Source organism: Aquarana catesbeiana, linkage group LG01, assembly GCF_042186555.1.
Source record: "Aquarana catesbeiana isolate 2022-GZ linkage group LG01, ASM4218655v1, whole genome shotgun sequence".
NCBI classification, from domain to species: Eukaryota; Metazoa; Chordata; class Amphibia; order Anura; family Ranidae; genus Aquarana; species Aquarana catesbeiana.
This window is the reverse complement of record NC_133324.1, coordinates 810,245,881-810,367,828: the sequence shown is the minus strand read 5'-3', so window position 1 is coordinate 810,367,828 and position 121,948 is coordinate 810,245,881. Positions and strand designations below refer to the sequence as shown.

The 121,948-nt window shown below is 43.1% G+C and overlaps 1 protein-coding gene across 1 annotated transcript; it reads right to left on the bottom strand.

Moving 5' to 3' along the window:
* Positions 1-17,456: 17,456 nt before the first annotated feature.
* Positions 17,457-119,955, bottom strand: MTMR7 (myotubularin related protein 7). Its single transcript, XM_073608090.1, has 14 exons — positions 119,697-119,955; positions 110,325-110,447; positions 106,557-106,719; positions 105,587-105,744; positions 102,806-102,934; positions 93,414-93,548; positions 77,396-77,528; positions 55,196-55,305; positions 54,099-54,224; positions 53,940-53,989; positions 51,640-51,840; positions 47,690-47,824; positions 35,846-35,972; positions 17,457-28,090 (listed from the first exon to the last, which is right to left on the bottom strand). Exons 1-14 carry the CDS (start codon positions 119,718-119,720, stop codon positions 27,728-27,730), a joined length of 1,977 nt encoding a protein of 658 aa, XP_073464191.1. The 5' UTR covers positions 119,721-119,955; the 3' UTR covers positions 17,457-27,727.
* Between the last annotated feature and the right edge of the window lie 1,993 nt (positions 119,956-121,948).

The window sequence follows — 121,948 nt, the reverse complement described above, 5'->3', positions numbered from 1 at the left end:
TTTTACAAACACTTTACACATATGTAGTATCACTGTGGTCATTGGGAGCAGGAGAATTTATTTTGGGTTGTTCTAAAGCTAAATGTAATTTTTTCTTTTTTTACTATTTTGGGCCAGTATGTGTGTGTATATACAGTGGCTTGCGAAAGTATTCGGCCCCCTTGAACTTTTCAACCTTTTGCCACATTTCAGGCTTCAAACATAAAGATATAAATTTTTTATTTTTTGTGAAGAATCACCAACAAGTGGGACACAATTGTGAAGTGGAACGAAATCTTTTGGATTTTTGAAACTTTTTTTAACTAATAAAAAAAATGAAAAGTGGTGCGTGCAAAATTATTCGGCCCCCTTGTGTTAATACTTTGTAGAGCCACCTTTTGCTGCGATTACAGCTGCAAGTCGCTTGGGGTATGTCTCTATCAGTTTTGCACATCGAGAGACTGAAATTCTTGCCCATTCTTCCTTGCAAAACAGCTCGAGCTCAGTGAGGTTGGATGGAGAGCGCTTGTGAACAGCAGTTTTCAGCTCTTTCCACAGATTCTCGATTGGATTCAGGTCTGGACTTTGACTTGGCCATTCTAACACCTGGATACGTTTATTTGTGAACCATTCCTTTGTAGATTTTGCTGTATGTTTGGGATCATTGTCTTGTTGGAAGATAAATCTCCGTCCCAGTTTCAGGTCTTTTCCAGACTCCAACAGGTTTTCATCCAGAATGGTCCTGTATTTGGCTGCATCCATCTTCCCCTCAATTTTAACCATCTTCCCTGTCCCTGCTGAAGAAAAGCAGGCCCAAACCATGATGCTGCCACCACCATGTTTGACAGTGGGGATGGTGTGTTGAGTGTGATGAGCCGTGTTAGGCCAAACATATCGTTTTGCATTGTGGCCAAAAAGTTCGCTTTTGGTTTCATCGGACCAGAGCACCTTCTTCCACATGTTTGGTGTGTCTCCCAGGTGGCTTGTGGCAAACTTTAGACGAGACTTTTTATGGATATCTTTGAGAAATGGCTTTCTTCTTGCCACTCTTCCATAAAGGCCAGATTTGTGCAGTGTACGACTGATTGTTGTCCTATGGACAGACTCTCCCACCTCAGCTGTAGTTCTCTGCAGTTCATTCAGAGTGATCATAGGCCTCTTGGCTGCATCTCTGATCAGTCTTCTCCTTGTCTGAGCTGAAAGTTTAGAGGGACAGCCAGGTCTTGGTAGATTTGCAGTGGTCTGATACTCCTTCCATTTCAAAATGATCGCTTGCACAGTGCTCCTTGGGATGTTTAAAGCTTGGGAAATCTTTTTGTATCCAAATCCGGCTTTAAACTTCTCCACAACAGTATTACGGACCTGCCTGGTGTGTTCCTTGGTCTTCATGATGCTCTCTGCACTTTCAACAGAACCCTGAGACTATCACAGAGCAGGTGCATTTATACAGAGACTTGATTACACACAGGTGGATTCTATTTATCACCATCAGTCATTTAGGACAACATTGGATCATTCAGAGATCCTCGCTGAACTTCTGGAGTGAGTTTGCTGCACTGAAAGTAAAGGGGCCGAATAATTTTGCACGCACCACTTTTCAGTTTTTTAATTGCTAAAAAGTTTAAAATATCCAATAGATTTCGTTCCACTTCACAATTGTGTCCCACTTGTTGGTGATTCTTCACAAAAAATAAACATTTTATATCTTTATGTTTGAAGCCTGAAATGTGGCAAAAGGTTGAAAAGTTCAAGGGGGCCACTGTATGTATGTGTGTATGTGTGTGTGTGTGTGTGTGTGTGTGTGTATGTATATGTATGTATGTATATATATATATATATATATTAGAGCTGGGCGATTTTCTCCAAAGGCGAGCAGCGCCAGTCCTGGGGAGCTGCAGGCAGGAGTTTTTAGGCGAGGCTTCGGCCTAGGCCTCAGCGTCCGGCCTAAAAACTCCTGCCCGCAGTTCCTCAGGACCTGGTGGGGAAAAAAAATCGATTTGCTGAAAATTTGAATCGATTTGACCTCTCAACTCGATTCAAGATTCAAATCAATTTTTTTCCCCAGCCCTAATATATAATAGCTATTCATTACCATTTCCCATGAATTGAAAGCCTGATTTTGTCCTGCAATAAACGAGGTATAATCCACCTGGATGCACAAAGTTGATGATGTGTACGGTTTTACTAGCACATGTCAAAGTTGCAAAATTGTGCTTGGGCATTAACGTTTGTTCTACCCTTAGGCGGAAAGGGGTTAAACAAAAAAACAATCTGCAGTAAGGAACCAGTGTATGTTAATGCCAACAAATTCCAAAATAAAGTGCAACGCTAAAAATAAAAATCAATACATTTGTCAATATTTATAAATAAACAAATCACAAACTGTCAAATATACATTAAAAATTGAGGGGCAAATATAAAAATAGTAAATAATATAGAACAGAGTATTAAATATGGTTCTATGATAAACACAAAGTTCATACAGCACAGTGGCGGCTGGTGTTAAAAAATTTTGGGGGGGGCGCAAACAAATGGAAAAATACTGAAACCTCCCATCAGTTGCAGCCTCACTGTGCCCATCAAATGCAGCCACTTGTGCCCATCAAATGCAGCCACTGGCTTTAATCAGGCCCTTCAAAAAGTACTTTATTAAATGTTACAGGAAAATTCCGTACCCATAGCACACAGTTGAATCAGTGTTACAGGAATTGGTCACAAACTGGATACTACTGATAGTCACAACATTAAAACGTAGCACAAGCTTAACGTTCTCCTCTCCCCCTCCCTCCTTGCAATCTTCTGGGACATGTCACAGGTCCCAGAAGATTGCCCAACCAATAGGGAGGCGCTGCGCGACATACGCACAGGGCTGTGAAGCCGCAAGCTGTCACAGTCAGGTGCCTATACTTGCAATACCAGCGCCGCAGAGAAGTGAGGGTCCGGGCGGCCGCATTGCTGGACCGTGGGACAGGTGAGTGTGTGTTTAATAAAAGTCAGCAGTTACACTTTTTGTATCTGCTGACTTTTAATAAACACAAAAATGAGTGGCACTTTGCTTTAAGGAGATCCTTTCTATCGGTCAAGCACTACTGATGGACAATCTAGCAAAAACTCTACAAAAAATATTGCTGGGGCGTGGCCTGGACGGGACCCGAGATGGCAGCCTAAGCAAAGAGCTCCTGCACATCGAGGACACAAAAAGCTCAGAAAAGGGATTTACCTTCACTCTTAAACATGGGTAAACCCAACAGAAGCACTTCAGCCCCCCGAACCCTGAAAGACACTGGAATGCAGCCCGGCAAGAACATACCAGAGCTGTTCCGGAGCCAACAGTCAGGGAAACACGAGGCCTCACAGGCCTCATCCCTGGTCTCACATAGAAGCAGCTCCGCTTCACTGATGGATGACGACAGCGCTCTTAACCATCCCCCAAGCCTCCTGGATTTACAGCATGACCTGCAAAAGGTTGCTCTGGACATAAGACACCATTACAGCGGCAATATCGGATCTAAAAGCAGACATTCATAGCATGTCTCATCGTATCACGGATGTCGAACAGGTCTCCCAAACCCAAGCTGCTGCAATAAGGCAAGTACAAAAATCGCACGACTCCCAACTCACACACATGTTTGAGCTACATCGCCAGGTAGAGGACCTCGATAATAGAGGCCGCAGACATAATGTGAGGGTGAGGGGGGTCCCAGAAGGCATAGATACCCCAGCACTGCCGCAAGCCATTTGCTCTATTTTTAATAATCTGCTGGAACGTCCGGTGTATACCCCTATTGTAATGGAAAGGCTACACCGTGCCTTGAGACCCCCTCCCCGTGACTCTGAACCACCAAGAGATTTTTTTTTTTTTTTGTTCTCTTCTCTTTCCTCCAATAATATCGTGTATGCTCATACTGAAGCTTGTGCATTGATTGTGGTGGCAGATGGGGAGGGGCCTGAACCCTAGCCGAATAGAGGTCTGTCATAATTGCCCAGATAATCGCTCACATATACATAACCTACATAATACCCTAACTATACTGGGACAACGATAATGATCCCCTTAAAATGATTGACGAACATATCAGTCCTCTTGGTGTGGGGGAGGGCTGTTCCTACATCTTGCCACAACTCCTATTAACCAATCGCCTTGGATTGTTTTATAAAGTGTATGCGAAATAATACACACCTTTGACAGTATTGTCCTTACCCACAATGATAGTCATCAAACCTGATACAGAAATGTATTAACTCCCCCCCACTTCTCCCATGATCTGGGATTCCCAGCAATGATCCCCCTTCTCCTTCAGTAGTATCTTCTACTACACACATTCCCCAGGACCCTATCTTAAACTGACCATTCTACTAATATGTCCCCATACTAGGGACACACATAGAACTATCTCATATACTATAAGACCAACATTAAGAAGGGATACTTGCAATCACCTTCACCAACTGCCCCATACCCTACGGCCAACATCACTGTTAAAGGATAAGTAGTGGGTATTTGTGATAATAGAGTACTACAGTTGCCTCTCCCTTAGATCAACATATATAACCCCATGGAGAGTTCTCTTCTATAACAAACTGACCCATGGAGTCACAAGCATGACCTTTAGACAACGATGTATTCACACTGAAGACCCGTTAAGTGGGTGCTTTTACTCAATGACAACTGTCTACCTGCTGCTATATATTGGTAGGGCATCACAGGATTGTGATTTCATTTGTTTATTGTTTTCTGTCGCTTCTAGACTTTACTCTTATAATGCCCCATACACACGGTCGGACTTTGTTCGGACATTCCGACAATGAAATTCTAGGATTTTTTCCGATGGATGTTGGCTCAAACTTGTCTTGCATACACACGGTCACACAAAGTTGTTGGAAAATCCGATCGTTCTAAACGCGGTGACGTAAAACACTTACGTCGGGACTATAAACGGGGCAGTGGCCAATAGCTTTCATCTCTTTATTTATTCTGAGCATGCGTGGCACTTTGTCCGTCGGATTTGTGTACACACGATCGGAATTTCCGACAACGGATTTTGTTGTCGGAAAATTTTATCTCCTGCTGTCCAACTTTGTGTGTCGGAAAATCCGATGGAAAATGTCCGATGGCGCCCACACACAGTCGGAATTTCCGACAACACGCTCCGATCGGACAATGTCCATCGGAAAATCCGACCGTGTGTACGGGGCATAAGAGTTGTTCAAGGTTTGAATATTGTTATCTGAGTTGGTACACTTACTAAATAGCGAACCTTTATGATAAAACATTACATTGAATACATCCCTGCTAATAATCGTATTCAAGGGTAATCCTGTAACTTTTAAACCTTTCTCGTTATCCCATATGTTATTCCCACATTTTGGTGTCCTCTTTGTCGCACTGGTATCTGATCCCTTCCGAAACCACTGTCCCCACACAGCAGTCCTTGCGGACTTTGACTGACACTCCGGCTAAATTTTACAAGGTGGCATAGAAAATCTATACCCACCTCCGGTATCCTTTCATACTCAGCAATTGTGCACCCTCCAAAGTACTACGGACTCACATCTTTTTTGATACTTTTCTGTAGTACCTGTACCTTTTTCTCGTCTACTCCTCACTACTTCTTACCTCTTTCCACCCCTGTACTTCTCTCTTCTTCCTCCCAATCCCTTACAGTCTAATCTCTATATTGTTGGGGGGCGCTTCCTCTTCCACCCAGCCGACATTACTCTCCCTACTGCTACCAGCCACGCTTAGAACACCTCCTACACTTATACATCATGCAGAAAGAACAGATGATTGATAAGCAACTTACCCTGAAATGCCTCTCGCTGTAAAAGGCTTAAACGTCCCAGAAAAAAGAACACAAATACTATTAGCTCTAACTAAGCACAAAGCACATTTCCTCTTTTTACAAGAAACACACTTCAGATCAGACTCCATACCTAAGCTGACAAATCATATATATAGGACCGTTCTGCATGCCACGAACCCTGATTCAAAAACCAAAGGGGTAGCCATTCTGATTTCCAAACATGCTAACTTTCAAATATCTGACTCCTTGATAGATCCGGATGGCAGATACATCTTCATTAAAGGCACCTATACGGCCAAACCAATCACACTGGTGAACATATATTGTCCTAATGAACACCAAGTATCTTTTTTCAGGAAAGTGTGTGACCTCCTGTATATATTTTTTAAGAAGGCATGGTTCTATTGGGGGGAGACTTTAACGTCCCACTCAATCCGACCATGGACACCTCCTCAGGCACATCCACGCTATCATATAAAGCACTTCGACTCCATGCCCGCTAACACAAGAGGTGCGAACAGGCGCACGCAGATTCGCAATGGGACTAACAGGCAAACACACATGCACAAAAATGCCAATTGGTGAACTCGCGTACGCCCAGTGCGACAGATGCGGCCACTTGCTGGCCTATATAAGACTGCTGCTAAACCCATCTCATTGCTGGATTGTCATCAGCCTTCCTGTGTTCCTGAGCCTCTGTGCAATTACTGTTTGGATCTCCTGTTGTGACCCGGGTTGTTCCTGATCTGTCTGATCTGCTTTCCTGGTTTGACCCCCTGGCTTGCTTTACAGACTTGTTGCCTTCTCCAGCTCCTGATCCCGGCTTGTATCATGGACTTTGTTAGTTATCTGTTCCTTCCTGCCTGCCTTTCTGTACCAGACCTTTGGCTTGTCTCCGTTCCTGCAACCTGCCTCTTACTCTTGCTGGATCTAATGTGTTTGACCCCTGGCCTGGCTTTCACTACCGTCCTTGCGCACACCTTGCCAAGCATCACTGAGGATTCCTAGAGACTTGAGCCGAGCTGTGTTTCCTGCATTACCCAGTATTCTTCAGGTGACCACCAGCTATTCCCTCCTGAATCCATCTGGCAACCTGTGCTTCTCTGGGCACTACACCCTCTGTACCCAACCTCAGGGGTGTACTGCACTCAGCCGCAAGGGGAGCCCTCTCGGCATTTCGGCCTCCAACCAGGTACGTGACAATAACTAACCATGATAAATTCCTTAAAAAAATTAAAATTAAAACTACTACTCCCAGAGCAATAGAGCAGGCAAAATTATGGCCTCCCTATTACGCCAACGCCAAAACAAACAAAAAATTCATAAACTATCCCACCAGAAATCAGGGAAAGTATTAATTAATCCACAAGAAATAGCGGCTGCTGTCTCGGATTATTACGAGGATTTGTACAACTTAAAAGAGGACAAGTACACTATGCAGCCCACTCCAAAAGATATTGAAAAATTCCTAAATAAAGTAAACCTACCTAAAATCGATTCTATTACCCTTAACAGACTAAATCAACCCATCTCAGTAGCGGAAACCCAGAGTGTAATCAAAGCTCTTCCACTACATCAAGCCCCAGTTAATGACGGACAAACTAGCGAATATTATAAGACGTTTGATACCATTTTAGCTCCACACTTAACTACTATGTTTAATAACATAGCAGCATCTAAAAAATTCCCTAAAGAACTACTAGAAGTGGTAATCACAATCCCAAAACCAGGTAAAGATCCCTCTTCTCCGCTAAATTATAGACCAATATCATTACTCAATTCCGATCTAAAAATGTAGGCCAAAATCTTAGCCGTTTATTAGAAATCACATCCTATTAATCGATTCTGATCAAGTTGGATTTGTTAAAGGCAAACAAGCCCACGACAGCATGAGAAGAATGGTTAATTTGATTAACCATGCAGAGTACACCCAAACACCTTCCCTGCTCCTAGGCTTGGATGCAAAGAAGGCATTCCACAGGGTGTATTGGGGTTATATCTCCAAAACTTTGGAGAAATTTGGTTTCACAGGCTTCATACATGAGGCAATTATGTCTCTCTACTCACAACCCTCAGTAAAAGTATCTACTTCTGGAATGTTGTCTAAGAGTTTGAACCTAACAAACGGTACTAGACAAGGCTGTCCTCTTTCACCCATAATTTTTTCTCTAGTAATTGAACCTTTTAGCGGCAACAATTAGATTCAATGAAAACATTTCAGGAATAAAAATTGTTAAAAAGGAACACAAAATAGGGCTAGTGGCCGAAGATATAATCCTCTAACCAATCCCGACACGTCCCTAAAAATGGTACAAAATGTACTTGATTCCTTCAGCAAAGTATCTTATTATAAAGTTAACAATAGTGAAAAAAAGTTTTGTCTTACCAATGAATATAACCAGCGACATGTTTACCACCCTTAAAGAAAAATTTAAAATACAACTGGGAAGCACCGACCTTCACATAAGGAATCAACCTTACATTCCCTATAAATAAATTATGTTCAGCCAATTTCCCTAACCTGTTAGATATGATCTCTAAAGGTTTTCAAAATATTCAAAAAATTATCATGGATAGGGAAAATTGCAGCATTCAAGATGCAAACCCTACCCAAAATACTTTACCTTTTCCGATCCCTACCTATTCCAATGCCCTAAAAACTTTTTTAAGCAACTTAACACTACACTAAGGAACCTAATTTGGAATGGCAAAAAAACAAGAATAGCATTCTCTATCCTACCATCCTCTAAAAACAAAGTGGGCATGAATCTACCTGATATGCAAACATACTATTATGCCACACTCTTAGACCAAATGAAACATTGGTTCACCCCCAACGATGACAAACTATGGTTATCCATAAAAAAAGACTATATTAAAGGCAATGACTTATATGCCCTAACGATAAGGTAGTTATACATAGACTACTATCCATTAAAGCTTCTCTGATAGCATGGAAATGTATTGCATCAAAATTCACTTCTCTAGGTGATGTACAGAATATACCTATTCCCCTAAGAGCCCTAGAGTTTTACAGAGCCCGACTTTCGATGAATAACGGGATTAACCAGGGCTTTCATTTTTATGAACATCCCCCCACAGGAAAAAAAAAAGAATAGTCTATAAAATATACAATGGGCATACCAAAATGTGGAAATCGACCGAAGCTCCAAACCTTACAGATGTCATTTTAAGACTTAACAAGCACTCTACTTAAAAAAACTATAACATAACCCTGTATAAGAAACACTGGCACATACAGTATCTCACAAAAGTGAATACACCCCTCACATTTTTGTAAATATTTTATTATATCTTTTCATGTGACAACACTGAGGAAATAACAGTATTCAGCTCTTAGTACTACAATGTAAAGTAGTGAGTGTACAGCTTGTATAACAGTGTAAATTTGCAACACACAGCCATTATTGTCTAAACCGCTGGCAACAAAAGTGAGTACACCCTTAAGTGAAAATGTCCAAATTGGGCCAAATTAGCCATTTTCCCTCCCTGGTGTCATGTGACTCGTTAGTGTTACAAGGCTCAGGTGTGAATGGGGAGCAGGTGTGTTAAATTTGGTGTCATTGCTCTCACTCTCTCATGCTAGTCATTGGAAGTTCAACATGGCACCTCATGGCAAAGAACTCTCTGAGGATCTGAAAAAAAGAATTGTTGCTCTACATAAAGATGGCCTAGGCTATAAGAAGATTGCCAAGACCCTGAAACTGAGCGGCAGCATGGTGACCAAGACCATACAGCGGTTCAACAGGACAGGTTCCACTCAGAACAGGCCTCGCCATGGTCGACCAAAGAAGTTAAGTGCACGTGCTCAGTGTCATATCCAGAGATTGTCTTTGGGAAATAGATGTATGAGTGCTGCTAGCATTGCTGCAGAGGTTGAAGGGGTGGAGGGTCAGCCTGTCAGTGCTCAGACCATACGCCGCACACTGCATCAAACTGGTCTGCATGGCTGTTGTCCCAGAAGTAAGCCTCTTCTAAAGATTATGCACAAGGAAGCCCACAAACAGTTTGCTGAAGACAAGCAGACTAAGGACATGGATTACTGGAACCATGTCTTGTGGTCTGTTAAGAGCAAGGTAAACTTATTTGGTTCAGATGGTGTCAAGCGTGTGTGGCGGCAACCAGGTGAGGAGTACAAAAACAAGTGTGTCTTGCCTACAGTCAAGCATGCTGGTGGGAGTGTCATGGTCTGGGCCTGCATGAGTGCTGCCGGCACTTGGGAACTACAGTTCATTGAGGGAACCATGAATGCCAACATGTACTGTGATATACTGAAGCAGAGCATGATCCCCTCCTTTCAGAGACTGGGCCGCAGGGCAGTATTCCAACATGATAACGACCCCAAACACACATCCAAGATGACCACTGCCTTGCTAAAGAAGCAGAGGGTAAAGGTGATGGACTGGCCAAGCATGTCTCCAGACCTAAACCCTATTGAGCATCTGGGGGGCATTCTCAAATGAAAAGGTGGAGGAGAGCAAGGTCTCTAACATCCACCAGGTCAGTGATGTCGTCATGGAAGAGGACTCCAGTGGCAACCTGTGAAGCTCTGGTGAACTCAATGCCCAAGAGGTTTAAGGCAGTGCTGGAAAATAATGGTGGCCACACAAAATATTGACACCTTGGGCCCAATTTGGACATTTTCACTTAGGGGTGTACTCACTTTTGTTGCCAGCAGTTTAGACAGTAATGGCTGTGTGTTATTTTGTGGGGACAGCAAATTTACACTGTTATACAAGCTGTACACTCACTACTTTACATCGTAGCAAAGTGTCATTTCTTCAGTGTTGTCACATGAAAAGATATAATAAAATATTCACAAAATTGTGAGGGGTGTACTCACTTTTGTGAGATACTGTATGGATCACCCATCGAAAGCCTCTAAAGTTTTGAAAGAACTGTACTCTCACTCTTAACTAATGTAATTTTTCTCTCCGGTATTGAATATCTCTTTTAGAGCTGAATACTAAAACTCATTAATATTACATTATTTGCTTCCCATTTCTCTCAATGGTTTATTACCTGTCATCCTCTTCAGGTAACCCTATTTACAGCTAGATCCCCTTGGGGTGAATAGGTTTGCTCACTGTTTTGTTACTATCCAGATCCATTCATATTGTTTGATATAGTAGGCTTCTACCTGTTAAGTGTCCTTCCTCTTTATACCTTAATATAATTTTATATACATGAAACTCATTCTCAAAATGTATGTTACAACTTTGTATTTGACTTAATTTGTCAACCCTGTTTGATTACCCAATAAAAATCTTATGAAAGTAAAAAAAAAAAAAACATGAGGAGGCAACATATTGCCTCCTCACCACCTGCCATATGCCGTTCCGCGCATGGTCACTTTTCAGAGGAGCAGCAGGGTTTGCCACCATTGTAAATAAGCCCTAAAAAAGCAAATTCTTATCGTACAAAATTAGGGGTCAATTTGTGAAAAAAAAAAAGATTAGGGGTCAGAATTAAAAGCATTGTGCATACGCATATAAACACAGATACTGTACATATGTGTATATACACACACAGCCTACTTAAAATCTGCAGTTCTGTACCTGCCTGGTACAGCCTTGTAGGGGGAGGCGGAGAAGCCACTTCCCCCTTCCACTCTGCTCTTTACTTTTCTGTCCTTATCAAGCTCCTGCTCTGCCAAAGTACAATTCGGCAGAGGAGCGGCAGCTTCAGCTTGACTGATGTGAATGCCTTTCTCAACTAGGATACAGTGGAGCCCCAGGTTGAGAAAGGCTGGAGTAGGCTACAGAAGTACTGTAGCATGTCCATGGCTGAAGAAGCGATAGATATCAGCTGGGAAAATCAAATCCATCTTAATACACTTGACCAACAACCCAAAAAAGTTTGCCAGGTGTGTATGGTTTGCCAGCTAACCTATGGAAAGCACTTAATGTCAATGCTTTTATTAAGGATTTTCCTTTAATTGTCTCATTGCAACATGTGGGATTGGAAAAAAAAAATTTTCACTCTAGTGAAATCTTACCTGCAGGTTGTTGAGCAGTTGTTTCAAATGGTAGTAAACATTGCTTGGACACTTGTACCCACAGGTAAGCTTATAGTAAAGCTTACCCGTAGGTACAATGAATATTTCATAAACGTGCACCGTTTAGAAGATATTCACAATCTCAGGAACCAGTGACAACACTTGCGCTCTGAATTGAGAACACACGAAATTTGCTGTCAATCCAGAGCGTGTGCCACGATCGTTATTCTCATGTGCGGGAGTGATGTCATTGCGACTTGGAAGGAAGACCGGGTGAAGATTGAAGCCCTGTAAGAGATGACAGTGTGCCGCTGAAGGGACCCCTTTCCTTTTATGCAGCGTACACACGGTCAGACTTTTCGACCGGACTTGTCCGATGGGCCAAATCCGGCGAACAATCCGATCGTGTGTGGGTTTCACCGGACCTTCAGCGGACTTTTCCAGTCGCAAATCTGACGGACTTTAGATTTGGAACATGCTTCAAATCTTTACGTCGTAACTCCGCCGGACCCAGAGATCCGCTTGTCTGTATGCTAGCTTGACGGACAAAAACCGACGCTAGGGCAGCTATTGGCTACTGGCTATCAACTTCCTTATTTTAGTCCGGTGTACATCATCACGTACGAATCCGTCGGACTTTGGTGTGATTGTGTGTAGGCAAGTCCATTTGTTAAAAAGTCCGTTGAAAGTCCGCTGGAAAGTCTGTCGGACAAGTCCGGTCGAAAAGTCTGCCCGTGTGTACGCAGCCTTACAGCTATACGGTGCATGCTAGCCCACTATGACATTACCTTGCTGGGGAACAGGTTTTTTTTTTTTTTTTTCTTTTTTTTTTTTTTTTTTAAAGACCTTACTATTGCTTAAAGTAGAAAATGAGGCTCCTTATCTCCACATAATGGAATATTACACCAACTTGTGTTATACAGTCCCTTGAAAAAGTATTCATACCCCTTGAAATTTTCCACATTTTGTCATGTTACAACCAAAAACGTCAATGTATTTTATTGGGTTGTTATGTGATAGACCAACACAGTGGTTTTCAAATTAAAAAAAAAAAAAAAAAATCTGAAAAGTGTGGCATGCATTTATATTCAACCCCCATTAGGCTGGGTTCACACCATCACCGCATCTCACAACAGGGGCCCGGTGCATCCTGGTTCACCGTTTCAGGTCCGATTTTGGCCCGAATGTTGGGCTAAATTCAGACCTGAAATGGACCAAAAGACGCACAGCATTTTTGTGCAAAACGCACTGGACTTGCTGCGGAGAGATGTGAACCGGCTCCATAGAGAGCCGGTCAAAATCTCCTGCTATTGCGAATTGGATGCGGTGAACACGCATCCAATTCGCAATGGTGTGAACCCAGCCTAACTCTGATACCCCTAACTAAAATCTAGTGGAACCAATTGCCTTCAGAAGTCACCTAATTAGTAAAGAGTGTCCACCTAGGTGTAATTTTATCTCAGTATAAATACAGCTGTTCTGTGAAGCCTTTGGAGGAAAGAGCAAATGGAAAGAGTATGGGACAACTGCAAATCTACCAAGACATGGCTGTCCACCTAAACTGACAGGCTGGGCAAGGAGAGCATTAATCAGAGAAACAGCTAAGAGGCCCATGGTAACTCTGGAGGAGCTGCAGAGATCCACAGCTCAGGTGGGAGAATCTGTCCACAGGACAACTATTAGTTGCGCACTCCACAAATCTGGCCTTTATGGAAGAATGGCAACAAGAAAGCCATTGTTGAAAGAAAGCCATAAGTCCCGTTGTCAGGAAAGGTTCCCTCCGCTGGTAATATCTATCATTTGGTGTGCAATACTGAGGTCCACCAGCAGGTGGTTCCTGGCAGTTTGGAACTGTCAGGAGAGCCTTTCCCTGCTGGTATTATGTGATCTTTGGGCTGCAGTACTGGCGTCCACCAGCGGGTGGTTCCTGGCAGTGTGGGGCCGACATTACCTCTTGCAATCAGGAATCACCTGAGTCTGATTGAGATGTTTATAAATACCTGGCAAGTGCACACCCACCTTGCCCTGGTATTGTCCTTGTGCCCTGACCTGCAGCCTGTGTATCTGTTATCCTCATCCTGGACCTGAACCCTGATTCCTGTATCCTGAAGCTGTTTGTTCCTGTATCCCTGGATCCTTGCCCTGCAGCCTGATTCCTTCCATCTTGTTCCCTGTCTATTTACTCCTGGCCCCCCATCTGCTGATCTCCTGTTTATGACCCTGGCCTGGCTTGACTATGATTGTGGTACTCCCTTTTGCTATATATACTGGTTGGTTTATTATCACTGTTTGGTTGTTCAGTTTGTTCACTCTGTTTTGGTGGTGTGTTCACATTTATATGCATTTACTTTAATAAACTTACTTACTTTCACCTATTTGTCTGGTTCACTCTGTCGCAGTCACACAGTTCTGGTCACATCTGGTTTATGATACCCATTTGAATTTGTGAGAAGCCATGTGGGGGACACAGCAAACATGTAGAAGAAGGTGCTCTGGTCAGATGAGACCAAAATGGAACTTCTTGGTCTAAAACGCCATTTGTGGCGGAATACTGCACATCACCCTGAACACACCATCCCCACAGTGAAACGTGGTGGTGCAGCATCATGTTGTGGGCATGCTTTTCTTCAGCAGGGACATAGAAGCTGGTCGGAGTTGATGGGAAGACGGATGGAGCCAAATACAGGGCAATCTTATGCCGTGTACACAGGACCGGACTTTTCGACAGCTGTCAAATCCGTCGGACAATTCGATCGTGTGTGGGCTTCATCAGACCATTTCTGTCGAAAAATCTGACGGACTTTAGAAATAGAATATGTTTCAAATCTTTCCGACGGACTCAAGTCCTATCAGTTCATCTGTATGCTAGTCCGACAGAGCAAAAACTACGCTAGGGCAGCTATTGGCTACTGGCTATGAACTTCCTTATTCTAGTCCGGTCGTACGTCATCACGTTCAAATCAGTGAGACTTTGGTGTGATCGTGTGTAGGCAAGTCCATTTCATTGGAACTCCGTCGAAAAGTCCGCTCGTGTGTACATGGCATAAGAAGAAAACCTGTTATACCCCGTACACACGGTCGGACATTGATCGGACATTCCGACAACAAAATCCTAGGATTTTTTCCGACGGATGTTGGCTCAAACTTGTCTTGCATATACATGGTCACACAAAGTTGTCGGAAAATCCGATCGTTCTGATCGTGACGTAAAACACGTACTTCGGGACTATAAATGGGGCAGTAGCCAATAGCTTTCATCCCTTTATTTATTCTGAGCATGCATGGCACTTTGTGCGTCGGATATGTGTACACACGATCAGAATTTCCAACAACGGATTTTGTTGTCGGAAAATTTTATAGCCTGCTCTCAAACTTTGTGTGTTGGAAAATCCGATGGAAAATGTTTGATGGAGCCTACACACGGTCGGAATTTTCGACAACAAGGTCCTATCACACATTTTCCGTTGGAAAATCCGACCGTGTGTACGGGGCATTAGAGTCTGCAAAAGACTTCAGACTGGGGTGGAGGTTCACCTTCCAGCAGGAAAACGACCCTAAATATACAGCCAGAGCTACAGACCTAAATCCAATTGAGAATCTGTGGTAAGACTTGAAAATTGCTGTTCACAGATGCTCTCCATTTAATCTGACAGAGCTTGAGCTATTTTGCAAACAAGAATGGGCAAAAGCTGATAGAGATATACCCAAAGATACAGGATACAGGGTGCCTTGCCGTGGCCTGCAGCTTACGCATGTATTTGCAAATGTGTGCAACTAAACCCTGTTTTTGTTTTTAGATTCAGTACTTTTTTTAATCTTTTTATAGCTTATACATTTGTACATACATTACATACATTTTGTCCAGATACATTATCTCCCTTCTAACATTCAACCACCAAAAAAAAACAAAACAAAGAATTAAAAAAAAAACCCAACCTAAATTAAACTATCCTCTCTTTAGTGTGACTCTCCCCCCCCTCACATCCCTTCCCAGTATGGTTCAACTTGGATTTTCATGGTCCCAAGCCTCTACCCAACCTTTCCAAATAGCATCAAATTTATCTTGGCACCCTCTTTGTATATAAGTAAATTGCTCCTTTATTATGATTTCTTTTATTTGTGTTTTCCATTCTTCGACCGTCGGGGGGTATATTGATATCCATGTCTGGGCTATTAATTTTCGTGCCTGGTACAGGCCTCTCGTTATTGCGATTTGGGTACTTTTTGAAATATTTAGTTCCTCCACTATATTTAATAAACATAGTTTCGGTTCTAGTGGTATTTCTATACATAGTACGCTATAGTACGTTATATTTTTAACTATATCCTGCCAATATCTGTGGAGTTTGGGACATCTCCATAGCATGTGAATTAGATTGGCTGGTGTACCCTTACATCAAGGACATAAAGAGGATTCCCTGCGTTTCCACTTAAACATTTTTTCCAGGGTATAGTATGATCTATGTGTAATAAAAAGTTGTGTTAATGTTTGAGTGGTTGACAGTGATACCTTTCGGATTGCGGATAAGACCTCCGACCACTGAGCTTCCGTCAGTGCTCCCAGGTCTCGTTCCCACTGAGCCCTGGCTGGCACCACTACCGAGTCTTTAAATTTGCTCTGCAATATCTCATATAATTTAGAAATAAGTCCCTTCCTTTGATCCCCTTTCTTCAACATTATTCTTATTTTAGAGGTGTTAAGCTTAAGTACAGATGAATGGGCCTTGGTGTGAAAAGCATGTCTAAGCTGGAGATACTGGAGAAACCTGTGTTTAGGTATCCTAAATTCCTCTGATATTTGCGCAAATGATTTTATATTATCATTCCTAAACAGTTGCTCCACACATCTCAGCCCCTGGGTTTGCCAAACCCCTGTTTTTAACGCATACTGTTAGACAGGTTAATTTGGTTGGTCGCAGGCTGGTTGGTAATTCTTTGGTTTTATTTGACATGCGTTTGCCCTTCCAGTGCTCCTTGCTGTGAAGACCAGTTATAGGTGGGAGCAGTGACTTTTTTTTTTTTTGTATATACCCAAAAAGACCTGCAGCTGTAATTGCGGTGAAAGGTGGTTCTACAAAGTATTGACTCAGGACGCCACACTTTTCAGATATTTATTTGTAAAAAATTCTGAAAACCATTTATCATTTTCTTCCACTTCACAATTATGTGCCACTTTGTGTTGGTTTATCACATAAAATCCCAATAAAATAAATTTATGTTTTTGGGTGTAACATGACAAAATGTGGAAAATCTTAAGGGGTTTGAATACTTTTTTAAAGTAATGTAGCAGTGGTCACCAATCAGTGGTCCATAGACCACAAGAACATTTTTGTGGTCCCCAGGGGTTCTTCCGCAAATACCACCCAATATTGTTTCCAGTGTGGTTTTCAATACGCGCTGATTATCAATGCACGCTGACAGTATTGACACCCCATGCCTCCTCTGTGGTTCCGGCTCCTGTGAACTCAGAGGGAGGCACCAGGAGTGGTGCAGTGATCCGGAGGTGAAGGAGGAGGGGACTTCCAATGGCAGCGCTGATCACGGATTGTGTGAGGGATACGGCATAAAGATTGTGAGTTTAGTGTTCCGTGAGGTCCGAAAGGTTGGCAACCGCTGCTTTATAGTATATTACAATAAAGAACAACAAGGTAACGTGTGTTATAAAAAAATATTTTAATTACACCTTACAGATTAATCTACAGTTTAACTAACTTTGTGTTTATGTAGTCACAATTTAATTGGTTTGTATTGCTTGCCAACATATTCTCTACAATATGTGAAAACATAAATCAATATGCTTTATATAAATAACAATGTAAAATATGCAAACAGCTAAAATAAAAAAATAGCTCTCAACACTTTAGTTTACAAATAAATTAAGATGAACAATAATCAAAAAGAACAAGAGGAAATGTGTGTGTAAACAATGCCTACACCAAGGGTAGCCATGTTCAGCACTCTTTGAGAACTAACCCCTTGCTGCCGCCGTCCTCCAGCCCTTTACAAAGATCTAAATGCCGGGAGGTGGGCTTTCCGATCTTGTGACTGCTGATTGGCTGTCACATGATCAGAAGCTCCCAATCGCAGGTATACATCAGGAGCTGCCTGTGACAGCTTATTGACTCTGCTGGGAGTGCACGCTCAGTACAGAAAAGCCGTTTCCCACGGATGGCTATGTGCGGCAGATCAGGATTAAAGAAAGGAAGAGGTTAAACAAAATGATTACCAGGTTGTTCTGAAAACTTAATTTATACTGTTGATTTCCATATTGCAAGCGTGAACATTTATGATGCTGGCTCTATAACGATTCTACATCATACAGAAAGAGTGGGGTCTTGATCACAGCAGCAAAGGGGGACAAATGAGTAACTCCACTGTGGTTACTTTATATATTCCATGCAGTTATTAACAGCTTAAAAAAAAAAAAAAAAAAAAAAGCAGCTTTACAAAACATTCAAAAATGTCAATACCCCTGTATGTACAGTAGGCAAACACGTTACAGGGTAGGTCAATATGCAACAACGATTTTTAAAGAATATGTACAACACTAAAATGTATTTTACTACAACTAGCTAAGAGGAGTAGCTGATCTAATGCCTAATGTGATATAATCAAGTCAACACACTAGATCACCACACAGAAAAGGTTACAATATTATAAAAGGTATATAGTGTGTACGTTATGAAATCTTGTTTCGGAAGCACTTAAGGAGAAAAATGACTATGGCTCTCAGACCCTGCTGACATGCATTGCTTCAAGTATACAGCACCTAGGTAGCTTGCAAAAGTGACAGCTTATCAGAAATGTGTACACTTATTTTTTATGCAACTACTTTTCACAGAGGACTAAATCCTGTGCCGAAAACACTAAACTACACAATATTATTATTATTATTTTATTATATTAGGGCTGGTTCACACCTGATGCAGTCCAGTACGTTTTTATTCTGCATCAAAAATGCATGTTTAACAAGGATTCCAATGGCCCTAGTTCATTCCAGTCTAGTCAACAAAAGTAAAACATGTTGCAATTTTCCTGTATAGAACACATCTGGAACACAGCAAAACACATCGGAGCAAATGTCCTCAATTGAGATGAAGAAAAAGAGGGGAAAAATGCACAGGAACACATAAATAATGCATCAATCACAAAAGCATAAAAAATGTACATGCAAAAAAGCATCTGGAATGCAGAAATTATGGTGTGAACTGGGCCTTAAAGTGGAACTAAACCCATCGATTTAACAGTTTCAAAAACACAGTTACATGCCAGGAATGCTAACTGTTACATTTGATTGTGCTCTCAAGAAAAATGTCAAATGGCTGGTGTCATGACTGTTCACATGTGCAGCACCATGGCAGTTGCAGATCATACAGAGGCTAAGATAGCAGCTTCCTTGCCTGAAAAGGATAGGAGGGTTTAGTTTCACATTAAGTATTTGCAGTCTGGTCTCCAAAAGGGAGGCGACTTAGTAGATTACACTTACTAGACTTTTCCCTAGGCTTCTTACACTGAGGAATGTTTTTGCTCTTGCCATAATAGTATTAAGTCTCTGTCTGAAGAAACATTCCTTGAAGACCATGTGGATCAGGTGCTCCTTGGATGCAGAGTCCGCAGAGCAGCACTTTATCCAGAGTGTTTTTCGCATGTGTACTGTGAAAAACGTCCAACACAGGAAAGGAGCCAGATGCCTCCAGTAGGCAATATCTGCTGAAGCTATCTGCACAACACTCTTCCAGTAAAATGTTCACTGCCAAAGCAGAGAGATCTCTTTTATGGATTTTGACCGTTTTTGGGCAAACAAATTGCCGCTAGCATAAGACAAAGGGCAGGGCCCGCCAGCGAGCACTGGGTTTTTTAAAGAGGGATTCCAACTGCTGATTAGTAGAATTGATGAATGTGGAAACACCCTCTACAGCCCTAGTGGTTTCCATGGTAAGGTGGACCACTGGTGGATCCACAGTGGATTGACATCACTGTTTACCAAAATCCCTCCCAAACCGAAACAAGTCAAGTAAGCAGCCATGGAGTGTCATGGGCATGTAAAGGTGTTTCTACTCCCCACAGAGGAACACCTCAAAAGACAGGATGTAATGGGAAGATCTTTGAAGCAGCAGGGAATCTTCACGAGATATGACTGGAGACAGCAGGTTGATCCTTCAGATTCAGAGTCGGGCAAACTGCATCAATCGGAGCCAAAATGTTCTCTTAATTTTGGAGTAAAAGCAGAAGGCTGACTCCTCAGTGATAAGGATAGTCTTGTCAGGTGAATACTCACTGAAGACATTGGGACTGTGGGCAGATTAGCTATAGACTCAGAAGCACACTTATAAACTCTTTGGTTAAAGGCAGACAGGAATTGGGTAAATTGGGCCAGAAAAACTTGTGTAACAGTATTCCAGATTACTGATGGGCACCTTCAAGAGGCATTGAACAGACTTCACTAGAACCGTTAGTGGAATGTGAGCTGGGATCATCTGTTGCAGAATAACTATTCCCTCTGTGTTTAGATACAGGCATGTTGTGGCCACGTACTGCTAAAGTAAATTAAGCTCAGAGTACAAGGCAAGGCCTTAGACGCTCATAAAACCCAGACAGCTCAGAGCAGGCAAGGGTCAGATGACTTGAAGAGACCAAATTTACTGTAGTAGCTTTCTCAACAATGAATGATGTTCAGTCACTCAGGATTAACATATCTGCAGTACAAGACAAGATTTTTAAAGGCACCCAGCACACCAAACAAATGAGGTAGCTCCTGATGCTCAGTCTGATGGGCCTACTTACAAAGCAAGTCATCAGAGACAGGGCAAGTGCTGGGGCAATGTTGATGACTCTGGGTCTGGAAAGCACTCTTAATACTAACTAGTTACCTGAATGGGGTTCCTGAAAACACATGAAATCCAGTACACAAAGGTCTTTTCCAGGCTAGCCTCCCATTGTCCAGTCTAGCGGGGTCCAGACACGGTATTCAAAAAATTCAAGCTGAGGAAAGCCCTCTCTGGATTAATGCAATCATAAAGAGCAGCTTTAGCAGTTGGCAAAAAACTGAATCATGCTGGTAGCGGGAGGGGTTGGCCTACAATTATTTGTTTGCCTGTAGCGGCAGTATAACCTGAAGGTGTTAGACTTCCTGTTTCCCCCAATGGATGAAACAAAATACATATTACAAACAGCAGACAAGACCAGTGAGTTCGTATCTTGCCTATGAGTAAGCCAAAATTAGTCATTTGATTCTTGGAGTTGTAACTGAGAAAAGAAAACAAAAAATCTCTTCACTTGCATAATTCCTACCCAAATCGTCCATAATGTATACTAGAGTTGCACGATTCTGGCCAAAATGAGAATCACGATTTTTTTGCTTAGAATAAAGATCACGATTCTCGCGGCGTAACATAATCTTTCGCATTATACAAAAAAATTGGGCTAACTTTACTGTTTCTTTTTTTAAAATTCATTAAGGTGTATTTTTTCCCAAAAAATTAAGTTTGAAAGACCGCTGTGCAAAGACAGTGTGACATAAAATATTGCAACAACCGCCATTTTATTCTCTAGGGTATCTGCTAATAAATATATATATATATATATATATATATATATATATATATATATACACATATAAAACGTTTGGGGGTTCTAAGTAATTTTCTAGCAAAAAATACGTATTTTAACCTGTAAGCAACAAGTGTCAGAAAAAGGTTTAGTCTTTAAGTGGTTAAACTGACTTTATTTACAGACGAAGTTCATCCCTTTGATCTAAAGAACTAAATTGTTACAATGTTTCTCTTTATCTCCACAACACTTGGCAGGCTGCCTATTTTTTTTTTTTTTTGACAGCTATTAGCTGTGAGCAGAGAACTCTCTGCACTGAATCGGGAAAATGCTGTGTTAAGATCACGAGGGGGTAGAATCGCGATCTCGACTCTTTAACGATTAATCATGCGGCTCTAATGTATACCGAAATTGAATAAGTTCATGAATAAGAAGTGGGACGCTGCAAAACAGGTATTTTTAAAACCAGAAATACCATTGTCCAGAAACTCAAAACACAGCTTATTTAGAGAAGTGTGTGTGTGTGTGTGTGTGTGTGTGTGTGTGTAGCATGATATGCCCCACAATAACAACGTAAACCACATATATCTCTTTAGAATGTTATCCATTAAGAGAATTTATAGAATGGAATTTGTGATTTTCCAGAGAGCAAATAAGAGTATTATTTGTGCAGCTTCATGCACATGAGTACATCTTACAAGCAGTACCTATGGAAATATGCACTTGTAAACTAAAAAGGAATGATACAGTTTTATAAATAACATTATCAAATCATTAAACAAATAACATTAAAAAAATATCATGTGTAAGTAATAACACAAAATAATTAAAACTTTGAAAAAGCAGGATTCACTAAAAGCACAGAACACTACAAGCAACATCTGTCCCATTGAAAATAATTAAGAGAACTCATTAAAGCCAATTTATTTCATCTCCACTTAATAAAGATATGATCTCATGGATTAGCGAAATGTAATTTTACAGATTTTTGTAGTGTTTCGCATATTAAAGCGGAGGTCCGCCCTCCGTTGCAAAAATGAAATGCCAGCAGCTACACATACTGCAGCTGCTGGCTTTTAATAATCGGACACTTACCTGTTCTGGAGTCCAGCGATGTCGCACTGCAGCTGATGTTTCCATCAGATGTCGGGTGCTGCCTCTGCTATTGCGGGTAAGGGAACCCGCCAGTGTAGCCTTACGGCTTCACGCCGGGAACCCTACTGAGCATGCGCGAGGCTCCGCTCCTCTATCCTACTGGCCTGACGGCAGGGGAAGGAGGAGGGAGCCCCAGCGATGACGTCAAGGGCTGCGGCCCTGACTCCTGGAAGTGGTATCAGGATACCTGTAAAAGACAAGTATCCGCTCCCCCCTGCCCCCCGAAAGGTGCCAAATGTGGCACCAGAGAGGGGGAGCAGGCTAATGAGCAGAAGTTCCACAGATTATCGTGGAGATTATCACTCCCTAAGCAACTTTCCAATAAAGCTGCCCCTGCAAAGAAGACACTGAATACTCACCTCTCCAGCTACCTGAGCCACTGCTCGCTGCAATAGTGAAGAATGAGCGCCAATTGAAGATCCAGCACAATCTCCCACCAGCTCCTACCTCACTACAGGACACTACGGTAATGTAGGAGTCAGTGGGTTGAACCACTATGAGCAGTGAGGACCAGGAAATCAACATTCCCAGAACTGTAGGGCTTTGAAGGCTTTTCAGTTGGTGATTATGGTCACTCCTGGATGGTGTTAAATGTGAGTATCTATCAGTTGTCTATTAACCACTTCAGCCCCGGAATAATTTACCCCCTTCCTGACCAGAGCACTTTTTGCGATTCGCCACTGCGTCGCTTTAACTGACAATTGCGCAGTCGCGCGAGGTCGTACCCAAACAAAATTGATGTCCTTTTTTTCCCCACAAATAGAGCTTTCTTTAGGTGGTATTTGATCGCCTCTGCAGTTTTTATTTTTTGCACTATTAACAAAAAAGTGCAACAATTTTGAAAAAAAAAACGCATTATTTTTTACTTTTTGCTATAATAAATATCCCCCCAAAATATATAAAAAAAATTTTTTTTCCCTCAGTTTAGGCCGATATGTATTCTTCTACATATTTTTGGTAAAAAAAAAAAAAAAATCAAAATAAGCATATATTGATTAGTTTGCGCAAAAGTTAGAGTGTCTACAAAATAGGGGATAGATTTATAGCATTTTTTTCTTTACTAGTAATGGCGGCGATCTGCGATTTTTATCGTGACCGCGACATTTTGGCGGACACATCGGACAATTTTGACACATTTTTGGAACCATTGGCATTTATACAGCGATCAGTGCGATTAAAAATGCATTGATTACTGTAAAAATGTCACTGGCAGTGAAGGGGTTAACACTAGGGGGCGGTGAAGGCGTTAACTGTGTTCCCTGGGAGGTGATTCTAACTGAAGGGGGAGGGACTAAGTACAGGAAGTGACAGATCGCGGTTCCTAGCTAATAGGAACACACAATCTGTCATTCCTGTCAGAACAGAACAGGGAAGTGTGTGTTTAATCACACTCGTCCCTGTTCTGTATCTCCAGCTCACAATCGCTCGTGGCGGCAAGCATCGGCACCCCCGCTATGCAGCGGGCACACGCGCGCGCCTGCTATCCGGACCCCGCAAGCCCACTTACAGTTACGTGGTTTCGTTACGTGGTTACATGTAAAATTGCGGCGGCTGGTCCGGAAGCGGTTAAAGATAGAAAATAAGGTCATTTCTAGTGGAGAAAAAAATACAAGTTCATCAGGAAAAAAAGGTTTTCAGTAATTAAATACTTATTTCATATACAGTTGTTCTCAAAAGTTTGCATACCCTTGCAGAAATTGTGAAATTTTGGCATCGATATTGAAAATATAAAAAAACTTTTATGTAAAGGACAGTGAGCATAAGAAGCCATTTATTATCACATAGTTGTTTGGCTTCTTTTTTAATCAGAATAACAAATGGCCCTTGTAAAAGTTTACATACCCTGGAATGTTTGGCTTTGGTACAGATACAGAAGGTGACTCACCCGGGTAAAATGGCAATTAAAGGTTAATTTCCCACATATGTGGATTTTTTAATTGCAATTAGTGTCGGTGCATAAATAGTCAATGAGTTTGTTAGTTCTCACGTGGATGCACTGAGCAGGCTAGATACTGAGCCATGGGGAGCAGAAAAGACACGCGTAACAAGGTAATAGAACTTTATAAAGATGGAAAAGATATCCAAAGCTTTGAATATGCCAGTCAGTACTGTCCAATCACTTATTAAGAAGTGGAAAATTTGGGGATCTCTTGATACCAAGCCAAGGTCAGGTAAACAAGGAAAGATTGCAGCCACAACTGTTGTTTCAAGGAGCACAATACGACTATACTTAAACAAAAATTAGCTGCATGGTCGAGTTACCAGAAAGAAGCCTTTACTGCGCCAGAGCCACAAAAGCGCCCGGTTACAATATGCCCAACAACACCCTAACAAGCCTCACAGCTTCTGGCACACTGTAATCTGGAGTAATGAGACAAAAATAAATCATAACCATAAGCGCCATGTTTGGAGAGGGGTCAACAAAGCCTATAGTGACAAGAATATCATCCCCACTATAAACCATGGTGGTGATGTTTTGGGGATGTGAGAGCTCTAATGCCGCATACAAATGAGCGGACTTCTCGTCGGACTGAACTCCGAAGGACTTTTCGACAGAGCTCCGATGGAGTTCCAACGAAATGGACTTGCCTCCACACGATCACACCAAACGTGGTGACGTACAACCGGACTAGAAAAGGAAGTTCAATAGCCAGTAGCCAATAGCTGCCCTTGCGTCGTTTTAAGTCCGTCGGACTAGCATACAGACCAACGTTTTTTATACAGCAATCGACTCCATCGGAAATATTTGAAACGTTCTATTTCTGGGTCCGTTGGAATTCGACAGAAAAGGTCCGATGAAGCCCACACACGATCGAATTGTCCGACGGATTCGTTCCGTCGGACCTTTGATGCCGAAAAGTCCTGTCGTGTGTGCGCGGCATAAGAGAGGAATCTTGTGAAAATTGATGGCAAGATTAAAGCAGTTATCAGAAAATACTGGCAGACAACTTGCATTCTTCTGCACGAAAGCTGTGCATGGGATGCTCTTGGACTTTCCAGCATGATAATAACCCTAAGCACAAGGCCAAGTTGACCCTCCAGTGGTTACAGCAGGAAAACGTGAAGGTTCAGTGGCCATCGGTCTCCTTACCTTAATATCATCGAGCCACTCTGGGGAGATCTCAAAATGTGTAGTTCATGCAAGACGACCAAAGACTTTGCATGACCTGGAGGCATTTTACCAAGATGAATGGACAGCTATACCACCTGCAAGAATTCGGGGCCTCATACGCAACTATTACAAAAGACTGCATGCTGTCATTGCTGCTAAAGGGGGAAATACACAGTATTAAGAACTAAGGGGATGCAGACTTTTGAACAGGGGTCATTTCATTTCTTTACTTGTCGCCATGTTTTGTTTTAGGATTGTGTCATTCTGTTATAACCTATGGTTGAATATGAATCCCATTAGAAATAAAAGAAATGTGTTATGCCTGCTCACTCATGTTTTCAATAGTACATACTGTATAGATTGCCAATTCTTCAAGGAGATGCAAACTTTTTGAGCACAACTGTACAAGAGTTAACACTTCCACAACTCGGTAGTAGTTCTATATGTGAATTAAAATTACTCATGTGGCTTAGGGACCTGAAATGTTTCTGCTTTAGGTACAGTCTAAGCACTTGAGGACCGGCATGTTACACCACCTTCCTGACAGTTTTAGGCACTGTGATAGTTTGACAATTACTGCATCATGATGCACTGTACCCAAATGAATATTAAAAGAATAAAAAAAGTTTTGTTATAAAACATAGCAAATAAAAATGCCAGGACAGTAATAAAACCCATACAATTACCTTTTTTAGTATAGTAGACATGCCATGGTGTGATCTTATTTTTTTTTACCACAAAATTGAATAAAAAAATGAAAAAAAATCATGCAGATAATGAAGGGGTTAAAACACGGAGCACTGGATACATTAAATGTATAGGGTCATACACAGAGGGATCAGGAGGTGAAGGGGTTAATGTACAGGTTACATAAGTAGGAGGATGATGGGGTCAATGTGCAAATATGTTAGGATAGGAGGGGTTAATATACAGGTCAGACGAGAGACCGGATTGAGCAGAGCTAGGCCTCTTGCATACATGCCTGAGCCCATGCAAAGTAAATAGAACATTTTCTATTATTTGCATATACCCATACACTATAGTTGTGTTTACATGAGCAGCACTGGTGTATACCCCAGTGCAGCCACACACGGCCATTCAAGTCCATGGATGGCTGTACGCAGCACCTAGGCTTTCCAGGCAGGGAAAATATGCTGAAATTTAGGTAGCATGAACTCAGGCACCCATGTGCAAGTGGCCATAAACTGTGGATGGATGAATGACAATAGAGGCTTGGATGAATGATTGGATAATATTTATGGTACTTGATGACACTGGTACTAATTTACATGGTTACTGGCTGCAATCAGAAAGCTTTCTTTCCTCTCATACAAGGATTAGTGAAAGGAAAGTGAAAACTGGCTGCTAACTGCAGCCATTATTTACATTGTGTGATTCTGTGATTGGTCACAGCGATCACGTGGTTCTGAGCCAATTTCACTGGCTCTGTACCTTCTGTTTGTGAACTGCACTGTCCAGTGTTCATTGTGCTCACAGTACAGTGCTCATACACGCCCTACAGGGTGCACAAGAGCAAAAAAAAAAAAAGACAATTTAAAACATCATTCTGCCCTTAAAAGTGTACTGTCTTGTCCAGGGTGGAGGGACAAATTGTTAAGGATTAATAAACCACACCGAAAGCAGTAAGGTGTAAATAGGTGCTAAATGGTATCCTATGCACAAAACCTTTGTCGATTATAAAGAAATTGATCTCTGGCTAAAGTTGTCCCTCTCCAGTACATTTTCCAACTTTTCCCTAAAGGCATGACTGTCATTACCCAAAATACAGATTGTCTGAGAAGTCATCATTTATGGTCAGCCGTATAAACAGACTCTGTAACTGTTCTACTGCATTTGAAATAGCAGCCACCACTGGGTGACTTGTATACTAAAAGAATATCACAGGGGTGTCCAAGTACTCAGGTGGATGATAAATACTCCTCAGTTCATAATGCTTGTGATTACCACACCAGCAAGGTTGTGATGTAGAATCTTCAATGCATGGTGCACTCTCCCAAACTATGAACCAAGGAGGGGTGTATCTTCCTTTTCAATATATTGTTCCCAGATAACATTGCACAACTCCCTATAAATAAATACGGAAAAGACCTAAGCATTCAGAAACATGGCTTCGTCCGAATCGGGGTCCTTTCCGCTATCCTCACTGGGTAGAGAATCTCCACCACTTGGGGACCTACAGCTTAAGTCCTCCACCCCAGACTCCTGGTCACTGTTGGCAGACAGGTCTGGATCAGAGCTTTTCAAGTGGTCTTGAGTAAGAATGAGGGCTGAATCATCCTCACCCTGGGATGGGCTGCGGGAAGGGAACAACTTCAGGTTGTTGCTGTAATCCTGGGGGGTGTTAACAGGAGAGTTCTTGGTGATACACATCTGGAATGTATTGTTTTTCGGTTGGTCATCAAACTTCTTGTTTACGTCATTGGTTTGACGAGTCTCCAGCTTTGCTAGTCTCTATATGAAGAATTGTGACAGAAAAAACATCTTATTATCAGTTTCAGTTAACATGCTTTACACAAGATTAGATCAGTTGCTGATAGTGGAGGAGGTTTATCAATTTTGTCACATAGCAAGGCAACGCTAAACAGGAGCAATTAGACAGATGATCAGGCAGATTTATTATAAGATCATAGGTTGATTTATAAGTCTCTTATTTTGCTACTTTATAGCCTAGTACACACGATCAGTATTTTTTCGTTCAACCCAGTGGTCTGAACGAAAAAAACCTGAAGCGCCCAGGAGGAGATCCTGTACCAACAGTCCAATGTCAGTACTGTGATCTCCCCTACTGAGTTATTGTGTTCTGACAGGAGAACTGCCCCCCGCCAGAACACTCTGGCCAGCACTTGCAGCCATTGGCTGAGAGTTGTAATTGGATGACAATCGGCAGACCTTTTTCAGTCATGTCCCTTCGACAGAAGCCAGACGTTTGGCTGGCTTCTCCTGGCCTGGCTGTCGTACACACGGGCCGAATGTCAGCCGGATTCTATTGAACCGACCGATATTCGGACTGTACTGCCCTTAAAGTGATTGTAAAGTCTTGTTTTTTTTTCAATAAAAATAAACATGTTATACTTACCTGCCCTGTGCAGTTGATTTTGCAAAGGGCAGCCTGGATCCTCCTCTTCTCGGGTCCCTCTTCGGCTTTCCTGGCCCCTCCCTCCCTTTAACCACTAGCTGCCCACCCACTGTCATATGACGGCGGGACGAGGCAGCTATTGTTCTGGGCCGCCATCATATGACGTGATCGCTCTCCCGGGCCACTAGGGGGTGCACGCCCGCCGCGTCACTGGGGACCCGCGATTGCCCAGTAACTGAGCAGGACCGTGGATCTGTGTGTGTAAACACACAGATCCAAGTCCTGTCAGAGGAGAGGAGACCGATGGTGTGTCCCTTGTACATAGGAACACCTATCGGTCGCCTCCCCGTCAGTCCCCTCCCCCCACAGTTAGAATCACTCCCAGGACACACATTAACCCCTCGATCACCCCCTAGTGTTAACCCCTTCCCTGCCAGTCACATTTATACAGTAATCAATGTTTTTTCATAGCACGGATCGCTGTATAAATGTGAATGGTCCCAAAAATGTGTCAAAAGTATCCGATATGTCCGCCGCAATATCGCAGTCACGATAAAAATCGCAGATCGCCGCCATTACTAGTAAAAAAAAAAAATAATAAATAATAAAAATGCTATAAAACTATCCCCTATTTTGTAGACGCTATAGCTTTTGCTCAAACCAATCAATATACACTTATTGCGATTTTTTTTTACCAAAAATATGCAGAAGAATACATATCGGCCTAAACTGAGGAAAAAGTTTGTTTAAAAAAAAAAAATGGATATTTATTATAGCAAAAAGTAAAAAATATTGTGTTTTTTCAAACTTATCCCTCTTCTTTTGTTTATAGCACAAGAAATAAAAACCGCAGATGTGATCAAATACCACCAAAAGAAAGCTCTATTTGTGGGGAAAAAATCATAAAAATTTTGTTTGGGTACAGCATTGCACGACTTTGTCATTCAAAGTGCGACAGCGCTGAAAGCTGAAAAATGGCTTGGGCAGGAAGGGTGTGAAAGTGCCCAGTATTCAAGTAGTTAAATGCCCCCACAGCAAGCAGCTCGCTATGGGGGCACCCGAGCCGAGCTGCAGCTCCGTGTATCCATTCAGACACGGAACTGCGTGTCGGCCCTGCCCCCTCTCTCCTACTTGGCTAACTGACTTTGATTGACAGCAGTGGGAGCCAATGGCGCTGCTGATGTGTCTCAGCCAATGAGGAGGGGAGTCCCGGACAACCGAGGCAGCCATGGACATCGCTGGACAAAGATAGGGCTCAGGTAAGTATTAGGGGGACTGAGGGGGGCTGTTGCACACAGAAAGCTTTTTATCTTCATGCATAGAGTGCATGAAGATAAAAAACCTTCTGCCTTTACAACTGCTTTAAGGCTTGGTCCTCACTTATGAAGGTTGCGGTTGATGCGTTTTCCTGGTGCATTTCATTGCAGTCTATGTAAACAAAAACCTGCTGCAGAGAAAAAAGAGAAAAAAAAAAAGTCCCTGACCCTTTCCAAAAAACGCACAGGTGGAAAAACGCAGAAATGTGACTGTAGTGTGTTTCTGCAAAACTGAAAATGCACCGAAAAACACATAGGTGTGAACCAGGCCTAAAGTAGCACTACAATAATATCGTAGAGAGTAAAGAGTATAGAGTAAACTTCTGTCTAATGTACAGCAGGTAATCTGTCACCTTTGAAAATCTGTCTCAGTTACCTGCCCAGGACTGCAGACATGGGTGTTGCAAAAACAGCAAAAACTGCATGTACCTTGCTACAGGAGAGGCAGTCTAATTTACCCACTTGCCAACCTGTGCACGCCGATTTACGTCGGCAGAATGGCACTGGTAGGCAAAAGTGCATACAGGTACATCCCCTTTAAGAAGCGATGTCCGCCGGGTGCCCGGGATTGTGTCACGGAGAGGAAGAATGGGGAGATGCTTATGTAAACAAGGCATTTCCCTGTTCTGCCTAGTGACAGGACAGTGATCACAGCTCCCTGTCATCGAGAGCGGTGACCACTGTCCTGTGTGTTGAAGCGCCCCCCCCCACAGTTAGAATCACTCCCTAGGACACACTTAACCCCTTCCCCGCCCCCTAGTGTTAACCCCTTCACTGCCAGTGTCATTTATACAGTAATCAATGCATTTTTGCTGTATAAATGACAATGGTCCCAAAATAGTGTAAAAAATGTCCGATGTGTCCGCCATAATGTTGCAGTCCCGATAAAAATCGCAGATCACCGCCATTACTAAAAAAAAAAAAAAATTAATAATAAAAATGCCATAAAACTATCCCCTATTTTGTAGACACTATAAATTTTGCGCAAACCAATCAATATACGCTTACTGCGATTTTTTTTTTTACCAAAAATATGTAGAAGAATACATATCGGCCTAAACTGAGGAAAAAAAAATGTTTTTTTATATATTTTTGGGGGATATTTATTATAGCAAAAAGTAAAAAGTATTGCTTTTTTCTCAAAATTGTTGCTCTTTTTTAGTTTATAGCGCAAAAAATAAAAACTGCAGAGGCGATCAAATACCACCAAAAGAAAGCTTTATTTGTGGGAAAAAAAGGACGTAAATTTTGTTTGGGTACAACGTCGCACGACCGCGCAATTGTCAGTTAAAGCGACGCAGTGCCAAATCGCAAAAAGTGCTCAGGTCATTGAGCAGCCAAATCCTCCGGGGCTGAAGTGGTTAAATACATGTACAACTAATTTTGTTGCCAATAACCTGACCACAGAAGATACAGGTATGCTCGTATCTAAATGTGGAGTGACAGAAGACGTAAGTGAATTGGCTTCTATGCTAGTGTGGTCAGTTTATTAACAGGAAGACAGGAACCGGCGGGATCAACCAGGTAATTAAGAAGCACTGCCACCACAATTACAATACTGTTATTAAAGTGGTTGTAAACCCTTACAAACACACTTTTTGCTACAGGTAAGCCTATAATAAGGCTTATCTGTAGCTACCCTGGATATCTCCTAAACCTGACCGGTTTAGGAGATATCCCCTGTATTTGCATGTCCCGACATCATTGGCACATGCGCACTGAAGCAATCTGAAGCAATGGCACGTACGTGCTGTTGCTTCAGTTAGACTGTGCCGTTACCGGCGGCTCCCATGCGCATGCGCAGGAGTGACGTCAGCGTGGGTCCGGCCAATCACAGCGCACGGAGCCCTCGACACCCGGAAGTAACTCCGGGAGCGATGTCGCCGGCTGGATCGGTGAACGAGGACCGCTGCGGGGGCTTCAATCTAAGGTAAGTAATACATAATGAGCTAGTATGCTATGCCTTTGTCTTTGTTTTTTTGGGTTTACAACCACTTTAATAAAACTAAGCAATACCAAAAAGACAGCTAATTTATTTATTTTGTGTTATGTATTATATTACAAACACTTTACATTTTTTCTCAGTCTGTCAGGAATGTTCAGCTAGCTATGTCAGATGCTGGCTTCCTTCAAATTGCTCCAAGCAAATACCCATGTACACAAGCCCCAAATACATTTTTGCTAACATTCTCCAGGAGATTAGGTGATCGACTACTTAATTTCACAAAGAATGCCACAATGAGCATTGCGCTTCATTTATGGATAATACAAAAAAATACTGTATTCTTCAGGCTGCTGACGGGAAAAAAATGAAACTACTCTTCATTATGCTAAAGCTCATTGAAAATACCTTTAAATACAAAGACTATAGTATATTTCACCTCTAAGGATTTGGTTCACTAACAAGGAGTGTGATTGAGAGCATAACATACTTGCTGCAGACATGCACGGTCTTGAATGGCAAATAACAAAGTCAAGGTTAGTGTTATCTTTCCAGGCTGTTTACCTACAATGACAAGAAAAAGAATGTGAACCTCTTGGAACGAACTGCATTTCTGCAGGAATTTGCCACAAATGTGATCTGATCCTCATTTAAGTCACAACAATAGACATGATGTGCTTAAAGCTGATAACACGCACACTTCTAAATTCTTGTATCTTTATTGAACACACCCATTAACATTTAGAGTGCTGGAGCAAAAAGCTAATGAACCCATTGGCTAATTATTTCAACAAACGATAACTGTCAGTAGTTTGTACCCATGGAGTCTAATTTTTAAAATAAGTATGGAGGTGTGGTTTAGAGCTACTGTGATTGATAAAGGACACTCTAACATTTTAAAACTGCTGTTCATCAGAAGCATCAGCGAAATAATGCTTGGCAAAAATAAGCTCTCTGAAAGCATACAATCATGAACTGCATAAGGCTGGAAAGGGGAACAAAGCAATCTCAAAGTGTTTAGGCATCCATCAGTCAACAGTTAGACACAAGGAGGTTAATTTTTTTTAACAGAAAAGTTTTTATTTATCTCCAAAAGGAGAAGTAGTGTACATACAAAAAAAAAAAAAACACAAAACAAAACAAAACAAAAAAAACCCCACAATATTATACATTTAGGCACATAATGTAATTCAATACAAAATATAGAATATATCTCAAATCGCTTTTACAACAGTAGTTGGCACGATAGATCTAGAAGAATCTTCAGTTTGTTAATTTGATCAGATTCTTGTCTGGAATGAATTTACAGTACCCCTGGAGTGAGGGGGGAAAGGGGGAAAATAAAAAGGGAAGGGATGGGAGAAGAGAGGAGGGGAGCCAGGGGTAGGCTATCGAGAGGGTGGAGATTCACAATGATATCATCCAATATTCTCAGTCCCTGTCCAGATATCCTCTAGATTTGTTAGACATTTTACTCTTGACCCAGTTACCCCATATATTTTCAAATTTTTTCGGACTTATGGCTCATATATGTAAGTTTATAAAGTGGTAGGGTTAAGTCAATCATAGATCTTCTTCGCAAAGCTGAGGGAGGTTCGAGCTGATTCCATTTAGTTAGGATAGCCTTTCTGGCATAAAATATAAACAACTGTTTATGGGTATTAGACAAAACAGTATCACAGATGCCTAAGGGAAGGATAGCAGGGTCCATGTCTACATTTAGATTTCCTTGTAGTGCACAGTATATTTGGCTTTAGTAAATCAACTCCATTGTCTAGAAATAGGGATAGTTTAGTACTGTGGCTACTTGTCCTAGAAATGAGCGCCCAGCCAAGAATAACAGCTAAAGGCTTGAAGACATCACTGGAACTGGCAAACATCCCTGTTCATGAGTCTACCATATGTAAGTCTTTGAAAAGGCAGCGTGTCTGTCAGAACACCTAGGAGGAAGCCGCTGCTCTTCAAAAAAACATTGCTGCGTACCTAAAATTTGCTAAAGAGCACTTTGGCAGACTACAACACTGCTGGGAAAATGCTTTGTGGACTGATGAAACAAGTTGAATTGTTTGCGAAGAATACTCAGCACTATGTATGGTGCAAAAAGGGCACAACTTACCACCATCAAAACATCATCCCAACAGTGAAGTATGGTGAAGGGAACATCATGATTCGGGCTTGCTTCACTGCCTCAGGGCCTGGACCACTTGCCGTCATCAAGGGGAAAATGTATTCCAAAGTTTACAAAAATGTTCTACAGGATAATGTCAGGGTGGCTGTCTGCCAGCTGAAGCTTAGTAGAGGTTGGGTGATGCAGCAGGATGACGACCCTAAACATCAAAGTAAATCCACCACGGTTTCAGAAAAAGAAAATGTGCCTTTTGGAGTGGCGCGGTCAGAGCACAGACCTCAACCCCATAGAGATGCTGTGGAATGACCTCAAGAAAGCTGTTTACACCAGGCATCCTATAAATGTGTCTGAACTGAAGCAGTTTTGTAAAGAGGAATAGTCATAAATTCATCCTGAATGTTATGCTGGTCTCATCAAGAGGTAGCGAAAGTGCTTGCTTGGATTCATTGTTGCCAAAGAAGGATCGACCAGCTATTAAAGTGGTTGTAAAGGCAGAAGGTTTTTTTATCTGAATGCATTCTATGCATTCAGATAAAAAAACCTTCTGTGTGCAACAGCCCCCCCTTATCTTCCCTAATACTCACCTGAGCCCATCTTGATCCAGCGATGTTGCATGAATGTCTCGGCTGCCAGGGACTCCCCTCCTCATTGGCTGAGATAGCAGCACAGCGCTATTGGCTCCCGCTGCTGTTAAAGTCAGTCAGCCAATGAGGAGAGAAAGGGGGCTGGGTAGGGCCACGACTCCGTGTCTGAACAGACACAGGGAGCTTTTAGCTTGGCTCAGGCTCAGGGCACTGAACAGGAGGGAGGGGTCAGGAGCACCGAGGATGGACCCGAGAAGAGGAGGATCTGGGCTGCTCTGTGCAAAACCACTACACAGAGCAGGTAAGTATAACTTTTTTTTTTTTTAATTAAAAATGACAAACAAGACTTTAGTATCACTTTAACTCCAAAGGTTCACTTAATTAGTGGAATGTTTAATGGGTGTGTTCAATAGACAGGAGAAATCAGAAAGGTTTGTGCGTTATCAACTTAAACACATCGGGGGTTATTTACTAAAGGAAAATCCACTTTGCATTGCAAGTGCACATGGAAGTGCAGTCACTGTAGATCCGAGGGGAACATGCAAGGAAAATAAAAAACAGCATTTTAGCTTGAACATGATTGGATGATAAAATCAGCAGAGCTTCCACTCATTTCAGATCTACCCCTCAGATTTAGAGTGACTGCACTTCCAAGTGCACTTTCAGTGCAAAGTGGATTTGCCTTTCATAAATAACCCCCATTGAGTCTGTCTATTGTTGTGATCTGATCCTCCTCAGAGTCACATTTATGGCATATTACTGCAGAAAACCAGTTAGGCCAGCCACAGAAGGTGCAAATTTAAATTTGCACGATTCCCCCATCAACACAGACAGTGCTGACAGGGGAATCCCTCCTGCCGAGACATTGTATTGAAGTTAGTTATTATTGCTAGCAGCTATAGCAGTTGCAAGTAATTCTGGCAGGCTGGTTGTACTCAAGTTGATTGATTAACTTGGTACATTCAGCCTGGCCAAACATTCGAATCTCGGTTGGTTCCTGCTGACATGGCCGAAATTCGAACAGCCTATGGCCAGCCTTAATTCCAAGAGATTCACATACTTTTTCTTGCCACTTTACATCAAACCCCATAAGTCACTGTGCTGTATGCTGAGACAGTAATACTCTGTAATAAATACATGAAGTCAAAGGGAACATGTACCTTTTCCATGCAGTCCAGCTCTTCCTCAAGTTGCTGAGTTTCTTCCTTCACTGCCTGAAGATAATCAGTCACAGACTGCCTGGGGTGCATACCTTTCTCAAAGCGATTGTAAAGTCCTCTCCAAAACCTGAAAAATTCAGAAAATGAGGTAATCCTAAATCGTTTGTAATTATTGTAGATATTTTTATTAATCAAGGAGGTGGGTTTGAGGTGCAGAGGTGAGCAGAGGAGGCGTTTGAGGTGCAGAGTTGAATGGGAAGGAGGGGTTGGAGTGCAGAGGTTAGCAGAGTATGGGATTTGGGGGTACAGAGGTTAGTAGATGAAGAGTTAGAGGGGCAGAGTTGTACTGAGAGGGAGATAAGAATGCAGAGATTAGCAGAGAGATAGGGGGTTACTGTAAATATACCTGTTGCATCGCTGGTCAGTGTAAATGTCTCAATTACATTGGTGATTGATGTAAATACTCCTGTTGTGTTGAGGTCAGTGTAAATGTCCTAGTTACATTGGGGATCAGTGTAGGGTGCCCCCTTATATTGGTTGTCAGTGTAGAAATATTATTCTCATAGGCGTGCGCACGGGTTGTGCCAGGTGTGCCTGGGCACACCCTAATGTGTGCCCGGGCACACGCTAATGTGTACCCGGAGATCTGCTGTAAGATGCTGCAAGAGACTGTATAGGGAGCTGCCTGTGAGAGTTTCCCACTGAGAAGTCAGGGAGGCATGTAAGAGACGCTTAGTGCTTTAAACTGTAATGTAATGTCACTGCTTGCAGATAGGAGCTGTCAAAACTCGGGGCTGATGTCGAGGGTGGGCGGGCCTATCAAACACGCTGATGTCCAGGGCTGGGAGGGCCGCTCTGTGTATGTGGCTCCACCCCCTTTCTATCAGCTATTAAACACCAACCAATGATTGGGCTGCTTAAGAAAGGGGGTGGAGCCATATACACGGAGCAGCCCACCCAGCCCCTATCCCGTTGGCTTGTGTTTGATAGGCTAGCTGTTCGGTCCCACCCACCTCCGACATCAGCTCCGAGTTCTGACAGCTCCTCTCTGCAAGCAGTGACATTACATTACAGTTTCATGCACTGAGCGGCTCATACATGCCTAGCTGACTGCTCAATGGGAAACTTCCCCTCTCCAAGATCAGTGCCCATCAGTGCCACCTGTCAATGCCAACCAATGCCACCTATCAGTACTGCCAATCAGTGCCACCTGTCACTGCCAATCAGTGCCCATCAGTGCCACCTGTCAGTGCCAATCAGTGCCCACCAGTGCCACCTGTCAGTGTCAATCAGTGCCCATCAGTACCAACTGTCAGTGTCAATCAGTGCCAACTGTCAGTGCCAATCAGTGCCCACCAGTGCCACATGTCACAGTGCCACATGTCAGTGCCCACCAGTGCCACCTGTCAGTGCCAATCATTGCTCATCAGTGCCACCTGTCAGTGCCAATCAGTGCTCACCAGTGCCACCTGTCAGTGCTCACCAGTACCACCTGTCAGTGCTGCCAATCAGTGAAGCCTATTAGTGCCAACCAATGCCACCTATCAGTGCCAATCAGTGCTGCCTATCAGTGCCAATCAGTGCTGCCTATCAGTGCTTCCAATCAGTGCAACCTATCAGTGCCCATCAGTGTTGCCTATTAGTGTTGCCTAGCAGTGCCATCTATCAGTGACAATCAGTGCCCATCAGTGCTGCCTATCGGTGCAGCCTATCAGTGCCCATCAGTGCTGCCTATGAATGCTCATCAGTGCCACCTATCAGTGCTGCATATCAGTGTCCATCAATGCTGCCTATCAGTGCCAATCAGTGCTGCCAATTAGTGCCTATCAGTGCCACCTATCAGTGCCACCATACAGTGCCTATCAGTGCTGCCAATCAGTGCAGCCAACCAGTACCACCTATCAGTGCCCATCAGTGCTGCCAATCAGTGCTGCCTATCAGTGCCCATGAGTGCTGCCAATCTGTGTCACCTATCAGTGCCAATCAATGCTGGCTATCAGTGCTGGCTATCAGTGCCTATGAGGGCTGCCTATCAGTACTTCAAATCAGTGCCCATCAGTGCATTGAGTGTAGGGATGGGCAGTTGAACTCAGCAGCCAGGCACATTGTCTATGGGGGCCAGCCTGGTGGGGCACAACTGAAATCCGTCTGTTTAATAATGCCACATGCTGATCTTTAGTATAATACGTAATCACCACACTACTATTTACAATAAACTACTGGAGGTAAATTAAAAAAGTGTCAGTAAAAGGCCTGCCACTAAGCACTGTTATGTGTTCCCACACCACAAAAAAGAGTACAGTGCTAACTTACTGATCTATAACTTAACAATAATTGTGGAACCCTCTAATTTATGGGAATCTCAATAAACTTCAATATTACCACAATACCGGTCTCTGATATGCAACTTCACATATAATACACATCAAACTGAAAAAATAAATAAAAAATGAAACATAGCAGGGATGGTGGAAACCCCTCCTATAGATATTTGCCACACAGATTAACTACAAGTGCAATAATTCCAGTGATATGTGATTTCACATGTAATACACCTCAAAAAGATAATAAGACATCTTTTTTTTTTTACTTAGCAGGGATGGTGGAAACCCCTCTACAGATAATTGCAATACAAATTAACTTCAAGTGCAACAACTTTTTAGTTGGGAGGTTCACACCATTATAGCACTTTGGAATTTTTATTGTTTAGATTGTTACACTTAATTTTATTTGTTTTAGTTACTATTATAATGTGAATTTTTGCGCTTGAAGTTAATTTTCCACCACCCTTGCTCAGTCCATGTCTTTACGGACCTTGCTTTGTGCACTGGTGTACAGTTATGTTGGAACAGGAAGGGGCCATCCCCAAACTGTTCCCACAACGTTGGGAGCATAAAATTATCCAAAATGTCTTGGTACGCTGTCTTAAGGGTTCCCTTTACTGGAACTAAAGGGCCAAGCCCAACCCCTGAAAAACAACCCCACATCATAATCCCCCCTCCACCAAATGATTTGGACCAGTGCACAAAGCAAGGTCCACAAAGACATGGATAAGCGAGTTTGGGGTGGAGGAACTTGACTGGCCTTCACATTAAAGCGGAGACTGCGAGCCAGGCCTTCTCATCCAACATCAGTGCCTGGCCTCACAAATGCGCTTCTGGACGAATGGTCAAACATTCCCATAGACACAATCCAAAACATTGTGGACAGCCTTCCCAGAAGAGTTGTGTCAGGTCACCTGTATCCAGGTGACAGATGCACCTCGTTGGGGTCAGGAGTGCACCACTAAGATAGTGGACCCTAAGGCTGACTGCTGCGGATGGAACTCGGGGTGGTTCAGGAAGGCAGGTCCCCTGGAGCACCAACATGGATCTCACAGTGAGTTAGAGCATAGATTCCCCAGGGCGTGGAGTCTAAGAGCCAGCAGGTGTTCACCAAAGCCTCTAGTGGTGAGGATGGACTGGGCTGCAACCGACTCCAGGTCGCGGCGCCCAGGGTCTCCCAGCTCACGCTCACGGTAGGCTACAGGAGGATGGAGAGGAAACAGCAGCCCAGGACAGCAAGGGATAGTAAGGAGATAGCCAAATGTCGGGGCAACTAGCAGACAAGGATAACAGAGAAAACGCCAAAAGTCAGGGTCACAAGCAAACAGGGATAGTCGAGACCGCGCCAAAGGTCAGGGTCACAAGCAGACAGGGATAGTCAGGAACACACCAAGATCGGTAACAGAGACAGAGACAAACTTAGAGCAAACAGGAAGCCAAACACACAATATTGCACGGCAAGGCAGGCTTGGAGAATACGGTGTTAAATAGTCGTTCCTGTTGAGGCTAGGGTGGAGCCACACAGAGGGAAGATTACTTAAGCATGCAGGTGTGAGAGTACAAGCCTCAAGGCTGATACACAGACCAGGTAAGAGACAGATAGGTCATAAATGTATTACTGCAAGGTCATAACAAGTTGAAGCTGTTATAGCTGCAAAGGGTGGGCCAACTCAAGATTGAACCCTATGGACTAAGACTGGGATGCCGATAAAGTTCAGGTGTGTGTAAAGGCAGGCTTCCCAATACTTCTGGTAATACAGTGTGTATATATATATATATATATATATATATATTTACATGTGTGTTTGAGCTTTGGGGTGCACACCCTAATGCAATAGGCTGCGCACGCCTATGATTATTCTGTTATATTTTTTAAATATTTTAGTACACCATTTGGTTCAGATTTTTTTCTTGTTTTCCTCCTCTACAACCTAGGTGCGTCTTATGCCGCATACACTCGACCGGACTTTATGGCATACTTGGTTCGGCGGACCAGGGGCCATCGGACAATTCGATCATGCGTGGGCTCCAGTGGACTTTTTTTCCCCCAAAAGTTCAACGGACCTAGAAATGAAACATATTTCAAATCTTTTCGACGGACTCGAGTCCAGTCGAAAAGTCCACTCCTCTGTATGCTAGTCCGACGGACAAAAACCGACGCTAGGGCAGCTATTGGCTACTGGCTGTGAACTTCCTTGTTTTAGTCCGGTTGTACGTCATCACGTATCAAGGGCAAGTAGATAGCAATATTCAATATGCATAGGACATGCAAAAAAAAAAGTGATACACGGACTGAACATGCACAAAAGGGGGTGCAGAATCAACGACAGCACCGACTCCATTCTAAACCACGGTGCTGGTATTGGTGAGACTCAAGTACAGCAGAAGCTGCACGGAAATAGTAACTTTTCCTGGCTCCTCTAGCTGAGATGGGAGGCACAAGAAATAAAAACTGTACTGCTAAAGCAAGCACATAGTTACAGATCCATTACTGTACTAATAATGGCCTCAATTTACTTTTAAGATCATATTGTCCCTAAAATATCAAGGTAAAACTTCACTCTCTCAATCAACATTGATCGTTTTAATCCTTATGCTTCCAGCATTCATAAATAGATAGGAATGTATATCAGCTTTACTTGTTTTAATCTTTTTAACATTTCTTCAGTTACTTCCTGGTTTCCAGGCCTAGACAAATGATGTCATACATCCCAGGAGGGGTTTGTCAGCTAAGCACACCCCCCTGCCTACATGCCTGAGCCAAGAATCATCTGCCCTTACGTAAGATGGCCGCAGCCAAAAAGGGAGGTGTTTTTCAAAGTTATTTCTCAGCAAAATAAAGCATGGAGATGGATGAAGGCACAAGTTTGCTTTGAATATTAAAAATGAATTAAACAGGGTTTTTGGTTTGTGGTGCTTAGATGCAGTGTAGATCCACTTTAAGCTGTGCTAAATAATGCTTAAGGCATGCCAAAATGACAAACAATATTAACTGAGAGGCCCCATAAGCATGTCTTAAAGGGGTTGTAAAGGTAATTTTTTTTTTTTTTTAAAATAACAAACATATCATACTTACCTTCACTGTGCAGCTCGTTCTGCACAGAGTGGCCCCGAACCTGGTCTTCTAGGGTCCCTCGGCGGCTGTTTCAGCTCCTCCCCGCAAGCATTTACCACCTTAATGCGAGCTCCCTCGCATGGTGGTGAGTGCTTGCGGGCGCGCTCCCGTGATACAGCCGGCGGCTATAGCCGCTCGCTGTATCACTCGGCCCCGCCCCCCGGCGCGCCGCGTCATCGGATGTGATTGACAGCAGCGCGAGCCAATGGCTGCGCTGCTTTCAATCCATCCACTGCAGCCAATCAGCGACCAGGCTGAGCTGCAATGAGGACGAGCAGCGAAGATTCGAGGCGTCAGGTAAGTAAAACGGGGGGGCTGGGGGCGGCGGTATTGTCAAAAGTTTTTTCACCTTAATGCATAGAATGCATTAAGGTGAAAAAATTTTTATCTTTACAACCCCTTTAAGCACATTTTATGTGCCTTTGTTTGAGTATGCAAATGTAATGAGCATTGCACTTTGTAAACTCCCCAATCCCCTCCTTTCCTCATTCTACCTAGTCTCTTTGTTTTGTCTTGAATAATTCTGAACTGTAATTTTATACTACAAAATACGGATAAAGATATATTGCTCAAAAAATTAAAAGGTACACTTTTTAATCAGAGTATAGGATCAAGTCAATTAAACTCCTGGGATATTGCTCTTGTCAGTTAAGTAGCAGAGGGGGTTGTTAATCAGTTTCAGCTGCTTTGTTGAAATTAACAACAGGTGCACTAACCAGATAGGCAACAATGAGATGACCTCCAAAATAGGAACGGTTTTACAGGTGGAGGCCACTGACATTTTTTTCCCTACTTTTCCTACTTTGGCTAGGGCAGTGGTTCTCACCATATCTAGTGCCATGACCCCATGATAAAATTTCCCAAGTTGTGAGGACCCCTAACAGTAAGATGATTTTCGTAGCGTGGGTTGTCAGCACCCAAGGCAAGACAAGTAATTTGCGTCCCTAACGCACAGACATTTAGCGCTCCCTGAGTCCCTTCCACTCATACAGTATTAAAACCCCATATGGTACATTTTAGTATGTACCACTCTTTCTCTTTGTTCTGCTTTTGTTTTCCTTTTATTTCCCTCTATCCTAATTTCTTGCCCCCCCCCCCCCTCTAGCTTTCTTTCTTTCTTGTTCTCTTATTCTTGCTCTCCCTTTTTTTTTGTTCCCCCCACTCTTTTCCTCTCCCTTCCATGTATCCTCTATTTTATTCCTTCTCTTAGTCCTTGGTGGTGGTGGGGGGGCATGAGATGAATGGCAGTGCTGGCGGGGAGTTGGGATGAGTGGCAGTACTGGGGGGAGTTCTGATCTTCCAACTTAGGTGCTCTTGATCAAGGTCATCTGCTGATCTAAGAACTGTAGTGGGCACTTTTAATGGCAACTATAATCACAGACAGTGTTACTCACTGTGTCTTTGACTTTTTGGTGTCTCGTAGCAGTGACACCTATGCCGAACATTCCTCACCAGTCAGCTGACCTCTAGTCTCTGCCCCCCAGCAATGTCGTGAACTGAATGGGTGCTGCAAAGAGGCTGAGTGGGCTCCAGGAACAGCCCAGCTGGGCGGCAAGAAAAAGGCTGGGAAAGCGGTGCAGACTTCAGGAACAGCCCAGGATTCGGCGACCCTTGGCAAATAATCATTCAACCCCCGAGGGGGTCCCGACCTCCAGGATGAGAACCACTGGGCTAGGGTCAGTGTCACTACTGGTAGCATGAGACGACGCCCGGACCCTATAGAGGTTGCACAGGCATTCCAACTCCTCCAGAATGGTACATCAATATGTGTCATTCCCAGATGGTTTGCTGTGACTCCCAGCACAGTCAAGAGCATGAAGGAGATTCCAGGAGACAGGCAATTACTCTAGGAGAGCTGGACAGGGCCATAGAAGGCCCTTAACCCATCAGCAGGACTGGTATCTGCTCTTTTGTGCAAGGAGGAACAGGATGAGCACTGCCAGAGACCTACAAAATGACCTCCAGCAGGCCACTGGTGTGAATGGCTCTGACCAAACAATCAGAAGAAGACTTCATGAGGATGGCCTGAGGGCCCAACGTCCTCTATTGGGCTCTGTGCTTACTGCCCAGCACCGTGGAGCTCGATTGACATTTGCCATTGAACACCAGAATTGTCAGGTCCGCCACTGGTGTCCTGTGCTTTTCACAGTTGAGAGCAAGTTCACCCTGAGCACATGTGACAGACGTGAAAGGGTCTGGAGAAGCCATGGAGAACGTTATGCTGCCTGTAACATCATTCACCTTGACCGGTTTGGTGGTGGGTCAGTGATGGTCTGGGGAGGCATATCCGTGGAGGGACGCACAGACCCATACAGGCTAGACACTGGCACCCTGACTGCCATTAGGTATCGAGATGGACCCATTGTCAGACCCTATGCTGGTGCAGTGGGTCCTGGATTCCTCCTGGTGCACGACAATGCCCGGACTCATGTCGCCAGGTTGCACCTCAGTCTGTTCAGAAGCTCAGTGATGTCCTGGTCCAGATCTGGGAGGAAATACCCAAGGACACCATCTGCCCTCTCATTAGGAGCATGCCCTGACGTTGTCAGGCATGCATACAAACACGTGGGGGCCATACAAACTACTGAGTACCATTTTGAGTTGCTGCAATGAAAGTTCAGCAAAATAATTGAGCCTGCTTCATCATTTTTTCACTTTGATTTTTGCGGTGTCTTTGAATTCAGCCCTCTGTAGGTTGATAATTTTCATTTTCATTAAGTAATGTGGCATTCTTTCATTCCTAACACATTACCCGGTCCATATCAGTATAGATATCCAGCATGATATTTTTCCCCATTAAGATTTCATGTGTTTTCAGCCATTGGCTGAGAGCGCAGATCGGGAGCCGGCTGCCTTACAGACGGGACGAATGTCGCCTGTGTTTACTAGGCTTTAGATGCACTAACAAATTTAAGTCAAGCTCCAGCTACTAGTTTATAATCAGTTACAGCAAATAGTTTGATTCTTTTGGGATAAAGGTTTTACATAAATAAATGAAAGCTGACCATTGCAAGCACCCCTGTCAATGTTAAATTGTTTGGCTCATCCCTGTAACTAATACATCTGCAAGAGAGCTTGTTCTTTTGAAAAGTAACAGACTTACTGGCTGGATCACCAGGTAAAAATAGAAGAAATGAAGTCTAAAAAGAAAAACAAATGCAGCCATCACAAAGAATTAATAAGCTGAAATATAATAAATGTTTGCTTTTGGGTGTATTAGGTCTCTTGCACACTGCAACTTGAAAAAGCTCAGTATAGCTTTTTTTTTTTTTTTACTGAGCTAAAATGCAGAATATTAATTGTATTGTGCTTATGCACACAGGCGTGTAAACAAGAGCCATACATTCTTCAGTAAAAAAAAAAAAAAAAAAAAAAATATAGAAAATCTGCATTTTTGGTCAGCAATTTACACCTCATGCGCACAACTACGCGCGATTGCACACATATGTGCGTAAATACCCATTTACACATTGCGTGAAAATAAGTTTTCACGCGTGTGCACAAATTTGCATGAAAATACATACTAACAAAAAAAAACATATGAAAAAGTAGATGCTCAAACAGGAGTATCATGTGCAAGAGGCCTTACTGCTTTAAGCTGCTAATGTTGCAACCCCGGCACCATCTTTGATGTTCTAATAACTATGCAATGCACAGTTCTACCTAAACACATTCAGTTTTTATCCAGTCAGGTAGGCATTTGCATTACATAGTTATTGGTAAATCTAAAAGTGATTGTACAACTCACAGACTTTCTTACGGTCTGTAAATTCTGTGTAAACCTTTTTTATAGCTGAATTTCTAATACAAGCAATATATACAGTAATAGTCTTTTAATTGCTCAATACCTATCAATAATTGTGAAATCATGACAATCAGCCAAAAAAACAAGATCCAAATGCCTAGGCCCTAGAGGATTCAAAAAAACTCCAGAAAACAGGAAATTAGTGTTGGCAGCATGCCTCGGTTTTCATCTTTTAAACTGTAATTGTGATGTAACATGTATGTGTTTTGTTATCTAATGTGCAAGTCATCGAAAAAAATAAAATGTAACCTAGCCCAGTTTGGTAGAACATAAAAGATGATGTCCCTGGCGTGCCTCCACTCACACCCTACACGTTCCATCACTGTCACCTGACTTCCTCAGGAGATCCCCTGAGTCACGTGAAGGTGACCTAAGGCATAGGGGATGAGCGGAGGCACATGAGGGACCGAAACAAGTTTTTATTGTAAGTGCAAATATTTTAGCATAATAAATGAAGTAGTTTTAACAAAATCACACTATGGGAGGCTTTTTTCATATATATCCATAATCTGGATGAGACCTACCTTGGAGCATAGAGGAGCACCTTAAAAAGGAAAAGGCACCCAACAATACATTTACATCAGCAGTACCTCCCACTAAGAGTGGAGAGAAACCATAAAGGGATCCATGCATGTGAAGGATTCATGTTTTTATGCTGAGAAGTAATAGAGTAGTAGAGTTCTGAGAGCACAGTGGTGATTGAGTGAAACCCATATCACACACAAAAGATTATTTTAAGCACAAGAGATGAGGGCAAAGAAAAGAAAAGAGAGACTGAATTTATATATTATTCATTTTTATTTGAAGCATCATGGGACAATATTATTATTTAATTTAGCTTTATTTGCGGTTAATCACGGTTTTTGATTTATGCTTTTGTGTACACAGACCTCAAAGTATTTTATTTAGGTTATAGATTATTTAGTTGTAGCACAGTAGCATTTAACAGAGCAGCACCACTCCATTTGCACATTTATTCACACCATAGTTGTGGGAACACTATAGGTGCTTGCAGAGGTTAATCTATTTATCAAAATTTGGCATTAAGTCACTAATTGATAGCGTGGGAGTAACATCCATTTTTCATTATACATAAATCTTAAAGTGACACTAAACTCTGGTTAAAAACTATATATTCTATTCAAGTATGTATTTTTTAAATTTTTTTTTGCTCTCCGCCTCCTCCAAATGCTTTTTTCCCCTTTTTGCAGCTTGGACCCGACTTCCTGTTAGATTGTGGCTACATTCACTCTCCATGGTCCCACTGTATGTAGTCACCCTCTCCTGTTCACTCCTGGGATGGGCTAGGGACTATGGACCATGGAACTTGTAACCTGCATAGAGCAGTGCAAATGAGCGTAATTAACATGCACTGCTCATTCCAAACAAACAGAAGTGAGAGGAAAAAAAGGGGAGGTTTGGTAGCTCATGGAAGATGTCAAACAGAAGTAGAAAAACACAGTAAAAAATGCTTTTATAAAAAAAAAAAAAAAAAAAATGGTTACAGGGTCATTAAGTAGTGGATATGTATAGATTATTTTTGGAGACTAAGGATGTTGTTTAGTGTCACTTTAACCCAAGGCTAATCAATAAATCTCAACCTAACCCCCTAATTTAACTTAACCCTTAACAACCCTCTAAAGTTAATTCCTAGTCCTAGCCCCTAAACCTCATTTTTAACCTGAAGGTATCCTGCAGTCCTGTGTTCAAGAATTTCAGCAGCACAAACTGTTGGATTAAACCTCCCTTTTAAAAAAGCTCGCATGCACTGGATATATTCGAGAACAATTACCTTATATACTCGAGTATAAGCCGACCCGAATATAAGCCGAGGCACCTAATTTTACCACAAAAACCAGGGAAAACGTATTGACTCGAGTATGAGCCTAGGGTGAGAAATGCGCAGCTACTGTAAGTGGAAAAGAGGGTCAACAATGCCCATTTGCAGACTCAAGGTGCCCATTTGCAGCCATAGGTCCCCCGAACTTCAAACTCGGTAGTTAAGGGTTCCTAGATGCCCCCTAGCTGCAGCCAAAATTTGGGGTCTCTGGACCCAAAGGGTCCCGAAATGACATTGCTGCAGATGGGCACAGTTGACCGAATTTGGGGCCCCGTATCTCGGGGCCACTTGGTGCTAGGAACCCCAAATTTGGATATGTTGTTATTTCCACTGGGTTTGCACACCAAATTTGGGGTTCCTAGCACCAAGTGGCCCCGAGAAACGGGGCCCCAAAGTTGGTTCGGTAATTGTCAAGCACTTTTCTGCAGCAAAGAATAACATTTTCTGAACCGATTTTGGGGCCCCGTATCTCGGGGCCACTTGGTGCTAGGAACCCCAGATTTGGATATGTTGTTATTTCCACTGGGTTTGCACACCAAATTTGGGGTTCCTAGCACCAAGTGGCCCCGAGATACAGGGCCCCAAAGTCGGTTTGGAAAATGTCATTCTCTGCTACAGAAAAGTGCTTGACTCGAGTATAAGCCGAGGGGGGCACTTTCAGCACAAAAAAATGTGCTGAAAAACTCGGCTTATACTCGAGTATATATGGTAATTGGTTCTGAAAAAATAACATGAAAGGAAAAGCAGAAAGGAAACTTACTTGAAAGAGGATGGTGCTGTATTAGGTCGCAGCATGCCCAATGTCTGACTGTGGTTTGGTCTGTAAAGGGGGTTCATGTAATCCAAATGCTGCTTCCACAGGTATGACCAAAGGGAGTACGTTCTCTCTTGAACCCTAATCAATAAACAAGAGATAAATATTGCAGCATTACAAACTAAGGATCTGTCTTATCTGCTTGACAGACAAATCACTAAATAACTCTGCTACCATTTGCCTCTAAAATGACAAACGATATACTTCTATTATCATTTTAGAAAAGCTACAATTGTTTCTACAAAAGAAATATTGTCAACGGTGTTACCTAGTAGTAAATAATATCAATCTGGACTTGTTCCTCATGCTGAAGATCAGGGGTCTCCAAACTTTCTAAACAAAGGGTGAGTTTACTATCCTTCAGACTTTAGAGGGGCTGGATTGTGGTCAGTGGGGGTAGAAAATGTCCTGGCATCGGTGGGAGTGAACAGTGTCCCATCATTGGTATCAGTGGGGGGAATAGTGCCCCAGTATTAGTGTCAGTAGAGAGAGGAATAGTGGCCTAACATTGGTGTCCATGAGAGGAACTGTGCCTCATCTTTTTTGTCCGAGAGGAATAGTAACTCATTATTGGAATCAGTGGGATGTATAGTGCCCTGTCGTTGGTATTAGTGGGATGAATAGTGACCCATCATCGGCATCAGTGGGGGGGAATAGCGCCCCAACATTGGTATCAGTGGGGGGAATAGTGCCCCATCATTGATATCAGTGGGGGGGAATAAGGATCCATCATTGGTGTCAGTGGGAGGAATAGTGTCCCATCCTTGGTGTCAGTGGAAGGAATAGTGCCCCATCATTGGTATCAGTGGGGGGAATAAGCACCCATCATTGGTGTCAGTGGGGGGAATAGTGTCCCATCCTTGGTGTCAGTGGAAGGAATAGTGCCCCATCATTGGTATCAGTGTGGGGGGGGGGGAATAGTGCCCCATCATTGGTATCAGTGGGGGGGGGATAGTGCTCCATCATTGATATCAGTGGGGGAATAGTACCCCATCATTGGTATCAGTGGGGGGGGGGGGAATAGTACCCTTTCATTGGTATCAGTGGGGGGAATAGTACCCCATCATTGGTATCAGTGGGGGGAATAAGCACCCATCATTGGTGTCAGTGGGGGGAATAGTGTCCCATCCTTGGTGTCAGTGGAAGGAATAGTGCCCCATCATTGGTATCTGTGGGGGGGGGGGGAGAGTACTCCATCATTGATATCAGTGGGGGGAATAGTACCCCATCATTGGTCTCAGTGTGGGGGGGGGATAGTACCCCTTCATTGGTATCAGTGGGGGGAATAGTACACCATCATTGGTATCAGTGGGGGGGAATAGTACCCCATCATTGGTATCAGTGAGGAGAATAGTGCCCCATCATTGGTGTCATTGGGAGGAATAGTGTCCCATCCCTGATATCAGTGGGGGGAATATGGACCCATTATTAGTGTCAGTGGGAGGAATAGTGCCCCATTGTTGGTATTAGTGAGATGAATAGTGCCCCATCATTGGTGTCAATGGAAGGAATAGGGCCTCATCTTTGGTGTCAGTGTGGTGAATAGTGGCCCATCTTTGGTGTCAGTGGGGCGGAATAGTGCCTCATCATTGGAGTCAGCGGGGGGAATAGTGTACCATCATTGGAGTCAGTGGGGGGAATAGTGTCCCATCATTGGTATCAGCGGGGGGTATAAGGACCCATCATTGGTGTCAGTGGAAGGAATAGTGCCCCATCCTTGATATCAGTGGAGGGGGGGGGAGAATAGTGACCCATCATCGGCATCAGTGGGGGGGAATAGCGCCCCAACATTGGTATCAGTGGGGGGGAATAGTACCCCATCATTGATATCAGTGGTGAGAATAGTGTCCCATCATTGGTATCAGTGGAGGGAATAAAGACCCATCGTTGGGGGTCAGTGGAAGGAATAGCGCCCCCATCATTGGTATCAGTGGGGGGGAATAGTGCCCCATCATTGGCATGGGGGGGGGGAATAGTGCCGCATCATTGGCATCAGTGGGGGCAATAGTACCCCATCAATGGTATCAGTGAGGGGAATAGTGCCCCATCATTGGTGTCATTGGGAGGAATAGTGTCCCATCATTGGTATTAGCAGGGGGTATAACAACCCATCGTTGGTGTCAGTGGAAGGAATAGTGCCCCATCATTGGGATCAGTGGAGGGGGGGGGGGGGGAATAGTGACCCATCATCGGCATCAGTGGGGGGGAATAGCGCCCCAACATTGGTATCAGTGGGGGGGGGGGCGGGAATAGTACCCCATCATTGATATCAGTGGTGGGAATAGTGTCCCATCATTGGTATCAGTGGGGGGAATAAAGACCCATCGTTGGGGTCAGTGGAAGGAATAGCGCCCCCATCATTGGTATCAGTGGGGGGGAATAGTGCCCCATCATTGGCATCAGTGGGGGGGGAATAGTGCCCCATCATTGGCATCAGTGGGGGGAATAGTACCCCATCATTGGTATCAGTGAGGGGAATAGTGCCCCATCATTGGTGTCACTGGGAGGAATAGTGTCCCATCACTGGTATCAGTTAGTGGAATAGGGACCTATTATTGGTGTCAGTGGGAAGAATAGTGCCCCATCCTTGGTGTCAGGGGGGAAATAGTGCCCCATCATTGGTATCAGTAGGAGGAATAGTACCCCATCATTGATGTCAGTTGGAGGAATTGTGCTCCCAGGGCAAGGAAAGCAAGGGGCCGCAGTTTGGAGACCACTGCTGAAGAGGTTTCACCACTCAGTCAGTCAAATGGTTTAAATGGCTTCCTCAGTTAATGTGATTGTTGGGAACACACCACAGCATTTGGAGCCACTTCAGCAACTCCGTCACCTTACTCGAATCCCCATAGAATGCGTCAAGGTAGATGTTGATTGTCCAAGAACATAGAAATGTGATGTTAGTAAAAACACCCTGTTCTCATTTACATAATCCAACCACTATGGCGCCATGGAGTCAAGGGCATGTGTCAGCGGTTAAAGTTACATGGCTGAAGGTTCATCTTATCAATTAAAATGGTTGGGCATATTCCTGACACTCAGAAGTGAGGAAGCCATTTGGTGAGTGTTCAAACTTCAACACAACAGAACAAATTCAGTTGAATGTAACTTACCATTACTAGCCACAATGATGTAGTCTATGAACTACCAGCCACTCTATATTATGGTGTTCCTACGTCACCAGATACATGCACAAAAAAACTAATAATAATTATATAGTAGGTTGCCGTTCTTACCACCACAGTACATCAAAGCTTGGAGGGTCAAAACCAAAATTATAAGCGTTGTCTTCATGACACAATAGAGATCTTACTGGGTCAACTTCTGCTTAATCTACACGCAACACATCACAGAAGTTCTCTCTTATAATTAGCTGTGTAATCTACATTGCTAGTCTAGTGTAGTGTAGTGGAAGGGGCAACTACATATGTCCTTTGTCCACCTGTACTACTACTGTCCACTTATGAAATGAACTGGAGTTTTTATATATAGTACATGTATGGTTGATCATAGGCTTGAAGGAAAACAGCAGAGCAAGCCATTACAGACCTCTCATTCTGAAAATAATAGATCCCTGGCTGCCATGCTGATCCAGCGGCTTCTGTACTTTTTTGGATATCAAAAAAAATATGCATATCAGGACTTCTTATCTGCAAGCTTGTTCAGGGTCTGTCCCAGAGAATACTACGGCCAGAAAACGGTTTTCAAAGCAAACTCAGCAAAGGCAGCTTGCATATTTCTTAATACAGATTCCCTTTCGATGACAGATGGGTGCAGGGACAACAATACAGTGATTTAATTAACCCAGAAAAGTACAGAGAAGGGTATGTAATGTATAGCTCTCACATCACTCTGCCCAAATAGATACACAGTATGAAGCCATGTTTGTTTTCCCTCACCTCTGTTCTTTCCTCTCTCTCTGGCAATTGCACAGGAAGTTTCCATACTGGCAGGAGTATATATGATGCTGAATATGGACGAGAAACCTCTCATTAAACTCAAATGCACATGGAAATTGTTCCATAAGCTGCCAGACACACTCTACAAACTGGTCAATCACTGGGGATACTTCCTTTGGGTCTCCGTCTAAATGTCCATATCTGATACATAAAAAAAAAAAAAAAAAAACAGAACATCAACTACACATTTTTTACCAGGCAACATACAAGCTGTATGTACTTTTAGATTAGCGATCAGAATCTGGGTAGAAACAAGTGTGTGAATGCGTTTCCTGTATCAAGTATTATTATTGTCTCCTTGCACCTCCTTCATGACAACCCAATTTAGTAACCCTCTACATGACACAACTAAAAAGCTACTATAAAAGACTGCCATTAATGTATCTCCTCCCTGGCCACTGTGTTTTGAACTCCAGACAGTGTCCCTAGGTCAGTGATGGCGAACCTTGGCACCCCAGATGTTTAGGAACTACATTTCCCATGATGCTCATCCACACTGCAGAGTGCAAGAGCATCATGGAAAATGTAGTTTCAAAACATCTGAGGTGCCAAGGTTCGCCACCACTGCCCTAGGTCTTCTAGGTACAGTTAGGGGACTGCTGAGTGTGTCATGATCTCCTGATACCCACCTAACACTACCCACTGGTAGCTAGATGATGTTCTGGGACAAGCCAAACCTCAGTCTATATAGCTATCAGCACAAGGGATGCTGATCATTGTGGGGGGCAAACCACCAAACTACAAGATAGCATTCCCACAGGGTTCCCTCTGGAGCTGGCCTTCTTTGAATGCACAAATACCTGTATAGAATAACAGGAAAGACCCAAGAAACATAAAGATACACCATTTGGTACTTCTTTTTAAACTTTCACTAAATGTGTTATTGATGTGCTAAATGTTTGGAGATTTATGGAGAGCTTTTCTTTAACATTTCTGTGCTAGAAAACTTACACAAAGTTTAACATAGCAAGCTGGCAAATGTACAATGCAAGCAGTGAAGGTTGTAAAAATATTGAGCAGTCATAGAAACAGTCATTTGTTTAACAGTTCTTATACAACAGGCCTATGGAGTCTTGCTATGATTATCAGAACATACTGTACACATTGCACATAAAAGTTCTAGTGGTGTAAAACATACTATACCTTTAAATGCATACAGGGGTTTACCTGCCCAGAATCTCTATTTTTCATGCAGAAGCCTTTTTTCTAGTAATCTGGGTCTGTGGAAAAATCATCTCAAGCCTAATGAAAAGTGTAGCCCTGGTAATCATAATACCTTCCACAAAGAAATGTAACTCCTAGGGATTGAAGGTGGCTTCCATTGAGCCATCACCTCTTAGCTCCCTTAGGTCCACCTCCTCTCTAAAGCTCATGTTCTCTTGTGCAATTCTCTGTGTCCCCCCCCCCCCATCTCCACACCCCCAGCAGGGGATGACTCTTTGTGACAAAGCATGTCTGCCCAGAGATCTCCACAGCAAACTGATTCTTTCAGTTCCTTTACCTCTACTGGTCCCTAGTAAGAGCCAAAAGTTATAATGTGTGGCCTGGAATTCAGCACCGTGGCACATTCTGAATTACTTTACTTCATGCTCTAAACAGATATAATTGATCCTTCTTACCATCTATTTGACTTATTTACAGTTTTATATGACATTGTTCAGCGCCACACTTTTTTGTTGTTTTACTGAATTACTTTACTTGCCTGGAGTTCAAGCTCTCTAGCTGTCTTTGCTTTCAGCAGTGCCCCCTCTCTATGGTGTCTCCTCCTATCTATGGGGTCTACTTTTAAAACATTTGTTTGCCGAATGTCACACACATTTGTGCATACTGTGTATGTTTTTAAATAACTCAATGAGAAAATATACTGCTTTTTGGCTAATAGATGGAGCCAGCAATCATAGGGATTATTAGATTGTAAGCTCTCAGAAGCAGGGCCCTCCTAACCCTCTTGTATTGAATTGTCTCCCTGTATATTGTAAAGCACTGCGCCAACTGTGGGTGCTATATAAATCCTGTATTATTATTATTATTATAATAATAATAGTAATAATTTGAGAATTCACAGCTAAAATTGGTGCAGCATGCACAAACGTATTTTACATTTGTCCAACGAATGTTTCATAAATAGACCTCTACGTTTGCTTTCAGAGATGAAAGAGAGGCAAAGAAGAGCGCAGGCTAGGCCTGTAGATGAATAAACAAACATAACCATGTCTACATAATACTTTCTCTAATATTACCTGTGATTAAATTTATGACCAAACGAAATCCAATCTTTCTCAATCAATACCTGAAGACAAGTAAGACAAATAATTGCATTAGAATATATCTGAGAATAAGCAATTGATTATTCACAACATAACTATGCACATATAGCACAACTGCACTGCATCTCTTACCATAAAGCCTTTCATTGTTCTGTAGTATGGGTCAAGTAGTAGACTTGCCACTGAGCAAACCTGAGACGTGCGGTCCCACCCATCAGAACAATGGACAAGGACACTAGTCCCTTCTTCAGCTACTGCCTACAAAAAAAAAAAAAAACGACTGATAAATAACATGGTCTAACATATACGATGGTTACACAAAAGAATCACGCCACTTTAAAATAATGGCATTTTGTTGCCTTGCAGCCTGAAATGAAGGAAAGACACATTTTTTGTTTTATCCAGCTGTACTTACCAGTGCAACTTAGAACATCGAAATAAAGGGTATAACACACAACATGTAAAAAAAAATAAAAAATGAATTCAAAAATTTGAGTTGGAAAAAGGATCACCCCCTTATGTCAGTATTTTGTTGAACTACCTTGCTTTAATTACAGCCTATAGTCTGTTGGGATATGTCTCTACTATCTTTGCACATCCAGACTTTGCAATATTTGCCCACTCTTCTTTGCAGAACTGCTCAAGTTCAGTAAAATTTGATAGTGACTGTTTGTGGACTGCAGTCTTCAAGTCATTTTACAGATTTTCAATGGGGTTTAAAGGGGTTGTAAACCCTCATGGTTTTTCACCTTAATGCATTGTATGCATTAAGGTGAAAAACCTTCTGTGGTGCTGCAGCATCTGGGCTCCAAGTCACCTTTTTCACCTTCAACCACTGTGTGGTCATTTTTGCTGTGTGCTTTGGGTCATTGTCATGTTGAAAGATAAAACTTCTTCCCATTGACAACTTTCTGGCAGAGGGCATCAGAATTTCCTCAAGAATTTGATGGGATTTTTCCCCATCCATTTTTCCTTCAATCTTGACAAGTGCTCCAGTCCATGCTACAGTGTTCAAATCAGTTTTTTTTAATTTTTTTTTTATATCATCACACTCAAAAAGAGCAAACGCTTCAGTGGTTCCAAAAGGGCACCCTTGATTAGAGCTTGAAAAATGGTGAAATCTGTAAAAGAAGTGCAGTCTGGACTGGACGTAGAATTAAGATATCAAATTGAATCCGGGGACAATGCATTTTAAGCCACCTAATTTATGAAAATGAGATGCACATTACCTTGGCAATGAAGATGCCGGCATCCAGTATGGTCTTGATGTGCTTTAACCACCCAGATGATTCAAGACCCCACAGGAATTCACCCATAGATGGCGATCGAAGTTCACATACTGCAATTGCAACAATTTAGAAGAAGTAAAACAAATGCTGTGTAAAAACCTGGTATCTTTACAAAAAGCTCTAGGTGTGATATATCCCTCCTAGGAATGTCCAGCCTTGGAAGATAATGTATTCAAGCACTCTTCCAATTATACAGCTACTCTAAAGACACAGATAAAAAAAAAAAATATATATATATATATATATATATATATATATATATATATATATATATGAGCTGTTTTGTGTGTAATGTCCATCCAGTTCTGAGATTCTGACAAACACAGCCAGCCTGGTGACCTGACTTTACTCTACTGCAGTGCAACAACACAGATTGATCACCTTCCTGTCTCCAGCATGCTATTGTAAAATGAATAAATAGCAACTGACTGATGGGGTCACCTCTCTGCTCTCTCCTTCTGTTGGCATGTTGAGACCACACCTGATTGCCTCCTAATGCTGTTCCTTTAGCTGCTAGTCTCCAAGTGCTGCTGAACAGGGAATACAAAAAAATATAAAAATGTAAATATATATATATATATATATATATATATATGTAAATATATATTATATCTCAACACACAGCCATTAATGTCTAAACCTCTGGCAATAAAAGTGAGTACACCCTTAAGTGAAAATGTCCAAATTGGGCCCAATTAGCCATTTTCCCTACCCGGTGTCATGTGACTCATTAGTGTTACAAGGTCTCAGGTGTGAATGGGGAGCAGATGTGTTAAATTTGGTGTTATCGCTCTCACTCTCTCATACTGGTCACTGGAAGTTCAACATGGCACCTCATGGTAAAGAACTCTCTGAGAATCTGAAAAAAAAGAATTGTTGCTCTAGATAAAGATGGCCTAGGCTATAAGAAGATTGCCAAGACCCTGAAACTGAGCGGCAGCACGGTGGCCAAGACAATACAGCGGTTTAACAGGACAGGTTCCACTCAGAACAGGCCTCGCCATGGTCGACCAAAGAAGTTGTGTGCATGTTCTCAGCATCATATCCAGAGGTTGTCTTTGGGAAATAGACATTTATGTGCTGCCAGCATTGCTGCAGAGGTTGAATGGGTGGAGGGTCAGCCTGTCAGTGCTCAGACCATACGCCGCACACTGCATCAAATTGGGCTGCATGGCTGTGGTCCCAGAAGGAAGCCTCTTCTAAAGATGATGCAGAAGAAAGCTTGCAAACAGTTTGCTAAAGACAAACAGACTAAGGACATGGATTACTGGAACCATGTCCTATGGTCTGATGAGACCAAGATAAACTTATTTGGTTCAGATGGTGTCAAGCGTGTGTGGCGGCAACCAGGTGAGGAGTACAAAGACAAGTGTGTCTTGCCTACAGTCAAGCATGGTGGTGGGAGTGTCATGATTTGGGGCTGTATGAGTGCTGCTGGCACTGGGGAGCTACAGTTTATTGAGGGAACTATGAATGTCAACATGTACTGTGACATACTGAAGCAGAGCATGACCCCCTCCCTTCGGAGACTGGGCCGCAGGGCAGTATTCCAACATAACGACCCCAAACACACCTCCAAGACGACCACTGCTTCGCTAAAGAAGCTGAGGATAAAGGTGATGGACTGGCCAAGCATGTCTCCAGACTAAGACCCTATTGAGCATCTGTGGGGCATGCCTGAACGGAAGGTGGAGGAGAAGCGCAAGGTCTCTAACATCCACCAGCTCCATGATGTCGTCATGGAGGAGTGGAAGAGGACTCCAGTGGAAACCTGTGAAGCTCCAGTGAACTCCATGCCCAAGAGGGTTAAGGCAGTGCTGGAAAATAATGGTGGCCACATAAAATATTTACACTTTGGGTCCAGTTTGTTAATTTTCACTTGACATTAATGGCTGTGTGTTGAGTTATTTTGAGGGGGCAGCAAATTTACACTGTTATACAAGCTGTACACTCACTACTTTACATTGTAGCAAAGTGTCATTTCTTCAGTGTTGTCACATGAAAAGATAGAATAAAATATTTACACAAATGTGAGGGGTGTACTCACTTTTGTGAGATACTGTAGAGATACTGTACAAAGAAATGAAGGGCTTAAAATGTTTTATTATAGGTGTACTTTAAATGATAGAGACAGAATATCAACTAAAAATCCATAAAAAATACAAAATGTTATAAATTGAGTTGCAGTTCAGTGAGTAAAATAAGTAACCAACCAACAATAATTCTGGATCCCACAGACTGGCTACAGTATGTGCTCATGTGCTACACAGATTAGTCCTGACAATATATACACACACACACACACACACACACACACGTACACGTACACGTACATACAAAATTGAAAATTGTAAATAAGTACATGCATTCACTGGTGCTTATTTTTGTATCTGCTTGGAGTGTATACAGAATTTAAGTTTAGGTTTAGCTATAATCAGTTGTGTCTAACCAGATAAACACACAAATATACTGAAGATGGGAAAACCCAACCATGCGAGTCAACATCCAGCCTAAATTGGACCAAATCAGGTAGCCAATAGAGACAGGCTCAGACGTGTTCTGGATCCTAGTCCCATCCCACCTGCCCGATCCCGCCAGGAAGCCAACACAGCACAGCGCTAATCACAGGCAGTGAGACATTTCCCAGTCTGTGCAGCTGCGGACTGGGAAATGTCTCACTGCCTGTGCTGTGTACACTGTCTGGTTCCTGGTGGGATCGGGCAAGTGGGTTGGGACTAAGATCCCAAACACACCTGATCTCATTTCTAGTAGCCAATATTGGTTGATTTGCTGCATTCAGTCCACTTTTTTACATTATAAATATTTTATTTCTTAATAAGCATATAAAAATATATGTCTCTTTCTATCTAGGGACAGCAGAAAATGTGTGAACCTCTTGCTATATTAATAGCTCCCTGCACCTGATATTCTACATTTGCCTTCCACGAGCATCAGTCTTCTTTCCACCTTTGGGGCCTCTTACCTTTGCTTGCTGTCTTAGTGAGCTTTTAAAAAGGCATCCACTTTAGATGCCCCTGTTGATGGTCTGTTGATCGAAACGCGTAGGGCGGGTTTTATACCCTGTACACTGCCTTTTTTTATATCTGTGATCACTTTTATGTATAGCGTTTTTTTAGTAAATAAATTACCCGGATTTACACCATGTGGAGGCATCCCTTTTCTTTTCCATATACTTTTGGGAATTGAGAAAACATCTTCAACCTTGGAACCAGGTTTTGATCCATTTCCCGTGTATCCAGAGGTGACATCCAGGCCTCATAGAGGCTCCATCTGCCTTCAACCACTACACTCTCTTGCCCAGGGTGGCACACAGCTCGATTGATTCTATGCTTATGGCAGTAGAATCCAACAGTTCCGGTAAGCGTACCCCATCCTTTCATGAGTTTGATGACATCTGAACTGAGATTTGGGAAGCAGAAGGGACTGTTATACCGTTCATTTATCCATTGCGGATTATCATGTTTTCTTTGCCTATACGTCACTATTGGGACACCAGTCTATGATTACAGTGACATTCTGTTCTTATGACACATGTGTTCTTTAGCGCTACAATTTATTGAGCATATCCACTTTAGAACCTAACCTATACACATAGGATCTTCCTCCCCAAAAATGTGTTTGATGCCAAAGGGAACTAAGCCCTTTTGCATCTCAATTGTAACAGGAGGAAATATGGGATTTGGGTGAGATTTCAAGTGCCACTAACCATCCACATGCAGCCCCCTTTTCTAGCGAATATGTAAAGGGGTCTTTCCCCATTTACTGAAAAAAAAAAAACTACTCCACCTATTGTACCTACAACTTCCAACTTGGTTAATCTTCATTCCTGATGAACCAATTTATACAAAGGAAACATTGTAAAACTATGTGGCTGCCAACCAGATTTAAGATTACCTTTAAACTGATACATAATACAAGCTTTCAGATTCTGCTGTCCTACAGGTTAACTAAACAGAAATCAGAGACCAGTGTATAAGCTAGCAAAAGTACAAGAACCAGGCTATAGTAGTAATCTACTATATGTCTTCATGTCTCTGCCCAGTCATTTTTAAATAGGTCCGAATGCGGATGTCTCCTTGTAAGACTAAGTAATATTTTTAGAACAACATTAGATCTGGAACACTCCTAAAAGGTTTACCAAGAATTGAAAACACGGACAAAAACATGAAAAAAGTGACAATATATAACTAACGTATTAAACGTAAAGCCTCTGCACAATGTATCCAAACGGAAAGCATCACGCTGTGAAAAGCCGACATCAGAAAGATATTTAGGATAAATGGAAATGGCAGGAATTCCCTCCTGCTGTGTGGTCACCTTGTTCTAGGACAAGTTACAATAAAAAATGCTTTGACGCTGACTATCCACAAGACCGACTTAAAATAAATAGCATTACAATTTGTCTTTATCCGGATTTCTATGAAACAAGGATATACTAATGGGAATTTATAGAGAATTACGAGTATAAAGAAAAAAAACACATTGTCTTACAAATGGCAATTTTTCCGTTTTCCCACTGCTGGTCATCAAAAGAAATGCAATAAAAACATGCTTATGTGTTTACCAATAAACCTTGTTTTTATGTGTGTAGTTACATAAATACATGGCGGCAGGTAGTATTTGCTGAAGAAGAGTGTAGAGGGTATGACGGCAGGTAGTATGTGCTGAAGAAGAGTGTAGAGGGTATGACAGCAGGTAGTATGTGCTGAAGAAGAGTGTAGAGGGTATGACGGCAGGCAGTATGTGCTGAAGAAGAGTGTAGACGGTATGACGGCAGGTAGTATGTGCGGGAGAAGAGTGTATGTGTGGGAGAAGAGTGTAGAGGGTATGACGGCAGGTAGTATATGAAGAAGAGTGTAGAGGGTATGACGGCAGGTAGTATGTGAAGAAGAGTGTAGAGGGTATGACGGCAGGTAGTATGTGTGGGAGAAGAGTGTACAGGGTATGACGGCAGGTAGTATGTGCTGAAGAAGAGTGTAGAGGGTATGACGGCAGGTAGTATGTGCGGGAGAAGAGTGTAGAGGGTATGACGGCAGGTAGTATGTGTGGGAGAAGAGTGTAGAGGGTATGACGGCAGGTAGTATGTGCTGAAGAAGAGTGTAGAGGGTATGACGGCAGGTAGTATATGAAGAAGAGTGTAGAGGGCATGATGGCAGGCAGTATGTGCGGGAGAAGAGTGTAGAGGGTATGATGGCAGGTAGTATGTGCTGAAGAAGAGTGTAGAGGGTATGACGGCAGGCAGTATGTGCTGAAGAAGAGTGTAGACGGTATGACGGCAGGTAGTATGTGCGGGAGAAGAGTGTATGTGTGGGAGAAGAGTGTAGAGGGTATTACGGCAGGTAGTATATGAAGAAGAGTGTAGAGGGTATGACGGCAGGCAGTATGTGCTGAAGAAGAGTGTAGAGGGTATGACGGCAGGTAGTATGTGCTGAAGAAGAGTGTAGAGGGTATGACGGCAGGCAGTATGTGCTGAAGAAGAGTGTAGAGGGTATGACGGCAGGTAGTATGTGCGGAGAAGAGTGTAGAGGGTATGACGGCAGGTAGTATGTGCGAAGAAGAGTGTAGAGGGTATGACGGCAGGTAGTATGTGTGGGAGAAGAGTGTAGAGGGTATGACGGCAGGTAGTATGTGCTGAAGAAGAGTGTAGAGGGTATGACGGCAGGTAGTATGTGTGGGAGAAGAGTGTAGAGGGTATGACGGCAGGTAGTATGTGCTGAAGAAGAGTGTAGAGGGTATGACGGCAGGTAGTATGTGTGGGAGAAGAGTGTAGAGGGTATGACGGCAGGTAGTATGTGCTGAAGAAGAGTGTAGAGGGTATGACGACAGGTAGTATGTGCGGGAGAAGAGTGTAGAGGGTATAACGGCAGGTAGTATGTGTGGGAGAAGAGTGTAGAGGGTATGACGGTAGGTAGTATGTGCTGAAGAAGAGTGTAGAGGGTATGACGGCAGGTAGTATATGCTGAAGAAGAGTGTAGAGGGTATGACGGCAGGTAGTATGTGCTGAAGAAGAGTGTAGAGGGTATGACGGCAGGTAGTATGTGCTGAAGAAGAGTGTAGAGGGTATGACGGCAGGTAGTATGTGCGGAGAAGAGTGTAGAGGGTATGACGGCAGGTGGTATGTGCGGGAGAAGAGTGTAGAGGGTATGACGGCAGGTGGTATGTGCGGGAGAAGAGTGTAGAGGGTATGACGGCAGGTAGTATGTGCTGAAGAAGAGTGTAGATGGTATGATGGCAGGTAGTATGTGCGGAGAAGAGTGTAGAGGGTATGACGGCAGGTGGTATGTGCGGGAGAAGAGTGTAGAGGGTATGACGGCAGGTAGTATGTGCTGAAGAAGAGTGTAGAGGGTATGACGGCAGGTAGTATGTGCTGAAGAAGAGTGTAGCGGGTATGATGGCAGGTAGTATGTGCGGGAGAAGAGTGTAGAGGGTATGACGGCAGGCAGTATGTGCTGAAGAAGAGTGTAGAGGGTATGACGGCAGGTAGTATGTGCAGAGAAGAGTGTAGAGGGTATGACGGCAGGTGGTATGTGCGGGAGAAGAGTGTAGAGGGTATGACGGCAGGTAGTATGTGTGGAGAAGAGTGTAGAGGGTATGACGGCAGGTGGTATGTACGGGAGAAGAGTGTAGAGGGTATGACGGCAGGTAGTATGTGCTGAAGAAGAGTGTAGAGGGTATGACGGCAGGTAGTATGTGCGAAGAAGAGTGTAGAGGGTATGACGGCAGGTAGTATGTGCGGGAGAAGAGTGTAGAGGGTATGATGGCAGGTAGTATGTGCTGAAGAAGAGTGTAGAGGGTATGACGGCAGGCAGTATGTGCTGAAGAAGAGTGTAGAGGGTATGATGGCAGGTAGTATGTGCGGGAGAAGAGTGTAGAGGGTATGACGGCAGGTAGTAAGTGCGGGAGAAGAGTGTAGAGGGTATGACGGCAGGTAGTACGTGCGGGAGAAGAGTGTAGAGGGTATGACGGCAGGTAGTATGTGCTGAAGAAGAGTGTAGAGGGTATGATGGCAGGTAGTATGTGCGGGAGAAGAGTGTAGAGGGTATGACGGCAGGTAGTATGTGCGGGAGAAGAGTGTAGAGGGTATGACAGCAGGTAGTATGTGCGGGAGAAGAGTGTAGAGGGTATGACAGCAGGCAGTATGTGCTGAAGAAGAGTGTAGAGGGTATGACGGCAGGTAGTATGTGCGGGAGAAGAGTGTAGAGGGTATGACAGCAGGTAGTATGTGCGGGAGAAGAGAGTGTAGAGGGTATGACGGCAGGCAGTATGTGCTGGAGAGGAATGTAAAAGGTATGACAGAGGGTGATATGTGCTTAAACGCAGTCTTGAGGGTATGATAGTAGATAGTATGTGCTGAAGAGTGTACAGGCTATGATGGCTGGCAGTAGGTGATGGAGAAGAATGTAGAAGGTGTGGCAGCAGGCAGTATGTGCTGGAGAGGAGTGTAGAGGGTATGATGGCAAGCAGTAAGTTATTATCATTACATTGCCACCTACTGATCAAATCAGGATTTAGTACATTGCTGTTGTTTAGCACTACAGTCCAGAAAAGTACAGCCTTGGCTAAAGTGCGTACCCTTTACAAAGGGCAGAGTTTATCCAGTACCCCTAGGCGTGGGTCACAATATGCTAAAAACACTTGACAAGTACATTTATAAGCTGCATCCCTTGACGGAGTAAATATGAATGTTTTAAAATAATACATACCATAGTTTCTGATTTGCGTAACATACTGTGTGATTTATTATGAACAAAATTACTTTTAACTTACTATTTCCTCATATACCATTTTATACTGTAGCATGTAATCCCTAGTTGGGGAAAGTAAAATTTTATGACAACTATGTAACAAAAACTATGTAACAGTGTCGGTAGCAATTTAGGAAAAGATTAATATTAAAAGTGGTTGCTAAAAAGTTGTGGCTGAATGAATAGAGGTGTAATTGGAGAAGGGTGAAGACTGGATTTTTTTTTCTAAGCTAATTACCAGTGTTAGGTCCTACACTGCAGCAGAAAGTGGTTACTGAGCGGTTATGAGTAATTCTTCACCCAATCTATCCATCTGCACTAGACTAATCCATTGGCATCCCAACCTCCAGGTATTCCAGTTTCCTCACACACTCCAAATACATGCTGGTAGGTTCATTTGCTCCTATCCAAACCAGACCTAGTATGTGTGTGCATGCATGTATGCATACAGTGGCGAAAATAATTATCTGATCCCTTGCAGATTTTGTAAGTTTGCCAGTTTACAGAGAAATTAAGGGTCTATATTTTTTATCATGGGTGTATTTTAAAAGATAGAGACAGGATACCAACCAAGAATTCAGAAAAAAACACAATACAAATGTTATAAACTGAGTTGCAGTTCAATGAGTAAAATAAGTATTTGATCCCCTACCAACCAACAATAATTTTGTCTCCCACAGACTGGCTACAGTGTGTGCTCATGTAGTACACAGATTAGTCCTGTCAATTTAAGTCGGTGCTCCTAACGACAACTCGTTATGTGTATAAAAGGCACCTGTCCACAAAATCTCTTCCTTCCATTCAAACTTCACCATCATGGACAAGACCAAAGAGCTGTCAAAGGATGTCAGGGACAACATTGTAGACCTGCACAAGGCTGGAATGGGCTACAACAAGGCCATCAGCAAGAAGCTTGGTGAGAAGGAGACAACTGTTGGAGCGATTATTGGCAAATGGAAGAAATACAAGATAACCATCAATTGCCCCCGGTCTGGAGCTTCATGTAACATTTTGCCTCATGGGGTAGGGATGATCACGAGAAAAGTGAGGAATCAGCCCAGAACTACACAGGAGGAGCTTCTGAATGATCTCAAGGCAGTTGGGACCACAGTCACCAAACAAACACAATACGCCACCGTGGATTGAAATCCCGCCTGTCCCCCTCCTCAAAAAGGCACATATACAGGCCCGTCTCAAGTTTGCCAATAAACATCTAAATGATTCAGAGAAGGATTGGGAGAAAGTGCTGTGGTCAGATGAGAACACAATTGAGCTCTTTGGCATTAACTCGACTTGCCATATTTGGAAGAAGAAAAATGCTGACTATAACTCTAATGCCGCGTACACACATCGGACTTTTCGACCGGACTTGTCCGACGGACGCCGACGGACCAAATCCGGCGGACAATCCGATCGTGTGTGGGCTTCACCGGACCTTCAGCTGACTTTTCCAGTCGCAAATTTGACGGACTTTAGATTTGGAACATGCTTCAAATCTTTACGTCGTAACTCTGCCGGACCCAGAAAACCGCTCGTCTGTATGCTAGTCCGACGGACAAAAACCCACGCTAGGGCAGCTACTGGCTACTGGCTATCAGCTTTCTTATTTTAGTCCGGTGTACGTCATCACGAATCCGTCGGACTTTGGTGTGATCGTGTGTAGGCAAGTCCGGTCGTTAGAAAGTCTGCCAAAAGTCCGTCGAAAGTCTGTCGAAAGTCTGTCGGACTTTTGTAGCTGAAAAGTCAGACTGTGTGTACGTGGCATAAGAACACCATCCCTACAGTTAGGCACGGAGGTGGAAACCATTATGCTTTGGGGCGGTTTCTCTGCTAAAGGTACAGGCAACTTATCCGCATTGAGGGCCCAATGGATGGGGCCATGTATTGTAAAATCTTGGATGAGAGCCTTCTTTCTTCATCCAGAACACTGAAGATGGGTCGTGGATGGGTCTTCCAGCATGAAAATGACCCAAAACATACCGCCAAGGCAACAAAAGAGTGGCTCAAGAAGAAGCACATTAAGATCATGGAGTGGCCTAGCCAGTCTGATTATAAAGTCGCTTTTTTTTCCTATAAAAATAACAAACATGTTATACTTACCTGCTGTGTTGCAGCCCAGATCCTTCTCTTCTCGGGTCCCTCTTCTGTGCTCCTGGCCCCTCCCTCCGGTTCAGTGCCCCCCGAGCAAGCAGCTTGCTCTGGGGGCACCGGAGCAGAGTCACGGTTTCCTGTGTCCATTCATGAAGCTCCGACCCGGCCCCACCCCCTCTCCCCTCTGATTGGCTAGCTGACTGAATGACAGCAGCGGGAACTAATGGCGCCGCTGCTGTGTCTCAGCCAATCATGAAGGAAAATCTGGATGGCTGAGGCATTCGTGGACATCGCCAGACAGAAAGGGACCTCAGGTAAGTGATATGCCGCGTACACAGGAACGGACTTTGATGCATTAGGTCCAGCGGACTAGACTCCGTCGGACAATTCGACCGTGTGTGGGCTCCAGCGGACTTTTTTTTCCCAAAAGTCAGACGGACCTAGAAATAAAACATGTTTCAAATCTTTCCGACGGACTCGAGTCCGGTCGAAAAGTCCGCTCATCTGTATGCTAGTCCGACGGACAAAAAACGATGCTAGGGCAGCTATTGGCTACTGGCTATCAACTTCCTTGTTTTAGTCCTGTCGTACGTCATCACGTACGAATCCGTCCGACTTTGGTTGATCGTGTGTAGGCAAGTCTGTTCATTCGAAAGTCCGCCGGACCTAGTCCATCGGAAAGTCCGCCCATGTGTACGCGGCATTAGGGGTGCTGCTGCACACAGAAGGCTTTTTATCTTAATGCATAGAATGCATTAAGATAAAAAAAACCTTCTATCTTTATAACTCCTTTAATTCTATAGAAAATTTATGGAGGGAGCTGAAACTTCAACTTGGCAAACGACAGCCAAGAAACCTTAAGGATGTAGAGAAGATCTGTAAAGAAGAGTGGACCAAAATCCCTCCTGAGATGTGTGCAAACCTGGACACCAACTATAAGAAACGTCTTACCTCTGTGCTTGCCAACAAGGGTTTCTCCACCAAGCACTAATACCGCGTACACACGGCCGGACTTCCCGACAAAAAAAGTCCGATGGGAGCTTTCGGTCGGATAATCCGGACTTTTTCTGTCGGCATTTCCGACGGACTCAGATATAGGAAATGTTCTAAATCTTTCCGTCGGAAATGCAGACGGAGTTTAGCCCGTTGGCAAGGCAAGTCCGGCCGTGTGTACGCGGCATTAGTCATGTTTTGCTTGGGAATCAAATACTTATTTTACTCACTGAACTGCAACTCAATTTGTATCATGTGTTTTTTTCTGGATTTTTGGTTGATATTCTGTCTCTATCATTTAAAATACACCTATGATAATGGTCAATAGGTGTAAATTTACAAAATCTGCAGGGTAACAAATAATTATTTTCCCCACTGTATGAGATAGGGACCTTAGATTGATAGTTCCTTGAAGGCAGGGGACTGATGTAAATGTACAACATACATAAAAGTGCTGTGTAAAATTGTCGGTGCCATATAAATACCTGTAATAAATAAATACATATTTTCTATGCATCCAGAGTCCTCTATGAGAAAGAAATGTTGTAAACCAAGAACTGCAGGCATAGGAAGGAAAGGAAATGGAAGCAAAAGGAAGTCACACTGCCAGGCTAAAGAAGAAATATGTATATGCCCCGTATGAAAACTGCCAATCAAAGGAAAACACGTTCAGGTCCGCATTTTTCATTTTATACTATGGAGCACACTAGCAGCTATGACCCCTGCTTTCCTTTTTTTTTTTTTTGTGTTTCAATAAAGAGAACCAAACTCCATGTGAAACATCAGACCTCTATAGTCTACAGAGAATTTCTTGCATCATCCAGACCCATTCGCAGAGACCCCAAGGTCAAAGACGCTAAATCAAAGTCACACGACTGTTTTCATACAAGGTCAAAACACAATTGTCAGGAAGCCGGAAGTCCCGAGCAGTCAATTCCAGGTATAACAACTGTAATTGTATATTATCTTTGGAATATTTTTAGATGCAGATATATATATATATATATATATATATATATATATATATATATATATATATATTTATTTATATTTATATTAGAAGGACATGGCAGTCTGTGCTCCTTGGAAATTAAATATTCACATAACATAAAAAGTAGTAACAATACATAACTGTGACATCTTAAATATAAAGCTTCCGCTAAAGGGAAAGCATCACGCTGTGGAAGGACTTCAGAAATATGGATAAAAATGAAATGATGATTCATGATTTGACCTCCTGCAGATTGCTCGCTTCTTTCTAGGACAATAAGATAAAAGGAAGGGAGAATATCTCACATTTCACAGAACTGAAATCATACTGTACAGAGCTCAGCAGCTGCATGCAGCTTTATGGGAAGCAAGAATCTTCCAGTGGGAAATTATTATGGACAGAGCTGGAGGAAGTAAAACGATGTTTTATGCTCAGGTCATTATTTCAGTACTGCTATATCATGCAACGTTACAAATACAACTTTACTAATTCTGCCTATATATCAATAAGTAACTGCTAATATCTAGTGAATGCGGGCTTACATTAAAGTAAACTCCAGGAAACGTAATTAATGCAGAAGTCCAGGCAAACGGCTAAATGCGCAGTTTAAAAGGAGAACCCTGGGCACTTGATAAATGATAAAAAATTATGCAGATTATACGGCTTGTTTCAAGGATATTCATGAGAAGGATTTGAAGTGGTTGTAAAGGCAGAATGTTTTTTATTTTAATGCATTCTATGCATTAAAATAAAAAGCCTTCTGTGTGCTCCCCCCTTAGCCCCCCTAATACTTACCAGAACCCATCTCCATCCAGCGATGTGCACAAAAGCCTCGGCTCTCCGGGATTCTCCCTCCACATTGGCTGAGGCAGCAGCAAAGTGCCATTGGCTCCTGCTGCTTTCAAAGTCAGTGAGCCAATGAGGAGAGAGGGGCGGGGCCAGACCGTGTCTCTGTGTCTGACTGGCTTGGCTCAGGTGCCCCCATAGCAAGCTGCTTGCTGTGGGGGCAACGGAGCAGAGTCACAGTTTCCTGTGTCCATTCAGACACGAAGCCCCGACCCAGCCCAGGGGGGAGAGGCCAGAAGCGCCGAAGAGGGACCTGAGAAGAGGAGGATCTGGGCTGCTCTGTGCAAAACCAACTGCACAGAGCAGGGAAGTAGAACATGTTTGTTATTTTTAACAAGAAAAAAAACACATGGCTTTAGTATCATTTCAACAAAGTATTAAGGGTTCTTGTCTTTCCAGCCCCATAATGTGGGTGGGCACATCATGTACCCCACAGGACAAGTAGTGACCACTAGTCTTACATTGTATGTGATGACATGAACGAGAGGGTTGGCGACATGAGCATTTGGAGACCAGCAAGAAGAGAGGAAACTACAAAAACAAGGAGACAGGAAGGCTCAAGCACCTAGTGCATTACTGTACTGGAAATAATGTATTTGAGCAAATAAAATGGATAAAAATAGTTTTTAAGTAAAACTTTTTTTTTTGCAGTAATGCACTAGGTGCTTGAGCCTTCCTGTCTCCTTGTTTTTGTAGTTCCACTTTAGATTCCCCTATCCATGAAAGGCTGCATCTGCCTAGCATTTGAAATTGATGCACAGTCCTATTCAACAGTGCAGGACCACCAAGCGCTGGAAGTGATCGCTTTGTACTGGACTGTGGACAATTGTAGGTGCCGTAAAGTGTCACCATTTTATAGGCATGCTCAGTTCTAAATCTTGACAGGTTTGGTATCCATTTACTTGATGCAGCATCATCTTTTATATTTTAGCAAAAAATTGTGTGTTATATTGTGTTTGTGTACACTAAAATTTCAGTGTACTTTTCTCCAAAAATTTGCATTTGATAAATAGCTACGCAAATATGTGAAATAAAAAATTGCAATAGCCACCATTTTATTCTCTGGGGCACTCCCCTCTGCTCTGAAGCACAATATCATTTTTCTTTCAGGGCACCGGGCATATGAATTACAGTGGCCGGGGTTTTTTTTTTTTAAGCAGATGATTAGAGCCAGAGGTTCTAAGACCCCATACACACTATTAGATTTTCAGCAGATTTTTGTCTTCAGATTTACCAAAACCATATAATATGGAGGTCACACCTTAAGCGTTTCGATTTGTATGCAATCAGGCAGGCCCTTGCACTACATAGTTTTGGTAAATCTGAAGACAAAAATCTGCTAAAAATCTAATAGTGTGTATGGGGTCTAATAGGTTTCAAAATAGGGTGGGCTCGGGTCGCAGAGAGGGTGCTCCGATTCCACCCAGGTGTGTTACAACAGCGAATGAATATTTGCTGTTCAAACAATGATCCTCAATCCGGCCAATCAGAAGCGGGTGTGAGACCTATTTTCCGATTGGCCTGCCGAGGAGGAGGCAGGAAACGGAAGCCGCTGTGATGACCCATGGAGAGCAGGGGAACGGGAGGCTGCCGCCGTCGAGTAGGAAAAGCCGACGGTGATGGGGTAAGTGCTACTGACCGACCGGGGGACCGGGGGGGGGATGGTGTCGGTGGCATACTGTTTGCCGCCCCCTCAAAAAATGTTTCCACCGGCTGCCACTGTTGCAACTGTCAGCCTTGCAATGCCTCATGGGACTTGTAGTTTCGCAACAGCTGGAGGGCTGCTAGTTTGAGACCCCTGCTAATCTTTTCAGGGGGAACAGCGGGAAGGTGAAAAAAGCAACTTCACCTGTGAGAGGTCTGCGGAGGACTGGGACTACACACACGTCATGATCCTCACTCTATTTGGTTAATATAAACGCTGCTACTTCTGAGCTCTTTCTGAAAAAGCTAGTTGCCTGGCTGTCTTTCCGGTTGAATACGTTCTGAGCCACTAACCTGGAACAATTATGCAGATCAAGGTAATTGGAAGTCCTTATCAATATATCTGCTCCATGTCTGTCACTCCAAGTATTGAAACCAGAGGGTCAACCATGAAAGCCAGGCAAGTAGCATCTGCAAAATCAGATAATGGTCATCTAATGTCTAGGGACAACTTTCTGTGTATTCATTCTTGAAAGGAAAACTTCTGATCTTAGGCAGTTCTATACTAAGTGCAATGACTGATATACGTGGAAAGTTTGGACACCCTTTATGAAGGTATTTCATTCATGTACTACTTGCGGTTAGACTTGAGATCCAAAATGAAAGTGAACTAATGTGATCTGTTTATCTGACACGCCAAAGGTTACTGACGCACGTCCTTCTAAAATTAGTGCCGTAGTCCTGCTGGTGTCACTCTTCACCCAGGTCAGGTTACCTGAATGTCTTGAATTTCTTACTAGCCTGAAAACAGCTAAACACTACATAGCAGAGGCTCAGACATTCAACATACAGCAGTCAAAAACAATGCTTTGAAATAAGGCTCAAGAATTTTTTTTATCAGGACAGCAATATGGACACAATAGGCATATTATAATCTATCATAAATGAAAAAAAAAGAGAGAAAACCGGGCCTAAGTTTGAATCCCAGGCTATGATCTGCATGGAGTTTGCATGTTCTCATGTCTTAGAATTTTTTTTTTCTGGATCGGGGGGAGTGAGTTTCCAGCATGACCGTTCAACAGAAACCGGTGGTTAGACCAGCTTCTGTAGGACAGACAGTAGTACACACAGAGCTGATGACACCAATTATTTTAATTTAAAAAACACACAAACACATCACATCTAAGTACCTTTTTTCTAATTGGTATATAGCTGTCACATGACCCAGATCTTTCTCAGCCTGTCTGTAGGGAAACATAAGCAGGAGGAGCTTCTAGTCCTCTACTGCTGGTCACATGTTAAAAAAAAACAAAAAAAAACTAAAAATGAAAAAAAAAACTAAAAATGAAAAAAAAACAAAACACAGCCTTGGGATACAGAGTAAAAATAAATAAAATAAACTATTTTAAATCGTCATACAAATATATATTTGAAATCAAATCTTTATTATTTTGTGGAAAAAACATGGTGTGGGTGGATTTTTCCAGGTCACATTCCTATCGCCTGTGTCTTATGCCCCATACACACGGTTGGACATTGATCGGACATTCCGACAACAAAATCCATGGATTTTTTCCGACGGATGTTGGCTCAAACTTGTCTTGCATACACACGGTCACACAAATTTTTTTGGAAAATCCGATCGTTCTGAACGCGGTGACGTAATACACGTACGTCGGGACTATAAACAGGGCAGTAGCCAATAGCTTTCGTCTCTTAATTTATTCTGAGCATGCGTGGCACTTTGTGCGTCGGATTTGTATACACACAATCGGAAATTTCCGTCAACAGATTTTGTTGTCGGAAAATTTTATAGCAAGCTCTCAAACTTTGTGTGTCGGAAATTCCGATGGAAAATATGTGATGGAGCCCACACACGGTCGGAATTTCTGACAACAAGTTCCTATCACACATTTTCTGTCGGAAAATCCAACCGTGTGTACAGGGCATTAGAATAACAAGGAGGTGAAGCCACCATTAATCTACATGTAATACCCAACCCCCATTGTGTTTGTGTGGTTAGTGGGCATGGAGGAGGGAGGGAGTGGCCTGTCATTTATCACTGTGTATACTCCCACATTTGTGACTCTATAGTCACATGGGCTGCTCAGATGTGATAGGGAGGAAATACTCAACGTCAGCGTAGAAACTCACTGAAAACTGAGCATGTGCAGAGTTGCCAACACAGCTGCAAAATCCCTAGCTGAATTGGGGACATGGAGCAGAAGATGGTGATAAAAAGAAGCAGGATTAAGGCCCCTTTCACACGGACGGATAGAATGGTGCTTTTAGCTGCGGATTTTCTAATTTTCTACCGCAGCTAAAAGCACACAATGCTTTCCTATGGCCCCATTTACACACTGTGTTTAGCTGCAAATTAGATACATGCGGTTCTGTGCGGATAGAAAAAATAGAACTGACTGTGTCCAGGAGCGATTTAGCGCAGCTATCCGCACATAACCGCAGGTAATCGCAGTGCACTGTGTCAGCTGCGGATAACAGCGCCGAGCTGCTCATCGGGAAAGGAAAAATGATTTTTCCTTTCCCAATGAGCGACAAGCATGGGGATCCGACTCGGATCCCCGCCAATGGACGACACTGTTTTGTATGAATCTTGAGGGGGAACTCCACGCCAAATTTTAAATAAAAAAATGGCGTGGGTTCCCCCCCAGGGGCATACCAGGCCCTTCGGTCTGGTATGGATTTTAAGAGGAACCCCTACGCCGAAAAAACGGCGTGGGGTCCCCCCCCCAAGATCCATACCAGACCCTTATCCGAGCACGCAGCCCGGTCGGTCAGGAAAGGGGGCGGGGACGGGCGAGCGCCCCCCTCCTCCTGAGCCGTACCAGGCCGCATGCCCTCAACATGGGGGGTGGGTGCTTTGGGGGAGGGGGCGCCCTGCGGCCCCCCCACCCCAAAGCACATTGTCCCTATGTTGATGAGGACAAGGGCCACTTCCCGACAACCCTGGCCGTTGGTTGTCGGGGTCTGCGGGCGGAGGGCTTATCGGAATCCGGGAGCCCCCTTTAATAAGGGGGCCCCCAGATCCCAGCCCCCCACCCTATGTGAATGAGTATGGGGTACATGGTACCCCTACCCATTCACCTAGGGAAAAAGTGTCAATAAAAAAAAACACTACACAGATTTTTAAAGTAATTTATTAGCCAGCTCCGGGGGTCTTCTTCCGGCTTCGGGGGTCCTCTTCCGACTTCGGGGGTCTTCTTCCGGCTTCGGGGGTCTCTCCGGTTCTTCTCTGCGCTCTCCGGGTCTTCTGCCGGGCTCCTCCGCTATCTTGTGCTCTTTTGCCGCTCTTTTGCTAGCGGAGGAGCCCGGTCTGCTGCCTTCTGCCTTCTTCCCTCTTCTTTTCTTCTGATGTTGACCCAACGCTCTCTCCGGCTGGAATGCACTCTAGGCGCTCCGCTCTGACTTATATAGGTGGTGACCCTGCCCCCTTATGCCGTCACAATCCCTGGGCATGCTGGGACTGTGACGTTTTAGGGGGCGTGGTCATCGGGTGACCGGAGCTGTCTAATAAATTACTTTAAAAATCTGTGTAGTGTTTTTTTTATTGACACTTTTTCCCTAGGTGAATAGGTAGGGGTACCATGTACCCCATACTCATTCACATAGGGTGGGGGGCCGGGATCTGGGGGGCCCCCTTATTAAAGGGGGCTCCCGGATTCCGATAAGCCCCCCGCCTGCAGACCCCGACAACCAACGGCCAGGGTTGTCGGGAAGAGGCCCTTGTCCTCATCAACATGGGGACAAGGTGCTTTGGGGTGGGGGGGCCGCAGGGCGCCCCCTCCCCCAAAGCACCCACCCCCCCATGTTGAGGGCATGCGTCCTGGTACGGCTCAGGAGGGGGGGGGGGGCGCTCGCCCGTCCCCACCCCCTTTCCTGACCGACCGGGCTGCGTGCTCAGATAAGGGTGTGGTATGGATCTTGGGGGGGGGGACCCCACGCCGTTCTTTTGGCGTAGGGGTTCCTCTTAAAATCCATACCAGACCGAAGGGCCTGGTATGCCCCTGGGGGGGGAACCCACGCCATTTTTTTATTTAAAATTTGGCGTGGAGTTCCCCCTCAAGATTCATACCAAACAGTGCGAGTCGGCACCCTGTGGAAATGGCAAACCGCAGCCAAACGCGACCGCAGCTAATCGCACTGTGCAAATGCAGCTGATCGCAGTGCCTGGAGTCTTGAACTCCACAGGAAAAAAAAACATGCTTTTAACTGCGGCAGAATAGCCGTCCGTGTGAAAGGCGCCTAACCAGGTTTTTGCAGAATACAGAAAACTAATGTCATAGTGACTGAGTGAGTATGAACAGCATGTAATACACCATTTATTGGTAGTTTTTTTATGATGTGGGTTTAGTGACAATATACAAAACAGGGTCAGTCAGACTGAAAAATTGACTTTATCACTAAGAACATGAAATACAATGAAAACTGAAACAGATTCCCCATCTCTCTCAAAACAGAGGTTTACTATAAAGTGAATTTGTGTTTTGTCCATTATTCAGCAGGTTTTCTTTAATGAACACCCAACCTACCCACCCCTGTGCATATTTACCTTGCCCTCGCTCTTTCTCCACTCCATTCAGCTGCCTGATGTGAAGAGGAATACATGGTAATAAAAACTTTCTAAACCTTTTTTTTTTTTTAACACCCTTAACCACTTCAGCTCCAGAAGATTTAACCCCCTTCATGACCAGGCCATTTTTTGCGATACGGCACTGCGTCATTTTAATTGACAATTGTGCGGTCGTGCCACGCTCTACCCAAATAAAATGTTTGCCTTTTTCTTCCCCACAAATAGAACTTTCTTTTGGTGGTATTTGATCACCTCTGCGTTTTTTACGCTATAAACAAAAAAGACCATCAATTTTGAAAAAAAAAAAAATTTTTTTTTACTTTCTGCTATAAAACATATGCAATAAAAAAATAAAACAGGATCAGTGCTAAAAAAAAATAATATATGCACTGTCACTGTACTAATGACACTGGCAGGGAAGGGGTTAACATCAGGGGAGATTAAAGGGTTAACTGTGTTCCTAGGGAGTGCTCGCTAACTGTGGGGGGTGTTATATTGGGGGAAGGTAACGATCCGTGTTCCTGCTTAGCAGAAACACAGGATCAGTACATTCCCCTCTCACAGAACAGTGGTCTGTTTTGTTTACATAGGCAGAGCGCTGTTCTGCTGGTTTCCCGAACGATCAGCAGGTCCCAGTGGACATCGCGTCCGCCGGACCCACTGATTGGCTCCCGCTGTGTCCAATCACAGCAGGAGTGGGTCGCCATGCGCGCCCCAGACCCAGAAGTGTCAGATCACGTACTAGGTACGTGATCTGAACAAGAGAAAATTCCCCTAAGTGGACTTTTAAGGCACTGACATAATTTGTAGAAAAGACATGTATTTTATTGAACATAGTAAACACCATAAACACAAGATATATTGGAATGGTTACAATAGCTGTGTGCTAGATTCAAGATCACCACAATGATTGACTGAAAAGTTCTCGTAATTCACCCGGTGTGTATGTGATCTGGCACAGAGCGGCCGCCCTGCCTCAGTATATGTGCGTGGGGCAGTCCGCAAACAATTAAAGTACCTTTCAGGTATTAGGGAAATGCTCCCTTGAACTGGTGATCAATGTAGTACTCCCAAACACAGGTGGTCAATGAAATACTCCTTACATTGGTAGTCAGTGAAGAAGGGACCCCTTAGAGTGATGATCACTGGTTAAAGGACACCTTTACACCAGTGGTCAGTGGGAGAAGGCACCTCTTACTAATAGTCAGCGGGAAGAATACTCCTTAGATAAAGGTGTGTGGCTTTCCTAATCAAGTCCAATCAGTATAATCAAACAAAGCTGGACTCAAATTAAGGTGTAGAACCATCTCAAGGATGATCAGAAGGAATGGACAGTACCTGAGTTAAATATATGAGTGTCATAGCAAAGGGTCTGAATACTTAGGACCATGTGATATTTCAGTTTTTCTTTTTTAATAAATCTGCAAAAATGTCAACAATTCTGTGTTTTTCTGCCAATATGGGTTGCTGTGTGTACATTAATGAGGAAAAATGGCTGCAATATAACAAAGAGTGAAAAATTTAAGGGGGTCTGAATACTTTCCGTCCCCACTGTATTTAGTGTAAAGTATGGCCTTTACATTGGTGGTAAGTGGGAAGAATGTCCCACTTACAGATAGTTAAAAAGATAATTGATGTTAGTGGTTACTTTTCTGGAAGCCAGAAATTGCCCATCTCTCAAGAAACCTATTTGAGAAAGGCATTATAATCTCCGATCAGAACAACTTTAAGCTTACACTGGGTTTGTTTCTTTGTTCATTGCTCTGGCAGGTAAATAAGGTGGTGGGGGAAAAAAGAAAAATATGTAGAAGCAGTGTGGAAAGGAAGAAGAATTTATGTGAGCCTGTTACCTTGCCCTGTGACAAAAACAAGTTCACTTTCATGGCTTTTTCAAATACTGTTTGAAATTAATGCAACCTAAAACTTAGCAGCAAAATGCATTAGTCTATGGGGAAGGCCGAACTCTCTAATAAATTATGGCCATATTCAAAGCGAATAGGTAAGCTATTGTCAAAAAAGGGCATGGTGAGCTGGGCACTGCCATAGGAGACATTTAACAAAGCAAACAAGTTTTGTAGAGCTGGAAAAAGTCCTATGGCAGCTGGGGTCATGTGTCACCTTTAGGGCTAGTTTACACTTGCTTCAAAACATGGCTTCGGACATGCTTTGACAAAGTTCTCTGAACGCCAGTCAAAGCTCCTGTCACTAAATAAAATTGTTAGCCTTCAGTCCTGTTTACACCTTGCTTTTGCTTGGTGCTTCGATAAGGCTTTGGTGAGGCTTTGGTGGAGCTTCGATGGGGCTTCAAAGAGCCTTTGGTGGGGCTTTGGTGAGGCTTCAAGCGAGCTTTGCCATAGACTTCTATGGGGGCTTTGAAGACACTTTGAAGCACCACTAAAGCTACATGGGTTATAATTTTTGAAGCAAAGCCAAAGCAAAGCAAAAACAAGGTGTAAACAGGACTGTAAGCTAACCATTTTATTTAGTGACAGGAGCTTTGACTAGTGTTCAGAAAGCTTTAACAAAGCGTGTCTGAAGCCTTGTTTTGAAACAAGTGTAAACTAGCCGTTAATGTGTGTTGAAGCCGAAGCAAGTGTAAATGAGTCCTCACAGTGCTGGAGAACCGAAATAGGCCAGATGAGGTGGCAAGAGCTGGTAATGGTGGTGAGGGTGTGGGTGCAGCCCATCACACCACATGCCACAGTAATTTAGTGCAATATAGCACAGTATAGCAACTAATTCTCTCTATACAGGCTGTCAGCTCTTCCTAAACTACTCCAAAAAAGCACTGACAAATAGCTGCTGGAACCCACTCTTTAATACTGAGTGACTGACACATAAGGTCCCTATATTGGCCACTTTAACCCATCTGACCACATTTGAAAGATCAGGCAGTGCATTATGGTTGCAAGAAAAAAAATTCAGTCTTGCAAACTTCCACATTAATTAGCTGGGACCTCAGATTTGGAATCCACCATGAACCCATGTTAGCAGCGTGCTCTGTGACAGTGTGCGTAACATAAGCATGTTCTAGGACAATGTGTGCTAGCAGACAATGAACATACTGCAACAGTTATATGCTCTGTCAATGGATATAGAATTCTCTGCACACTCCAGTAAACAAGCCATTGTCATTTCATGTGCATATGCTTATGTGTCCCCTTTCTATCAGTTTATTATCTTGTTGAACAAATAAGGCAATTTACAGATGGATTTACCTTCCAAAATCTTCTGGAGACTATTCCTCATCACATGGATGTTCTCAATGCCAATAAATTGAAACTTTATGTCTGAGTAGTTGTCCTCATTCTCATAGCCCTTCCCAGCTGCTCGGTTTGCCATGGCATTCAGCTATAAAGAGATATCAGGGGGTTAATCTACAACTAGAAACAAAAAATCAAGAACAACTGAAAAAAAAAGCATTTAGCATAAAAAAAAGCATAATATTCATTTAATGTGACTAAACTGATTGAGTCAAATAAAAATAGCAAAATAGAGACCCTCCACTTTCATTGATTTAGAGAGCTTTTGCTCAATTTCGACTGCCCTGTTGCTTGACCACAACAGAATTTTGGCAATAGCTTCTGACCACATGAACACATTCATATGTGTGCACCAGCCGGTCGACTTAAAATGATCACTTACATTTATGAAAGACTGCCCATATTTTAGGCTGATCTGATTTCAAAATGTGAAAAAAAAAATGTGTGTGGGACATTTTAATTGATGATGAATGGCTTGTCTGTGATCCCTTATAACTAGATCAATAACCAAGCACTATGTCTATGGCCACTATACGATTCTCTGCGGGCTGGACAAATCTTCATGTATTGCATATATTGAAGAAAGTCAAAAAACATTACTGACCCACCTGCCTGGTGTTCATTTACCACTATTGCTCATAGAGCCCTTGCACACTGGGGCGGGGGGCGGCGTCAGCGGTAAAACGCCGCTATTATTAGCGGCGTTTTACTGTCGGTATGCGGCCGCTAGCGGGGCGGTTTTACCCCCCGCTAGCGGCCGAGAAAGGGTTAAATACCACCGCAAAGCGCCTCTGCAGAGGCGCTTTGCCGGCGGTATAGCCGCGCCGTCCCATTGATTTCAATGGGCAGGAGCGGTAAAGGAGCGGTATACACACCGCTCCTTCACCGCTCCGAAGATGCTGCTGGCAGGACTTTTTTTACCGTCCTGCCAGCGCATCGCTCCAGTGTGCAAGCCCTCAGGGCTTGCACACTGGATACACAGCAGCGGCACTTTCGGGGCGGTTTGCAGGCGCTATTATTAGCGCAATAGCGCCTGCAAACCGCCCCAGTGTGCAAGGGCTCATACAGTGGTAAAAGAACATTTACCCCAATCCCAAGAACACAAGAGGTGCCTAGAGGTGACCTAGAAATATATATGACCCCAGATCTCTTCTTCACAGTCATAATTCTAAAGGTAATCTGCATTACTGAATATAAAATATTCACCCTTTGCTACCATTAGTTCTAAAGGTTTCTTAGCCTGGACTATTTTTTAAAACTCAAGTAAGTAATGCTTAATACACCAACATCAATATATATTAATGGTAGTGTATTGAGTTATTTTGAGGGGATAGCAAATTTACACTGTTATACAAGCTGTACACTCACTACTTTACATTGTAGCAAAGTGTCATTTCTTCAGTGTTGTCACATGAAAAGATAGAATAAAATATTTACAAAAATGTGAGGGGTGTACTCACTTTTGTGAGATACTGTATGGATCACCCATCGAAAGCCTCTAAAGTTTTGAAAGAACTGTACTCTCACTCTTAACTAATGTAATTTTTCTCTCCGGTATTGAATATCTCTTTTAGAGCTGAATACTAAAACTCATTAATATTACATTATTTGCTTCCCATTTCTCTCAATGGTTTATTACCTGTCATCCTCTTCAGGTAACCCCATTTACAGCTAGATCCCCTTGGGGTGAATAGGTTTGCTCACTGTTTTGTTACTATCCAGATCCATTCATATTGTTTGATATAGTAGGCTTCTACCTGTTAAGTGTCCTTCCTCTTTATACCTTAATATAATTTTATATACATGAAACTCATTCAGATATTGTATATATGTGTGAACTAGATGCCACAATATCTCCTGATAATAATAATTAGGATATGCACAAAGGCCAATAAACCCATTGGGGGTGAAACGCGTCAGTCGGGGCGGTTCTCAGGTGGGGACCCACTATAAAGCTTTTATGAAGTAGTGACTTCATCAGTGTGCGGCCTGCATTCTGTTATATACACAGAGGCCATATATACTACAACAACCTCTGCACACAAAATCTTCTTGTACTGATAAATACATAATGAACATGCATAAACAATGCAATATAGAAAAAAAATACATTCTTTAATAGGAGTAAGACCTGGGCTGGAAGGTGCTGCCATTAAGCTGCATTCGCTACACCAGTGATCTCCAAACCGCGGCCTTTTGCTTGCCTTCTGGCCCTATTCCTCCTACTAACACCAACAATGGCGGCATATTTCTTGCCACTGGCACCAATGATGGGGCACTGTTCCGTCCACTGACACCAATGATGGGGCTTGATTCCTCCCAATGACACCAATAATGGGGCACTGTTCCTCCCACTAAAACCAATAATGGGGCACTATTCCTCCCACTAAAACCAATAATGGGGCACTATTCATCCCACTAAAGATATGGCAATGTTTACTCCCACTGACACATGGACATTTTCTACTTCCACTGGCCACACTCCGGCCCCCCTAAAGTCTGATGGACAATATACTGGTCACTTGTTTAGAAAGTTTGGAGACCAGCAGTCTAGACCAACACCAGAGTAATTATTAGACTGAATTATCAACCCAAATAGACAAAATTATTCATAACAGATAGTCCAATGTTCTGGCATTCCAAATTGCATAAAAGCAGCTACTAGTTTTATTGGGCTAATAGAATGCAATTTAAAACAATATATGGATTAGAGATGCAACTTGTGCGCATGTCTGCCAACATTGTTGGTGGGCTGAAGGGAACTCTAAAAATCAGCTCTAAAAATGTCACATTTATCATCAGGGTCACTGTAATAACTTATTCCATCATATCCTACTTATAGAACAAAACGGCCAATCTATCTAATCTTCTGAAAGGATTTTATGCTGTCTTTTTCGTTTTATTCAGGGGCAGATGAACCTTCAAATATCAAATACACTGTTGTCCATCAAAAGAAAGAAGTGAGTTCTGAAGCTCCTTGGATAATAATTCAGGATTAGGCTCAGATGTTGAAATATAAAGATTCCCAATGGTTAATTCATTTCTGTTTTTCCATTTCACAACATGACCCATTTATAAAATCTTTCTCACTGGTCAAGTCCCCAGTGCAGTTTATAGTTCAGCTACTGTTTTGTTTTTTTATTGCCCACATTTCGTGGAAAATCAGCACAAAATTGTACAATTTGAACTTGGGAAAACCCACTGCAGGAAAAGTACATTACAATAGCCACGGCAATTATAATTACAGGCAATATTGCCTCCCCCTCTCTGGAGATTCACCAGCTTTGCTCCAGTCCAAATTCAACCAGAAAACCACTAAGTCAACAAATGGCAAACCTGATTCTCTTTGCAACTTCTTTGTTAAAAAATAAAAGAAAAAAATAAAATAAACCACAGACAATCAGTTGGGGCTGGATAGTGGTTGTATTTCTAGACTGCACAAACCATAGAAAACACCAGGTGGCAGCACATTCTATGGAACAAAGCATGGTAGTCAATAAATAAAAGAAAACGTCATATGTGCTGCTTACAGTCACTAGATACATTCACCCTGTTCTTCTACTTTAATTACATTTAAGGCAATACCTTTCCTAACTTTTCTCTTCTCTTCCTTATTTTCATATTAAAACTATTTGGACGTTCCTTGAACCAGAAGGGCCATATTCCATAGATTTGTTTCTGTCTGCTTTACAAGGAGCTGCATAGTGCTATGTACATACTCAACATTTTCCATAACATAATTATATACTATAATCCTGCAACTTTATAAAACTCTGGTTAGGCCACATCTGGAGTATTCTGTCCAGTTCTGGTCACCGGTCCTCAGAAGGGATGTGCTGGAACTGCAGAGAGTCCAAAGAAGGGCAACAAAATTAATAAAGGGGACTGGAGGACCTTCGATTACGAGGAACGACTGCAAACACTAAATCTATTCTCGCTGGAGAAATGATGCTTGAGAGGGCACATGATAGCGATCCCAGCATAGGAAAAAAACGATTCAGTCTCCATGAGTGTAAGAGGACGTGGGGGTACACAATGAGATTGGAGAAGTGGTTTAATCTTAAACTGCGTAGGGGGTTTTTCACTGTCAGGGCAATAAGGATGTGGAACTCTCTTCCATATTTGTTGGTAGCTGCAGGGAATATGGATATTTTTAAGAGACTGCTGGATGTGCATCTTAACCACTTAAGCCCCGGATCATTTGGCTGGCCAAAGACCAGAGCACTTTTTGCTCTTCGGCACTGCGTCACTTTAACTGACAATTGGGCGGTCGTGCGACGTGGCCCAAACAAAATTGACATCCTTTTTTCCCCACAAATAGAGCTTTCTTTTGGTGATATTTGATCACCTCGGCGGTTTTTATTTTTTGTGCTATAAATAAAAAAATAACGCCAATTTTGAAAAAAAAAAACGCATTATTTTTTACTTTTTGCTATAATAAATATGCCCAAAAAATATATAAAAAAACATTGTTTTTCCTCAGTTTAGGCCGATATGTATTCTTCTACATATTTCTGGTAAAAAAAAAAAAAAGTTATAGCGTCTACAAAATAGGGGATAGTTTTATGGCATTTTTATTAATAATTTTTTTTTAACTAGTAATGGCGGCGATCAGCAATTGTTATCGTGACTGCGACATTATGGCGGACAGATTGGACACTTTTGGAGATACTTTGGGACCATTCACATTTATACAGCGATCAGTGCGATTAAAAATGCATTGATTACTGTGTAAATGTGACTGGCAGTGAAGGGGTTAACCACTAGAGGGCAGTGAAGGTGTTAAGTGTGTCCTAGGGAGTGATTCTAACTGTAGGGGGGATGAGCTATGTGTGACATGACACTGATCACCACTCCCGATTCCAGGGAGCTGTGATCAGTGACAGTGTCACTAAGCAGAAAGGGGAAATGCTTGTTTACATCAGCATTTCCCCGTTCTTCCTCTCCGTGAGACGATCGCGGGTATTCCCGCAGACATAGAGTCTGCGGGACCCGCGATCACACCCAGGGAGTTCGCGACGGGCAGGGGCACGCGCCCGCAAACCGCTTCTTAAAGGGCAACGTACAGATACGTTAATATGCATGTACGTGCCCTTCTGCCGACGTATATCAGCGTGAGCCGGTCGGCAAGCGATTAAAGAGCACAACATACAGGGAAATAATTATAAACACTGACACACGTGCACCTACACAGGTTGAACTGGATGGACTATTGTCTTTATTCAACCTTACCTACTATGTAACTATATACACTATGGGTAGCCATACACAGCTCGATTTTCTCTCATTCAACGCATGGGCCGAACAAGAGAAAACCAATAGATTTCCCCATCCATGCTACCAGTGTAGATGGAGGAATCTCCACTGACCACTATTGGAATCAGTTAGCCATGGCCCTTGTGGCTACCTGAATACTATGGTGCTGTCGAAGAGTAACTGCATCTGATAGGACTGTTTGACTGATAATGTTTCAAATGGCTCAGTCAGTTTTGTAATCGTCTTTTGGTAAAGCAGTAGTAAACACCGCTGGGACACTTGTACCTACAGGTAAGATTATAATAGAGCTTGCCTGTAGGTACAAGGAATTGCAAGCAAAAGGAATTTTGTGCTTCTAGCCATACAACATATTATTAGAGCCTACGAGTGCTTGATCCACAGTCACTTGTCTGGGAAAGGTAATCCATAAAAGATGATTCGCACAACCAATTGTTGCTCTTAAAAAAATCTCAATATTTATTAAGAAACCACAGCGTACAAACACAGATGAGATCAGTTGATGTGTTTCAGCCTACAAAGCCTTAGTCATAACTAAATTAAGACATAGAACATTGAAATAAATAGTACCACAGGCTCCACCCATCAAATGTCTTGATTAATTGCAAATAAGTATCAAAAGAAAAGCCAGCTGTACTGTCTGCAAGGGGGTTCCATATGGGCTCATGCACACTGCATCTCAAAGAAGCAGCTCCTACAGGCTTTTGAGGTCTAATTTTTTTCTGCCTGGAAACGTCCCTCCATGTTAGCCAATGTATCCATGCACACTTAGGGGTTTATTTACTAAAGGCAAATCCACTGTGCAATGGAAGTGCAATCGCTGTAGATCTGAAGGGAACATGCAAGGAAAATAAAAAACAGCATCTTTGCTTGCACATGATTGGATGGTAGAAATCAGCAGGGCTTCCCCTCATTTCAGATCTTCCCCTCAGATTTACAGCGCCTGCACTTGTAGCGCACAGTGGATTTGCCTTAAAAATAAAAATCAACCCCTATGTCTTTTTTTGGAGTTTACAGGCATATACTCTTACAAAACAGAAAAAAACCCCACCAAACTGGTGTTTTTGAGAGGAGCTTTCGAGCAGAACAGACACCTAAGTGCCCAAAAACATGCAAAAAGGTTCAAAGAAGCTTGAAAACACACACAAAAAAAAATAAAAAATTAGCTGAGGGAGAGTTTGTGAAAAAAAAGCTCAATAAAAATGTGCAAAAGATCCCAAAAAAGCACAAGCTTCTTCAAGCTTTTAGGCAGAGAAATAAAAGCTCAAATGCCGTAAAAGCAGCTTTTTTTTTTTTTTGGAGCTGCAGTGTGCATGAGCCCTAAGGCCTCGTACACATGATTGGATTTTCCAATGGGAAATGTGTGATGACAGGCTGTTGGCGGAAAATCTGACCGTTTGTACGCTCCATCGGACAATTGTTGTCAGATTTCCCACGGACAAATGTTGGCTAGCAATTTTCCGCGGACAAATGTCTGTTGTCAGATTTTCTAAGCGTGCGTACACAAGTCCATCGGACAAAAGTCCAAAGTACAAACATGCATGCTCGGAAGCGAGGACGAGCCAGAAGCGGTTGGTCTTGTAAGCTAGCGTTCATAATGGAGAATTAACATTTGTGACGTGGCAAATTATGAAATCTCGAAATGTAGCGCTCGCACACAGCAGAAGCAAATGCATACTTAAGTCCCGCCCACATATGAAAACGGTGTTCAAATCACACACGTGAGGTATTGCCGCGACCCTTTGAGCGAGAGCAATAATTCTAGCCCTAGACCTCCTCTAACTCAAAACATGCAACCAGTAAAAAGTGTGAAAGCGTTGCCTATGGGGATTTTTAAGTACCGAAGTTTGGCGCCAGTTTGGGCAATTTTGAAGCGTGACATGTTAGGTATCTATTTACTCGGCGTAACTTCATCTTTCACATTATGCAAAAAAATTGGGCTAACATTACTGTTTTGTTTTATTTAACCACTTCCCACCCTGCCACTGCACATAAATGGCCGGATGGGCTATCTCTCCTTCTGAGTGGACGTTCAGGAACGTCCCTCAGAAGGAGCGGGATCGCGCAGCGGCGCCATCCTGATGCGCTTGTGTCACCCGGACACGGCGCATCTCCGATCGGTAGGAGGGCTCTGTGATTGGCCCTCCTGATCACATGACGGCCGTGTCGAATCACAGCCGTCATGTGATGTAAACACAGAGCCGGTTGCTAGGCAATCTGCTCTCCTCTCCTCATACGGAAGTTGTCAGTGAGGAGAGGAGAGCGGATCGCTGCAGTCGGCTGGTGATCAGTGAGTATGAGCTGTTTTTTACAGCTTTTTACTCACTGATCACCAGTCTAGTGTCCCCACAATGTAAAAAAAACACAAAGTAAACACAATGTCCCCAAAACACATGTCCCCAAAACACATGTCCCCACATAGTAAAAAACACCTGTCCCCCATATATGTCCCAGTAAAATCACATGTCCCAATGATTATCTGCACACATATGTCTGTGATCACCTGCGCACATCTGTACATGATCATTTGCGCACATGTGTCCGTGATCACACGAACCAATTATTATACACTTAATGGGATTTTTTTTTAAACAAAAACATGTAGCAGAATATATTTTGGCTTAAATTTATGACAAAATTTGATTTTTTTTGGATATTTATTAAAATAGAAAGAAGAAAATATTGTTTTTTTTCCCAAATTTCCGCTCTTTTTTTTCCGCTTCTATCGCAAAAAAAAAAAAACGGAGTCATGAATAAATACCACCAAAAGAAAGCTCTATTTGTGTGAACAAAATGATAAAAATTTCATTTGGGTACAGCATTGTATGACCGTGCAATTGTCATTGAAATTGTGAGAGCACTGAAAGCTGAAAATTGATCTGGGAAGAAAGGGGGAGAAAATGCCCAGTATTGAAGTGGTTAAAGCACAAAACTGTTTTTTTTTTAAACGCGTTTGTACAATTGCTGCGCAAAATACCATGCGAGATAAAAAGTTGCAACGACCGCCACTGTATTCTCTAGGGCAGTGATGGCGAACCTTGGCACCCCAGATGTTTGGTGCCAAGGTTCGCGATCACTGCTCTAGGGTCTTTGCTAAAAAAAACAAAAAAACAAAACAAAAAACATATATAAATGTTTGGGGGTTCTATGTAATTTTCTGGAAAAAAAATTATGATTTTTACATGTGGGGGGGGGGGGGTTGTGTGGGGGGGGTGAGGTGGGAGGGGGTGGTTAAGTTCACTTGCTGGTTGCTGCCTGGCTTACTAGTGCCCATTAATTCTGACCACTAAAAACTGACCTACCTGACCCACACTGACCTACCTGACGCACAATGACCATTACACTGACCTACCTGACATACACTGACCTACCTGACATACACTGACCATTACACCGACCTACCTGACACACACTGACCATTACACTGATCTACCTGACGCACACTGGCCTACCTGACGCACATTGACCATTACACTGACCTACCTGACATACACTGACCTACCTAACATAAACTGACCCAGACCCACACTGACCTACCTGACGCACACTGGCCTACCTGACGCACACTGACCATTACACTGACCTACCTGACACACACTGACCATTACACTGATCTACCTGACGCACACTGGCCTACCTGACGCACATTGACCATTACACTGACCTACCTGACATACACTGACCTACCTAACATAAACTGACCCAGACCCACACTGACCTACCTGACGCACACTGGCCTACCTGACATAAACTGACCCAGACCCACACTGACCTACCTGACGCACACTGTCCTACCTGACACACACTGACCATTACACTGACCCAGACCCACACTGACCTACCTGACGACCACTGACCATCCTGACGCACACTGACCATTACACTGACCTTATTCTAAGGGAAACCCAGTGGGGTTAACGCTGCACTAGGAAAATCGAAAATTTGAAGAAAAAAAAAATGAATATAAAGTATAATAAAATACAGTAAGCTGCCAGCACTAAAAAGTCTAATCCAAAAACTAAGTAAACAGGCATAGAAAAGAGTGCAGCGCTAAATAAACAACAAATGAAATACTGTATTTATTGGCGTATAACATGAGCTGGCGTATAACATGCACCCCAAGTTTTGGAGGGAATTTTAAGGAAAAAAACTTACATTTAAATGCCCATCAATGCAGCCTTATCAATGCCCATCTGCAGCCTTGTCAGTGTCATTTGCAGCCTTGCTGCCTTGTCAGTGCCCATCTGCAACCCTGCAGCCTTGTCAGTGTACATCTGCAGCCTTGTCAGTGTCACTGCAGTTTGAAAATGGCGCCACCGAGATACACAGAGCTGGTCCTTGGCTCCTCTCGGCTCTTCTCGGCTCTTCTCGGCTCCTCTCGTGTACTCGGCTAGGTTAGCTCCGCTCACAGTCACGCCCAGTCCCTGTGTTATGTCCATCGTAGGGTGGGACTGGGCGTGACTGTGAGCGGAACTAGCCGAGCCTAGCCGAGTACACTCGGCTATGTATGTATATCGGCGGCCGGCGCTCGCTCCGCTCACAATCAGTGGGGGGGGATCGGCGGGCATCGGCGTATAACACGCACCCACGATTTTCCCCTAATTTTAAGGGGAACAAGTGCGTGTTATACACCGATAAATACAGTAATCTTTACAATACGACAAGTGGAAAGATATGTGAAAGGGAAAACTAAGGCAATCCATAAGAACAAAAATCTCCATCCATGTGTGATACACTCACAAGATCTATTAGGTTTAAAAGCAGTAAAAGCCGAATATCTCATTAATGGGGTCCGCGGTGTCTCTTAAGGCTTCCGTTCACTTCCTTTTCCTATTGCCCATCAAATCCTGTGAAAAAGCATAATGACTTCACCGCTGTGGGCTTCACCCTATGAGCAAAAGTTGGTTGCGTCTGCAAACTTACTGTCCTACATCAATGATTGGAATCATCATGGAACATGGAATCATGGATATACTGCTTTTAAACTTCATAGATCTTGTGAGTGTAACCCACGTATGTTTCATTAAATTGCTATTTTTATACATATTGTACTATGGAAGCTCTATCTTTTGTTTTCCAAGTGACATCGTTCCAGCAGCAATCCCATACAACTTTAAGGGTCTTGGGGAGACCGATTTCCCTGTGCTAGGTGAGACTGTTTTCTAGCAGTCATGGATAGCTGGTAAGCAGGCTATTTTTTTCACTTGTGGAGTTGGATGCACATTTCATTTGAAGATCCTGCACGATTTCTCATTATTTGTCACCATTATCACACATGGATGGAGATTTTTGTTCTTATGGATTGGTTTTGCACTTGGACTTTGTCATAAACAATTTTTCATTAACTCAAATTTTTAAAATTTTTTTCAACATTTTTTTTATATTTTTTATTTTTCTAGTGCAAACTTTACACTTATTATATTGACAAATTCACGTCATTTGTATTTTGTCTAACATCATACATTTGGAGTTAATTTTTCTTATTGAGACTTTGCCTAATGGGGCGTACACACGGTCGGACTTTTCGGCTACAAAAGTCCGACGGATGCCGACGGACCAAATCCGGCGGACAATCCGATCGTGTGTGGGCTTCCCCGAACTTTCAGCTGATTTTCAAGTCGCAAATCTGACGGACTTTAGATTTGGAACATGCTTCAAATCTTTACGTCGTAACTCCGCCAGACCCAGAAATCCGCTCGTCTGTATGCTAGTCCGACGGACAAAAACCCACGCTAGGGCAGCTATTGGCTACTGGCTATCAACTTCCTTATTTTAGTCCGGTGTACGTCATCACGTACGAATCCGTCGGACTTTCCTGTGATCGTATGTAGGCAAGTCCGTTCGTTAAAAAGTCCGCCGCAAGTCCGCCAAAAGTCCGTTGAAAGTTTGTCGGACGGGCTGTCGGACTTTTGTAGCTGAAAAGTCCCACCGTGTATACGCCCCATTAGTTTTCCCTTTCACATATCTTTTCACTTCTCGTATTGTAAAGATTATTGAATTTGTAGTTTATTTAGCGCTGCACTCTGTTCTATGCCCATTACACTGACCTACCGGATGCAAACTGATCATTACACTGACCTACCTGACACACACTGACCTACTACCTGACAAAAACTGACCATTACACTGACCCAGACACACGCTGACCTACCTGACACACACTGACCCACCTGACCATTACAAGTGATGTCAGACTTCAGGTGATTGTGACCTCCTCCTGTCGCTAAGCCGTAGTGTGCGGCGCCGGTGCGCCCATCCCAGTAGACAGCAAGAGACAGGAGAGGAGAGCTGCCCGCCCGAGCGCCGAGTGGAAATCTTCACATAGTGATGCGGCCGCATTGTAATTCCCGCCTTCTGGAGCCTGCAGCGCCTATGATGGACGTCACACGTCCTGCGGTCCCGGCATTGGACCAGTGGAACATCCATCATAGGCGCTGCAGGCTCCAGAAGGCGGGACCTGCTATGTCACTCAGCCACGCACCGAGTCAGATCGGTCCCCGCTCAGACCTAATAATAGATTTGCGAATGCCCGAGACCCGGGGCTTTTTGGGGGCCCACTCAGGGCTCGTGCCCCCCTAACCCCCCCCTCCCCAGACGCCGTTATTGCAAAAAAAAAAAATTGCTTTGAAATAAAGAATTAGCTTCAAAACACTTTGTTGCTATTAATTATTTTGATTCTCTATTACAGGGGTCTCCAAACTTTTTAAACAAAGGGCCAGTTTACTGTCCTTCGGGCTTCAAGGGGGCCAGACTTTGGCCAGTGTGAGTAAACATGTTTTAACATGAGGAGCAGCGCTTCATCGATGGTGTCAGTGGGAGGAATGATGCCCCATTATTGGTCTTAGCAGGAGGAATAGTGCCCCATCATTGGTTTTAGTAGGAGAAATAGTGCTCCATCAATGGTGTCAGTGGGAGAAATAGTGCCCCATCATTGGTGTCAGTGGGAGGAATGGTGCCCCATCACTGGTTTTAGTAGGAGGAATTGTGCCCCATCATTGGTGTCAGTTGGAGGAATAGTGTCCCAAGGGCTGGAGAGAAGCAAGCAAAGGGCCACATCTGGGTCCTGGGCTGCAGTTTGGAGACCACTGCTCTATTACATAGTTAGTCTGGTTGAAAAAAAACTATATCCAGTTCAACCAATATTCCAAATTCTTTTTTTTTTGTCATGTGACCAGCACAGCACCAATCAGCTCTGTGCAGACACAGATTCACAATGCACACGTCCTAGTGCTATATTGCATACATGTGCTATATCGTATACAGTGCCTTGAAAAAGTATTCAAATCCCTTGAATTTTTCCACATTTTGCGGGTACAACCAAAAATGTAAATGTATTTTATTGGGATTTTATGTGATTGACCAACACAAAGTGGCACATAATTGTGAAGTGGAAGAAAATTAATAAAAGGTTTTCCACATTTTTTACAAATATGTAAAAAGTGTGGCGTGCATTTGTATTCAGCCCCCCTGAGTCAATACATTGTAGAACCACCTTTCACTGCAATTACAGCTGCAAGTCTTTTTGGGGATGTCTCTACCAGGTTTGCACATCTAGAGAGTGACATTTTTGCCCATTCTTCTTTGCAAAATAGCTTAAGCTCTGTCAGATTGGATGAAGAGTGTCTGTAAACAGCAATTTTCAAGTCTTGCCACAGATTCTCAATAAGATTGAGGTCTGGACTTTGACTAGGTACTTCTAAAACATAGATATGCTTTGATCTAAATCATTTCATTGTAGCTCTGGCTGTATGTTTAGAGTCGTTGTCGTTTAGAGTCGCAAGTCTTTTGCAGACTCTAATGCCGTGTACACACGGCCAGACTTGCCAATGGGCTAAACTCCGTCGGCTTTTCCGACGGAGAGATTTAGAACATGTTCTATATCCGAGTCCGTCGGAAATGCCGACAGAAAAAGTCCGATGGGGCATACACACGGTCAGAATGTCCAACCGAAAGCTCCCATCTGACTTTTTCTGTCGGGAAGTCTGGCCGTGTGTACGCGGCATAACAGGTTTTCTTCTAAGATTGTCCTGTATTTGGCTCCATCCATCTTCCCATCAACTCTGACCAGCTTCCCTGTCCCTGCTGAAGAAAAGCATCCCCATAACATGATGCTGCCACCACCATGTTTCACGGTGGAGATGGTGTGTTCAGGGTGATGTGCAGTGTTAGTTTTCCGCCACAACATTTTGCTTTTAGACCAAAAAGTTAAATTTTGGTCTCATCTGACCTTCTTCCACATGTTTGCTGTGTCCCCCACATGGCTTCTCGCAAACTGCAAACAGGACTTCTTGTGGCTTTCTTTCAACAATGGCTTTCTTACCACTCTTCCATAAAGGCCAGATTTGTGGAGTGCAGGACTAATAGTTGTCCTGTGGACAGATTCTCCCACCTGAGCTGTGGATCTCTGCAGCTCCTTCAGAGTTACCATGGGCCTCTTGGCTGTTTCTCTGATTAATACTCTCCTTGCCCGGCCTGTCAGTTTAGGTGGACAGCCATGTCTTGGTAGGTTTGCAGTTGTGCCATACTCTTTCCATTTTCACATGATGGATTGAACAGTGCTCTGTGAGATGTTCAAAGCTTGGGATATTTTTTTTATAACCTAACCCTGCTTTAAACTTCTCCACAACTTTTTTCCTGACCTGTCTGGTTGGCCTTCATGATGCTATTTGTTCACCAAGGTTCTCTAACAAACCTCTGAGGGCTTTACAGAACAGCTGTATTTATACTGAGATTAAATTACACACAGGTGGACTCTATTTACTAATTAGGTGACTTCTAAAGGCAATTGGTTCCACTAGATTTTAGTTAGGGGTATCAGAGTAAAGGGGGATGAATACAAATGCACGCCACACTTTTCACATATTTGTAAAAAATTATGAAAACCATTTATCATTTCCTTCCACTTCACAATTATGTGCCACTTTGTGTTGGTCTATCACATAAAATTCCAATCCCACGTTGTTGGCTGTAACGTGACAAAATGTGGAAAATTTCTAGGGGTATGAATACTTTTTCAAGGCACTGTACATCAGCAGAATACTAGAAACCCTGTCCCCGAGGATGGGTAAGGTCATGTCACTGCTGAACAGAAATGATTAAATAAGCACAATCACGTACCTGTATGTCATTTGCTGAAGAGGTTGTACCGGGCTGCAGGCATCACCCAGGTACCATTTTTAGAGCTGACGGTCGGCTTTCTTGTGATAAAGATCGATCCGGCTAATTAGCCGCTCGGCTGTTATAACAAGCAGCAGGAGGGGACTGCCCCCCCCCCTCCCGCTGCCTTCTGACGCTCCGCCCAGGTCCCCCGTCCCAACAGGAGACCCGAGCCACCAGCCAGCACATCCGCCAGCTGGCCGGAGACCCGAACAAAGCCGGTCATAATGTCACTTCCGGTTTACTCAGCAGCCAACGGTGCCAGATTTTAACAATCGAAACTATTCAAAAATTAAGATTTTGGCATTTTGAATACAGATACTCCTCATTTTAACGACTTACCTGTTTAACGACCACTCGGACTTACGACCAGCTCTCCCCACCCTAACGACCCACTATACATCATTGTATTGTACAGTACAGTATTTTCATTTGTGTTCTGTACTTATGCAAATTAAAACAACGTTATTGAGCTGGAGTTGTGTGTAGACATTTTTTTCACAATATAGTACAGTATAGTATAGTACAATGCTTAAAATATTGACTACTTGTGGCTCCTCATTTTAACGAACAATTTGTTTAACGACCTGGTCGTTGGAACAGAACCTGGTCATTAAGTGAGCATGCACTTTGAAGTGCAGAGAGAGGGTTTGGGGTCTTTTAGACCCCAGATCCCTCCATAAAGAGTACCTGTCACTGCCTATTACTGTCACAAGGGAAGTTTACATTCCTTGTGACAGCAATAAATGTGATCAGGAATTTTTTTTTTTTAAAAGGGACGGTGTAAAATAAATGAAATAAGAATTTTTTTTTTTTTTAAAGCGCCCCATCCCTCCGTGCTCGTGCGCCAAAGAAAACTCATACATACTTCGCACCCCCAAACCACACATGTGAGGTATTGCCACAATCGTTAGAGCAAGAGCAATAATTCTAGCACAAGACCTCATCCATAACTCTAAACGGGTAACCGTTAAAATGTTTTAAATTGTTGCCTATAGAGAATTGTAAGTACCGTAGTTTGCCGCCATTCCACGAGTCTGCGTGATTTTAAAGCATGACATGTTAGGTATCCATTTACTCAGTGTAACATCGTCTTTCACATTATACAAAAAAATGGCCTTTACTGTTTAATTTCATCACAATCCTTGGATCAGCTTCTTTATTATGCTTATGGACTTTTTTCTTTGATTTGCACTGTGTGTGATGGGACTTTTTTATATTTGCTTTTTTTCATTTATTGTGACCAATATCACCTGGATAGTATTTAATAATTAATACGTAATTTTTCACTTATTCACACTTGGATTTTTGGTGAACCAATATATTATTATTTTGTGGCACTGTTTCATGATACATTGCGGTTTATATATTTTTTCATGGTTTTTTGCTTTAGTTTTTCTCTTTGTAGTTTTCTTTGTGATTTTTCACATTATTGCTCAAATTATTTAGCGCTGCATTGTTTTTTATTAGTTACATCAACTAATTGAAGCTCATTTAAAACTATTCAGGCCACTGTAGGAAATACAAATTCCAGCTGACTTACTTTTGGTCGGGTATCAACGACATAGAGGAAATCACTGCCAGGATTTGCTTTCTTTATCGCCTGCAACATCTGTTCATCCTCAAGACAGCGAGCACTGAATCCAGACAGGGGCTGACTACTACGACATATAGAGGCCTGCAGGGAAAGACAAACCACATGGAGAACAGCAATGTCACCACAGTTAAGCCTCAGCACCTCACTTCATCTGCCTGTATACTCTGGCACTGGTTTGTGGCCATGAGAATTAGTATAAACATATGGGAAGGAGACGGGCCACTGGCAACACAAGATGTGACCAGCAATAATAGTCAGATAGTTCATTTATCTTACAAAAATTACACTTAGATTATACAGTAACGTTTATATAAGGAGAAGAAAGCAGAACACGTATTTACAGAACGTTCCCATGTAGATTACCCAGGTTCTCCACACTCAGAACCTCCACATATCCGCTGTTCTAACAGAAGTACTGAGCAGTTTTCAGGACTCCACCTCTAGTAGCTGCTCATTGTTCTTTAGTGCAGTAGAGCCTCTTGCTTTTCGATGGGTGTTGGAGGCCAGGATCTGCATGCATTATAAAATGATGGATTTGTGAAATTACATTAAAGAGAGCTGAGCACCTTTTAGTGGGAAGTTCCCTGCAGATTAGCAACAGTGGGACACGTTAACCGGTTTCCATAATTTCTTTAATGTACTTCTATTATTGATCATTCATCATACTCAATAGAAGGCTCTCGGGAGAGAAAATATGTGAGCTGTCTTGCTGACTGGTTTCTGAAGGTGCATGTCCTGGGGAGGCCATATTTATTTTTGTTTTACTACTTAGTGAGTCACTGACCTTGAAGGATCATGTGCATTTTAGGTGTCTCAGGACCAGGTAAGTGACTTACTGCATAGCAAAAAGTAACTATGGATGATGACCCTAAAAGTTTTCACCTTCAAAAACAGCAATGGCAGAAACAGTTCCCATACTTTTGTCCTGACAAAAATTCTGTTTAAAGTCTAAAATGTATCCAAACCTCAAAACGTCACCCGAAACTGAAAACTACACTTGTGTGATCGCTAGATTTACAATCACCCACCCGCTTCACAAACCTCTTAAGGACTTCAGAGGCAAGATATTCCCACAGTGGAATCCACTTATCTACAAAGCAGAAATGTCAAATTTCTAGCTGGGTTATGTGTGGACCATGTATTCTGGAGAAGTGATCTGGAAGTGGACATTGCCATTTATTAAGAAAAAGAGCTGCGCTAATAGTGCAAAAATAATCCAATATAGCAAATGGATAGGTAAATCAGTGAAAAAATATAAAATGTGGGATTTAACTAAAAATAGAAAATAATCATTAAATGCAATGTATTCATATGGAATCTTTTTTTAGTCTATCTGATTGTAACAGATTTCTTTTACTAATAAAAACCAACTGGTTTTACCTATGGCAAACTTTTTTGTTTCTTTCTATGGGCTTAAACCTACCCATTGATGTTACACTCGTGGCTGCTCGTTTGAGTGCTGATTTCCACTAAGCCTGCAGGAACGCTTGGCTTGATTAGCCACTAGAGGTGCCAGGAGGACCCAAAGGCATGTGCGGGTATTGGCCACAAGCTTCCACAGCTTGTTTAGCTGGTAAGCCTTCAATCTATGTGGTGGTGGATTCACAGTGTCCTTAAGTATAGAACATCCCTTACAGGGTGTTCCTAACCCTCATTCCCTGTTGGGAAGTTTCATGGAAGAGACTTTATATACATTCAATGATTATTTTCTATTTTTATTTAAATCCCACATGCTATATTTTTTCACTGATTCACCTATCAATTTGCTATATTGTTTTTTTTTTTTGCTTATTCAAGAAGTCACATGTGTGTGTTTCCTCTGGATTACATCCATTTGTATTGGTTTTTCTTACAGGTTATACTCTAATCAATATCCTATGTGTATATTTGACTGTTCGTTGCTTTCTCACTATATTGTGTATATATTTTTCCTGACGCCTTCATGGCAGCACACACTGGGTTGTGACTCCGCCCCCACAACCTGACAGGATTGGTTTAGCTATAAAAGTTGAAGAGAGATGACCCCCACCATTCTCTTTTTTATCCTCACCTGACAAGATGGTTGGACATCACAGAGCCTCTTACCGCATCACCCCAGCAGGTTCAAGCCTCTCCTGTTTGGAAGTCCCTCCTGTACAGTCTCTAAAGGAGCTTCTATGGAGGGAACCCCCACTCTGGTGGTCTCAGGGGCGGCAACATGGATTATCTGGCACAGAGTAAGCTTTAAAGAAGCTTCAGTTTGCAGTGGTCTCCACTTCTTAAACCTTCATCTCCCCTGTAAGTTATTTTTTACTTATCTTTTGCTGGAAGTTCTTATTTTTCATTACTCTGGGCTCTGTAGTCCCACAGCGCTCAGGATGGCCGGGGGCGCGTCTCGTTCCGCATTGCGCATGCGCGGAGGAGTCAGATGGGGACAGTTTACTATTTTGCCAGCTCCCAACATGGCGCCGGAGCCGTCGCGACGCTTCTGCGCATGCGCGAAGCGTCATTTTTGGCGCGACGGCGGCGGTCTAGTTAAAAAAGGGTTCTGGCTTTTAAAAAAAACAGCAGTTTGGTATTCTGCTCGTTTTTGCCTGCCTTTTTCTTGCATCCTAGAACAAAAATTCTCTCTGGAAACTGGTAAGTTCTTTTTTTCCTTCTTGATCCTTCGTTACAAGGGTTTTAAAAAAAAAAAATTTTAAGAGGAAAAATTAAAAAAAAATATATATATATTATTAGTATTATCTAGGCATATGTATATATATATACATATATTTGTCCTCCTCTTTTAACCTCTTCCAGACCTCCTTATTCCTGCCTACCTTCCTCCTCTCTGCTCATGGAGACCACTGCCCAAGCAGACCACCCACGTCCAGTAAGGTAAGAGGCTGTCCGTATGGTAAGTATTGAAGAGAGAGAAAAAAGAGCGCACAGCTGCTGACAAGACTTCTTCTATCAGTCCTTCCAGGTCTGAATCAAGACGCAAGGAGAGATCAAGCCATACCTCAAGCAGAAGATCCCGCAGAAGCCGATCACGCTCATCATCTCGTCACAAGCACTCACGCCGCAGCCATTCTCGGCATGGCCACTCACGCCACAGTCGCTCTCGACGTAGCCGATCTCATCATAGAAGATCACCTTCGTCACATCGCAAGCAAACCCAGCACACTCGTCCCGCAGCCAATTGCTGTTGGGTATGTGGCGCTACTGCTTTGCCAGATAAATTGGTATGTCGCTCGTGCTTCAATGAAGCTACGAAGGATAGAGAATCAGACGTCAGGGAAGTAACGGACCTGATTCGGGAATCCGTCAGAGAATCTATAATGGAGTCAACTGCACCCCTGCCGACCAGGTCAGACCCGAGTACTTCCATGGCTCCTCCTCGCTCAGCGACCGAGGCAGGGGCAGAAGAGTCTCCTTCAGATAACGAAGATCCGGAAGTACCAACAGGTTTTGATTTCACCTTGGTCGAACCCTTTGCAAGGTCTGTCAAAGAGGCCATAGGTTGGGAAGAATCCGAGGAAATACCTCAAAAAACGCGGAAGTATTTTCCGAACCTGAAGAGGGATCCAGAAACCTTCCCCTTCATCGAGGAGCTGAATGATTTAATTAAAGATGAATGGGAAAGATCCGACAAGAGACCTAACTTAAACAATAGACTTGCAAAGATGTACCCTTTAAGAGAACCTAACGTCACCTCCTTAATTAATGCCCCGGTGGTGGATGCCTCTTTAATGCGTCTGGCAAGACATGTCACCCTACCCATTGAAGATGCTGTCTCCTTCTGCGACGTCCTAGATCGGAAAATCGACCTGGAACTCAAAAAAGCCTACACCACAGCGGGAGGCTCTTGCAGACCAGCAGTCACCACGGCAGCAGTTGGTAGAGCCATTACAAGCTGGGCTGTCAATATTGAAAAATCTCTTCAGGGAGAGATAGACTTGGAGAAAGTAATTTTATCCCTACAGGAACTTAAGTTAGCAGGCGATTTTATCGCAGAAGCCTCCGTGGACATTATTAGGTGCTCGGCCCGGGCAATGTTAGCCTCGGTGATGGCAAGACGAGCTTTGTGGCTAAAACCATGGGTAGCCGACGCAGCATCAAAAACAAATTGGTGTAGAATTCCCTATGATGGTTCCAATCTCTTCGGCTCCAAATTAGATACAGCAATTTCTAAGGTGACAGGGGGAAAATCGGGGCTCATTCCCTCCGACAGGAGACCCAAGAGACCAAGAGGTCCTGCTTATAAAGGTAACCTTCCCGAAAGGTACAGAGAAGCAAAAACCTACAGACCAGGCAGAGAGTTTAAGAGAAACTGGAAGAACACACAGTCTTCTTTTCTGAGGATGCGAAAAACCAAGACCACCCCTTCTACCGAGCAACAGAAGTCCTTTTGAAGGTACGCCCGTCCATCCTCCAAGGGTGGGCGCCAGACTAAAGAAATTCATACAAATATGGTCAGAAAACATCAGGGACCATTGGATCATTTCTACGATCAGGTACGGTCACAGGTGGAGATTCCTGAACAAGATACCCAGGAACCACTTTCTGCCAACCAAACTTCCAGCTTCTCCAGTCAAAAAAAGAATCCTTCTGAAATACATAATGGAACTAAAACAAAAGGAGGCAATTTTGGAGGTTCCACCATGTCAAAAAGGAAGAGGTTTTTACTCCCCTCTGTTTTTGGTAAAAAAGAAAACGGGGGATTTTCGGCCAGTACTGGACCTAAAGAGACTAAACAAAAATATCAAGTTAGAAACCTTCAAGATGGAAAGCCTACAGTCCATACTATTAGCTGTGAATCTAGGAGATTGGATGCTGTCCATAGACTTATCAGACGCCTATCTTCACATCCCAATACACCCTGCTTTTCGAAGGTTTCTCCGCTTTTCAATCAAACAACATCACTTCCAGTTCCAATGCCTACCCTTCGGCATCTCATCAGCTCCCAGGACCTTCACCAAAGTTCTCCTGCCTCTCATCGCATACCTCAGAGAAAAAGGTCTAAGAGTACATCATTATCTGGACGATATACTTCTTCTAGCAGAAAGTCGCCAGATCTTGATACAACACCGAGAAATCCTACTATTAACTCTGCAGAAATTTGGTTGGCTGGTGAACTGGCAGAAGAGCAAGCTTCAACCCACTCAGAAGATGATTTTTTTAGGCGCGGAACTAGACACCATCCTAAACAGAGTACAGCTTCCTCAGGAGAAAATCATGCCTCTGATTCAGAAAATTCAGAGACTAATCTCGGTTACACACTTGGCAGCCAGAGTATGTATGAGTATCCTGGGCTCCATGTCTGCAACCCTGCCCATGATCCAGTGGTCTCAATGGCACACAAGAATCTTCCAGAATTCATTTCTGAGGCAGTGGGATGGAGTATCAATGCTTCAACGAATCTACATACACAGGTATGTGAAGCAATCGATGTGGTGGTGGACACGTCCCAAAAATCTCAAGAAATACAAACCGCTAGTTTCTCCACAACCAGAGGTGGTCACCTCAGATGCCAGCCAGCTAGGATGGGGAGCCCATTACCAGAATCTAGCATCTCAGGGGCAATGGAAGTTCCAGGCCCATGGGATGGTATCCAATATTCTAGAGCTCAGAGCAGCTTTTCAGGCACTCCTGGCCTTCACTCCATATCTGGTAGAGAAGAATGTCGTAATTCGAATGGACAACAAAGTCGCTGTAACATATATCCAGAGGCAAAGAGGGACGAGGAGTCGCTCTTTGATGCAGGAGGTACGCCCTATCATGGAGTGGGCTCAAGTACACCTAATAGACCTGAAAGCGGTATATGTCCCAGCAGCTCAGAACATGCTGGCCGACTATTTGAGCAGGGAACTGCTCTCAAACAACGAGTGGTCATTGAGCCAACAGGCCTTTTCCCTTCTTTCAAGAACCTGGGGAACACCAGAGATCGACCTAGCAGCCACACCTGCAAACACCAAATGTCGAAGATTCCTGGCGAGAGCAGCCTTCCCATCAGCCGAGGGGATGGATTGTTTGACCCATCCGTGGAAGTTCAAGTTGGGTTACATTTTTCCTCCAGTACCCTTAATTGCAAGGTTCCTATCCAGGCTTCGGAAATCATCAGCAACAGTAATAGCCATAATTCCTTTTTGGCCGAGGAGACCATGGTTCACAACCTTACTACAGCTCAGCCTACAACAACCGCTTCCTCTCCCAGTAACATCGGACCTTCTGTCCCAGGGTCAATTTCTACACCCAGCTCCAGAGAAGTTACACTTGACAGCATGGAGATTGAAAGGACTCGGCTGTTAGAACAGGGATGCTCGCAGGAGGTCATTTCTACTCTTCTACAGGCAAGGAAAAACACCACCAACAAGACATACTCACAAGTATGGAATAGGTTTTGTTCTCTGGCCCAACAAAGAAAATGGAACCCAGTATCACCAGAGACACCACAGGTTCTGGAATTCCTGCAGTTGGGTATTTCCAAAGGCTTAAGCTCAAGTACTCTCAAAGTCCAGATTTCGGCTCTTTCGGCTAAAACAGGCATTAGATGGGCACTACATCCGCTAGTGATTCAGTTCATGAGGGCTTGCTTAAAAATCAGACCTCCAAAGAAACCCACATTTCCAGCTTGGAATCTCTCCACAGTACTCGATGCATTATCCAAACCTCCTTTTTGGCCAATTGAATCAATCTCACTTTGGAACCTGACTTTGAAAGTAACCTTCCTTATCGCCGTTACATCCGCTAGAAGAGTTTCAGAGCTCAAAGCGCTATTAATAACAGAACCTTACCTAGTCTTCTATCCCGATAGAGTGGTACTAAGACCCTCGGAACGTTTCACTCCCAAGGTATCGTCTTCTTTTCATTATAACCAAGATATCGACCTTCCATCCTTTACTAACGACCAGGGTGAACCTCATGCATTGGATGTTAAAACTATCATTACCAGCTATCTGGAAGCCACAGCCTCTTTCAGAAAATCAGATACTCTTCTCATAATCCCTCACGGTCCTAGGAAAGGTCATCCAGCAACTTCCCGAACAATCGCATCCTGGCTGGTCAACACCATTAAGAAGGCATATTCGTCTCAGCAACTAGCCATCCCAGAAGGCATAAGGGCACACTCAACCAGGGCAGTGGCAACCTCATGGGCAGCATACTGCAGAGTTTCACCGGAGACAATCTGTAAGGCAGCTACCTGGTCATCAAGACATACATTTACTTCTCACTATAAGATTGATTCTGCGCATCTAACTACAGCAGACTTTGGCAGATCCATTATTACAGCCAATTCCACAGCTCTTTAGTATAATAAAACTTTAATTGCACCCTCCCGACTGGCGAGTTATTTCCCAGTGTGTGCTGCCATGAAGGCGTCAGGAAAACGGAAAATTGTATACTCACCTTTCCGTAATTTTCCTTTCCTGACGCATCTTCATGGCAGCACACAGATTCCCACCCTGTCTTAAGATGATATATACTGAGAATTGTGGGGGTCATCTCTCTTCAACTTTTATAGCTAAACCAATCCTGTCAGGTTGTGGGGGCGGAGTCACAACCCAGTGTGTGCTGCCATGAAGATGCGTCAGGAAAGGAAAATTACGGAAAGGTGAGTATACAATTTTCCGTTTTTCCTACTATTAGCGCAGCTCTTTTTCTCAATTTCTGGTTTGGTGTGTATTTCACTTTTGTTTTGCAGCTCCTGTTATTTGTTGTTTACCCGTGCAGTTTTTTCTGTTAAGACATTGCCATTTACCCTGGTACCCGGCTGTAGAAGTTGAGCAGAACTAGGAATTCAGTAGGAATTACCTTGCCACTGGAGTGCTTAAAGTACAACTAATGGAAAAAACGTTTTGCAGAAAGTGGAGAGAGATTAGAACACCTGTCAGTTTTTATTGCTGTCTGTGCCCCTAGGTGATTCACCCTCACTATTTCTCCCTTTTACAACTATCATCGAAAGTGAAAGTAAAGAAAATCCCAATTTTTGGGTTGTCCCCAGTAAAATCCCCAAGGTATTCCCCTAATTTGCAGGGATTTCCTCTCACTTACTGTTTGGCTATGGGACATGAAATGAAGGGAAAGCTCCAAAACTGGACACACATTCCATGCTGTATCCAAAACGAAAAAAAAAACTATTTTGCCTATAATTCTACTTTATTAAGAAATCTAACAGGCCAGCACTGAGGTTCAATTTACAAGCAAACACAAAAAAAAACACTGTTAGCCTACATAGTCTGGTTGAAAAAAAGAGACACAAATCCATCCAGTTCAACCAACAAAGAAAAAGAGAAAAAAAAAACCCAACACCCACAAATAGCTTCCATATACACTACCCAATACCCACTAGTTAGACAAAAAAACCCCAATAAAGCATGATCTAATTTGCTCCAGCGCGGTGGGGGGATTCCTTCCTGATCCCCCCCAAGAGGCATTCGGATATTGCATGGATAAATTTTACCTATAAATGTTAGTATCCAGTTATATTATGTACATTTAGGAAAGAATCCAGGCCTTTTCTGTATTTGGAGATTACATTTTTTTTTCCTCCAGACATAGAGTGCCCCTTTGTCCTTTGTACTGACCTTAAAGTGAAGAACTCTATATATAGATCACGTATGCATTTATAAATGTTGATCATATTCCCCCTTAATCTCCTCTTCTCAAAAGAAAATAAACTCAGTTCAGCTAATCTTTCTTCATAGCTGAACTAGCCTGGTTTCTGTTGAACCAGCCGAAGCCACCCAACATTCATTCCCGTGTGTACTATGCTTTAAAGTGTTACTAAACCCAGGACCCGCCATTCATTTAGTCTCTCTCAATACACAGAACATGGAAGTTGAATCATTTTAGTAAAGATACACTGCTAAATATGTTTTCTCATCAGCAGTATATAGCAGTCTTATGACTTCTATCAGTGCCTGGTTAAAGAAGGAGTAGGAGGAGTTTTTATACTGCACTGGCTGTCCTATCAGGATGCAAGACCCCTGACCCTCTGTCTGGACAGTGCCGATTGGCCCTGTGCTGATCACATGCACCCTCCCAAAAAAACAAAACAAAAAAAAACTCTAGCAATACACACCAAACCAAGCATGTGCGGAGTGCCTCCAGTAACTCTGTCTTATCCGGACATGTTTTGGAGACAATACAAGAAGGGGAGGATCTGTGCATACAGGATCGAACAGCCTTAAATTCCACACGGAGTATATCAAGCATGCTTGACTGCATATACAGACTGATTTTACTGTTGGGGGTTTAGTAACACTTAAGATAGCCAAGACAATGTGATGAACGAAATATTGGAAATGTCTTTACAAATTAGGCTATGAAGATGGTGGGGGGGGGGTCAGGGGGACGCTTACAAAGACACTTACATCATTATCTTGATAATAATAGGACAGAACAGGAAAACGACCACGGCTACGAAACTTTGAGCTCCCAACAATGATTGGCACGCTAGCAGATTTTGGTACGTAGAGTTCAGTTGGGTATGTGTCACAAACCTAAAAGAAAGACATTATGATGCATCATGCAATACAAAGCAGTTTGGTAAGCGTAAGGTATAATGTTTACACTTTTCTAAAAGTATTTTTGCATTTTAAAATTTAGAGACAGACAAACTGACAATCAAGCTTTTGAACCATTCATACAACCTCCCCTTTCCTAAATTACTGTATACTCTCCCAGAGACAGTGTGATAGAGCAAATTTGAACTTGCAGATTTTTCTAATTTCTGGGGATAGACACATCCTCCACACACCATTCTATATGTAAGCAGAGCTGCACCAACTAGTTGGATGACCAGATTACAAATTGCTTGATAACTTGATAAGCAGTTTTTTTCAATTTATGTCCTACCATAAAAACAGATTTATCAAAATCAATTCATTTATCTACCATGCTGATTACATCATGGAACCACCATCATCTACCAATCATGGAATTTACTGTACTTCAGACCAGGCTTCTCTAGTTATGGTAGTGGTGCACATTGTCCACTTGTCAAAGGTTATAGATGTTAGCTTTTTTCTTTTTTTTTTTTAAACATATCCAGGCAGAGCTTCAAGGTGACAAGGCTGCTATGTGACACAGAGGGAGGCAAACTGCTTAGCAATTGTGTATCTCAATAAAATGCATTTGAAAAAGTCCTTATGTGTGAGTGGTTTCTTTGCTTTCAGCATGGTAACATCAATCAATACATTGTGAGGGAAAGATATATGGTCCCTCTTTTGGCCCACCAAACTGTGTCTGGTTGGTCATAGAGTTCAGGCATTGTTGGGTTGTACCAGAGAGGCGATCTTGGAGAAGTCTGACTTGGAAAATAGTTCAACTTTTACTTGGTGCAGTGCAAAGCCATTACAGATACCTCTATAAATGACGTCTGTTTGCAGGTAGAGCCTTGGGTCCTATGCAGTAAATTGTTCATAAGAACCCACAGCTGCAGCAGCAACCACAGTGGCCAAGTGGTTTTTCAGTACAGGTTAACCACTCATGTCGAGGTGAGCTGAGAGGCTAAGAAATAATGGTAAAAATCTGGATACACAAGTCCTCCTTCCAAGAATGGTACTTACATATAGTGCCATTCTTTAAATATATGGTTAGGAATGGACAGCCTAAATAAGAAAATGGCAGAGTAAATGGTGTGGAATAAGTTGTTGGGGAGGAATATAAGGGAAGGCCTTAACGGGTAGAAACATTTGGGCAAATGTATTATCATATGTATTCTCCCTATATTATGTTTAACTGTAGCAAACTCCATATTCTTAATTTAGATTCCATGTAGCTGATGATCGGAGATATATATTCACAGAGAAGAAAGACAAATCATTGTGAACTAGTAGCCCCCAGGAATTTAAATTTGACAAATCACCAAGTATGAAGCATACAAGATAGGGGCCAGTCCGGAAGGATATATATTTTACCCAGATCATCTTCAACCAAGATCAAGCAGCTATATAGTCATCAATGTTGAGTAATGAGAAAAAGAACTAAGGACCCCCAACCAAATACACCAAGGCATCATTTTCATAAAGAGATAGCCTTTAAGGGCATCTGGTGGGGCTCTCTGGAAGAGAAGGGTAAGTTCGCTTAATGAAAAAAGAAAAAATGCATAGTTTTGCATTTTTATTTTTTTCCCCACAGCAGCTTGCAAAGCATGGCACACGTAATCAGTGGATCGCAGGTGCAATATAAGGTTACTGCAGGCACATCCTCCAGCTTTCTGTCCATACCACTGTACAGGCTTTTAGTTAGAATGCTAGAGGAAGTGTCAGTGGACTACAAGGGTGCTTATCAGCTCAGAAGTGGTTGAGGAGAGAGAGGTGTTGGAAAATGGTCGGGTGCTATGAGTAAACACCCGACCTTGGTGTGAAACATGTAAGCTGATACCTGTAGTTCACCTTTGTATCCGGCACTTGAATAAAGAAATTGCATAGGAGTGTGGCCGTCCATCCTTCTTTTCTTCAAAGACGTACAGCGTTCCTGTGCAAGCCTCTTCACAGCCGTAACGGAGATATGTGAACTGGCTCCATAGAGAGCCGCTCACAATCTCTTGCTATGCAAAGAAACCTACATCCAATTCACATAGGTGTGAATCCAGCCTAAATGTTTATGACTTAATAATCTAGTTATCCCTACTTACTCCAGAATGTCTAAATCCAGAGAGAAGCAAAGAAAATATTGCACTATTTCCAACCCATCCAAATGATATGGAATGGATAATGGGTGAGCGTGGTCATAATATGTGTCCTACAAACACACCAAACAATGTCCAGAACAGCCTAACAGCTACTAAAGAAAACATGTATATGGGCAACTTTATCTCTTCCAGAAGGAGCTGTAACATCTGTAGTCTGCTAATGGCCATCCCAACACTTATGGCATGTGCCACATTACAGATATTCTGGTAATGGTTATCCCAACACTTATGGTATGTGCCACATTACACGTAGTCTAGTAATGGTCATCCCAATACTTATATAGCATGTGCCACATTAAATGTATTCTGGTAATGGTCATCCCAACGCTTATGGTATGTGCCATGTTACACGGATTCTGGTAATAGTCATCCGAAAAAACTTATAGTATGTACCACATTACATGTATTCTGGTAATGGTCATCCCAACACTTATGGCATGTGCCACATTAGACTTACTCGATAGTCACGATTAACCTCACTGAGCTGCCACAGGCTCTTGGGCACCCCCATTCTACTGTACTCTCCACTCAAGTCAATCAGCCTCCAGCCTTCTTCCCGCTCCGCCTTGTCCAGTTTGGGGTTGAAGGAGAAGCAGTACAGCTCTTCATATTTAACTGTTAAAAAAAACAAAGCTTGCTTAATGTTTAAATGTACAAAATTAAGCTTAGGGCCAATTCACAATGAATTAAACTCACTGCTGCAACAAGAATCCAGGTTATTCCTGTGGTTGGATTCACAGGTAAATGTGGATAGCTGCAGCTGCTCAGCAGTGCAAAGCAACAACAGGCTGACATTGACAGCAGCTGTCTGTGTGTGTTCAGATGTAATCCATCATGGAGCGATTACCTACGGTTAGGGAGAGATGATCACACCTGGGCGCAAGCAGCTTGCATCCAAGAGTGATCATCTGTCCTAAACCACAGGCACTTCCTCTATGTGGAATTACATCTGAGCACTTACAGACAGCTGTGTCTGTTGTCCGCTTTGTACAAGCTGGGTGGCTGCAGATTTCCACATCCATATGCTGGATTCTTGCCGCAGCTGTAAGTTAAACCCCTACGTGAGTGAGGCCTTACTGTAGAAAAAATTAAAAAAAGAGAAAGCAGATTCCATGCAAAGAGCAGCAATAAGAAGTTATTTTTTTGTTCTGAAAAAAAGGTTTTTAACTCTAAGGTCCATTAGCGATAGATCTATATTCTGGAGAGGTGGAGTTTGCTAGTGGACAATTGCACATAAATACAAGGGTGTGTGTATTTAAATAAAAAAAATATAATAATTGGTCATGACTATAATAAAGAAATCAAATGTATGCATAGACTACTATACATTCCCTTTAACAAAGCGGTTATTCCAGCTTTGTGTGCTCTGTTGAGGTAAACCCAAGGACGCTATAAGGGTAGTTAGGACAAAACAATTCATACAGTACCTGGTCGTGACAATCTGGCTAGCGATATGTAGATGTCATGACAATCTCTCTCTTGGGGGATGATGATTTGAATTACTTGAAAGTTTTTGCAGCGGAGAAGTAAAGGACAGCCTGATGCAGTTGTAGCTTGTTTTTCAATAGAAGAGATTTGGCTGTGAAGAATCTAAAGATGTGTAATAAGGGACAAATCAGTTCAATCAATCAATAGACCTCTGGCCAATAGTGCTGCATATACTTAATGTGGTTGTAAAGCAACTGGACTCCTCCTACATAAGTTGTACCTGTTTATCTGCAGTCTTCTCTTCTCTACATCTGTTCAAAGTCCAGAATTTATAAAGCTTGTCTGAGCGGTTAGAAAAAAGGGGGCGGAGAGCTGAAGTCACACTTTGCAGAGCTCAGTGAGGAGAGCTCTGAGAGCTGATTGGAGAGAAGGGGCACACTCCCCTTCACACAGCACACCGGAACAGAGCTGAAGCTGTCAATCTGCTGGAGGTCCCTCCCCTGTCACCTATTTTCTCTTGTGTTAGGAAAACTTGTCAAAAGTGATTCATCAGACAGAAATGACACTTAAAGAAATTGCAGTCAGAAGGTTTTTTATTTTAATGCATTCTATGTATTAAGATAAAAAGCCTTCTGTGTGCAGCAGCCCCCCTCGGACCCACTAATACTTACCAGAGCCCTATCTCTGTTCCAGATGTCTACGAGTGTCTCAGCCATCCAAGACTCTCCCTCCTGATTGGCTGAGACACAGCAGCGATGCCACTGCTCCCACTGCTGTCAATAAAACTCAGTTAGCCAATCAGGAGAGAGAGGAGGTGGGGCCGAACTGGGGCTCCGTGTCTGATTGGACACACAGAACTGCAGCTTGGCTTGGGTGCCCCTATAGCAAGCTGCTTGCTGTGGGGGTACTCAACAGGAGGGAGGTGCCAGGAGCGCAGAAGAGGGACCCAAGAAGAGGAGGATCTGGGCTGCTCTGTGCAAATCCACTGCAACAGAGCAGGTAAGTATAACATGTATGTTATTTTTATAGAAAAAATAAAAAAAAAAACAAGACTTTACAATCACTTTAATGCTCTGAATTGAGACAAGTACACACTATAGAGGGATATGCTTTGTTCAGATTTCATGTCTGAGGCTTACAACCACTTTAAACAAATAATATTCATAATACCGAGTTGACATCCTATGGATTTAGTCAAATGTAACCAACAGATTGTAGTTTTCCAATGACAAACAAATGGCCCCTGCCCCCACCTATAACTGGCCTTCACAGCAAGGAGCACATGGAAGGGCAAACACATGAAAGACAAAAACAGAACATTCCATAGCTCAACTCACCAACCAGTGTGCCAACTGACCAAATTAGCCCATCCAACAGTCTGCGTTAAAGACAGGGGTTTAGTTAGCACGCATTTGCAAACACATGCATAAGCTGCAAGGCTTCTTCATGGCACCCTGTGTATGCTTGCAGTCCTAACGGTACTGAATTTATAAGCGTCTCCACAATGGAAGCACATGCATTAAATGGGTAGACGAGGGGCAGGTGGGCCTGGAGGCAGCCCAATCCCCCTTAAATTAACAGGAGCACACTGGACATCCAGCAAGAGCGCAATGGCAGCAAAGGTGTCCAGTGGGCTCCTGTTCCTTTAAGGTGGATTGGGCTGCCTCCAGGCCCACCTGCCCCTCATCTATTCATTGAATGCATGTGCTTCCATTATGGAGACGCTTATAAATTCAGTAGCATTTAGGACTGCAAGCATATACAGGGTGCCGTGAAGAGGCCTTGCAGCTTATGCATGCGTTTGCAAACGCGTGCTAACTAAACCCCTGTCTTTAACGCAGACTGTTGGACAGGTTAATTTGGTCAGTTGGCAGACTGGTTGGTGAGTTGAGCTATGGAATGTTCTGTTTTTGTCTTTCATAGTTTTCCAATGACCCTACAATTTCTGTTTTTTAACAGCATGCCTGCTGTAGAGAACATTGGAGATGTCATAGATCTAGAAAATGTGATGTTGGGCTGTGGATCACCACCATCATTTTCAGCCCTTCCAAGTATATCTTTAGCGGTATCCAAGTGTTACAAGAATAAGAAAGACAAAATACTGCTAAATATGCTTCACAAATGGGACAACTCTTAATCGTGAAAAATGCAAAGGTCCCAATATAAAAACTACCTAATATGTACTAAATTTCATGAACAGTCAAAGGAAAAACAAGCTTTACCTTGGGCTTGTCACAGACAGAAAGATGTAATCGCTGAGAATTATGGGCAGTAAAATAATCTCCCATCATCTGCACTGCTGGGACCTGCTATTCTGTTCTCATGCATACACAGTTAACACTTTTGGCCAGATCCATAATTACAAACAAAAAGAAAATGCTAGCCATTTGTTCCCAGGGGTTTGCCTAAATGACACAATCCTTGTCTAAGACTCGCATCAGGCCATCACATCAAAGTCTGCTTGGGCTGTTCATTGCCAACCAGGGCCAGTTTTACCATTTACAGGCTTCAATGATGAAAATCCAGTCCTAAAATATAACCAATTGCTGTCTGGTTCTGATTTTGTTATGTCCATAAAGCATGAATATTGAAGAATCAAACTGTGATCCCAAGGCGCATTTTTTTAAAACATATGAAACTCAGTATGTACATAACCCGACCCTTGACTGCCCCTAAAGACAAGCATACTTAAAGCGGTTTAAAAAAAAAAAAAACACCTGCAAGGCAATGGCATAATGTGCTAGTATGTATCACATACCAGCACATTATGAAATACTCACCTTGGAATAAAGCCCTCCAGCGCTGTACTGTTACCACTGAGATGGCTGACATCTTCCCTAGGACCCTTTTCCGGGTTTGCACGCTCCAGCTATGTGATTGCCCGGAGCCGCAATGACATCACTCCCGCACATGCGTGCAGGACCCTTGGTTCCAGCACAAAGCTTTGAAGGTCCGGCAAAGTATGCCGGACCTTCAGAGCGCATGCACCGGTGACGTAACTGGCTGCATCCAGGGTGAATATCTCCTAAACGGTGCATGTTTAGAAGATAATTTTACCTACAGGTAAGCCTTATTATAGGCGTACCTGTAGGTAAAAATGACCAAGCGGGGTTTACTACCACTTTCAGCTGTCCATACAATAATAGATTTTCAAAAGAACATTTCGTATGAACATTCATATGAAAATTCTCAGTATATTCCATGGCTTGACGAATGTTGCTTGAATTTGTGTATAACAGCCATTCTCAACCAGGGTTTTCGTGGAACCCTAGGGTTCCTCCAAGGTTGGCTAAGGGTTCCTTGAGCTGTGGCTGACTAAACCCCATCTGATGGTGTCTTCATGGTTCTAGCGCCACACGGCAGAGCCAGCAGCATGACTGTAATTCTAGTAAGGGGGTGGGGGGGAATTCTTCCCACTTACCACCACCAATGTAAGGGGCATTGTTCCAATGACTCCTGAAAGACTAATCTTACTAAGAGTTCCCTGAGATCTGAAAACTATTTCAAGGGTTTCTTTGGGGGCAAATAGGTTGAGAAAGTCTGGTATATAATATTCGATTTTGGACTTTACTGAATGAAAACCACATTCACTGTTAGAAATTCATTTGAGACATGCTTTACATCCTGCTCCTGAGTTTTCTCATCACTGCGGTCGGAAACGAATGTCAATTTTCAAAAAACAACATTTTCAAACAAAATTATACCAGTGTATAGTCATCTTTAGTTGCACAATCGGTTATTTCTGCAACAGTGAAGTATGAACATACCCAAGTTTCTTTGCGGGTCTCCGAGATATTTTCAACAAAAATTACATGGGTTGCTGTAAGATATAATGTACCCAATGCTGCCTTTCTAGAAGATATCCGGTCAAGTAGACGGACGTTTTCAACCTTAAAACAGAAAACATTTAGGGAAAGATATTAATCAAGAAAATGCTTTTATAGACATACAGTGCCTTCCCAAAGAAATTTTCCACATTTTTTCATTTTACAACCAAAAACGTAAATGTATTTTATGTGATAGACCAACACAAAGTGGCACATAATTCTGAAGTGGAAGGAAAATGATAAATGGTTTTCAAAATTTTTTACATATAAATATCTGAAAAGTTTGGCGTGCATTTGTATTCAGCCCCCTTTACTCTGATACCCCTAACTAAAATCTAGTGGAACCAATTGCCTTCAGAAGTCACCTAATTAGTAAATAGAGTCCACCTGTGTGTAATTTATTCTCAGTATAAATACAGCTGTCCTGTGAAGCCCTCAGAGGTTTGTTAGAAAACTTTAGTGAACAAACAACCTCATGAAAGCCAAGGAAAACACCAGACAGGTAAGGAATTAAGTTTTAGAGAAGTTTAAAAGCAGGGTTAAGTTATAAAAAAATATCCCAAGCTTTGAACATTTGACTGAGCACTGTTCAATCCATCATTCGAAAATGTAGAGAATATGGCACAACCATCCACCCCCATCCCATCCCAGCTCCATCCACCCCTCCGATCCCATCCCGGCTCCATTCACCCCCTCCGATCCCATCCCGGCTCCTTCTCAGTTCCATCCACCCCCCAATCCCTCACATTCCGGCTCCATCCATTGTGGCAGGTTAAGGTGGGAGAGACACACCGATGCACTAACCTGGCTAAATGCCAGGGGGGGGTGACACCATTTTTTACTGCACCAGGTGACACTGGCAAGAAGAAAGCCGTTGTTGAAAGAAAGTCATAAGAACTCCCGTTTGCAGTTTGCGAGAAGCCATGTGGGGGTCAAATGTAATGCTCCCAACACACACGTTCCTGCACAAACGGGTGGGTGCTTAAAGGACCATTGGCTGGAACCGAATGCAATCATGAAAAAGGAAATGTCACCAGCACATCAGGATCTCCAAGAATGGGTCCAAAACTTTAATCACATAGTATCAATAAATAAAAGCGAAATTTCTAAGCCACACAGGACCCCTTCTTCAGGCATGTGACCTATGTGGGGGTCACACCAAACATGTGGAAGAATGCTCTGGTCAGATGAGACTAAAATTTGCCTAAAAGCGAACAAACTATGGGGTTGATTTACTAAAGGCAAAGCCACTGTGCCCTAGTAGTGCACTGCAAATGCACTTGGAAGTGCAGTCGCTGTAGATCTGAGGGAAAGGTCTGAAATGAGGGGAAGCTCTGATGATTTCTAGCATCCAATCATGTGCAAGTAAAAATGCTGTTTTTTATTTTCTTTGCATTTCCCCCTAAAATCTACAATGACTACACTTCCAAGTGCACAGTGGATTTGCCTTTAGTAAATAAACCCCTATGTGTGGCAGAAAACTAAAGCCGCGTACACACGAGCGGAATGTCCAACAGGAAAAGTCTGACGGAAGCTTTTCATCGTCTATTCCGATCGTGTGTATGCCTTATCGGACTTTTCTTTTAGAAAATTCTGACGGACCTAGAAATAGAACATGTTCTAAATATTTCTGATGGAACCAATTCCTATCGGGAAAACCACTCGTCTGTATGCTTTTCCGATGGACCAAAAATGACGCATGCTCTGTAGCAAGTACGAGACGGAAGCTATTGGCTACTGGCTATTAAACTTCCTTTTTCTAGTCCCGTCGTACGTGCTGTACTTCACCTCGTTCTGGACGGTCGGACTTTGGTCGGACTTTAGTTTGACCATGTGTAGGCAAGACCGCTTGAATGGAATTCCGTCGGAGAAACCTTCAGAGTTTATTCCGACGGCAAAACCGGTCGTATGTACAGGGTGTAACACTACACATCACCCTGAACACATTGTCCCGACGTGAAACATGGTGGTGGCAGCATCATGTTGTGGGGATGCTTTTCTTCAGCAGGGACAGGGAAGCTGGTCAGAGTTGATGGGAAGATGAATGGAGACAAATACAGGGCAATCTTAGAAGAAAACCTGTGAGAGTCTGCAAAATACTTGAGACTGGGGTGGAGGTTCACCTTCCACCAGGACAACAACCCTAAACATACAGCCAGAGCTACTATGGAATGGATTATATCAAAGCATATCCATGTGTTGGAATGGCCCAGTTAAAGTCCAGACCTAAATCCAATTTAGAATCTGTGGCAAGACTTGAAAATTGCCGTTCACAGACGCTCTCCATTCAATCTGAGCTTGGTCTATTTTGCAAAGAAGAATGGGCAAAAATGTCACTCTCTAGATGTGCAAAGCTGGTAGAGATATCCCCAAAAAGACTTGCAGCTATAATTGCAGTGAGAGGTGGTTCTACAAAGTATTGACTCGGGGTGGGGGTGGGGGGCTGAATGCAAATGCACACCATACTTTTCAGATATTTATTTGTAAAAAAAATTTGAAAACCATTTATCATTTTCCTTCCACTTCACAATTACGTGCCACTTTGTGTTGGTCTATCACATAAAATACATTTACCTTTTTGGTTGTAACATTACAAAATAAGGAAAATTTCAAGCGGTATGAATACTTTTTTAAGGCACTGTAAAGTTATGACTGATCAGTGTATGTCTGCATACTGTTTAATATTCAGCCTTATATGAAACCATCACACTGGAAGACTGTACACTCTATTAAGTTCAGTATATAAGCCTAACTAAAAAAATAAAGGTTATAAAGGCAGAATGAAATGCATGTTCTATTCTATTCAGAAAATACAGAAACATTGGATATACTGACTACTACAAAGAATGATTTTTGCTTTCTCTGGCAAGGACCAGGGTCCCATTAGCTACCACTTAGATGTAACCTCATTACAGCATCATCAGATCATCTCCCGGTACTCTGCCCATCACATCACTTCCCCAGACAATGAGGACACTGAATCAGATAACAGGAAATGGCCAACGGAGGAGAGGAGAAGAGAAAATGTATACCATTGTACAGACAACCTCTGTTTATATCTCCATATGTGTATGCTGCTGTCCTAGTAAACAGTAGGCATACATATAGACATGACTGTGGATGGGATGTTATAGTGGATATGGACAGATCACATGGATATGACTGTAGTTGGAATGTATGGTGGGTATGGAGATATATGGACATGACGATAGATGGGATGTATACTGGATATGGAGATAATATATGGATATGGCTGTAGATGGGCTGTATGGCAGATGTGGAGAGATCACATGGATATGGCTGTAGATGGGATGTATTGCAGATGTGGAGAGATCACATGGATATGGCTTTAGATGGGATATATGGTGGATATGGAGATATCATATAGATATAACTATAGATGGGATGCATAGTGGATATGGAGATGTCATATGGATATGGCTGAAGATGGAATGTATGGTGGATATGGAGAGATCATATGGATATGGTTGTAGATGGGATGTGGAGAGATCACATGGGCTGTATGGCGGATGCGAAGAGATCACGTGGATATGACTGTAGATGGAATGTATGGCGGATGTGGAGAGATCACATGGATATGGCTGTAAATGGGATATATGGTGGATATGGAGATATCATATGGATATAACTATAAATGGGATGCATAGTGGATATGGAGATGTCATATGGATATGGCTGAAGATGGAATGTATGGTGGATATGGAGAGATCATATGGATATGGTTTTAGATGGGATGTGGAGAGATCACATGGGATGATGGTGGATGTGGAGAGATCACATGGATATGACTGTAGATGGGATGTATGGTGGATGTGGAGATATGATATGGATATAAAACTGCAGATGGGATGTATGGTCGATATGGAGATGTTATATGGATAGGGCTCATGCACACTGGGCATTTAATTTTCCCTCTGAACTCCTTTCACTCCTGCCAATAAAAAGCAGCTTAAAAAAATGCACTTAAAGCCGTGTTTTGCGCACACATTTATGCACATTCATGCATTGGGTGTTAATGCATTCTATTGGGCAGAATATTATTTTGGCCATTAGAACATGATAAACTCCCAAACGCATCTGGATTTAAGCGTGTTTCACATTTTTTTTTGCTGAAAAGCTCCTCTCCTGAACACACTGGTGATTGTTTTGTTTTTTTAATCCTCTAAACTCTCCTCTACTAATTTGCTTGTTAATGTGTACATAGACACATAGAGGTGCTTTTACAGGCTGAAAAAAAAAATCCAAACGCCTGTAAAAGAAGCATTTTTTTAACCCCTGTGCTGTGTTCATGAACCTATATATAGATTGGATTTAAGATCGATATAAAACTCTCAGATGGATATCACTATAGATTGTATGTATGGTGGATAAAAAGAGGTCATATGGATATGACTGTAGATGGGAAGAATGATGGATATGGAGATATCATACGGATATGACTATGTATGGGAAGTATGGTGGATATGGAGATGTCAGATGGATATGACTGTGGATGGGATGCATGATGGATATGGAGATATAGGATGGATATGACTGTAGATGGGATGTATGATGGATATGGAGATATAGGATGGATATGACTGTAGATGGGATGTATGATGGATATGGAGATGTCAGATGGATATGACTGTGGATGGGATGTATGATGGATATGGAGATGTCGGATGGATATGACTGTAGATGGGATGTATGATGGATATGGAGATGTAGGATGGATATGACTGTAGATGGGATGTATGATGGATATGGAGATATAGGATGGATATGACTGTAGATGGGATGTATGATGGATATGGAGATATAGGATGGATATGACTGTAGATGGGATGTATGATGGATATGGAGATGTCGGATGGATATGACTGTAGATGGGATGTATGATGGATATGGAGATGTCGGATGGATATGACTGTAGATGGGTTATATGATGGATATGGAGATGTCGGATGGATATGACTGTAGATGGGATGTATGATGGATATGGAGATGTAGGATGGATATGACTGTAGATGGGATGTATGATGGATATGGAGATATAGGATGGATATGACTGTAGATGGGATGCATGATGGATATGGAGATGTCAGATGGATATGACTGTGGATGGGATGCATGATGGATATGGAGATATAGGATGGATATGACTGTAGATGGGATGTATGATGGATATGGAGATATAGGATGGATATGACTGTAGATGGGATGTATGATGGATATGGAGATGTCGGATGGATATGACTGTAGATGGGATGTATGATGGATATGGAGATGTCGGATGGATATGACTGTGGATGGGATGCATGATGGATATGGAGATATAGGATGGATATGACTGTAGATGGGATGTATGATGGATATGGAGATGTCAGATGGATATGACTGTAGATGGGTTGTATGATGGATATGGAGATGTCGGATGGATATGACTGTAGATGGGATGTATGATGGATATGGAGATATAGGATGGATATGACTGTAGATGGGATGTATGATGGATATGGAGATGTCGGATGGATATGACTGTAGATGGGATGTATGATGGATATGGAGATGTCGGATGGATATGACTGTGGATGGGATGCATGATGGATATGGAGATATAGGATGGATATGACTGTAGATGGGATGTATGATGGATATGGAGATGTCAGATGGATATGACTGTAGATGGGTTGTATGATGGACATGGAGATGTCGGATGGATATGACTGTGGATGGGATGCATGATGGATATGGAGATATAGGATGGATATGACTGTAGATGGGATGTATGATGGATATGGAGATGTCAGATGGATATGACTGTAGATGGGTTGTATGATGGATATGGAGATGTCGGATGGATATGACTGTAGATGGGATGCATGATGGATATGGAGATGTCAGATGGATATGACTGTGGATGGGATGCATGATGGATATGGAGATGTCAGATGGATATGACTGTAGATGGGATGTATGATGGATATGGAGATGTCGGATGGATATGACTGTAGATGGGTTGTATGATGGATATGGAGATGTCGGATGGATATGACTGTAGATGGGATGCATGATGGATATGGAGATGTCAGATGGATATGACTGTGGATGGGATGCATGATGGATATGGAGATGTCGGATGGATATGACTGTAGATGGGATGTATGATGGATATGGAGATGTCGGATGGATATGACTGTAGATGGGATGTATGATGGATATGGAGATGTAGGATGGATATGACTGTAGATGGGATGTATGATGGATATGGAGATGTCGGATGGATATGACTGTAGATGGGATGTATGATGGATATGGAGATATAGGATGGATATGACTGCAGATGGGATGTATGATGGATATGGAGATATAGGATGGATATGACTGTAGATGGGATGTATGATGGATATGGAGATATAGGATGGATATGACTGTAGATGGGATGTATGATGGATATGGAGATATAGGATGGATATGACTGTAGATGGGATGTATGATGGATATGGAGATGTCGGATGGATATGACTGTAGATGGGATGTATGATGGATATGGAGATGTCGGATGGATATGACTGTGGATGGGATGCATGATGGATATGGAGATATAGGATGGATATGACTGTAGATGGGATGTATGATGGATATGGAGATGTCAGATGGATATGACTGTAGATGGGTTGTATGATGGATATGGAGATGTCGGATGGATATGACTGTAGATGGGATGTATGATGGATATGGAGATATAGGATGGATATGACTGTAGATGGGATGTATGATGGATATGGAGATGTCGGATGGATATGACTGTAGATGGGATGTATGATGGATATGGAGATGTCGGATGGATATGACTGTGGATGGGATGCATGATGGATATGGAGATATAGGATGGATATGACTGTAGATGGGATGTATGATGGATATGGAGATGTCAGATGGATATGACTGTAGATGGGTTGTATGATGGACATGGAGATGTCGGATGGATATGACTGTGGATGGGATGCATGATGGATATGGAGATATAGGATGGATATGACTGTAGATGGGATGTATGATGGATATGGAGATGTCAGATGGATATGACTGTAGATGGGTTGTATGATGGATATGGAGATGTCGGATGGATATGACTGTAGATGGGATGCATGATGGATATGGAGATGTCAGATGGATATGACTGTGGATGGGATGCATGATGGATATGGAGATGTCGGATGGATATGACTGTAGATGGGATGTATGATGGATATGGAGATGTCGGATGGATATGACTGTAGATGGGATGTATGATGGATATGGAGATGTAGGATGGATATGACTGTAGATGGGATGTATGATGGATATGGAGATGTCGGATGGATATGACTGTAGATGGGATGTATGATGGATATGGAGATATAGGATGGATATGACTGTAGATGGGTTGTATGATGGATATGGAGATGTCGGATGGATATGACTGTAGATGGGATGTATGATGGATATGGAGATATAGGATGGATATGACTGTAGATGGGATGCATGATGGATATGGAGATGTCAGATGGATATGACTGTGGATGGGATGCATGATGGATATGGAGATATAGGATAGATATGATTGTAGATGGGATGTATGATGGATATGGAGATATAGGATGGATATGACTGTAGATGGGATGTATGATGGATATGGAGATATAGGATGGATATGACTGTAGATGGGATGTATGATGGATATGGAGATATAGGATGGATATGACTGTAGATGGGATGTATGATGGATATGGAGATATAGGATGGATATGACTGTAGATGGGATGTATGATGGATATGGAGATGTCGGATGGATATGACTGTAGATGGGATGTATGATGGATATGGAGATGTCAGATGGATATGACTGTAGATGGGTTGTATGATGGATATGGAGATGTCGGATGGATATGACTGTAGATGGGATGTATGATGGATATGGAGATATAGGATGGATATGACTGTAGATGGGATGTATGATGGATATGGAGATGTTGGATGGATATGAATGTAGATGGGATGTATGATGGATATGGAGATGTCGGATGGATATGACTGTGGATGGGATGCATGATGGATATGGAGATATAGGATGGATATGACTGTAGATGGGATGTATGATGGATATGGAGATGTCAGATGGATATGACTGTAGATGGGTTGTATGATGGATATGGAGATGTCGGATGGATATGACTGTAGATGGGATGTATGATGGATATGGAGATGTCGGATGGATATGACTGTAGATGGGATGTATGATGGATATGGAGATATAGGATGGATATGGCTGTAGATGGGATGCATGATGGATATGGAGATGTCAGATGGATATGACTGTGGATGGGATGCATGATGGATATGGAGATATAGGATGGATATGACTGTAGATGGGATGTATGGTGGATATGGAGATGTCGGATGGATATGACTGTAGATGGGATGTATGAAGGATATGACTGCAGATGGGATGTATGGTGGATATGGAGATATCGGATGGATATGACTGTAGATGGGATGTATGATGGATATGGAGATATCGGATGGATATGACTGTAGATGGGATGTATGGTGGATATGGAGATATCGGATGGATATGACTGTAGATGGGATGTATGGTGGATATGGAGATGTCGGATGGATATGACTGTAGATGGGATGTATGATGGATATGGAGATATTGGATGGATATGACTGTAGATGGGATGTATGGTGGATATGGAGATGTCGGATGGATATGACTGTAGATGGGATGTATGATGGATATGGAGATATCGGATGGATATGACTGTAGATGGGATGTATGATGGATATGACTGTCAATGTACCTCAAAACAAGAGGGATGGGTTTTATGAGGATCACACATATAGGAAGGAGGGAGGGAAGACATACACTACCCATCAGCAATGTAAAGGAAAGCTATGAGAATAGCAGCACTAAGCACATCATCCTAATCTCAGATTAGACAGCCAGGCCTCCATCTCTACTCTGGGCTCTGCATGCTATGAATGGATGGAGCCCACACTGTCACCATCAGCACTGATCTCACTATATACTGGGATAACATATAGCTGGATGGTGTCGGGGCTGATAGAAGACTGTCAGGGAGGAAGAAGCAGATAAACAAGGAGAGTGAGGAGGGATGGATGGAGGGAATGATGGAAGGATGGAGAGAATGATGGAGGGAATGATGGAAGGATGGAGGGAATGATGGAGGATGAGTAGAAGGGTGCTTGCTCCGGGGAAGGTCCTCCTCTCCATCCTCCGATCACCTCTGTCGCACTAACCTTCGGCAGTCTGATGTGCTCCATGTTGTTCTCAGTCCTGGGCGATGCTGGAGGCCATTGGTTGAAGCTCGGAGTATGTGGCCGGGAATGTGTCAGTGATTGGCTCCTCCCCCACAGGTGCTCCCAGCACAGAGCTGTACGGAGGAGGGTGGGCGGTCACCGCTGTCCTATAGGATAGGAGATGCTGCTACGGCCTGTGTGTGCGATATAGAGGACATCTCCCAGCAGTCTTCCCCGCTATACGTGTACAACACACCCCTTGCACGTTCCGGGAAATATTCCAACTTCCACATATGAGATCTCAGCCATTCCAACACTCATCATCTGTTACCAGCTGGATTCCTAATTCTGTTATTTAGACTGATCACTGACGTCATCATTGGGATTATTCGGCTTTTATGTAAACAAAAAAATGTGTGTGTGTGTGTGTATATATATATATATATATATAATATATATATATATATATATATACACACTATATCGTTAAAAGCATTGGGGTGTCTGCCTTTACACACACATGAACCCCTTTCACACTGAGGCACTTTCCAGGCACTTTTGCACTAGAAATACTGTATGAAAAGCGCCTGAAAACTGCTTCCCATTCATTTCAATGGATACTTTCACACTGGGGCGGGACGGCGAAAAAAGTCCTGCAAGCAGCATCTTTCTGGCATGTTTGGAGCGCTTTAAAAAGCGCCTCAAAAACGCCCATGTTCATGGAAATAAATGGGAGGCGCTTCAAAAGCACCCAAAAATGGCGTTTTATTTTTATTTTTTAAGGTCACGTGACTTTTTAAAAAAGCACACCACTAACACTGCAAAAATGGCGCTAAAGCGCCACAAAAACACCCAACTTTTATGGGCAGTTTTTGAGCACCTCAGTGTGAAAGGGGTGTAATGGCATCCCAGTCTTAGTCCGTAGGGTTCAATATTGAGTTGGCCCACCCTTTGCAGCTATAACAGCTTCAACTCTTCTGGGAAGGTTTAGGAGTGTCTATGGAAATGTTTGACCATTCCTCCAGAAGCGCATTTATGAGGGCAGGCACTGATGTTGGATGAGAAGGCCTGGCTCGCAGTCCCCACTCTAATTCATTCTAAAGGTGTTCTATCGGGTTGAGGTCAGGACTCTGTGCAGGCCAGTCAAGTTTCTCCACCCCAAACTCGCTCATCCATGTCTTTATGGACCTTGCTTTGTACACTGGTCCAAATGATTTGGTGGAGGAGGGATTATGGTGTGGGGTTGGGCTTTGCCCTTTAGTTCCAGTGAAGGGAACTCTTAAGGTGTCAGCATACCAAGACATTTTGGACAATTCCATGCTCCCAACTTTGTGAGAACAGTTTGGGGATGGCTCCTTCCTTTTCTAACATGACTGCACACCAGTGCACAAAGCAAGGTCCATAAAGACCATAGTTGCCAACTGTCCTGGATTTCCCGGGACATTCTTGATTTTCAAAACCGCCGCCGCCGCTAGAGGTCGGCGGCCGGTGGAGACATTGTCTCCACCGGCCGCCATTTTATTGAAGTTCAGGAAGACAGCTGGGGGGGGGGCTAGACGGAGCTTCTGCGTCGCCGGCCACCCTCCGCCCCGCTCCGCCTCGCCCCGCTCCGCCTTGCCCCGCCTACCCCCCTGCCCCACTGCCAGTCTGATATGGAAAGGGGCGGGGGTTCTAGCCATGATGCTGCGGACACACTACTAGGACACCTCTGAGGTGGGGGGGGGGGCGGGCACCGCTGTGGGTCTCCTGATGTGAGGGGGGGCACCTGATGTGAGGGGGGGACACCTGATGTGAGGGGGGGCACTGGGGACACCTGATGTGGGGGGGGGGTCCACTGGGGACACCTGATGTGAGGGGGGGCACCACTGGGGACACCTGATGTGAGGGGGGGACATCTGATGTGAGGGGGGGCACTGGGAACACCTGATGTGAGGGGGGGTCCACTGGGGACACCTGATGTGAGGGGGGGCACCACTGGGGACACCTAATGTGAGGGGGAGCTCCGCCGAGGACTCCTGATGTGAGGGGGAGCTCCGTTTGGACACCTGATGTGAGGGGGGGCACCACTGGGGACACCTAATGTGAGGGGGAGCTCCGCCGGGGACTCCTGATGTGAGGGGGAGCTCCGTTTGGACACCTGATGTGAGGGGGAGCTCCGCTGGGGACACCTGATGTGAGGGGGGGCTCCGCCGGGGACTCCTGATGTGAGGGGGAGCTCCGCTGGGGACTCCTGATGTGAGGGGGAGCTCCGC

Bases quoted from the DNA above. Each gene is read 5' to 3' on its own strand.
- MTMR7 (XM_073608090.1), bottom strand. From the start codon at position 119,720: ATGGAGCACATCAGACTGCCGAAG. The intron at 93,549-102,805 runs GTAAGTGTCTTT...CTTTCCCTGCAG, and splicing joins ATTATTATCAAGATAATGAT to GCCTCTATATGTCGTAGTAG. The intron at 55,306-77,395 runs GTAAATCCATCT...TTGCAATTGCAG, and splicing joins TCTCCAGAAGATTTTGGAAG to TATGTGAACTTCGATCGCCA.